This window comes from Tinamus guttatus, unplaced genomic scaffold (genome assembly GCF_059628265.1).
Source record: "Tinamus guttatus ecotype Peru unplaced genomic scaffold, ASM5962826v1 Tinamus_guttatus_pri_ptg000197l, whole genome shotgun sequence".
NCBI lineage: Eukaryota > Metazoa > Chordata > Aves > Tinamiformes > Tinamidae > Tinamus > Tinamus guttatus.
This window is the reverse complement of record NW_028288731.1, coordinates 5,639,353-5,769,076: the sequence shown is the minus strand read 5'-3', so window position 1 is coordinate 5,769,076 and position 129,724 is coordinate 5,639,353. Positions and strand designations below refer to the sequence as shown.

General features: G+C 42.6%; 3 protein-coding genes across 6 annotated transcripts; 2 read left to right on the top strand and 1 right to left on the bottom strand.

Annotated features, from left to right (window-relative positions):
- The first annotated feature begins 31,459 nt into the window (after window positions 1–31,459).
- Window positions 31,460–65,502, top strand: STAT4 (signal transducer and activator of transcription 4). Of its 2 annotated transcripts, XM_010212230.2 has the most exons (23): window positions 31,460–31,587; window positions 33,429–33,573; window positions 43,777–43,875; window positions 44,621–44,713; window positions 47,063–47,141; window positions 48,704–48,789; window positions 49,414–49,565; window positions 50,762–50,920; window positions 51,759–51,851; window positions 52,696–52,755; window positions 53,249–53,266; window positions 53,352–53,445; window positions 54,172–54,216; window positions 56,241–56,324; window positions 57,072–57,170; window positions 58,255–58,390; window positions 59,561–59,613; window positions 60,439–60,533; window positions 60,939–61,075; window positions 61,457–61,648; window positions 62,789–62,855; window positions 63,327–63,435; window positions 65,377–65,502. In XM_010212230.2, exons 1-23 carry the CDS (start codon window positions 31,460–31,462, stop codon window positions 65,401–65,403), a joined length of 2,250 nt encoding a protein of 749 aa, XP_010210532.2. In that variant the 3' UTR covers window positions 65,404–65,502. The 2 variants fall into 2 exon arrangements, with proteins under 2 accessions (XP_010210532.2, XP_088379888.1); XM_088523762.1 differs by lacking the exon at window positions 65,377–65,502 and having other exon boundaries at window positions 63,327–63,525.
- A 2,398-nt stretch (window positions 65,503–67,900) lies between these two features.
- STAT1 (signal transducer and activator of transcription 1) lies at window positions 67,901–86,141 on the top strand. The gene is made up of 23 exons (XM_010212231.2): window positions 67,901–68,033; window positions 68,630–68,774; window positions 69,536–69,634; window positions 71,258–71,353; window positions 71,955–72,033; window positions 73,282–73,373; window positions 73,941–74,092; window positions 74,245–74,403; window positions 75,552–75,644; window positions 76,125–76,184; window positions 76,374–76,403; window positions 76,488–76,581; window positions 77,494–77,535; window positions 78,364–78,447; window positions 78,932–79,030; window positions 79,599–79,734; window positions 80,722–80,777; window positions 81,285–81,379; window positions 83,343–83,482; window positions 84,671–84,856; window positions 85,377–85,452; window positions 85,797–85,899; window positions 86,086–86,141. Exons 1-23 carry the CDS (start codon window positions 67,906–67,908, stop codon window positions 86,107–86,109), a joined length of 2,268 nt encoding a protein of 755 aa, XP_010210533.2. The 5' UTR covers window positions 67,901–67,905; the 3' UTR covers window positions 86,110–86,141.
- A 4,108-nt stretch (window positions 86,142–90,249) lies between these two features.
- On the bottom strand, window positions 90,250–123,866 carry GLS (glutaminase). 3 transcript variants are annotated; one of them, XM_010212240.2, is made up of 17 exons: window positions 123,776–123,866; window positions 123,260–123,381; window positions 118,106–118,235; window positions 117,668–117,747; window positions 116,626–116,789; window positions 113,776–113,834; window positions 107,323–107,355; window positions 106,973–107,031; window positions 105,259–105,325; window positions 104,661–104,711; window positions 102,644–102,820; window positions 101,719–101,850; window positions 101,113–101,205; window positions 91,521–91,582; window positions 91,259–91,335; window positions 90,952–91,015; window positions 90,250–90,581 (listed from the first exon to the last, which is right to left on the bottom strand). In XM_010212240.2, exons 2-17 carry the CDS (start codon window positions 123,328–123,330, stop codon window positions 90,425–90,427), a joined length of 1,476 nt encoding a protein of 491 aa, XP_010210542.2. In that variant the 5' UTR covers window positions 123,331–123,381; window positions 123,776–123,866; the 3' UTR covers window positions 90,250–90,424. The 3 variants fall into 3 exon arrangements, with proteins under 3 accessions (XP_010210542.2, XP_088379896.1, XP_088379895.1); XM_088523770.1 differs by lacking the exons at window positions 117,668–117,747; window positions 118,106–118,235; window positions 123,260–123,381; window positions 123,776–123,866 and adding an exon at window positions 108,957–109,006 and having other exon boundaries at window positions 116,626–116,901; XM_088523769.1 differs by lacking the exons at window positions 90,250–90,581; window positions 90,952–91,015; window positions 91,259–91,335; window positions 91,521–91,582 and adding an exon at window positions 99,979–100,304.
- Window positions 123,867–129,724: the final 5,858 nt, after the last annotated feature.

The window sequence follows — 129,724 nt, the reverse complement described above, 5'->3', positions numbered from 1 at the left end:
CAAGGCTTGAGTCACGTTTGATATTTTTCAAAATTCAAGAAAGAAAAGTGCACCCCGTGGGCAGCTAATGGAAGCAATATTAGCAAGTTCCTCAACCTGAAGCAAGCCTGGGAATTACTAGAAATTCGCACGGAAATCCAAAGGCAGCGATGAACTATGGTAACCAACAAAAGCTGAGTCAACTCTGCTAAACAAACAACAGAGCATTTCTTTTGAACACTGCATGAAGATTTCTGTAGAGAAACAGACTTCTGTTCTCCTTTAAAAGCTCCCCTCTATGAATCACACACACACAAAGTATTTTAAACCTCCACAAAATCATTTTAGAGATATTACTTCCATTATTGCATCCTAGTAAGACAAACCCTTCAAACTACGATTCTTCAGTGACCTATTTACTTCCCATACTGTCACTAAAGCTCAAATAAGTTTTGAAGACTGGAAAGAAAAAAAATGAAAGAAAGAAAGAAAAAAGAAACTCTGGAACTTATTAAAAATCTGGAACTTATTAAAAATAGAGCTTTTAGCCCAAAAAAAAAAAAAAAAGGCAAACATAGAACTCCTAATATGGTCAATAGCAACCTAGAATCAAAGTTCTAACTAGTACACCTCATCTGCCATCATGAAGCTGCACACAAGCCCTGGCCCCGCGCGCGTCACTGCCTGGAATCCGCAGAGCCCGACTGGAGCGTCACCAGGACGGCCTCTCCGCAGCCAAACCTGCAGCGCAGAGGTGCCTACAAATGCCCCTTGGTCAATATACTGGGGAACTTCGATTTTAGGGTCAAAGGTTTGTTTTCAGATTTTTTTTTTCCCCCCACAACAAGTTGCATCATGCTATGGTCAATTATTAATAGCAACCTACAGGCTAGAAAATACGGCAAACATAGCTGATAAAATAGAACAGTATGTCCAGACAATTTCATCAAACGCTGAATTTTTTAAGCTTTTTACAATACCTTACCCTTGCAAAACATCCCTTAACTATTTGATCACGAGAATATGACTCAGGAACTCTCTGCAATCCAAATGTGGACAACCATCACTTTGCTGGAGTCCCATCCTAATCCTTACTGTAACAACTAAGGAAAATTTGGCGAGCTCGAGGGATAATTTAGCTGCAGAATTGAGGTAATAGCTGAAAGGAGACTTCAATGTTAAAGCTCGCTCAGGAAAAGCCAACAATAATCTAATTGTCTAAGGTGTGTTTTACAGTAAGTTTAACAGCAGAATCAGTTATTTAAAGCACCTTGCAAACACCAAACACTATGTTTAAGAGTAGCTTAAGGAAAAAGGCAAGGAGGCAGCACGGTGCAGGGTGATGCACACACCTTAAGGTGCTACAGTACGATACACATTTTGGCCACAATGTTTGGCAATAAGCTAAAGCTCAGAAACTCAATCAAAATATTGGAATCCACGGAAGCCTTACGAGCCAGTCGTGGCAAGAACACCTTCGCCATGACCTGGAGAACAGTGCATAAAAATAGCCAGCTTCCACCTACGTATGTGTTTAGGTGTCCTTTAAAACAGGCCTGCAGCGCGATTCGGTGACGAGCACCGCGACCCAAACCACGCACAAGAGCCTGCAGTGCCCTGCGCACGACAAGCCCAAGCACCGGTTCAGGCAGACGTGGGATTTGGAGCCATCCTGTTGAGCTATACGGAAGGCACATGCACCACTGACCTCTACCTGGCGTGCAGAAGGGGCAGGCTCATTAGCAACGGTCGGCACTGGCTCACAAGGCAGACCCTGCAGCTGAATTCCTTATTTGAGCGCCCTTTTCACTCAAAGCTGCATTTCCCGACATCAGTATGTAGGAAACCGCCGATACCATCCAAAGAAAACACGTGCGTTGCCTCCAGCTCCCCGCACGTTCGGCCTGTGGCTGCTGCAGAGGAGCAGGAGAGCCACGGGCTGCCCCGCGGCCACGCGCTCCCGACGGAGGGAGCAGGCCGGGACGCACCACGCCGCGGCCCCACCTCGCGCCCAAGGAAGGGGCCTGAGAAACCCCACACACCAGCAGCCACAACGGGAAACAGCAGGGAACCCCGCAGCTGCAGTGCTCCCTCTGACTCTGCATCTCGCCTTGGAGTTCGGCCGAAGCACCAACGTCTTCCTCCCACTTAGCAGCGCCACGCTCCTACCGAACCAAACAGTATTTTCCAAACTAAACAAGTTTAGAATTTGGGGCTTCTTAGGTAAGTATTTGTCACATCACACGTACCATTTGAGATCTATTTTTAAATCCCGGCGTAATTTATTTTTATTTGCAATCGGCATCAAGCACGTGCTGCACGTTCCTTCAGTAGTTAACAACAAACAGCTCCCGTAAACGGCCAACGCCAAATGTACAACGCGGCACTTCGGGGCGCGTCAGTGCCAAGGCCACAAGAACGTTTGCGTTACGCGTCGGTCAAACGGGAACGGCTCTTTAGGGATGTCACAGCACTACGGAGCTGTGTCCCAACAACAGGGTTTGTGGAGAAGACCCCGAGCATGGGACGAGCGCCCAGTCGCGCGCACACCACGCTGCGGCCCGCGTGAGGCGCCATGAGGGAGGTCGCTGAGGCGCCGCCGGGCAAACAGCCCCAGCCACCAAAGCGGCTTCTGCGCTATAGGAAAACTAAGGGTAATAACCAGACTTCATTAGGGAGTTGACAGGATGTTTGCTGGAACATTATCGTCTAGCGATTAAAAAAAAAATGTGGATTAAATATTTTTCATTGAAAGGACTCAGTTTATAAGGTTTGGTGCTTGTTATTGGGGATGGGGATGGATATTTTAGCATTTTTGTTGTTGTTGTTGTTTCTGCCTTAGCTTGGCTGCAATCTGAATGAAACGGCAGTTACCTGTTATTGGAATCCTCCTAAAACAGAGGAAAAAGCCCTATAGGGCGTGAGTTCAGGACCAGAAGTTCGCTTGACCCTCCTGGGCTTCCCCAGAGCGAGCTGGAGTCGCGGGAACACGGGAAGGAGCGAGGGGCCGTGTGTTTCCACGGCTGGGGCTCCGCTTCCACTGTGCACAACACAAAGCACGTGTTGAACTATTCCAACAGGCCTCTCACACCACAGGGAAGAGCAGCCTTCCCTGTCCGAGGGTGCTCTGGCCCCCAAACTGTTCTGGATTAATGACTTGTTTTGCAGGGAGAAAACCTTGGGCATTCTCAGCGCATCAGGAAATAGGTCTTCAGTAACAGAGCGTCCCGCTGTCCAAGATCCTGGTCAAATTCCCACTGACTTCAGCAGAAACAGGATCCACGGCGGTTTCTTACGTTCAGGCTTTTCTTCGTCATTGTCTAACCACAGAATTTTATAACTGTTCCAGGTCCACATCTACACAAGGAGATACAATTTTCAGGAAGAAAAGGGGTCTCTTTCTTTACACATATCTTAAGATCCTCTTGAAAAAAAAAAAATTCTTTTTTGTCTCTCCAAGTTGTCAGTGCAGAACATGAATATCCAAAGGAAACGCTCCAATACTTTCAGGGGAAAAAAAAAAAAAAAAAAAAAAAAACCACTACTACCAGCAGCATGAAGGAATGCCCTTTTAAACAATTATCTTCTTCTGAGCTACTGCTTAAAACCCAATGCCAGCTTGAGAGATCCTGCCCGATCCAGGGCATACATACCCCCAGGGCATACAGCACACATTCAGCATAGCTGTTGCAGAACAGGGACACGAACATCACAGTAGCATTTATTTATTTTGGGGATTTCTTCGTAGCATATTCTTGCAGAGTACAGCTGCACACCATCCAGCCCCCACCAAGTCACAGTGTTTCTTTAAAAGGACACGCCATTCTTTTTGGAAAGACCCAGCAACCAGCAGCAACCTGTATGGGGCATTTATATGTGGATAATAAGCTTCATTCTATTTGGACAATAAGCTTGATAAGTCATTTATATTTGGATAATACGCTTCCCTCTACCTTTCTTTTACGCAAGGGCACAGAGCAAACCACTCTTTGCCCGGTCAACATACAAACCACATGTGCTTGATACGTGGAAGAGAAATCTGCTCGCGGTAGGGAAAGCTCATTCCCCTGTTCCGTTTAAAGCGGAAGGGAAGAGGTCACCTGAACACGACGATAGATGGACGAGGATAGCTGATTTTCTGTGCAGCCGCACGAGCAGTCGGGCCGGGGAGGAGAGGAGCACCCACGCGCACGGCCTCGCACAGCTCGCCGGCTGCACGGGGGCTTCACGCGGAAACGGGGCTTCCCGGGAAGCCGCTGCGGGAGCTCCCGCCCGCCTGCCTGCGTTCCTGCGAGGGCTCTCGCTCTGCAGCTGCCACCGCCTATTCCGCACGTTAACTCCCGCTTAATGAAAAGTGGCGGGGGGGATAAAAACCAAACCATTTGGATGCAGATGTTGCAGGAACAGGAAGCAGCATTTGCCCAGAACCAAGCTAATAAAGCTTCTATTTCAGAGCTGGGGAAGCTCAGATAAATTACACGCGCTCCCAGGAGTGTCTGCTTGTCCCGAAGCATTAACGCCGTCGTGCCCAGCTTGGGCATTTTCATGCTCAACAGACAGTCCAGCATGACAGGCAATAGCATCTTCAAACTACACATAGTGTTGACATATTTAGAGAGCTCCTAAAATAGCTACAGAAAGCTCCTTCCTCCTGCAGCAAATAGGTAAAACAGCCAGTCTCACAGCAGATAAACGCAAGGTATGCTCAGCGATACTGACCTGTTAATGCTGGGTTTTTTTATGTTTTCTCCCTCCGCAATGTTTGCCAGCCTACACCACAGGAAGATGCTGAGAGGGGATCCGTTCAGCAATTCCAAACAAACCATAGCCGGGATTTCTTAGTCTGCCCTCAGCAGCTCCCATGACCAATTGTCCTAAAAGCAGTAGAGGAAAACGTCTCCTTACAGCACCGTCCAAAGAGCTGCCACCAAACAAGCTCTTTGAGGATACCTCCTGATCTAGTACAGCAACAATAACTGTCCTAGAGTTTGTTGAACCCAGAGGCATTAAAACAGAGAGAGCAGGAGCAGCTTCCTTTGCTCACGCCTTCCCGAGACACAGGATTCAAAGCTGCTCCCCCAGAGCTTCCCACATTTCAGTTCGGAGGTCTTCAAAGCTCAGGGGACAACATGAAAATACAACATGGGGACATTACGTGTGCTCCATCATCCATAAAAGCCTTTAAGAAGCTCTTCTAACACCAGTGTCTGCTTCCATACATGCGGGCATCAGACTCCACATGGAAAAGCAGGAACATTTCGGGATTTGACTGCTTTGTACCTGATGTTTTTTTCCCCCCCATTAAACTCCCACAGTTTAGTCACTCACATACACAATTCCAAGCACCATCAACAGCACTTTAGAACACCCGAGCTATGAAAATTATGGAAAATTACAAGAAAAGGAGCCGAGAGAAAAAAGCAAGAGCACTCGCATATAGAGCATATTTGTGGGCCCAGGAAGCTTGCACCAATGCTGACCAGGCTGCGGTCACAAGCTTTGAAAAACTTCTTTTCTGCTGAGCAAAGTGAAAAATGATTCTCTCTCAGTCATCTGAATTTTGAAAATCATCTACAGTAAGTAATTTTGACAGTAAAACACAGAGCAATCCATCTATTTATTCCCCATAATTACGTCCTTTCCCCTCCTCCCGCACTTCTCTCTTCCCCGCACCTCTCCTTGCTAGCGCCTTCCCGCCCAGCAGCGTGAGGAACTTCACGCTTCCAAAGGGAAGGAAGCATTTCCAGCGGCACGGCGACTTCACAATCCCAAGGGACGTGGATCAGAAAGGGGACCCAAGCTTCCTTGGCGCTACCAAGCAGGAAACTCCTCAGTAACGCTGTGTTGGGAGAGGCAAACAGAGGGTACCTGCAGCAAAAACGCCTCGCATCCAGATGACGGAGTAGTCCAAACCCTGATGTCTGCAGGCACCTCCAAAGACTCTGTTGCTACCTTAAGCAAAAAGTGAGCGTGAACGGCGTGCTTTTACAACAGGGTGCTTCAAACTCAAGAGCAAAAGCATGAAAATGGCAAGAGCCACAGAAAGGGCCCAGCAGGAGAGCAAAACGCAAGGGTCCCCCTCGGGAACCCCAGTTAGCGGTGCAGGAAGTCCTCGTTATTGGCCCTGTGAGGAGCAGGTCTTCCTTCCAGGCAGAAGACCTCTTTTGTGCACCTCAGAATTTCTGATAAACATGGCTAAACATGCTGCACGGTTTTGAGAACCAAGGCAGCAGAAACGGGCAAGTCCCATAAGCAGCAAAAGACACGAGGAGACCCTTGTCCCCACGCTTGATTTGGACACTGAATTCCGGAGTCACACAAAGCAAAAGGAAGCAGCTTTCACAACCAACCGGCGCACGGGGACGCAGATTTCAAAGGTGTTTCAAGACAGATACTCAAAGCCACCAGAAAAAAAAGGAAAAAAAAAAAAAGGAAAAGGAAAAGCTCACCAAACATCCCATTGGGAATCGTGGTGCTCGCCCGAACAGCTGCCACGCAGCCTAGGGCGAGGAGTCAGCGCCCTCTCCGTGGCCACATGCGCACAAAAGCGACTCACCCGCTCTGCCCCGTCCTGGGAAGCGCTCAGCGAAGGCAAATCTGGGCTCTTCTCTACGGCCACCACGTCTCCGTGGTGCTTTTACACGAGCGACCAGGCTCGGGTTCCCTCGCTTGTGAATGGGGTTTACATAAGGGTGTAACAGGAGCCGTTACTTCCTTGCCCGGCTGCGGAGAAAGGGCCGGGATCGGGTTACAGGCTCCTGCGCTGGTCACCACCACTGCGGCCTTCCCAAAATTTCCAGCAATCTGCCAGCACACTGGAGAAGCCACTTAGGTACTTCACATTTCAAAGGTAAAAAAAGGCTGAGAGAATTTAAGAGACTAAGTACGCAGCCAACAGGAAAACAAGTTTTTAAAAAACCCTTTATTTTTGTCTTTCGCCAACTCAGGAAACTCCCCAATGCTTAAAGCAGAGAGTCCCTGTGTCACTTGCTCGTTGTTAGCACAAGCGCCGGAGGGAGGCCTGTGGGCCCAGGGCGCCCAACCGGCCGCATCGCCAGGCGCGCGGGGACGAGGCAGGGCCGCGGCAGGAGGACAGGCCGCGCGGGCGCCCGCTCCCCTCCAGACCCCACGCTCCTCACCGTAGGGTCGGGGCGCAGCACGAGGAGACGGCGACGCGGCACGAGGAATTTCGGTTCCCACAGTGCTCGCACAAAGCGGATGATCTCAGAGGATCATGTGAAGAAAGCCCATGACACTTCCAAGCGGCCCGGCGTCTTCAGGACATTGCCAGCAGTTTCTTAAGAGCGCGCGGTGGGAAAGATTAATGGCTTTGCTTATGTTTCCAATTTCTCTCTCCCACTTCCTCCTCTCCTTTGCCAGGCTCTCTTTTCCCTTCCCAGAAGTGCTGGCCGGCTAGTAACATATGCCTGCATATAGCAACATATGCTCGCCCTTCCGAAGGAGATACCATCAAGCCTTCCACAAAGTTTAAAGGAGCTAAATTTAACTGCCAGGTCCTGGCATCGCTCCCTTGCTCGGTTCCTCCCTACAGATGTTCTTAAAATCATTCCCAGAAGCAAGCCAGGGAGAACTGGAAATAAAACACATATGAAGAGGAAAACGCCGCTGTCTTTAAGATGTTTCAAAGGAGCAGAGCTCCGAGGTCTCCTGCAGCAGGAGGGTCAGCCTGTGCCGGGGAAGCCTTGTTTTGACGCTGGGCTCGAGCGGGCCGCGATTCACGGGGCCGGCCGGGCAGTTTGCTGCCAGCCTTAGCTCCCGTTAACAATGGGACAGCGGGACACGGGAAACGCATGACTCGACACAAAAGCTGCGGAGTCAGGCGCTACCCCTTACCTGGGAACCTCCCCGCGGTCACGGTCACCTCCAAGCCGGCTCCGCACCGAGCGCTCGCTGCAGCGCCCGTCCCGGAGCAGCTCCCTGCACCCCGCCGGTGTCCGGGGCGTCGCTCTGCGCTCCTCGGGGCACCGGCCGCGTTCCTCGGGGCCCTGGCTGGAGGCACCGAGCAGCGCCCGTCCCCACGGACGGGCCACGGCACGTGCCGGGCCCCGCGCGGCGCCTGCGGGCCCTCCCTGTGCCCGACGGGGCCGGGACCCCGCGGCGAGGGACCGGGGCTCCTGGGGGGCGGCGCCTGCGCTACCGGAGGCTCTGGGGATCACGGAGCCCGCCGCTCTACCGGAGACTCCCGAGGCCGGCGGTGCCCAAGCGGGGCCGCGCTCCGCGCACGTGCACGGAGCGGGAGCCGCGGGGCGCCCCGTCCCGTCCCGTCCCGTCCCCGCGCACAACGCGGCCGCCCGGCCCTACCTGCGCTGCCGGCGGCTCCGCGGCGTCCCGGGCGGCGGAGCCCAGCGCCAGCCCCGGCCCCGGCCCCGGCCCCGGCCCCGCCCGGCCGCGCCGCCCAGGGGCGGAGGCGCCGCCGCCCGCAGCGCCGCCCCGGCGGGGCCGGCGGAGCCGCGCGGAGCCCCCTCCCGGCGCCGCCCGCGGACACGAGGGGCAGGGGCAGCGCGGGGGAGCGAGCGCCCAAGGGAGGCGCCAGCGAAACCTTCCCGGAAGGCCCGTCCGCATCATCCCGCCTTCCTGCTGGCTGAAGCGAAGCACCAGCCTGTCTGGGGCACCTAAGGACGTTTTCTTCTTCCCGCTTAACTGCAAGAAAGTCTGGGAAAGGTAGCCCAGCTACGATGGACACGGCTGCATGTGCTAGACAGATGTTGCCAGCACCAGTGTTCCTCCCGCACTCCCCAAACGTTAACCGCTCACTGGAGGTTACGCGTGTTTTTGTACGGAGGGAAGTAGCAGATTCTTTGTTCTGCCGCTTTATTACAACATGGTGAACCCTTCAGGAGCGCGGCTGTCTGCCGATTAATAACACATGCGCGCGCCGCGTTTCTCCTCGCCATCGTGCGCGTGCCCGCGAGGATGCCGGCGGCCCCCTTCCCTCCTGGAGCAGAGCTCGATGCAGCAGCAGCCGGGCGCTGCCCGGAGGAGGCCGCGCGAGCGGCGTCGAGGCGGGCGCGGGGACGGCCGCCCGCCCGCAGCCCTGCCAGAACGTGCTCTACCTGGTGTCCGCGGATTCGGCGTTAGTTCTCCCATCACAGGGTAGCTTAAGGCAACACTTGGAGCACTTGCTGATCGCTTAGGAGCGAGCTGTTCTCTGCAGCGATTGTGCCGTGTAAAACACAGACTGTCATCTCTGCACCAAGAAAGGGTGAACGTGTACAGGACACCTGTATGCATTCAGGGGGCTTGGTCCTGCGCTCGTGCTGCTCCATGTTGTGTATCACCTGCCTTGTCCATACACGGCAATACTCTGCATTTTGCACAAAACACCCACTTTGTTATTCCACACGCACCCCTTAAGGTGCACAGGGTTATTTTGGTGAGTAACAAGCCATGCTTATCTCCAATACTCGTTTAACTAAGAAATCTCTGAAACTGTTGAAAGACCACGACCAGCTGACAATTCAATCGAGTGCATAAATCTAGTTTATGTTTAAATACTAGTGATACACGGGTGCTTCCTGAGACAGAAGAACCGGGCTTTGAGCACTGGAAATACATGCTCTAAGATCCTTGTTGTCCCTCAAACAGACCCTGCAGGTTGTGGCTTAACGCAGCAGCTACTGCACCTGCTGCCGCCGCAGCGAGGCGGCAGGGACACGCACCGGAGCGCGGGCAGGGAGTGCGGAACCGCGCGCGAGGGTTTTGCTCCTCGGGATGTTAGTGCCGCACGTGTGAAGGTGACTTCACGTGCGCAGTTAGAGGTAATTCTAACGGTCACTTACTGAACACGCGGCTTGGCTACTTGATCTAGACAGCCCTGAACAAATATTAATTGAAGCCATCGCTGGGACACGCTGGATCTGAAGTAACTAGAGATGCTCGGTTCACTTTGGACCAAATTGCCCATCAGCTTCCACAGAGAATAAGTGCAATCATGAACAAAACTGATTTACTGCTTTAATGTGACCAGCAAAGCGCTCGGGCACAACCCTATGGTTCCTGCAATGATTCTCTTTAAGAGTACGACCAAGAAGGTGAGAAAATAGCAAGGGAGCTGCTGTTCCATCATTTTTCTGTGAGCTCTGAAGTACCTGCCTAAAGGCAAAATTATGCTCAGTGCCCTTAGATTTGCTGCAAGAAGAGTCCTGAAAGGGAGAGATCCAGAGCCTTTCCCGCAGCTCGGCCCGTCCCGGGAGGCAGCACCCGGGTTGTGCTGCTGAAGGCGCAAGGAGCGCCGGGGCCCGGCGCCGCTGCCCGCTCCGCAGCGGCCGCGCGCGGGAGCGAAGCCGGCGGCACCAGGCGGGAGCAGGGTCTAGGCAGCAGTCCCGCCAGCACGGACAAGCTGCCAGGAGGAGGCATTCTGTTTCTGTCAACAAAGCTGGTAGACTTACAGCAGAACTACGTAGGCTATAATGAAAGATTTTCACTGTAGGGAGAAAAATGAATGGCGTGAGTCCAGGAGCTGCCTCTGCCCACAGATAGGACTACGTCTAAGAAATCTGCTGAGTAAGGACCTCCTGTGAAAGACATTGATTTACATTTGCTTGTTTGAAGAGCAGACAGCGTCTCCACGTGAGGACTGCGAGCAGGCTCGGGCGAATCACGGAGCGCTGCACAGAATTCTGCACCTTCCTGCAAGCGCCAACGAGCGGGCGCCCTTCAGGCATCTCGGAGCTCACGGGGAAGCGCAGCGTGTCCAGAGGAGGAGAGGGGCTCCCAGTCCTCGTTCCTTGGCTGTTGCTCACCCGGCAGCGCGCTCGGAGAGCTCTCCAAGAGCCACTTCCACAGGTGATGATGAGCAGCTCGCCGCGGACCGGAGCACGGCCAGGAGCTGAGGTTACCACGTCCTCAGCCCCGCGAGCTGCTGGGTCACGTTGGCTAAGCTTTGGGCTGGCCAGAGGAAGCGTTGGCCTTATCCCGAGCGGATGAACTTGAGCTTTGGACTTGGGACAGCAAAATGGTCAGGATTTGATGCAATTTTGCCTCAGCTGCCTTTGCTGACTATAGCACTGTCCTCGTAAACCCAGGAAGGAAAGCAAACTGTCCTGGAACCCCACAGGAAAACACATCCTTACTCCAGAAAACTCGGGTCTTGTGGGTTTGGTTCTGTAACTAAAAGCTAGGGAAAAAGGCTGAAGCTTTATGCCAGCAGTAAAAATACAAATAGAAATGGATGTGCTGACAGTAGCTATGGTTTTGGCTCTTCCTTATATATGTTGGGAGTAGAGAATTTCAAATTAAAAGCCATGTTTAAAAACAGAAACTAAACATCACCCTGGTTTTGAACACAAGCCCTGCAGAAAAGTATTGAGAAATATTCTCTTCAGCCCTTTTATGAGGCACATTTACATAATCCAATCAAATCAGACAACTAAAATAAAATGTATTAACTTCATTCATTATTTTTCATATAAAGTGGCTCAGGTCATATACCAAAATATCTCCTGTGAAATTAAAATGGTCCTGCATAATTATTCACCCATTAAAACTGGGCTTTGCAAGTGCTCAGTGCACTGTTGTGGAAGTACAAATTCTCATGAATTTATTATTCATGGCCACATTAAAACACACAGGTTACTCCAGAGCTTCCCTCTTACCCTTCCAAGGGTAGATACCTTCCTTAGTGTTCTAGCTCACTCCACATCTCTTATTATTGACCTTTTTTTTCAGTGATGCTGCAGATTTGCCTGAGGGTTTTGAAGCAAACATGGCAAGAGAGGTATCCATAGACAAGGGTACAAAATACCAATAACCTGTTTTCTCACCCTCCTGCAGCAGCAAAGCTCAGTCCTCTGCAAGCCGGATGTAACGGAGCTTACACGGGGAGAAAGCCACCTTGCACTGGAATCCGAACACAGGAACGCCGGAGTATCCCACCAACCTTCTCCTTTGGGACACAGCGCTTGCCTGGCCTCATCGGCTGCAAGTTTTGACATAGCCGAGGACCTCCTCAAGTGAACCTTCCCTAGAGGATCCACGGAATTTCAGTAGAACGAGGGAGAAAGGAAAAGAGAAGCGCAGAGCCAGTGACCTTTCAAGCCTGGGATAACATTTACCAGTTAAAGCAAGGGGAAGCTCCTGGATACCCTGAGCAGCTTTGGATGCTGCTAGAGGGGCAGTGGTGGCACAACAGAGCTCTTTGCAGCCCCTTCTGCAGTGCACCTCAGGCTTCTGCCCTGTACTGATTTAAAATGGACTATTTGCATGAACTAACTCTAGTCCTCACTGCAGGCACTTCCTTTAAGAAGGTATTTTGAGGCACAAGTGTTCCCATTTCAGTATCAAATGCTTGTAACTTCTAACTAGGGAAAACACATACACCTGTAGGTTTGCTGTGCCAAACAACAAAAATAATGCTAATCACTGGCATGAGACTTCATATTTTTCGTATAATAATAATAATAAAGAAAAATGAGATAAAGAGAGAGAAATGTTGTCTGTCTGCCCATGCCCCTTCATTTGTTGCATTAAGGAGTCTTCAGCCGCATACTCACCTCTTCCCTCCTCCTTTCTTTGCTAACCACTTAGTTTTAGACAAAATAGCACAAATCTGCAGTAGCTTATTTTGTTTCCACAAGAAACGAGTCAAATATAGTTTCGTACAGAGCTGGAATACATAATGTTCTCTTTTTTCAGCGTGCCTGCTTCTAAAAGAGGGTACTACCCATCATCTCCACGGGGTGCCAAGCACGCCCGTTTCCCGAGCAGACAAATAATTACGCTGTATAATGTAACTTAAGAATATGAAGCTATAAGGAATGACCCCCGCCCAGCTGTCAAGGGCAGCTGCAAGGTGCAACATTCACCACGGCACCATCTCCGTGCAGGGCCGCTCTTTGCTCGTGCCCCTTTTGCTGCTGGTTGTGCTGTGTTAGACCCGGGGCTTCCAGGCGCTCTTTTCCGTGTGAGGAAGGGACACACGTGGGCAGCTGGCTCCGCGCGCCGGCGCTCCGGACCAGCCCGGGGTCGTGTGTATCTCGATTCCAGGTTTGACACCTAACAAACTCGGACGTGAAGCGCCCAGGGTGTTCCTGCTTTGGCACTGCTGCAGCGAGGCGGGAGCCAAGCACATGGCTACGGGCTTGAAAATTTTAAGCCAGTTAAATCATAGCTTGTTTCGGTGCTTGTAAAGGGGTCTCTGCCAGACTAAAAAAGTTATACAGTATTTTAACAATCAAAACATTGAACAATAGAGACAGGGAGGAAACAGCATTTTCTCTGTTTTGAAAATAGATCAGGAAAATTGAAAAGATTATGTACAGCAGTAATTAAACCACAGTTCTCCCTCATGCCCTAAAACAATCGGTTCACAACAATATCGCTCATTACATGTTGTATTTCTATAGCTCTTAATTGCTGCCAGGTCTGTACCTTTGGCAAGTCTCGTGATGTTTTAGGCAGAATTGCAAGGCCAAGGCCAAGCCATGCCCAAACACACACGTGGCCTCTGCCGCTGGAACCTGTGAGAGGTTTCGACGGTGTCAGTGCTCAGGGAGCAGCGACGACCACGTGTAAAGCGTTTGGGGCATCCTGGGCTGCGTCTGCCTCCCTTCAGCGCGGGGAAAGAGCTGCTGTCCAGCCTGACTCGTTTCTAATAGAGCTTGGACACAGCTGTTCAATCTGCTATTTGGAAGCAAAGCTGCTCATTTTTCAGTGACTTAATAGCCCGGGTTGAACAGAGCTATTGCCCCTGGGATGGCACACTGCATCCATTTCCATCTGTATTAAATACTCCTCGTGCCTCCCTCCAGCAGTGCAGAGGGCTTTCAAAGAAAAAGTATGAAACTTAGCCCGATTAAGGCCCATTGCCAATGCTGGAACAAAGACAGGCAGCCTTATTAGAAAGGGAGACATTAGGCTCCTCAGCACTGGAAGAAAAAAGTGTGCCACAAGCCACAAGCACTGTTTTTGTCACGGGTGGCAATAATCCATATGCTGACATAGTAGTTTTCTCCCCCTGTCTTCTGACACAGAGCAATGCTTTGACACGCTAAGAGATCTCCTACAGTCACAGCTAGATCTAAAGTCTTTTTTTTTTTTTGCCTTAAATCCTAGTAGACAAATGCTTGCCTTACTGTGATACTTACTATTGAATGTATTTATAGGCAAACATAACTTATGTTGTCACTAATATGAAATTAGAAATCAATGTGAAAAGAGGACTCGTAAACATCTAAAAACCACACTGTATAATGGCTTTAGGTTTTCAGAGACAGGGTAAGATGACACACTGGCTTGGAAACAAAGGCTTCGTTTTACAACCTAATTTTGCATTTGTCAGACTGATCCTGAATAGCATTACCATGCATCTTCCTCGCTACAGAAACATAATTGGGAAAATGATAACACCGTTCATCCTTAATTGATTAGTTTCATTTTCTTTCATGTTAACCAAGTAATTTTTCATATAGAGAGAATAACTATACTTAATAATCTAGGCTACCACTGCTTAGTCTGAAAACTGGTTAATCACGCTATCTGCAGTGATTCATGGTTCCACTATGAATCACAAGCACAGAGATCCATTAAAACCCTTTCATTACTCCACGATGCTTTTACTGGATACTGGCATGCAGCTTAAATACTGTATTATACGATAAGCCTTAAGTGTCCCGCGTCTCACTGGCCTATGGAGGAAAATGAGTGATGAATTTGAACTACGTCAGTGAAGCATTTAGAGACAAGTTTGGGCAAAATGTTTTGCAAGACGTGGCTATTGTGACTATCACATTTGAGGTAGTGAACAGCAATTCTGAAGGCCTCAGTTCATCACCTCTTATATGAGTGAGGAAACATGCAGCTTTAGCTTGTTAGAGATATGTTGTGCAACCTATATATAAGCTAGTGCAGACAAGAGCAGAAGAGCTAAAATAGAAGGGTGTTGGGAGAGGGCGACAGTTTCACATATTAGAAACTGATAATTTGTCCTTATTTTTCCCCCAAAGCCATCAATGTTTATTTACATGCAGTGTCATTGCTGTTAGAGATAGACATTAGCAAGAATTAGTTTCTATTGTGTTTTTAATCAAGCTGCTTAAACACAAACAAAAAAACGCACAGAACACCCAGCACACCCAGCACACTGCCTTCCAAAAGCAGAATTCTCCACCCATCCCACCAAACAGCAGCTCCCCTGCACTGAATAGGGGCTTCTCATGAGAATCAAAACAAATAAATTTGGACTTTTTAGAAGTCAAACATTTCTGTAAGCTTAAGGATGGCATTTTCCACCACAAATCCTTTGTCCTTTCAAACCCTTTCAAGCGGCAGCAATCAGAAGATCTCTGTGTCTGTAATCTACAGAGAAGGCACCAGATACTCCCGTCTTTATCACTTTCAGGCTGTTTGAAATATTCAGTTGCTTCTAGTTCTCTACCATTTCAATACTACTCATTCTTACATGGCAGAGCGCCTTATGGATTTATCCAAAATTCTCCAAAATACCTCTGAGTTGCTGGAGATAAACAGTTGCTCATGAAAATAGGAATACTGAAAATCTGCTAAAGTGAAGTCACTGTTAATGCTGCCTTTTAGCTCACAACACCTGTATGATCTAAACTGTCTGATAGAAATCCCTTCCTTTCTGCAACTGTCTTCATCACCAGAAACCCATGTTTCACAGCAAGACAGCCAGCTTATCTGCTCTCTCAGAAGATCTTTGCAGAGGAGAGTCACAAAGAGCTTTTACTTCAGCATCAACATTTGAGATCAGTATCAACATGAGTCTCTCCCTTTCTCTTCTCTGTCACAGACAAACATTATTTCTGGCTCAAGTTGCTAGTTGAAGAAAGTACCTGTGCTTTGCCTCCACTGAGATCTTACAGCGCGATAACTACACTCAGTTAGCTGTCTTAAATGAAATAATTCATTGGAATTAACCACTACAAAGACATATCTTTTTTAGGTAATGAACACATTGCCCCAGATGCCTAACTTTGCTTCCTTCACCTAGCAATTTCACTTTTGTTACCAATGCCTAAAACCCCCAATAAATTTATCACAAGAGATTTAAATGAGAGTAAGAAAAAACATGTAAGATGAAATCCATGTTTGCACATCAAGAGGTTTGTTTGCAAACTTACATTTGCATCCCCAGTATTTCTCTCTGCAATGCTTCAAAAATGTTCTCCAAACTGCACTGAACCTTTAAAATACACAATGACTACAGCAAGTCCTGGAGCTTTCAGAAACAAGAACTTTCCAGAACAAATTCAACATATTTAATAATTAAGGAATCAAGCAAAAATAACAAGGCTTTCAGGCCTTCTTTGGTCACATAAAAAAACACTAGTCTTTTATACTTTTTTAAGATTTGAATCAACTGTTATGCTGGAAATGCATCTATTCGGCAAATTTATTCTTCTCATTCGAGTTCTCCAAGATTCACTCTCCAATTATTAAATCACATCAGCACCTGATGACTTGCTGTGCAGACAATTTTTAGAAGCACATGAAAACCAGAATATCTGAAATAAGGACACTGAGGAAAACTGCCTGCAGAAATGTGAAATTTGCATTTGTGATGAGAACCTTGGAGCTCTGCCATATCAATTCACAGTGTATCCAAGTTCATGTTCAGGCCTTTAACAGCTGCACTCAAAAAAAAAAAAAAAAGCCTTTCCCTCTATGTGGACAGTCCAAATCCTTCATAAGAAGACTGGGATGTCTGTGTATTAATTAACAAAAGGAAGGATGTCACAAGCTTTTGTTTGCTTGTTTGTTGCTGTTGTCTCAGTAGGCATCCCTGACTACCAGCACTGGCCACAGTCGATACCAAGAAGCCTTCACGAGTATCGATTCCCACAGTCGATATCTATCGGTAAGGAACAATATCTAGAGGGATTGTTAAGTCCCTGTTGATAGGCTTTGATAGATCTCAGTGTGAAGAGGCATCAATAGCTTTTGGATGTGTCTGATTTTGCTATGAGGAGGAATCGGCCAACACTCACATCAGTATCTCCCAGTGTTGAGAGGCATCCGTGCCAGTTAGTTCCCTGCCTATCAACACCTACCGAGAGCAACCCCTGTCAATGGGCATCGACACTTCATCTCATGAGGCACCATAGCTCTACGTCTCGGACCGATTTGGCCTTTGGCAGGCACCGATGACACCCAGCATTGACCATTATTGACACCAAGGCCTTAAGGGGTATTGATTTCCTGCCTATAAACTTCAGTGATTTTCCTGAGAAGGGTTTGTGTGCCTCTTTTGGCATCTTCCTCTTAAGTCTGCATGTCTAAACCTGCCAGAGCACATCTCAGTTGAAAGGAATGATAACTAATTCTGCAAGAACTTGCATTTTCTGCATTTCTCCAAGCCAGATAATCTGGTAGGTTTTGCCCTCAATGAATGATATCTGATTACGCCTTTCAAAATGTCTTTCTAAAAATCATACTCCTTATAAGGTCAAGACATAATAGCAAAGCCTATTAACTCCAGGCTATGATGAACTCACTGAAAACTCTAATTCCAAATACCAGTTGTCTCATTCTTAAAGCACTTTTCAGGTGCTACCTCACAAGTCACTCATTGTCACCACAGACTGACTAAGCTCAGACAATATCACGGAAAATTAAATAAAAGGAGTGCTAATGAAGTTACTTGACTCTGTGAAAATAAGCTTTATTTCAGTGGTAATTTCTACAGTGTATAAATCTAGGCAGAAAAGAATTCACCCAAACCCAGCTAGTTGAATTGGAATGTGATGATTTATCAGTTTTGAAACCAGAACTTAAAACTAGCAGGCATCAGTAAAGCATCAGCACAGCGAGAGTTAAGAGCACGAGTAGAAGTCGTTTGGGAAGCCAAAATAGTAGGAATGGGATTCTTCACAGTGATTTCAGCTTCTGTTTTTATTAACATATTTTTACAGGATATCCTAGTTAAGCCAGACAGCGTGTTTACAATAGGGCTGTGTCCAAGGACAGCTTAAAGCTATTATACAGTACATACAGAAGGACAACGCGGCTGCGGTACAAGCTACCAGCAGGCAGCAAATCATGCCAAGCCTCATGTTGCACCTGATTAACTGGCTGGCTCCAACCTATCCCAAGAACGTTTGCTTCAGTGTTGTTGAGAGCTGTCAGAGAATTTATGTCATCTGGTGGCAAGTTACATAAATTAGTGCCTCCGTGTATCATTCCAGAAGCATTACTTGGGATGAGCTGTGAGAACATGCGGTTTGCACCTCCAGCACTCTCTGGTGCTATATATTCCTTAGAAGGGACTCCATTTAGGTGTCTCTCTCACCAGGAGAAACCACATCAGCTGTGTCCCAACGGGGTCACCTATGCCTGTAGTACAACTCTATCTGACTTACGCTTCATCAAACATGTCTGAAATGTTATTACTCACAAATCACTCCATCCTCAACACAGCCAATGCAATTAAGCTCAATTTCCTTCAGAATTTGTCTTAATTCTGCAAAATGACTTAAAATATATACCCTTATAAAACTGAACAAGTTACATTTTTTACTGAATGTAAGATCTCACTAGCGGACAAAATAGTGCTATTTTTACACCACTTGAAAACAAAGGAAACCTTGTTTCTGTGGGCTCAAATAAAAATCAAATTCAGGCCTAGTGGGACATATTTCAAAAGCACCCTAAGGTCCTATACACTATGGCAACACAAAGCAGGCTGTCAAGCATTCCAAGCATTAGGAAAAGCAAGTAATAATCCTTGTAAATTCCATATTTATCCAATTACCAATCAAAAAACCTTATGGCCTTGCTGAGATGTAATGCATCTTGATCAAAAGTTGCAGTGCCATAAATCAGCAAGAGTAAGTTCCCTTAGCTCTGAATATGCATGTGCAGCTTTTCCTAGATCTGCACAGGAATCTAGACAGCGGAAAGCTGGGGGAAGTTTTAGCAGGAACACACACACTACACACATGCTTTCTCATGTGCAAGCAATTCCAGCCTTTCTAGCTTGTTCCTCACATGTGGGCAGCAGGAGTCGTATTTCTATACGTTCACTTTTAGGATGAACTGATTGCAGCCTTACTTTTTTTTTAAGACAGCACATCTCTTTCCTTAGAAAAAGGCAATGAAGTGGTGAGCTGATTCGCACTTCAAGCCTCTCTGCAAGAAATATGACAATAGTTCAGAATCCACCAGACCATGTTTTTCTACTCACGCTATTTCTCCCATTTAACATACTGCAACACACATGGCAGGCTGAGTTTTCCCTTGGCTTATACAGCAACTCAATTTCTTATCCTCATTTTACAGCGTTTTAATCATAGAACACAGTATATTATTTTCTTCTAAAATTCATCAGGGAGCTTAACTAAAATAAGAACAATTTTAAAAAAAACAGCAGAACATCCACAGCATACATCTCTGGTCTGCAAGATCACTCATTTACTTTTCTGCTCAACCCTAATAGTATTTCCACAGCAATAGTTGTCATAAGAGGAGTTACTAACAAAGGAAAGTCAGATACTCAATCACCTTTTTCTGGGAGAAAAAGACAAGATGCCCTTTTGTTTTAACATAGAACAAGAATAAAAAATAAATGGCAAGGCTGTGGCAAAACTAGTAGGCAAATATCTTTCTAGTTGAGACCAGCTTTCCAGAAGAGTTCTCTCTACGAATCCTGGATTGCAGAGGACTGTCATTACAGATGGCACCGCTTCAAGGGACGAGTAAAGCTGGCAGCAGCTTCTAGCATTGCCATGCATCTGCCTTCCAAGCTTTGGGCTGTTCCGTGAGGGAAGGAAGGGGATGGGTGGCAGCACAGATCAGCCACCACTGAACCTGGTAACAGAGTCAGCAAGGCTCAACACAAGCATTGCCAGGGACTGGCGAATTTGTCCTGGAGCCACTGGATGCGACGGGACCTACCCATGGCACTGCCATGACTCGGGCCATCGGGCCCGGCGCAGCACTTAATGCACGTGGTCATCGTCGTGTCCACAGGTCACACTGCTCAGCTGAAAGACAAGTCACACTACAGAGACAGAGGTCTGTCTGCAAGGGAGTTCATGAACTGCCTTGGGCAGCTCATGAGCAGCCCTAATCCTCAGAGATTTGAGTTGAATATTTGAGTCAAGAAAACAGGTGGCAATTTTTTTTTAACCAAGCTCACTAGTCTTCAGCTATTTTTGTTTGACAGCATTAAAAAAAAAATCAGAGGGTCAACCTCAGCTAAGGTTGGAGTAAGTTTGGCTCTTCAGAGCTACAGCTACAACTGAAAATCTCTGTCTAAAACTAGTGTATTCATTGCCTTGCTCAATTATTTGCAGAATACCTATGTGTAAACAGTGGTATGTGCCTCTGCAGACATTACCACGCTTGGTGACTAAGTGCAGATATTACTTACAGGTGATTGTTTTTTCTGGTCTTGCAGTCTTTGCCCAGAGCATCAAATACCAAAGTCATGATGTGTTCACACCACCTTTCCTGTTGAGATGTGCTGTGCCCATTCCGCAACAGGTTTCCAAAAACTTTTGTATCTGGGGTAATTCACTCTGCAATAGACATTCATAAGATAAAATTAACAGAAACTGCTGTAGTCTTTTCAAACCTATCCATGCAATTTTTTAATTGGCTTTCAAAAGTATCTATAACCAAAATATACCCAAGAGAACTAAACAATGCAGGTTACTGAATGCAGATTATTATCATTATACAGATAATATAGTACATTTATTATTTATAAATTAGCAGGTTTCACGTAAATAATGAGTTCAGTAAGTCAAGCACTTCCACTCCAACAACAGAAAGTTTAACATCACCAAGAAATATAAACACAGTGCTGTATATTTGAAGTTTGGTAACTCTAATTTCCATATTGAACATCTCAGTGTCATAGAGAATACATACCAATAGCACAGGGCTAAGTTCTTCTCTCATTTAGAAATACATATCATTACTTCACTGCACAGATTTGGAAGGAAATGTGATTTTACTGCAAATGAGACTGCCTTTCATAAAAAGGCACATACATCCAGGTGCAGCACTGAAAGGTAATTATAGTTTTGCTTTGCCAGTGTGAAGGCAGTCAGGCTGACTAACTCTTGTGGAGGAACAACATAAAGATAGGTAATGAAATTCCAGATGTCTCAAAGCCAGAAAGCTAGGAGTTGGACTGTTTAAATACGTTGCTAGCCTCAAAATCCTGACAAGCTGTCTCTTGTTTTATGCCAACATTACCTAGACGGGAACTCGGACACCATTTATAGGTGAGAGGGAAAGCATAGTTTGATGAAGCTCTGAAAAGTGAGTCTTTGCTTTTTATAATATTACATTTAAATTAAACATTACTTCGATGATAATTGAGCAATACAGTGGCAAGTTGAAGCATGTTCTTTGAAATGGAATTTTTCGACTTTCAGATAACCACCAGGATGAGATATCAGACACATTAACCTTTACTGCATTATTCTCTCACTGAAACTACACCTACAGTATTTTAGCATTGCAACAACTTGCACTTGCATCATCCTTTCCCTTATTAAAAGGAAAAAAGGAAAAAAAAAACAACTTGACCAGTGTCTCTGCAGGCAACTCTTGCTCATAATATTACCAGAGAGATTTGTGTCACACCCTGTTTTGTCATGAAAGTATTTAATTGTATAAAATGAGTGTATGTGGATATCTGTTTATGACTCTACGAGCTCCTGTATTGAACATATGTTCCAAAGACACAGGGAAGGTCAGTGGAGAAGAAGCTGGAAAACAATAGAATTTTTAAATTTCATAGGAAAGATTAAGAAAGTTATGGATGAGAAAAAGCAAAATGATTGTTTCAATGTTAATCTTAGCTCTTACAGTTCTAGTGTGACTATTCTACTTTAATATCCAAGGACTGATCTAAGCAACAAAAGTGGTATTTAAATCTGTTGCAGCAGTCCTAAATATGGGATTTTAGCTATAGTCATTAGATCCTGGATGGGAGGAAATGACTGCAAGAGGTACTTCTCGTTATTGTAAAAATGTTCATTATATATTATTTTGGTACTTCTTTTTTTGCATGAATGATGTACAAACACACAAACCTGAATGTCAATAAAAGACGTAACAGGGTGGTAAAGACAGAATACAAACTTTGCTCCTATACTACTTCACACATCTTTTCCAACCAGCACTCTCTTCAGCCCATTTTCCATAGAAACTCATAGAAAAAAATAGTGGTCTCCTGTTTTAATGGAAAATAGCTCCTTTGACATTCCACTTTAGCTTAGAAAGAAGCTAGGGACCAGAACGGTCCTCAGCACTCTGGCAAAGTGGTGTCTGCCAGCAGCCCACTTGGTTAATAAGCTGCTGCACAAGAAATGACTTCTCCCCACAAGCCAGGCAGTCTATGGGGCTCAGCTGCACTATCCCCAAGCAGCTCAGGTAAAGTAACCTCTGAACTCTGGGGAATATTTAAACCAGTGTAGAGAATATAATGTTTGGAGATTATTAGTATCTCTAAATAAACTTGACGTTTTGGTCAGCAACATGCCTATCATTTTCTGCATTCTTCAAGAAAAAGACTCAGTGGTAAAGTAGAAAGTTTATGCCAGTAAAAATGCCTGGTCAATGAACTAGTTAGGGATTCTAGTAACATATAAATATAAATTATACACACCTTGTAATTACCTGGTACTTTGGCTTGGGTTTTAAGATGTTCTCTGTGATCCACTCAGCTAGCAAACTGGCAAGTCAAGCTGATGGTGAAGCCGGTACTTGTAGCTATAGGAGCAAGATTCTCGATTAGAAATAAGGCTATTTAAGATAAAGGCATTATCATTCTGTGACATGAGGTAGAGCCTCATTTTATGTACAGTCTTTCTCAACAAGATCTCACTGAATGGCAATGCAGTCCATTTAATTTTGGTAATTTAGTCAGGTTATTTCTTTCTACTCTTCTTGTTAGCTACACACACCCTAGCACAACATTAGCTTTTGGCAAGAAAAGGCACACGGAAAACAAACTTTACTTTGATGAACTTAGGCAATATAATCACGTTGCTTGAAACAAGTGCATCTGTGCAATTCAAATGTGGCCACCTCCGAGTCACCACATAACTCGCATATCATTATATAACCTTTTACCATTTGAGAAACCAACTGAATCTATCAAAACTTGTGTCTCTTCAGAATGAGCACACAGGGGGAAAAAAACGGAGACAGTAGTAGGCTTTGCTGTCTCCTAGTTACAGTCTGCTGAGTTTGGGAATTCCCTTTTGTAGTTGTTTCCCCTCTTGATGTTAGTGGACATGGCACAAAGAGCATAGATCCCCAGATTTATTCAGAATTAATGCCCTCTGTTTGATAGACAAATTATGCAGTTCACAAAGCAATAAAGACATTTGTTTTCAGCAGATCTGCCAACCAATAAATGAACTAATTCCTACCTTGTTCAATAGAAGTCTGAATTGTCAAAAAAATAGACTTAGTTACTGTGTAGTCTGCTTGGCGTACTTTTGAAGAGACCTAACATATGGTATCACTTACATAATACTGACAATATGCTGAGGAAAGAAAATTCAGATCCAGCTTCAAAAGTGTGCAAAGTTTGACACCAGGAATCAAGTCTGTCTGCACATAATTCTTTTGATCGGTTGAACGTGACTATTTAAATCTGCATGTATTGCCAGTGCTTACTGCTAACTATCAATAGTAAGAAATAAATGGCTATACCTGCATATGTAGTACTCGTACCCCCACCTGCTCCAGAGCAAAGGTGATGGGCCAGGTTGGCTGCACTTGCCCGCAGTTAGCGAGTACCTAAATAAGGCAAGAGCATCGGCAGCCTCTTTGAGCAGAAGGGGTAAATACAGGCAGGCTGGCCAACCCCCCAGAATGCTGTTTTCTTTTTACAGCTTAAAGGAACAAAGTTACAAAATAGGCCTTGAAATAAATCTTTCAATAATATCATACCTTATTGGCAAGGTTCAATGCCATACATCTCGCAGTGCTTTGAACACATCATGTCGTTGCAGATTGAGCTTAATATTATTTCCTTCGTAGCAGAAGTGCTAAAAAAGCAACCAAGCAACCAAACCAAAAAAAAGTTTGTAAAACAAAAATAGAAAAATACCACAAAAGACATTATCATCATCAGATTAACTGAAGACCTATTGCTCAGTTCTCAAGAGTTCACAGAACTCAAGGGTTTCTTTTTGACAGAAGATAAGGCTCGTGCTGCAGGTGACTTGCACTAGGGCGGCTAGAGGAGCAGCACTTCTCTGAGTCACAAGCAGGTCATAGACCACCACGCTGCGGGCTGCACAACATGCTGGAGACAAAGAGAGACTTTGGAAAGCCAGGTGTAGTTCCTGGGCATGGGACAAAACCAACACTGGAAAAATAAGGTCTAAGTGAACACTAAGAAGCCTTGCTTAGTTTTTTGTTTGCAAATGAAAACTATTCACTATTCTGGCAGCACTTCACCATGCATTTGGGATGCATTTCCTCCTCCCACCCCCAAAAAAGATTAGACAATGCTCCAATTTTCCCCAGTAAATTTAGGAAGCCATTTGGTTAAAAACAGAACGAAACAGAAAAGCTTGTGAAGCACTGACCAAGACAATTTAACCATGAGGATCCCATGTCTGAAAGCCTAGGACTCAGAGCCCTGCCATCAGAGTTGTGCCACTCGTGCCCAGATGCATTTAACAGATTGGCGCGCACGTCGTTCCCAGCAGGACGTGGGGTTGGGACTGCGCGGAGGAGAGTCCTGGTCCATGCTCGTGCAGAGCACGGGCACCAACACGCGACACACCGAGCAGTCCCTGGGAGGAATTCCTGCTGTACACATGTTGCTATTCTCTTCTACTCTACTTTGCAACAAAATGCATTAGAAAACAACGGCCAGTATTTAGGGCATCCACCAGGACCCAGAAAATGGGTTCAGCCCCCTTATGATCCCGCGGGACTCCGGTCGTTTTGTTGTCTCCTCTCAGACCTGCTGGCAGCGGCTGCATCAGTGCAGGGGACACACGAGGCCTCTCTGCCAAGCCCAGACACCTCTGCGCCGGCCCAGACACCCGAGCAAGAGCCCCGGGCGCTCCCGGGAGGAAGGCTCCGGCCCAGCTCCCGCTCCGCGCACAGCGGCCGCTTCCCATAAAGCGCTCCTCAGGAGAACCCTTATTTCCTCATCCGGCCTCACACCAGACGGCCTTCCAGGTGTTTCCTACAGAAAATAAGCTTGTTTGCACTTCTGGTAGGAACTGATCATACTGAAAATTGATTCATACTGAAAATTTTGCAGTTTACTGGAAATAATTGCATGGAAAATTCAAAAGAACAGTTTTTCAAAATATGTCCAGGATCTGTAACAACTCTCCCTTCCACCCCCACCATGGGATTTTGTACTAAAAAAGGGACATGCCACTTTGCAACTAACCTTCCTATAACAAAAGCCTCTACCTATAGCATGTTGAGGGGCTTAGTTCCAGGAAAAAGCAGGTTAATAGAACAAAAATCGAATCCCAGATGGCTGGGATTTGTTACAGGAGGCCCAAGAGGAATGGAAAGAACAAAGCAAATTCCATTTTCCTGCATTTTAGAAACTCTAGATGGAAAACAGTGAGCACACGATGGACACGGGATTGCCACCCTCCTCGAGCTGTACAATAAAATTAATCTTAACTGCACAACTACTTCACACATGTGTTGTTTTCGTATTGCTTAGCCAAAGAAAAAAGCAGAGATTATTTATGAAGGCATATACTTTGTTAAATAAATAACATAAATAAGATGTTTCACACAGCAATGTAAATCAAAAAGCTCCTTTGGTACCATTAGAGTTAAAACCCATAACTTTAATATGGAATATTTCAAATATTATCAAGCAGAGATAATCAAACTTCAGCTTAATTGCTCCCTTTGTGAAAAGACTGTGTTAGATTAAGCCACTTACCTTCTCACAGTAGGATCCATTACTAATTCTAAAATTATTGATCTTTTTATCTGGAGGTCTGTATTCAGCATCGAACCGACTTCTGCATTTAGCATATGCCAGCAAGCTTAATAAAACTCAAGGACTCCTCTGTGATCCTAATAGACTGCAAAACGGCAATTTCTGAGCATAGTTAGGAATATTTTCATTATGCAGAGCCATTCTGATCCCATGTAAAGAAGGTAGTAAAAAATTAAGTAACTACTGACAGCACGTGTCCCTGTTGAGCTTACTGTGAGAACTCTTTTCTCAACATTAACTTTCACACTATCAGCCTGCAGCACCAAGGCACTCCTTGTGCTGCCCTCTAGGCTAAAGCTAACAGGAACATACAAAATTGCAGCATTTGTATTCCTTTTTCACATTCTTCCTTTGAAATGGTCATCTCAAAGCCCGCGACTTCTATACAAACAAGAGTGGTCATTAGCAGTTAACAGGGAAGCTGTTCTATGGAATAAATAAATAAATGAAACTTCCTAAGTGTCTGCAGAGTTCACTAACTAGAAAACCTAACTAGAAAACTAGAAAACTACCAAATCAGCACCACAAGAAATCTGTATAACTCAAAGCAAATAAAGGAAACTTGACTCTAAAGTAATTCAAGAAAAGAGTTAAGTTTGCATGATATCATTTGGGGAGTGGAAGGGTTAAAGCAATCAATGTGCAATTATGTTGCAAACTGCTGAAAAAATACCTACTGGGCAAGAGATTCCACATGTCCCCATATTCCTTCAGAAGGAAGTTGAATTCACACCACAAAATAATACAAGGCCCAGGGAGTCCCTCTCCTTAGCCTTGCTCTTCTTATCTACTTTTTGTACCCCCACTGCTTTCCATGCAGCTCCCCTTCACCAGCAGCAAGACAATTCTTCGTGATTACGAGGTTTATAGTGGCACAGAGAACATCGGTCCACATTTTGAATACAAGGAGGAAAACTATGAACAGTTCAGATCCCAGACGTAGTGCACTACAGGACGTACAAGCGCAGTGTTTCGTGTACATAAGAGACAAATGGCTAGTTAAGCACAGTAGTTAAAGGTATGATAACTACAGGCCAAATATTAGACACCGTAACCTCAATTACAGGTTGGTCAGCTGATCAAAGTAAGAATTGGGCATTCCTAAAAAGAGATTCATGCACTTTTGATTAAAAGATTACCGCATCCAGAACTCCTTCATCACCTTTCTTCATACACTTTCTTCCATTTACCTCATAAAAACATGAAGCCTGGACTCCTTGCAGAGCACATGTACATTCTGGGCCTGTAGCTTTCAACTTGACTTCTTCCTCGCACATGAGTTTCTCTCCTCAGTATTTTCTTGTTTTATTTCACCCATCCTAGATCCAGAGCTGGGAGCTTTTCCAGTTCTGCATCCCCTTTACTCTCCCTGCTTCCTCCCAGCCTCTACCTCGACATTTTTGCCTCCTGGCCTGACCAGGCCACCTCCTCTCCCGCTAGCACATACTGCTCACAACAACCCAGACAACTCCTCCTTTTGTACAGCTACTCCATCACTTTCCATCCATCTCACAGCAATTCCCTCCTCTTGCTCGGATACCACCCGGTCAACACGCTGCCAAGGCCCCCGAGGAAACCCCCAGGCTCCTTCTGAACTTCTCCCCAGAGAAGTTCACACCTCCTCCCTCGCTGCCCACGCCTTCCTGCCTTGAAGCCTCTCTGACCCGTGGCCACCCCAATGCCCGAGTCCCCACCTCCGCACTTGCCTTTCCACTGCGGGGCCTGCGTCAGCTAGAGCATCATCCCCAGAGCTGCAGCCTGCTCCCCGCTCTACCGCTATGACTCAGTGCAGAAATGAGAAGGAAGAAAACCCTCCTCCCTGCACAGGGGCTGCCTTAGGTGTCCCCACCGCTCATGGCTTCGTTGCACCCCGCTCTGCAGCCCTGCTGAACGCCTTGCCCCAGGGCTTCTCCTTTCAGACGTACATCCGTAACTCCAGCTTCTCTTCCCCTTTGCCTGAAACACATTGGGAATGATACTTTATTTTTTTCTCATGGATTCTTGAAACAAACTTGAGTGTAGACTGACAGAGGAAGCACAGTATCCTCAACCATCCCACTCTGTAATAAATTCCTGCCTAGGTTGGTGGAGGTATAGAAACCAGAAAATAGGGGGATTGGTCCTCTATTACTTTACGTGCATGGTATGAACCATCTGTTTTCTTATCACTGCACATATTGGTTATGTAATATTGGAGGCTTAAAGAATGAGAAGAGTCCTTAATCTACAAGAAAAACAAATAGTTATCAATATGCATGCAAAAGCAAAAGTACAGTGCAACAGTTCCCCCTACTGACAGTACAAAAGCAAATCACTAATAACTGCTATTTCCTGGACCCAAATTACTAAGTCCAAGTGCCAAAGCAGTGCCTACAGAAGAACCATGTAAAATTCAACTATGTACAGACATACTATAGGTCTACGTGGAGACCTGCCAAACTCGGCTGTGTTTCAGGACTCATTTCTTCAAGAGAAGAGTCAATCTGACGCACTGGTATTCAAACCACTTGAGAAAAGCAAGTGAAAACACTGCTGCTCTGCCTCAGTGTCACCTCATCTGGTAGCTGGGTTGAATCAGACCCGATGAGCTACTGCGGCTGCTGCTTGCCGAGGCCAAAATGGAACCTGGGACTGGACGCGCCTGGAGAGTCATGGAAGCCTCAGATGCACAGTGTTCGTTTCTGGGTTGGAAAGCTAGCACAGGGATCAATTGGGAAAAAATAAAAAATAAAGTCTGGAGAAAAGCGTGTAACACATTGAATTCCATTGTCACTTGAGGAATGCAGTGACCAACCATACAACAGTACAACGGGTATAACAATGTCTCACGGGGCGCCTACCTAGCCAACGCTCAGCGTGCAGCGCAACACGCTTCCCTTGGGGAATACCGACCGTTCTAGTAGCATCACGAATATCATTCGGTGTTTAAAAAACAAAACAAAAAACAGCCTCTGCTGCCAGAGCCTCCCTCTAAGGCCCTCAGCTCGCGGCTGCCTCGCTTGGGGCGGGTTTGTGCGCGGGGCCGCGGGGCGTGAGGCAGCGGCCGCCTCAGGGGCCGCCAGGGGCGGGCGGCGGGCGCGGCGCGGCCGTTGACGCACGGGAAAAGCGGCGGGCGGCGGCGGCGCCGCTCAGAGCCGGCGGCGGCGGCGGCGGCGGCGGGAGGGAGCGAGCGGCCGCCCCAGCGCAGCGCCCGCCTCGGCGCGGGCCCGGCCCGCAGCGCGCACAGGCAAGTCGGGCGGCGCGGCGCGGAGCAGGGGGTGCTCGCCACTCTTGCCCACTGCTTTCCTGCTATTTATTAGCATTTGGGTTATTTTTACCTCATAGATTTCTGCCAGGCGCGGGGCGAAGCACCCTGAGCTGTTGTGCTGGCGCCTGAGGGAAGGTGCTGGGCTGCCCTTTTGTGGTTATCCCCCCCGCCAAAAATCCTCTGTCCAGGTCGCAGAGCCATCCTGGGCACCTTGGCGCATGCAGGCAGTGTGCCCCATGCTGCGTAGGTGCCTGAGCAAAATCCTCTTTTTCAGGTATAAATACTAAACTTTTCTTGCCAAGTTCTCTCAGGGTGCAATAAAACACTGGGTTTTGCCAAAAATTGCAAACAGAACTCCCACCAAAAATAAATATACTTACGGATCTCTTACTGCTTTTTCATTTTTAAAAAAGAAATGTGGTGATTCAGCTTCGCAGGAAGTCACGTCTGCAATGGTGTGTAACGAGCAGCGTGGCCAAAAGGAGTAAGGCGTACCTATAACATTACTTTTTCTAAGCAATTTAAATAAACGAGGTAAACCATCAGCAATAGTTTCTCCTCTGCTCAGCAGCAGCAGTAGGAGGGAGGGAAATGGCCTTGGGCCACTGACTTCACCAAGGGCGCTCCCGCATGCGCCTCATCCCATCCTGGCTCCTTGCTACGGGGGAACCGGCACTGGCCCCCTGTGCTTTGGCACCAGCAAGTGCTCAGGGCTCCGTTACACCCCGAGATACTTCTTCTTTTTGACTCTTTTTATTTTATTATTATTATTATTCTGGCTCAAATAAAAGCAAAACAAAAGACCACAATATTAAATGGGTGATCTGTGCCGTGCTTCAACGTGCTGACGTTCTGAAACGGTGATTCAGAATTGGAAAGAGAAAAGTTGTTTGTAGAAAGGTCAACTTTTTAGAAAAAACATCAGCTTTGATGAAATCTCATGTTTTTTTGCAGGAAAATTTTCCATCAAAACCACTCAAACTGATGAAATGTTGACCTATTACAACCTTTAAGCCATGGCTCTGGATTTATGCAGTTTGTTAATGTGAACAAACATAGTATCATAACAAACGTGATTATGACTTTCTTTATAATGGCTTCTGTATCTTTTTCCATTTGTCATTGTTGAGGCATACAAAATAGCAGTGCAAAACAGTGTTTACTAATGATTTACACAGCATAATAACACATACACACACATGTATATATATATATGTGTGTGTGTGTATATATGTATACATATATATATATATATATATATATATATAAGGTAAACTGGATGAATTACAGCCAGGCATTTTTGGTTGTCCAACAAAGCTTGGGCATTCTGCCGGTCATCCAAACCAGTCTTTCTTGCACTAAAAAAAAATGCAGTGAAAATTGTGCTTTAACAAGTGGAATTAATGGTGATGTGGTACAAATTTAGAGTGCAGATACCAAAACAGTAGTATTCTCCCAAGTGGAGATAAAGTTGCTTGGGCTGGAGCCTGCTTTGAGAGCCTGCTCACCCAAAACAGCGTTTTTAGGGTATGCAGAGAAACAGATATTGAAAGATAATACACCCCCCCTAAAATCTGGAGCAGCTGAGCTTCTAACTCCAGTATCTAACTGCAGCCCAAAGTAAATTGAGATCATTATTACAGGTAGGAGCCTATTTTGGGGTCTTTTTAAACATCAAATCTCAGAACTCCATGCTAGCATAAATGGAAAAAAAAAATACCAGATCAGTAATTTACATCACAAAACAAGCAGTGCTGTCTAAATAGAGAAGATGTGGGGCTCTAGGAAGAGCCCAAAGCATACAACATCCAGTGGCATGAATCCTCCAAAAAGAATAAATCTTTTGCTTTCTACCCGTATTTTGTAAGAATTGTTTTACCCATGTATGATATGTATAATTCTAAACTATTTGTCTTCAAAGAGATGCTATGTAAAGGAATGATTACTCCTCTGCCTACTTTGTAAGCATCCCAGTACCCAAAATATTTGCATTAAGGGGGAAAAATGGCAGAGACGCTCATTCAAGTGTAAAATCTAGAGGTTCTTTTAGTGATTTTGCTCTCTTTCCTCCATCTTTCCTTTAACTTCAGTTTCAACTCAAGTAAGGGCTGAAAAGAGAAATAACATTTGGAAAATTAAATGGAACTTGGAAAAGAGAATAAACAGGAACATTGCAGTACGTAACAAAAATTGCTATCATGAAATCAAGAGGCTTATACATTGTGGGTTATGAATGTGTGTCAGATATCCAACTTTCAATAATAAACATGCTTAACTGTTTCTTTTGCAGCATGTCCCAATGGAGTCAAGTTCAACAACTGGAAATAAAGTTTTTGGAGCAGGTAGACCAGTTCTATGATGATAACTTCCCCATGGAAATCCGTCATCTACTAGCACAATGGATAGAAAGCCAAGATTGGTAGGATGCCGTTTATTCCCTCTTTTGAGTCGTCATCCCTTTTTTCCTCGTTTGACAGATTTTTAGTGTGCTCACTTGTAAACTGAGCAGGCATCTGTATTCCCAGCAAAAGCATTACTCTATTTATGGATTGAGCCTGTTGTTGACTAGTGTCATCCTTCATTTAAATAGAAGATTAAAGGGGGATTCGGAATGTCAGTAAACATTCATAAACCTCCAACGTTCTTACTCTAATTAAATAAAAAACTTCCACTGTACATATTTTTATCATAGACAGGCTTATATTAAAACACAGAACAAAATAAGGACATCTCTTTCTGGTTTCTATTCCTAATAAACTAAGTACTCCATACTACAGGAAAGACAAGGCAGTGCTTTTGAAAAAAAAGCTGAGTGCAATTGGGCATTTTTTGTGCTTATGTTGAAGTAACGACTTTAAAGAAAAGCAGCAAATTTAAAGGTTAATATAACTATGCATGTAATCGTATAAAAATTCTATTGATGGATTTTCATAGAGCTCTTTTCTTTCCGTCCTTTGCAGCTTCAAACTTAAGGCTTGGCTGGAGGTGAGGTTAAGATTGGTTTAGCAAAGTAATGGAATTGCAGTTATTTCATGCAAAAAGTAGTGTGTCAGTTTTCACTGGGAATCTTATTTGCTTATATTTGCAGCATAAAATTATTCCAGTTGTCCAAAACTGCAATTTAAGCTGGATGCGTAATTCTGGGAGCAAGCCAGCTATTTGCAGGAACTTTTGTCTAGAAGATGAATTTCTGAACAAATTTGGATTGAAATCATTGGATATTTATCTTAAGAAAATTCAGAACTAAATGCCAACAAAGTTTGTATTAGTAGTACTGGAAAGAAACATCTCATTTTTTTTTTCAAGGTAAATCCACCAGATTATTAGAATGCTATTGCAAAAACCTGATAAGGAATATAATCTTTCCTAACAATTTCGAGCCCAGTGTTTATAGAGCTATGGGATTATTAAAACCTCCTCTGCTAGATTTAGAAGGCATATCCCAAGCAGGCATCTGCCTTTTTGGGACAAGGAGAGAGTATGTCCTTACAACAAGGACAGCACGCAGTCCAAACTACATCTTCCTCTATTCTGCTCACTGATGTTATTGCCCTTCATGTAACCAGCTGTTCCATAAAGAGCAGAATTAGTCAAGTTGTTTTTTGTACGAATTTATGTCTTTGTCCTTCACCAGCATTCTCGACATCTTCCTGTATCCCCAAATAGTCTGGCTGGGCAAAAGCTCATGTGGTGCCTGGTATGAGATGCATATGTGCTGACTGGCCATCTGGAGCAAGTTATGGCTGCCTTTGCCTCAGTGGAGGCAGTAATTTGGATCCCTCTAACAAACTGACAGTTTCCTAGGAAATTTCTAGGAATATTGTCTCTCTCAGACTTCAGCCCCACTGTCAACTTTGTCTGAAGTAGGGCAGCAGGTCCAGAAATTTTATTAGTGTGACTGACAGGGAGGTAGACTGTATCCATAGGCCTAACTTACCCTGGAAAGATGACTAAAGATATTTAAATGTTCAGTGAGACAGAGATTAAACCCTGCTTCTCTTCCCACTGAGTGACTCCATGGCCTGTGCTCACAACATGATCTCTCTAGAAAGCTGCATATCCAGGAAAATATAAACCAAAGGATCACCAAAGCAATTTCTTACAAAGCTCAAAGTACATGCAAGAAGTAACTATATTTTTAAAGTCTTTCTTTACTATCTTAGTGTCTAAACGGATTACGACTTTTTGTGCAAAGAGACACTTACTATGACATTTTGGTTTATTAACGTACGTATTTCACATTCATTTATTCTTCTGTAGGGAGGCAGCATCCAACAATGAAGCAATGGCAACTATCCTGTTACAAAATTTGCTAATACAAGTGGATGAGCAGTTAGATCGAGTTTCACAAGAAAAGAATCTTCTCTTGATTCACAATCTGAAGAGAATCAGGAAGCTTCTTCAGGTAGGCTGCCACTTCAGGTATTAAATCATAGACTCTTAACAGGGCTTTAAATGTAATGGCCAACCACTGTTGAACGAGTTGGGTCCTCTGAAAGCTCAGAGCTATGCTCATCACTATAGTGTCTGGACAACTATGCGAAGGCCAAGCCTTCAACAAGCTAACACTGACAGTAATTTCACTGTCAGTTACAATTGTGGAACAATATTTCACATTTTTAATGGATATTGCTCAGATATAACAGTATTGTGACCTGTTAGCTCAATGTGCACCTGGGTCTCACTCAGTTCTTAAAAAAATGAGGTTATATTTATGGTTGTTAGTATTTATTACAAATGTAATTACTTTTTTTTTCAGGCATTCTAGGTATTTAGCTATAATTGCGATTATTTCAGGAATAAAAATACATATGTAGACCTTAAAGCAGCAGCCTGACAAAGGCAGCCACTGGAAATCAATAGCATGTTTGCTATTTTATTCTTAGCTGGAATTATTTTTTATGAATGGCTTAAAGGATTTTCCATTAGGCTTTTACAAAGTGATATTTGTTTGTCTGAATGTTCCTCTAATAACTGCTTATTTAAAGCAACAATTCTCAGAGTTCCACTTCATTAGTCATTTACTTCCTGCCATCTATGCCTTCTACATAAAACAGATACACATCCGAGTTTAATGAAAGTTTGGGGGTTTTTTTCTCCTCTTTGATGATGTTTTCCATAGGTACTTCAATGACAGTTACATTGCTTGCAAAATGTTATCTTTATTTTATATATACGTGTCTTGATTTGGAAAATCTTAACATGGCATTATCACATATTTTGTTCTCTTGATAGGTGTTTATACAGCTAAAGAGATAGCTGTTTATATTCTGTGTCCCTAGTGCTGGCCTCTCTAATGTGTGACAATATTTCCATCAATACCACTTTTTCTTCCAGTATTATATGAGCCATCTCGCATGACTTGAAACTAAGGCTGCTTTTCACTTCTTTTCATGTCTGAGTAGCAGCATTATCCGTAATTTTAATACTGCGCAAACAACAAATGTGGTTAACTGGTTTTGGGGTTAGCTACAAGTTGAGCAGAAAGGTTAGTGCTGTCATCTCTGCCTTGGTCTTGGTGCCCGTTCTGGTATTAGGGCTCAGAAAGAGCTGCATCACCTACACATAGTTATTCTCTTTGCAGTTGTGTGCAGCGAGGGAGAGGGCTTCAGGACACTGAAGCGAGCAGTTGCATTGCTGCAGCACTGGGCATCACTTGGAGAAGCTGCATGTACAGTTCTTGTCACAGTGTGCATGCACACCGAGGGGTTTTGTACACCCTCTGCTTTATTGAAAACTCTCAGTGCTTCTCCTGCTCCTCCCACCTCTATTTTATTTTCGAAATTTCGCCAAAATTTAGAGTGGCAGCTCTGTCCGGCTACATGTGTAGTCAGTGAAACATGGCAGCTGAGACAGTAATCAGGCCTTGGGCCACACGTGACTATATATAATATATTGCCAATATGAAAATGGCCAGGATAAAAACCAGTCCCTTAAATGCCAGCATGTTTGGAGATTATATTATATTGTGCATCTGAAGAGCACAAAACAAATGAAGTATTTTCTAGGAAAGGGAGAATTTTAAGTGATTCTCATCAAGTGTTTTCTCAGACGGCAAGGGTTTGAGTGAAGTTTCTAGAACAAGCCAAAATGCGAAGGAGCCTCCCCTCCATCTACAGTTGCCATATACTAGTTAGAGCAGTGGTGGAGCTAGCACCAGAGTCAATTTTTTCCTGCGTTAGGTGAAGTAGCAGTAGAAGTTTCGTAAGGATTTGCCTAGCCCATCGTTTCACTTGACTGCTGGCTTTCTGGAAAGACCTGCCACGCAGCTTGTGATGTGCAACAAGCAGTTTCTGTATCGCTCTGCAGGATCCATTAGCAAGGCTACGATTTAACAAGCTGTTTCAGGCAGAAAGGTCTCTGCTGTGTGAGACCTCAGAGGCTTCTAGGTTTGCAGTCTAAAGCCTTAGGAATTCCTTGAGATGACAGTGCTAGAATTATACTGCTTATTGAAAAGGGCTTCAGTCTTAGCTTTTTACTAAAATGCTTCCAGTTAAGAAAAAGAAAAAACTTCCCATTACTAACAATGTTGGCCTTTCTCCATTCTATAAAGACAGCAAATAACCTGTTTTTAGATAATAAGCTATGTGCACAGTTTCAGAATACACATGTGAACCAGCAGATACCAAATAGCACTTTCACTGTTAGAGCCGTTCCTGATTTCTTGTATGACCTTTAGTACTATAACCCACAGTCTACTCTGATTTCTAAAATAATTTATACAGCTTGGAGCAGGACCAGACTCTTGCAGTTCTGTGAATTTTGTTCTTTTCTTTTTTTTCTTATCCTTTTTGTTTATTTATTCTTTTTGATAGAGCAGCTGGACACGTGCCTTTTCTATAGAAATTTGTAATGAAAACTTTGGATTTTCGTGTAAAATATTACATTTAAAATATTATGTTCCAACTTGTGGCATTTTTTTTCAGATTTGCATTTGAGTATTAGGGCTCTGATATTTCAGTGCGTTGTATTTTATTGTATTTTATTGTCCTTTTTATTGCTGAATATCTATTAAGCTTGGCATTGGACATTTAGCTCCACTGCCCAAAGCTGGACACACTTGCACATGCAGAACTCCTGTCATTTGAGCTACTTTTTGATATATTCATGAAACAAGACCAGAAGAGGTGACCGAAATATGCAGTATACTTTCCTAGTCCTTTTCGTCTCAAAAAAAAGGCCTAGAGAAAAGGAGATGGGAAGGGAACACTGTAAAATTAAATTACTTTGATGAGGAAAGAACTGGGTTCTTAGGAGAGGCAGCTACATTTGCAAGCATCTTTTCATTTCTGGGGACTGGGCGAGCAGCACTGGTTTGATTTTCTCTGAAGGTTAGTTACTAGGAGCCCACCTTAGCTCTGCTTTGCCCTCTAGCACAACACTTTGAAATTTCACAGTCCACTCCTCTTCCTTCCCCTCCGCACCGCACACGGAGACGTACAGATGTGCAGAGCGTACACGTGCACACACACGGAGCTCTTCAGCCTCAATATATGCTCTCCACACAATGTCTGTTTGTATTTTGAGCCTAATTCTGTTGCAGTATTAAGTAATACTTGTCAATAAAGGTAAAGCTGGAAGGCAGCATTTATCTCTGAGCGTGCAGAATAGTACCTTGCACTATGGCAGAGATGCCTAAGCACTATGATAATAACAGTAACAATTATCACACACACAAAAGCTGTACAAAAGCAGTCTGTAGATCTTGACAAAAGATAGCAGGAAGAACTAATACTGCACAGCTTTAACAGAAGTTATAACCACTTTACAAACAGCCTGTGCAGCTGTTTCCAGACAACAGACAAACTGTTGGGATCAAGATTCCTGGCATTGTTACTGAATTTGGAGAGAATTTTGTTTACTACAAAGCCAAGCACATTCAGTCTCAGAGTCAGGTTTCTCAAACAGAGGAGATTTATTCCCAAACAGCTCTTTTATGAGCTTCACCTGAAATATCTTTATGTAAATGCCTCAGGTACTCCATGGAAATAATGATGGAAGTAGTGGAAGAAGTCTCGCTTGCCTGCCTTGTACCTGCAATATGAAACTTAGATCAGTCTCAAGAGTGGTAACATGTGAAGCGTAGAAGTGTTAGCTCTGGCAACACTCTTCTTGGGACATCCCTATTATCCACAGGGACTATCTCTATTCCATAGGTGCTGGAGAAATACCTATGGGACATGATGCTTTTACTTCAACTGTTGACATTTCCAAAATTTTGTTGAGGCAAAAAGTTAACATTGAGCATGAGATGGGAAATTTGACTAAGTTTTAAGGACTTGAAGAAGCACTAAACAGCTAAGCAGCTATGGTTGTGGCTAGGCTGTGTGTCTCACACATAGCTCTCAATAATTGCTTCTCCATGCTTCTCTTTTTCTTGCTTTTGTTGAAAGAGCACTTGCTGACATTCATCTGGCATAAGCCACACATTATATTAAAAACAGAGTTTTAAGCTGAAATCCTTCATATTCGCTTCTTATATTTCTCTAGCCAGCAAGGTAAAATTGTTTTTATAGCAGCATTTTCTGCAGGGTTTCTACTAACATTTAGTTAGTAAGGTTCAATTTCCCCTTCCCTCTTCCCACTGCAGAACTGCCCCTCATGCAGGCACAGAGGAGAGGAAGCCTTTGGAGGCTGTGCGGGAAGGAGGGAGGAAACCCTGCTGTGGGTTTCTCTCCTGCTTAAAAACCAGGTAGAGAAAAGGAAAGCAGAATATTATATACACAGTTTGTGCTGGTGCTGTGATTACAATATGTGAAAGGCAGGTGTGAAGCCTAGAAGCCACCTATTGCTTCTAGGAACCACATTTTGGATTCAGCAGCCCACGAGACCTTAGCCCATGAAAAATTTCATCTTAGTTTTTAAAGGATTTTTTTTTAAAGTGACAGTATGCCTGTCCTGATGTAAGCTTCTCTGCAATATCACCTCTCTGCAATATCATAGAAATTCTCAGCATTCTCTGCTTCTCTGCAATATCATAGAAACTCAGCTTCTCTGATTTAACAAGTGCACTTTGGGAGATTATTTTTACTGTAATTGATTATTTGTGATACTCGGTTAACACTAGCAGTACTGGTGAAATCCACCGGCTCCCCATGCACCTGAGAGCCTCAGGTGGGAAGTGGGCAGGCAATGGGCCTGCCTGAAAAGCACTTGTTCATAGAGCCCATGTGGGGAACCTTTACAAGGAAAATTACAGGATGTGCAGGTACACATCCCGAGTTACATCAAAAGGGACGTTTGCAAAGGTAGCACAGCAGTTTCCCTAGCTCTCAACTGTGTTCTCGGTCTCTTTCCATCAGTAAGGAGAACCAAACATCTCTGTGCTTCTCCAGGTAGAGCTAAAATCAACATATAAAGATTCTTCCTTTGTTTCAGGACTGTTTATGCAGGTCAGTGTGCCAGAATTGAAAAGCATAGGGATATTTCCTAACATTAATTATTCCAGTGCACCAAAGAAAATTGACAAAATACTGCTAGATCTGAAAGAGGATATTGCAGAGGGTACTCAGCGAATATTTTTAATAAGCACTGTACTGAGAAAGAGTTGCAAAGAATGGAAACACAGCCATTAAGTTCGAGTTGCAGTTTCCTGTTAACAACAGGGCGAGAATGTAGCAGAACACAGAAACTGTTCTAATATGCAAGAGGACTATTTAAAAATGTTATTTATGTATATTTAGTGCTTATGTGACCTGCCACATCAACAAAGCAACAAGTTACAGTAGGAAACGTGTTTCTAACCAGTGCGATGTGCTGTCTAGTATAACTCAAACTCAGCTTTCAGATTACCATCTTGCCCCGGGGTAGTTTCCTGGATCAACCGCTGTTTACTAAAAATGTTGGCCTACCAGAGGGAATCGGGTCACCGTATTCTCAAGTAGCTAAGCAAGCTGCTGTTATGGATTTCAGAGTAACTGCTGAATAGTAGCTAATAAAGACCAAAAAAACCCCAAAGAACAAAAATTGAAATAATGTTACTTATTAGAATTGAGTTCCTAATCATTATTTTAAAAATCAACCCTGAAAATGTGTATACACCCTCATTTGTTTTTGTAGAACCAATGTGAATTAGCTTCCAAACAGAGGCAAAAAGACCTTGTGGTCTTGGCTCATTCTTAAGTATTAAGTCAACAGTGCCCTGGACTCTGTGTCTATCACATGGAAAAAGATCATTCCTCTCTCACCTATGCCTTTTTTCCCTTCTATTGTGGGGAACATAGAATTTTTATTTATTTTGAATTTATCTCAAATAGGAAACATCACCACAATATTGGTCTTTTGTGGTAGCACGGTTCTACTGCCAGATGATGAGATCTATGGCCATATATTTGCTGTAGATACATCTCACCCTCCACGCTAAGGAAGCTCCTCTTCCTATAAACTCTTCCTTGACTCTTTTTCATGCGTTGGGAGGTACTCGGTGGAGTTTAGGGGCAAACAGGGATGAAAAATAAGGTCTCTATCCTCACAGCTCTCTCTCTACCTTTCCGGAGTGCTCTTAAAGTTTTGCCTCCTGGCACGTGGTTGCCCTAAAGAATTTTAGGCGTTTTGGAAAATTATGCATTGTATTTTGTGAGAAAAGCAGAAAAGCAGCATTGCGTACGTGTGTTTGGGGACTTTGCAATATAATCCGAGCTGTCTAAAAGAGTATGGTTGCCTTTAAAGTTCTCTTAGGTATTTCGAGGGGGGGAGAAATCTAAAAATAAAAGTCCACGAAGAGCACAGCAAATAGATACTGTCACAGGTACTTCCTCTTAAAGACCTAGATAAAACAGGGCCACACTTTTAGAACAAGCTTTTAGTAAGAATACTGCCCGTTTAAATTACTAGCTTTTAAAAACTCCCATGCACTTTACAAAGAAAGAAGCAGTCTTTTTGGTGCAGCTGAGAGAGGTGTCCTGTTATTCTAGGACTTTGTTATATTTTCTGTCTAGATACGTACGGAATAAATACATACAGATAAACAGAGGTAGAAAATAAATCAAGACAAGATGTTGTTTGTCACATTTGAAGGTGAAGTGAAAAAAAGTCAAAAGTGTGTGTGGTTATGCCTTCCCACGCACACAGTTTTCTGAGTTACGCAAATATAAGCTTTTTTCTTAAAAAAGTAAAATGAAAGGTTTTTTTCTCCTTGTTAGATCTGCTTATCTAGAAAGATGCTCAGAACCAGACTTCATAAAATAGATATCACAAGTAAGCAATGAGGAAGGAAATGTATTTTCACTTGACCTTGTAACCCTGTGCCTATCTCTGTGGCTCCTACCTCCCTGCTATCAGCTGCTTTTAAAAATTCTTTAAATTTCCACAGATACTCCAACAGTCATATTAGTTAAATTTCAGACCTCCAATTAAGATCTTATTGTATATACTTTAAAACCATGAAGCAGGGAATTTCTTCTAGAACCACTGAAAACCATCGACAGTGTTTTTGATACCTCAAAATAAAAACAAAAATGGAGAAAAGCAGAGAAAACCAACCAAATCCTAAAATATTAAAACCTACTGAAAAAGGTCCTTTTCAGGTCACCTTGAAAACCAAAGGGCAGAATGAGGTAAAACTCTGACTTTCTAAAACTTGTACAGCATGTACAAACAACAGTACAACAATACAAACAACAGTATTAAATACGTAATCCCCTACTTGAGTTGCTGAAGAGCAAATCAGGATGCAGAAGCAGTGCATATAGCAGCGCACATAGGGGTGTTCACCTATAGATGCACATGATCCAGAGGGACTTAATCCCGTGATAAGAGCCCCGGCTGATACTACCATATCGGCGCGTGATCCACTCCGTGATGGAGGTGCCCGCAGGGAAATCTGTTCAATTTCTGACCATTAACAAAACAGAGGGAGGAGGAATCCCTCTTGTCTACATTTCTTGGGTCTTCTCAAGGAAGGCTGCAAATATTAGATATCTAACAACTGGCACGTTTAGTATCTATTTTGTAAAAAATGCCCATCTTTTAAAGGTTTGTAGTGTGACTTACACACCAGCCTTGAATTCCCCCAGGCACTGTCATTTTTGTCTAAAAAAAATCCTGAATAGTTCAAGTTCCTTGGAAATATGACTAACAGTATCAAAACTCTGCATACTAGAGTGTTTGAGTTGCTTTTTTGCATTAATGCCGTTTTGGTTTTCGTCCTTATCTAGTAATACGAGATTACAACAGATGTCTCAGAAGTGCAGCCTATGTATTCTGGGGTCTGGTGGGACACTTTTCTCCCTAATAAATGTTTAAGGACATTTTTGCCTCTTCAGAATCATTTTCCCTCCGCTGATTTAAATTTATCATTGTGATGCTGATCATTACCAAGAAGAAGCAAGTCCAAAAATTACCAATTGCTGTTACTGTAAATCACAATATGGAAGACCTCACTGATTAGGGAGTGGAAGAAAGGAGAATGGTAATTTATAAGAACAGAACTACAGTAAAATTAGCAGATGAGAATAACATTTCCATCTGAAACTTCAGATGAAATGTGTGATGAAAGATCAAAGAATTCCCAATTTCTCTTCTTTTTTGATATTTATGAAAATATGACTGTAAGTTTTCTCTGTAAATATGTATGTATTTAAACTTCACACAAGCTTGCATAACTGTGGAGTCTGTGTTCTCCCTCCTTTGCTGGCTGTCAGGGCTTATGTCACACTTTAGGCTAGGATTCCCATATACCAAGCTTTTGGGGGTTATTGTCTCATTTTACCCTTTCTATGGCTTTTTCGATATTGGCAAATCATATTCTGTTTGCCATTTAGAAGCCAAGTTCAGCTCAAACAAAGCTTGGAAAGGAAAGACAAGGCTGAACTACAGATCAGGAAGAATTTGCAGTAAATTGACAGCAAGGGAATACTGACTGGAACATTCTGGGAGCAGTTATCTTTGAGAAGCATAAAATGAGGGGAGAAAATGTATCACATAAAGACTGAGAGAAGAGAATCTGCCATGTTTTGGGTCAGATATTTTTTCTCCCCTGCACAGAGGGAGATTTTTTTTTACTAAGTTTTGCATATGAATGGTATCTAGAAACACTAGGAAAGTCCCTAATACCTGGCATTTGTGACAGGGGATTTTAAGTCATGGTCACAAGATTTTATGAAATGCCTTTTCTATGAAAATGTTTGCCAGCTCCAACTCTTGTTGATGTTTTTAAACAGCTTATTTGAACTGTTTCTGTCACAGGACCATGCTAGAAGGTGGCTCTCCATCCTTAGGGCCTCTGTAAGATTCTAGGTCTGGCTTTTTGTTGGTTTGTGGGTTTTTTTTGGTGGGATTGCAAATTTAATACTGGTTCTCCCAGCCTGCCTTGATTTTTCCTCTTTCCATCCTTAGGCTCAAGATTGAATCTTAAAAGAGCCACAGAGACAGAGAGCAACAGCTGTTAACACCCAACTCAATAAGTGCATCATTGAATTTATACCAATCACAGATTTCTCACCACAGCTTTTATCCCAAGGATTTTGAAAAGAGGAGCAGTTTTCCCAGTGCAAAGCGACGTTAACTCTGGTTAATGCTCCAGCCCAGCATGGCTCAGCCAAGGCAGGCCCATCCTGTCCTTTCCCGGACAAACGCTCCCGACTTGTTCTTAACCACCAACTCTTCCTTTGCTAAGCAATTTCACTCCAGTGAGGGGCAGAAAAACAATTTAGAAAAAGAAAAAAGTAATTTTCACGGCAGCTAACAATGCGAACAGGCTCCTGAAGAGCCACATAGGTGGGAGAGCAGCCGGGATGGAGCGCCGCTCCGCGGCTGCTCCCGCTGAAGCTGCTTCCCTGCGAAGCTCTGCTCCGCTGTCAGCCTTTGGAAGGAAGAGGACAGGCTCTGTAAAGGATAACAACTGCTGGATCTGGAACTGCTGGATAACAACTGCACCCTGTGGTGCTGAAGGACACTTTCAGCAAGATCATCATCACTAATAGCCATAGTCACTGGTTGCTGTTTCTATGTACTCAAGCTTTCCAGTTTGATAAAGATAGCACAATCCAAAATTTGGTCAACCTGTACCCCTTTCTCAGTCACTCGTCAACAATTCTACTCCTTATTCATAGGGATGTGGGGTAAAAAGAGTAAATTGAAGTTCTCTAGCTTGGGAATGAGACCTACTTTCTTCATCTTAGGCACATTACTTTTTGAAGGGGAAAGATTACTTTGTAGACTAAGTTTAATTCCTGTGCTTCAAGCTGAGGAGTCTTTTGCTATATCTATAGGCTCACATTTTTTTAGCAGAAGTGCTTCGTGTTATCAGTAACATCCTATTGAAAAATGAAAAACCTGATAAAATCGCACATAGATTAGACTGACAGAAAACTCTTTCAGAACAGCCTTGTTAGCAGTGGAACAATTTGATCTTCAAATGCTGTGCATCTCTGAACTAGATCTCTATAATCTCCAGAGAACATTGTTAAGAAAATGTTAAAACAATGGCACTACGTGACGCTGGACTGCAAAGCTGAAGCAGCACTAGCAAAGGTTGAGAATGTTTGGGGATTCTTCTTCACCCACACAATGCTGTGACTTGCAGACAGGGAAATCACAGTGTTTGTGATCTCCAGAGGGACACCCTTTATGCCAAGTTCTTGACAGTGGCATTTGCTTGTGTTTTCAGGGGAAATATCATGGTAATCCCATGCATATAGCAGTGATCATCTCCAACTGCTTAAGAGAAGAAAGAAGAATATTGGCTGCAGCTAGCATGCCTGTACAGGTAATATTAGACTTCACTAATGTGCTTCCTGGTTAATCTGCTTGCACGCTTTGGGGACTGAATCCTCTCCTGTCATTGTGGATCCCATCAGAGAGCCCTGTGTGTGCACTAGAACTGGGAGGCCAAACTCATATGTGTGCTTCAGTAGTGGCTCTTCTACTGCAAACACTGCTGCGAGTGACTTCCCTGTCACAGCTTATCTTCAGAGACCTCAATCTGTGGAAAGGTTTTAGACGAGTTATTCTTTCAAAGCAGATGTGTATGTTTTAAATTATGCAGTGCACTAATTGTTCAAATTGATTGTGCAATGGCAAAAGATATTCCATGCTCTAAGTAACAAAGGCATTTTATGTTTTTATGTTGTTTGGAGAAAGAAACACATGTATTCTTACATGAGTACTGTGATAAAGATTTTTTAGAAGAAATTTCCTTTTATATTTCAGTTTCTGTTATTTACTGGCATTTGCTATTTCCAGCATTTTGCTATTTTGCTAATTTGCTATTGCTAGCATTTCCATATCCTTTCAGCTTCTTGATTTCAAAGTTAAAGCAGCATGTTCTTCAAGTCTGTGGACCTACACAGATTTAGCTATCTGATCTCCAGCCAGGCGAAGATCTGGTTCTAAATTCCATCTCTGTGCTAGAACTTGCAGTGCAGTTACATGTTTGAAGTATTCTAAGTATAGAGGAAATTGCATTGCTGATTTTAAGCAGCATGACTCATTGTTTGTCTGATGTGTTCCAGGGGCCACTGGAAAAGTCCTTGCAGAATTCGGTGGTTTCAGAAAGACAAAGAAATGTAGAACACAAAGTGTCAGCCATTAAAAACAGCGCCCAGGTATTTTGCTGCCCTGTTTTTTGTTTATAAGCCATGACTTTCATACAGACATTCTTTAACTGTCTTTAAGCCATATAATACAAATACTTGTACTGATGCGCCACTCCAGCCATTTCATTATTCCAAGAATCTCAGCACAGGCCAATTACTCAGGACATGCCTGGAATCTCAGGCGGGTTTTCACAGCTTCTCTGGATTCAGTGCAAGAGGAAGCTATTTTTAAGCTGTCACACTCATCCTTGGGCGAGTTGTGCTCAGAGCCCTGAACGCAGTAAGAACAGATCTACTGTCTCTTAAGGAGATTGAGGTTCAGTAAATGTATTTCTGCAACTTCATCCCATTTATTTGGGTCAGAAGTAGCAATCTTCTGACCTCTCAGTATGAGGCACATACCGAGATTTGTAAGGTCAAAGGCTACGTGACATAATTGCATGTTTTGGAGACCTGAGGTGAGAAGAACAGTGGGAGCTGATGGTAACAATTCCCAGGAATCGTCACGTAGGTCAGAATTGGACTGAGCCACCCGTGTGACCGTATCCCATAGAGACCGGGAAATTTCAATCACAGAGCACTTGGGAGTTCATTTCAAGCCAGGGTAAGGATTCACATTCCCTAGAGACCTTTTGGCCTTGCTGCCCCACTTCCAGCTGGGCAGCAAGAAGTGTTTGATTTGCTTGGATATGCCAGTACAGCGTTGGTGTACTACAGAGAGGCCCCACAAACTTTCTCTCTTAAGTGTCTCCTTGAATGGGCAAATAGAGCAAAGAAATGTAGCCTCTGAAAGGATAGAGCTAGCTTGAGAAGAATGTGGCCCTAGATCTCTACACCAGTATAGAGTTAGGAGGGCTGCAGAGCAAAAGCAGCCAAAGCTGGAGCCCAGCAGCCTACCCCATTGCCCTTTCTGCCACGTGTCTAGCAAGCACGAACTCCTTTCAACAAATTTCATATAAAACTGCTTTGTGGGCCTCTATATGGGGAAGTGCAGCCATCCCTGAAAGACAGCGAAAGTGAGAATAATTTCTAGATAGTTTGGGTTTTTTTTAGTAGGTAATTAAGTTGAACACCAAAATCAGCCAGCTCCTTATATATGCAGTTTTATACTTTACACATGTAATCCAAAACAAAAAGGAAAATAAATCACTAACTCTGTGTGTCCTACTTCAGCAAATGAGTTTTTAGACTTTTCCTGAATGCTTATTTTGCATATCTCAGGGAACTAAAAAGAATTGTTAAGGATATCTTAAAAAGGATAAGTTGTTGGCAGGATCAAGGCTTCCTATTAATGCCACAGAAAGAGATTCTAGAAGTAAGCTGGAAGATTTTCTGGATTCTTTTCCTTCATTTGATGTTTCTTTTTAAAGAATCGTTGTAAATTATACAATTGCTAGAATATACCTTCTAGAATTTTTGTAGTAAGCATGAAAACAAAACCTTGCAAAAAGCCAAAGCGATTAAAAATGTTTTGTTTTGGTTTCTACCCAACTTCTTAAGAAATTATCTAAAAATAAACCCTCTGAACTATGTTGCTGTCTCTGGCTTTACCTTTCTCTTTCTTGGGGACCCCATCCCAGTTCCCATGGAAGTCAATGCAGTAACCCATTAACCTAAATTGTGGAGGATTGGATGTTTCAGGGAGCACAATCCTATTTTAAGATTGTTTTGTAGAAGGTGGAATAGGGGCCTTTGGGAATAAAATACTGATCTTTAGAAAACTCTCAGATCTTCAAATTTTAATGCATAGCAAACAAATGTTCAGAAGAATGAATGGAAATGTGAAGTTCTCAAGGAAGAGATGCTACTTTTTTTTCCATGTATAGGTGCTGCTGTTCACAGAGGTAGAGGAAATAGTTTTCCAAAATTATTGCTTGGGCGTAGGCTTTTTAAAAAGTCTTTTGTATATCTTTAGGAATGGATGCATATAATTCTTGATTTTCACTTCTCAGAGAACATTAATCCACCACGTCACGTTATATCACTGGCATAATAATTTAAATTTAACTCAAGCTAATTGTAATCATTTCTGTCTTGCACTAAATCATTGAACTAATAAACAAGGAGCTGGTCAGTTGTATCAACTAAAGCTTCATTGTGGAGAAGAGAATAACAGTTAGCTTTCTGAACAAGTAAAACAAATCTATCTAGTTAAGTGTAATACAACATTCATAATTCTAATATTTTTTCCCTCAAGATTAGAAGATGATAAGTAGGAGTTTCCAGTACTGCTTAGAACTTGCAAATGATAGGAGAGGAAAATGCTATACTATGCATTTATGCAGTATAAAACAAATTTCTTTTCATGTCACTATAGCTACCTAAATAACTTCTTGCTTTTTATTTTCCCTGGGAAAGATGACAGATCAAGATGTCAAATACTTGGAAGACTTGCAAGAGGAATTCGACTTCAGGTTTAAAACAATACAAAGCTTAGGTAAGAATCTGACTAATTTGGTGTCTAGAGCATCAGTTGTTTTTCTTATATTACCAGCTAATATATGTAAGCACAAAAACATATTATTGGGAAGTTTATATGTAACTCTAGTTTGTACTGTAATGATTCTTTTGGGTTAAGAGGGTAAATAATGATCTCAGTGATCCAGTGCAGTTATTTTCTATAAGGAAGCTGTATAAGAGCATGGAAATTGTAATTTTCTTAATTTAAAGAAATTTCAGTATCACATGTGACATGGCCCTTCTTTGGCAGGATGTGAAAGAGCCTCTTCTTTCCAAGGTGGACTTGCGCAAAACTAATTTTTACCCTCTAACTTGGGCTTTCTGTGCTTTTTTACTACAGTGGTGATAACGAACTGGTAAATATTCTGAGTGCATGTTTTACCTGCCCGGGACGGTTCCGACATCTGCATGCTGCAACTCTCCTTGTTTGATCTCTTTCAGAAAGGAAGCTGAGGTCCACCTGTGTCTGCACTGATACCTTCACATTACCCCCCTTCTGAACATGGAGGGATATTTGGGGCTTGAAATATCCAACTTCTTAAGCAGGCCATTCCTATACCCTTAAGGTGGGGTATGGCCAGGCAATCAAAAAGGATCAAGTTGCCGTAGCTTGAATTGCTGTTCATCAGCTCAAGCATCACTATTGGCCATGAAGATGACAGAAAACTGTCCCACTTGGGAAATGAAATACATTTGCTTAAATGAGCTGAAAATCTGTGTCAACAAATGCTGTACATGTAGCACAGCCAGCCCCAAGTGCCTTAAAATGTGTGTGAGAGCAAGCGCTTCAGCTGAGTTGACTATTAGTCATATGTCTGTCTCTTTGGAAACATACAACCTGATGCAATTGGAAAACACCGATCTGGAGCACGGCAGACACAGTTGGCACCAAGTTCTTTTTTGAAAGTAGCATGAAAAATGCAAGAAGAGCAAAACGGAAAAGGGGAAGGGCAGGCTGCATGTGAAAAAAAAAATGGGGCAAGCTTGGAACTAAGTCAAGATCCAAAAAAGGAAAAATACCAGCAAGGAGCCCTTGTGGCTCCAAGATGCCCACAGTAAGGAGCGCGGCGTGTGCATTTCCGAGGCCCAACCTCCATCCCTCAGCCAGGCGAGTAGTTCACGTGCAGCCCCAAGAGCTTTACCCACCTGCTGACACCAGGAGCACCCCTAGGCCCGGCACAGCAGCCCGAGCCTTGGTCTGAGCCACACTTATTACATAGTGCACCAGGATGCACACGAGTAGGAGATGCATAGATTGTTAGGCCTCTTTTTTACCTTTTCCTGTTCTGTATGCATATACATATATAAAGAGTGAGGTTATAAATTCATACTTTACATTTGTATTAAAGTCAGCCTATTCAAATGAAACACCCTATTACATAATTTACTGATGTCTGCAGTTAATTCTTTTCACTATTTCACACTGCAGTCTGGTCATGGTTTTTCACCCTCCCCCTGCTATAAACACAGAGGCGCACACCCACGCACACGTTTACACTGAATTTACTAGGTTTTTTTTCCTTTTTCATCTCCTTGCAGAGCAGAATGACAAAAACAGCGCCCTCATTAAACAGGAAATGTTGACGTTGCAGGCTATGCTCAATACTTTAGACTACAAGAGAAAGGTTAGTGACATGTTTTGTCATTTGTGGTTCGTTTGCTTTCTCCCCTTATTCCCACACCAAATAATGCATGTGTGCTTTTTCAAAAGAGATTCTTCTCAGAAGAGCAGACAAATAGAGCATAAGATTGAAATACACAAGAAGTTTTGTGGAGGCAGGTTTTTTGACTAGCAGTTAAGAAGTAGAAGCCCAGTGGGGCACATCATTCTGTACACACTAGAAGGAAGGAGAGGGCACTGACAGGTAAAAGCCAGCAAACAAACAACAACAACAACAACAAGGTAGCCCAAACTGTACATTGACTGCCAGACAAAATAAAAGGACTTTCTGACCTTGTCAGTGCTGGTAAATATCAACATGCTGGAGGCAGCATGCCTGCCATGAAGACAATTCCTGCGCACCTCCCACCCCTAAAAGGAAGTTTTACTGAAGAAGGTTTCATCGATATTCAGGGTTAATTTTAAGTACAACAGGCGATGAACGCAATCGCTCCTGAGTTAAAAAGAAGCTAACGTGGTATGGGCTAGATTGGGATACTTTCCAAATAAGTTTAACAAAACGTAATCAGCACTCTATGATAATTGTTGAATTCTGTGGCCAGTTTGTGACAACTTTCCTATTCTACAGGAAGTGCTCAGTAAAATAGGCCGTGTAATTCATGAGATTGATGTCTTGATGAACAGCACGCTGACTGAAGAGTTGCTAGACTGGAAGAGGCGCCAGCAGATCGCCTGCATCGGAGGTCCCCTCCATGGTGGGCTTGACCAGCTCCAGAACTGGTAAATTTATGTTCAGCTGCTGTTTCCAGTGAAAACCACAGGAAGCCTGCTGCGTGGCAGCAAGCACGCAGTCATGATCCCTCAAGATCCCCGGGCTTGCTACCTCGCAACGGCAGCAGATCCGTTTTAGCAGCCAAGCCAGTAAATAACTACCACACAATTGCCTTTGATGGACAGTATTTGCTATTGGAATGAATAACAGCACAGCGAAGTGCTGACACTGAGACACTGCAGTTGGTTATTTGGGGTTTTCTGGGGGGACTGACGACTGTTCCAGGTACACGATATGCATCTTGCAGGAAGTTTTGCTTGAGTAAGAACTGTGCTGGCCGAGTCCCTCACTGAGGATAGTGGGAGTTTGTCTAGGTTGGAGCTGGGCAGGCACCTCATGCTTTGACTCAGTAGGTAGCTCACTCCTCCAGACTTAAAACTAAGCAGGAATTAAATGGCAGAAATACTACTTGTGGTGGTAATAGAACATGACTGTAGAGAAGCTCGTTGTACCTAAAGCCAAATGGCATTTCGTTTAAAAAGTGCAGCCAGAGAATGTAACTGTCATGTTCATTTCTCTCTGAAGAGAAAAGGAAACAACACAACATTTTCTTGTTCGACATGCAAATAAGTTAACTTCTTTGCTTTTCCCCTATGTGTTTTTTTTTCCACTGAAGCATTTTTTTCCATTGAAGATGTTTAAAAATAGCTTTTTAAAATATTATATATATATAGGATAAATATATATCCTATTAAGCAGTTATGAAATGCCTTTGGATTTGATTTTCATTGTCAAGGTTTTTACATTTCTGAAAACTTTGCTTCTTTGAACTTGATAACATGTTCTTTTTTACATAAAGACCACATTTTGCAAAGCTACTAAGCTATAGGAGAGAAATAAAATTGGCATCAGTGCCCTGCATGCAAGTCATGACCATATATTTAGCTCTTCTAAGTCTCAGCACACTGTTGCATTGCTGACAAGGAAGCCTTTTGAGAAAGTATTTTTCCTTGAAAACAAAGCAGGAGAGTGTGCCTAACGTATTTATATGTTCATGTCAAAGGATGAGTGGACTTCAGTTTGAATAAATCTAAAAAGCACCCATTAGTACTGATTCCGATTCCTCCAAGAACTTTAGAATCCATTGTGTTCTAATAAGTAATTTAGACAAAAGAATGCAAACTAATATTTTGTCATGCTGTAGTTTTACACTGTTGGCAGAGAGTCTTTTTCAAGTTAGAAGGCAGCTGGAAAAACTGGATGAACTGTTGACCAGACTGACTTATGATGGAGATCCTATCCCGGTGCAAAGACCTCAGCTGCTGGAAAAAGTCAATTTTCTGCTCTACAATCTTTTCCGGAAGTACGTAAGCTATTGTCAGCTTATGTCATTAATGTGAACTGACACAATTTATTGGCAACAAAGAAGCTGTGTTTTTAAGAAAAGAAATGCAAAAGAGTTTAATCTGCAGGGATTTTAAAGACTGGGTTCCTAATGTACAAAATAGGTAACCTTTAATCAGAACTCAGAAGCTGATGGTACCAGACAGCTTCTCATGTGTAGCCCTTAAAGTTTTGTGGTCAAACTCTGCCTCTAGATGAACACAAAAAATCTGTATCCTGTAGTAAGGTGATGGGTGTCAGTTCTTTCCTTCCTTGTTGTTCCTCTTTCTTACCTAAGACATTCTTGCCACTCAAACCGATCCATCTATTAACATACAAAATACTTAGTGTCATTATTCTTCCCTTTTTTATTGGTTCTCCTAGAAATATATCACAAGTGACTTATCCTATTGTCTTTATCTTTAAGAAAAAGTGGTTACTTGACTTTCGAAAAATGAAAAAAAAAAGTATTTAATTTCACTGGACTCAGGTATTACAGTCACTATATTTTCACATTTAATTTTCTGATTATGATACGTGTCTAGGTCTTCCAAGACACTGAGCTGTGTCTCAGTGCTATGGAATTTGTTCTGAGCTCTAGTATATTCCAAATATCTGTTTCTTCTGGGAATAATTAAATTGCAAGTTAGACACTAGCTCATTTAGAGAGACAAGAGCTGGAATATGTATGTCCCACTTCAGCATCTGTAGAGAAATAAGCCTCAATGAGATAATAGTGTTTTTTTATTTTCTTAACTACAATTGTTCATTTATGCATATTCCTATCAGTCTATTTGTTTCATTTCTTTTCACACTAGTTCATTTGTGGTCGAAAGGCAGCCCTGCATGCCAACACATCCCCAGAGACCAATGGTTCTTAAAACCTTAATACAGTTCACTGTTAAATTAAGGTAAGGAAAGAAAATCTCATAAATTCCTTCATTTGTGTACATTTTATCCTAGGACAGCATTCCAGAATTTTAAAAACAAAACAGAGCAAAATTCTGTTTGGAGTCAAGCAGAGATCCTTTTGACTCCAGTGAGTTTTCTTAAGTGCAGATATAAATACTGCAGAATCTATCACTCATAATAAGTGACAGTAAGAAGCCAATCATGTAAGGAAGGCAGGCAGATTTGGGGCAAAAGTCAGCACCTTCAGGATTTTCTATATATTGGATTCCTGCTTAAATGACTTTACAAACAAAGCATGTAACGATCCATATCATGCAGGCCAATACTAGAGTAGTTTCAGCATCACTCCTGCTCTTCAGAAAGAAATTTCTGCATTTTTGGAGACTCTGGTGTCTCCATGGCAGAAATTACTTCTCTCCCACCAGCTCCTTTCCCACTTTGGGAAAAGAGACAGGACTGAAAACTCTCATTTCATATCCATCTAACAGCAGAAGGAATGTAAGGAACACGTGGGGGTCGGGAAGGTGAAGGGCACATGCCATCTGCCTGTGTACAATGCAGCTGCAGATTATGCAAAGTCTGTCTCTTATGTATCTCTTTTCTACCCACTCCCTCAAACATACACTAATTTTTTCACATACATGGAGGGAAGATGAAAGATTTTGCATTGGAATCAGCTCATCCTTTCTGACTATGGGGCCCTTTGAACCATGTTATAACCCGCAAAGCTTAATCTGTTTTCAGGTTATGGTAATTTCAGATAATATTTTCTGTTGACAAACAAGTTCATTCTGCTAGAGTTTCTGATTTTGATTGTTCGCTTTTACACTTTCTGTTTCAAAGGCTGCTAATTAAGTTGCCAGAGCTGAACTACCAGATCAGAGTGAAAGCAACTATTGACAAGTAAGAAACTTCAAAGTGAAATTACACTGCTCTCTCTTCCTACTGAAATAACACAGGTTTTTCAGTTGCTACCCTATGTGATTTAAAAGGCACTTTAAAAGGGAAAAAGCAAAACCAAAAAGTCAAAACATTATAGAAATTCATTTGTTTTAGAAAACAGCATAGCATGACTTAACGTACATGGGCTCGTATTCTCTCAGAATATACCCATACCATATTATTAGATACTATAGCAGTTCTGAATTCCCATATATCATTTCCATGGCAGATAAAAAAGGCTAGATATGAGATATATTACTTTAACTTTACCAGATGCAAATGGCTAGCTGATGCAGGTTTCACCTATTTGTTTAGAAAGAATTACTGGTAACACGTATTAACTTTAGCAGACAAAGCAAATCTGCAGTCTTAAACATGTTTTCAATGTAAGTATGGTTTACACATGCAGTGATTCACAAGTCTCTTTCCTCCCCCAACCCTTTTTCTGTTTTAGGAACGTTTCAACTGTAAGGTAAGAAAACAAAACATGAAATTTCTTAAATTATGCAATACGATGTTACTTGCCAGGGAGTACCTAAGTGCAGTGTCTCCCCTAGCAATCGTAGGTTCGTTCTGTGTGGGACGCACGTCAAGGCTATGAACATGGATGAATCAGCAAATGGAAGCCTGTCTGTGGAGTTTCGCCATCTGGTAGGGTTGCTCCCTTCTTGTTAGGCACCTCTGGCAAACAATATATTCCTTAAAACTTGCCAAGGAGAACTGTACCACTGTTGAATATACACCTTTTTTTTCCTTCCTTATATAGACAGTTTACTCCTACGACCTCTTTACCCTCTTCCTTACTTCATATACACATGAAGGTCAAAGCAGATCCTATTTTAATGCCACTAAAGGAAAGGACTGTGAATTACATAGCTCTTAAGAAAACGAGCTTTGTAATAAATAAATAAATAGATGTCTGTGGGAAATACCCAAATGAATGCCCAAGGTGACTGTCCTTTGCAGGACAGTATTACTGAAACTTCTAGAATGTCCTGATGAGTTTTGCTTTCTGAGCAGGCTTCCCCTGTGGCGTTTTTGTGGCTCAACAGTAGATGCAGTGCATCACTGTAGTTTTGCAAAATGAACTAGAAGCTGAAGGTGTTGTATTACATACTTAGCAAGTACCCTAGCTAAAGCTTTACTACATTAATCTTACAATAAGCTAGTTGCTTAAAAAAAATCTTCTAAAATATCAAGACATTATTTACTGAATGGACTTCTCAAGCCATATTGTCAGAGCCTTCATTAGAGTGAACGCATATATGGTAAATAAATTCTAATTATACACATACACTATCATGGTTATAAATGATATTTTTATGTATTTTTGATTGTAATCTCTGTTGTACAAAAATACTGTTTTGCTTTATACAGCAACCCAAAGAAATGAAATCGAGTGCTGGAAGCAAAGGGAATGAGGTTTGTGGATTTATTTTACATAGTATTTTTGATTATGCTCAGATGTATTTCAGGTTTATTAATACAGCAACCATATTTAAGTGCCTTAAATTTTGAATTACAAAAAGGACAGAGCCCAGGTATCCTATGACAGCATGAGAAGTTTTCAGAAGTACAGAAATTTTGATTAAATTCCTCAAATTTACGTATTAAAAGAAAGAGTAGGAGTTATAATCTGAATGTATGCATTCATCTCTAATGCTCTTTTTTTGGGCTGATGTTTACTTTTTGAAAAGACAAGATTTTGAGCTGTTTAATACAGTTTGCCTATAGGAATTTTTTTTTTTTTCAATATATACCCTGCTGGCCACGTTTGCAGCTGAAGTAAAGGTTTAATTATACCTGCATCAAGGATTTTTGCTTGCCTCGACTGAACGTTTGCCTAGCTCAGCCTGCTCTGAATCCAGCGTGATGTTCCCTCTTGTGGTGAGCCCACACCACGACAAGTCCCTGCGCTCCCCACAGACTCTCGCAACGGTTGAGGTTGGAAGGGACCTCTCAAGGTCATCCAGTCCAACCCGCTGCTCCAGCAGGGACACCACCAGCTCCTCATCCAGCGGCCGAGCACAGGGAAAAGCACCCCATGAGGCAGCACGTGTGGGGCGGCCACAGGCCCACAGCAAAAACCTGCACATCGACCCCAGGCAAGACCCAGGAGGGGTCAGTGACTCGGCCACCCCAACACTGAGCTCCCACGGGATAAATGCAGTTAAATAAAATGCATGTACACGTGTCATATCCTCACCCAGGAAGTGAAATACCTTATACAGGTTTAAGATACGCGATTGCAGCGTAACTTTTTTACACATAGAAGTGGTGAGGGTAAAGCTGTATTAGCAAGTGAAAAAAGAAAATCATACCACCACCAAAATAGCTGTAGTTATGCAAGTACAAAAGATATTACAAGTAGCCTTTACATACAAGGCAAAGGTATGATCAGTGTTGATAATTTTAGCCAAAAACCTAAAGCAGAAAATACTTGTGCACACTTAATACCATGGGGTATTTCTGAAGGGACTAACTTACAACTGGATTAGCAAGGTAAACACAAAACCCACTTCCCAATTACTTTTCTACCTTGTTCCCCAAGGAACAGTTTTATTTTACTTTGAGTCAAAGTGGAATATTTCAGTAAATGCGAATGAAAGCATTTTGATCCAGGAACACAAAGATTTCTGCTCTTTCTAAAAAGTGCGACAAAGCAAATGTCTTACGGTGAAAAAAAAACAGGAAAAGGAAGAAAAAAGCCTTTTATGTTTTGACTTCTGGGTATGAAAAACAATTTAAGAACGCTCTTTCCCACGGTTAGAGATTCTGATCTTTACTGAGCTATGTGTGTTTGCAACCAAAACAGAAGGTATCTACTACAAAATTTAATCAGGAGTTTCAAAGAAATGTTTTTTTTTCTCAAAGAAAAGCTTATTTTTTAAAGCAGATCTGTTTTAGATTAATGATTTAGGCCTTTCTTCCTTTTCAAGCAATGCCTTCTGAGTATACAAAAAGTGTTTTAGGGTGGGGTCCTACTTGTCATTAAAGATCTAACTCTTAGAATTGTTTTGTTGTTGTTGTTTTGTTTCTAGTTTGAAGTTTAACATCTCTACTTAAACTGAAACTGTCAATCAGCAAAGAAATTTTAAGAAAAAAAGTTGAGACAGTCTTCATCAGACAAAATATAATTTGCTAAAAGTTTCTGAATGTGCAACACCGTGTTTAAAAGTAACACTGTTAATGTTACAACAAAACTTAGGAGCTTAATGTTGCTTTGCCAATGCTTAGTGTGGTTTTTCAGAAAAAAACACCAGATTTTTAGGCTGATGCAGTATCAGGGAGTTTAACAAACAAATCATTTCCTTCCTTTCTGCTCTACTTACAAAATTGTTGTGTGTTTTCTTTGAATGCTGTGTGATCTCAACAGTTTGGAGTACCAAGGCAGTATTAAATGCCAAATGTGCATGCTCATTTTTATAATCTATTTATTCACACAGGGCCCTCATATGGTGACTGAAGAACTGCACTCCATCAGCTTTGAAACACAGGTCTGCCTGTACGGCCTGACGATGAATTTGGAAGTGAGTATTCCAGCCCCTTTGCCAGGCAAGAATAAAAAATATTTTCCACCTGCTTAACATAAGAACAACCACGCTGGGCTAGACCACAAGTCCACCTATCCTAGATCTTCAGCAGTAACCATCAGGAGATGTAAGATTTCCAGAACTTCTGGACAGAAATGCACAGACACTTACAGGAACAATTTTTAGCCCTTCTGTTCAGAAGATCAAACGCTGGCTCTCATAGTAATTTCCTCTGTGTAGTTTTTTGGAAGTGCTTTAGAAAAGCAGAGACTGTAGGATCTGTTGAAATCAGAGATAAAATCCTTACTGTATTCACTGGAAGGCACACTCCTGCATAAAGCATGGTAAATTTGGGCCCTGCAGAAATTCTGTGATACCAATCGCAAGTCAGAGACTGAGGATATCCCTGTGTACCTAACATAATCTTTAGAACCTCTTCTAGCTGCCAGAACTACCATAAATCCCTCTCCTGGCTGCCACTGAGCTATGCTATAGCTAAGCCTGCTACTTAGGTCCTGAATACCTGGAAACGCAGGCTAAACAAAATAAACACATCACAGTTAGCTCTGCTGCACTAAACTAGAAGATCCCAGGCTGAAGAACAGTATTTTTTAGGAGGGGAGGGAAGGACAGAGAACAAGAGAGAAAGGAACAGGAGGAGAAAGTTAAAAGGAAACAAAACATAATGCAGGACTAACATTTTCCTCAGCAGCACTAACATACTCTGTTTTTTCTTTTCACCAGACAAGTTCTTTGCCAGTGGTTATGATTTCCAATGTCAGCCAATTACCCAATGCTTGGGCTTCTATTATTTGGTACAATCTCTCAACCAATGATCCTCAGGTAGGTTTTCAGTTTGCAAATACTATATTCCTGCATTCTCAAGTTTGCAAATACATTCAAACCAATACATACAAAAAAAAAAGTTTCCCCCTTACTCGGGCCCTATTTTCTTCACATACACTATTCTTATAACAGTCTCACCTGTATGAATGTTTTATTCCAGTGTTATTTGCCATCCCTTTTGTTCCACGCCCAGGCAGGAAACTATATGCACTGTTAGTGTGCACTTTTTCAGATTAAGTAGTAATTCTCAAAGTAAGGCAAGATAATAGCTGCTCTCCACAACTTTCCTAGTTTTAGTTTGTGTTTCCTGAATGCAGTTGAGCAGAACTGTACCTGGTACTCCTCAAGAAACACAAAATAATTCCACTAATAGAATTCAAAGCTGTCAGACTCAGTATAGAGGGGGGTCTGTACTCTACTTAAATGCCTTTTCCATCATGCATTTTATAGAAGCCAGTGCTTATTTAGTTAGAAGGACAGTGCTGTCGATAGCTCTATTGAGTTTTCATTTGTAGCTCTCATATGGATGTCCTGAGCAGAGAAAGGGCAAGATGCTGCACCTGAGAATGCCTTTAAAAAATGATGGCAGGTCAGCTCACCTTAGTTTGGACTTCGCTACAACTCTATGATGCTCCTCAGCGTCTTTTGCATAGTCATCAGCACGTTCATTAGATTTTTTTGATTTTTGGACTGTATATAAGTAATTCAACAACATATTGCAGTACAAGCACCCAATATTTTAAGACTTCCATGTACAAAATATGGCCATAAGAATGCCATGAGTATGATGAGAATATCTGCATTTACTGAATAGGTTTTAAGCATATTTTCATTGTCCTAACACATGATGCTACCAGAAACATGGCAAGGTTTTCTGTCATCCAAGGCACGTGCCCACTGTTTCCTTCTCTGTCTCTCCTTCTCACATTCTTCACAGCCACTCCAGAGGAACTTGCTGCATAACAGGGATAGGGCCTTCCTGCTTCTAGATCCTGCTTAATTAGTTACAGCTTTCTTTTGCACCCTGTAGTTTAAATTTAGAGTTGCTAACTGTCTAAACAAAACATTCCTTCTGTTGCAGAATTTGTCTTTTTTTAACAATCCCCCTACTGCCGCTTTGAGTCAGCTCTTAGAAGTCCTGAGCTGGCAATTTTCATCCTATGTTGGTCGGGGACTCAATTCAGAGCAGCTCAACATGCTGGCAGAAAAACTTACAGGTAAGTTTCTAGAAATGTACAGACTGCGTTTGCTTGTAGACTCTTATACGTGCTAGCCAGAGGTAATAGCTTTTAGCATGACCTCCATTTCCAGTGCTGACTTCAAAAACGCCACCGTGACATTTTTTTTCTTTAAAGAAAAGTACACGTCAGCTTATTCTCACCACAGAGTGATTCAACTTCTGAACTTCTAGGCTGCTAAACTGAAGAAACAGGGCAGAGTCACACTGAACTTTACCTGGCTTCCTTAAGACCACATGAATTTGAAATAAAAAAAGAAGTCCTTCTGCTTTTTTGGTTTGGTTTAGGGGATTGTTTACTTGATTTTTTTCTTCTTTTTTTCTTTAAACAGTCTGTCCTTTTGGGACCATTAGTTCAGGGGTCCATCCTTTACCAGTGAGACCCTGCATGGCTTAAGCTCAACAGTGAGACAACAGTTTGACACACCATTCTGACTGTCCAAAAAGGACAGGCTTTAGGGAAATCTGGCAGAATTAAATAAACTCTGGTCTGCTTGTCAAGAAAAAGCAACTGTAAAATATCTCCTAAGCTGTAAGGAAGTCCAAGAGGAATTTTGGTTTGCCAAAAGCACAGGATATAAAAATACCTCTACTGTCAGGCAAGAATGAATGCATTTGTCAACAACAAGGGGGAATCTAATTTTACAGCTTTCACAGCTAGGAAGAAAAGACCATTTTCTCTTGGTCACTTTTCCTAATGGTTTCTTGCATGTTTCTTCATCAAGAAAGGTAGTGGAGTTGAGAGGTGCCATTGCAAATCAGTAAAAACATACATATTGCAAGAAAATTAACACAAAAAGTTTAAGCTAGAGTGATGACCAAGAGACGTAAAACCCATTAAAAACTGGAATTGAACACATGGTGGTGCAGAAATGAAGTCCCAGATTGCTTTAAGCAACATTTCCCAAAGTCAGCATGTGCAGCAGCTGCTAAAGGATACCCAAAAGCTGCTGAATGCAGCTGAACGCTCTCTGCAGGTACCCAGCTACCTGCAGTCCCTTAGCATGCCCCTCTGAACTCCCCTCAAAGTCTGCATATACAATAATGGAAATGGAAAAAAAAAACCCACCATACAGGTGTTTCTGAACACTATACAGCTATTTCAGAAGCTTCAGAAAAGCAGGCTCACATTTTTATTTTTTGTTTTCAGGGCAACAAGTCAGTTTCAATGATTATCAGCTCTCCTGGGCAAAGTTCTGCAAGGTAAGACTGAAAGTGCAACTAGATCCTCCTCTCACTCACTGCCTCCAGGGACACCTAACTCCATCCTACTGATGTAGGATTCCTGCTTGCCATCTGTGGGACTCCTATGCCCAGCAAAAAATCACATCAGTTCTGAAGATTATTATGAAAATAGTATTTCCTGAGTTGTAAAGCTTTGGCAGAGTAAAGGAACTAATTAATTCCTTTACTAATATGGGATAGGAGACTGTCAGTAGCTTTTAACCGTCAGTTTGAGATTTATTCAGTTCAGCAAACATTATACTGAAGTATAATGTTTTCTATGTCCTTCTGTGTATGATCAATATGGATTGTGCTATCAGAGTATACAGTGAGTAATTTTTTGCTGTCAAAGCACCCAATAAGTGAATTTTTCCATATGCTCAATTGTGGTCTAAATTAGTTCAAGTCAGTCAATATATTCAGTAATTTTGACAGAAACTGACAAAATTGAGAAGGGTAAATCCATTTTGTTCATATTAGCTATGTTATTTAAATACATATAGAACCTTTGAAGAAAATTCCACTTTCTCCTTATCGTCTCTCTCGAAATATAATTTCACAAGGAGAAAGAAACATTAAATAGGATTTTTTCTCTAAAAAAGAAAAGAGATACTTCCAATGCATATCTTAAAAAAAACTTTTAAATCGGCCTGAAAGAAAAATATAACTGAGTTCAGCAATACAGATTTTCCATTCTCACAGGAACACAGACTAGATTATTCTTAAGAGACTGAGACAGACATGCCATATGGATGTTGTATGCTCTTTTCATGTGCTTTTTTTTTTTCCTCCCCCTACCATTAGGAACATTTACCTGGAAAGCCTTTTACCTTTTGGGTTTGGCTCGAAGCCATACTGGACTTAATTAAAAAACACATTCTTCCCCTTTGGATTGATGGGTGAGCAGTAAGAAAACAGATGTATCTTGATCTCTCTCTGCTTTTTCCTTCTTCTATGTTAAACTCAATTTTAGCTATGCAGAAACAAATTTGCAAAAGCTTGAACACTTCTGCCTGCCTCTTCCAGTTCTATATTTTTTTAAAAAAATTGCCAAAAGGGAACACCATTGAATCTGTTAAAAATATTCCTCCTTTATGATTTTTCTTAGCGCTGTGATGAATTTCATTCTGTTTTATAGTTCCTTGAGCTCAATACCATATTCCACATGTAATTCATGTGAAAATTCTGTCACATTTTCAATCCAATACCTAGATTACTGTATAAAGTTTGGCTAGATGTATTACACAGAATGAAGTCTACAATCTTCCCAAAAGTAAAACCTTGATTTTTTTGCTAAATTTCAGGTACATCATGGGCTTTGTGAGCAAAGAGAAGGAACGAATTTTGCTCAAAGACAAGACACCAGGAACATTTTTATTAAGGTTTAGTGAAAGCAATCTGGGTGGAATTACCTTTACCTGGGTGGATCAATTAGAAAATGGTAAGTATGATTAAAAAGCAGTAACATAGAGCTTGAATTCTGCAATACACCTGCAATTCAAGAACCACAGTTTTTTTATTTTATAACACTTATGTATCATGGCTTAGTTTGGTTTAAGGCAAGATACAACCATCATATTTTCTGAAATGCAGATGACTGAGAGCCTACCAGACAGTTCTTTGTATTAACGTACGTGAATTCATTAGATACCTGCAGGCTTGACAATTGGTTCCTTATGTGCCTAATATATATGTTAGCCTCTTTCAAGTTTAAGTAAAAGTCATGCCATGTAAGTTACCAAAGAAAGGTGACCTATGTTCCAGCTACAGCTGTTCACTTATTTGCATTATCAGCACTTGTGGTGCCTTTGTATTTTTACAGGAGAAGTAAGATTCCATTCTGTGGAACCCTACAATAAAGGTCGTTTAACCGCGCTGCCCTTTGCTGACATACTGCGAGATTACAAAGTCATTATGGCAGACAACGTTCCTGAAAATCCCCTGAAGTATCTGTATCCAGACATTCCCAAAGATAAGGCCTTTGGCAAACACTACAGCTGCCAGCCAAATGAAGGTTGGGCTCCATTTATCTATTTACTTCTTCTGAAAAGCAACTTCAAAGTCATGGACTATGGAAGTCTGGAAATTTAGAGAGAGGAGGAAGGGGGCAGAATCAGATGCTTCCTGTAATCAACATCTTGGAGAACTGCTTTAGAGTGTCTCTACAGCTTCATTTGGAAAACAGAACCATAGGTTTAGAGGTTACAGGAGCAGCTATTGCACCGATATTTAAGAGAAGCTAAGTAGTAGGTTTTGGGGAAGAAAGAGTCAAAAGGAAAATTCTTTTTTTCTCAGCAATACATTACAAACATAAAATTAATACTCAGTTGTTGACATAATATGAAACTGAAAGTCACCCTACTTATTTGTTTAAAAACTGTGGAATTCAAGTAATTATTTTCAAAACTCCTTGGAAAACCTGCTTCAATGCCTCAACCAGAGTGCAGTATAAGCCCTGGAAAACACCTTGAAAAATAAAAAGACCAGACAACATTAGCTGCGAATGGGTGCAGGCCCATGCTCTCTCCTGTCTGAGTAACAAGTCATTTTTAGATCACGCTTACTCTCCCATCAAAAAACCAAAAAGCCATGACATTTCTAGGTAACACACGTTCGTCTTGACTTTCAGTGTAAGAGGATACAACTACATTTCAATTCAAGTCCTTATACTGCTCAGAGTTCTTTGGAGGATACAAGTGCCTCTCCTCCTCATTTTAATTCAGGGGATTTTGGTTACTGCCTCAAATCTCTAAAAATTTATGCATATGGCTAAACTTCATGCAAAATGTGTCTCTAGAGCTTTATCTGCATAGATAACACTCCATGCAAGTATCTGTGGAACTGAAATCCAAAGGCTGAGACATAGAAAGCTTTTAGAGTAACAAATTGGCTTTTAAAATTCCAAGGAGATCTTTCATCAGTTACCATATGATAGTAAGGTATTTTTCCTATTGAGTGAGCACAATTTTCTGACTAAGACCTGAATGCAAAGACTTGTTTCACAAATTCCCAACACTTTAATGACTATTTATTATAAACAGGCACATTTCTCTTTTAATGTTTGATAATCTGCAGCTCTTAAAGCAGATAACCAGTTTTCAGTAAATAGCAATATTGCTGGGCCATATTTAATTTCTGTAATATTGATTTTTAGTCTCAAAGCCCTCTGAAGGAGGAGTCAAGGGTTATGTTCCTTCTGTCTTTATCCCAGTCTCCAAAATGTGAGTAACTTCATAGATTTATTATAATTTGAATGTTATTTTCAGTACGTTTACATACTGTTTCCAGCTTTTCTCTGCCTCCCTTCCCCCGTCCAGCTAGTAAGGGATCAGATGTTTTCGTTTGCCAAAGGAATGCTAAAGGGGAAAGGGAAATGAACTTCACTCTAGAGTGCTTTTCCCATCCGTGCAGCAATCCCTTTGTAAAAATGGAATGCAGACTGTGCAGTGCTGTGATCTGGGTCGCCTTTCACTGTTTTGCTCTTATTACAGAGTCAGTTTTAACTGACTTTCCCTCCGTTCATATTTCCTTCACCTGGGTGCTGTGAGGAAGTGCTCAGAGCTCACAGCGAGCCCCAGTACTGTCTCAGCTAAGCAAAGCATTCGGTGATACACCATACTGCACTGCTATGCACCAACTTAGAGACACTTAAGTTGCTTTTAAGATTATGTTTTTGTTTGTTTTTTTTTAAGCTTAATTGATTCTACAGATCCACATTCTCCATCAGATCTTCTTCCCATGTCTCCAAGCGTTTATGCTGTGCTGAGAGAACACCTGAGTCCCACAGTGATTGAGACGGCGGTACGTTGCAGGCTCTTCAATTCCCCATCTAACACTAAGCAGACGGAACGTACACGATACCCACACTGCTTATAAAACAGGCTTGTGCAGCTGTGACAAGGCTGGAGCTCTTTCAGGAGCTCCTGTGTTGCATTTTGAAATACAGTGTGCTGCTGCGTACTTGCAGGCCCTGCGCTGCAGGAAATTGTCCCACATGCTGGTCAGCAAACCATGAAATTCATAATGCAGAGACCTTGGAGCCCTTGCGCAAATTAGACTTCTGCGCTCACAAATACACAGAAATCACACTAGCTTTCCAGCTGATATAAAGGAATTGGTTTTGCTGAGGGGAGCTGCACAAGGAGCTTAAAAAGAAACAGATTCAGCAAATCCACACAACTTTTATTGCTATAAATCTCCACACGTGGACCAAAGTTAAAAGCGAACTGAAACATTTCTAGTAAATAAAACTAACGTTCATTAAGAGTATATAGGAATATTTGGGAATAACCAGTATAACCCATGTTACACTAAATAAGTTTTCTTTTTTTACGTGCTGACTAGAAATAGCATTCTCACCTCTGCAGTTGTACTGCACAGACCATTTTGGCTTCTAAATTACAAGACCTGAACTGGCCTAAATAATTACATCTTGGAGTAGCACTGATTTATACCCACCAAATACTATCAGGAAGCACAGCAGTGGTTTGACCTTGAGAGCTTCAAAAGAAAATATTGAATTTTTAATACTACATTTTAACTTTTGGTTTTCAACATATTCCATGATTTATGATCTTAAACTGGTTACGTATTTAAAGCCTGTCGAAACACCCTCAGGTGCCTCTGTGTAAAAACTCCTCCTGACTTCCAGTTCAGGCTATCAAAGACCGAATCAATGCAGGGGGCATAAATAGCAAAAATCATTTGGAAGCACAATAAAACATTAAGGATAAAAAAAAAGCCTGGGTTAAAAAGCACCGCAACAATTGGAGGCATGTCCTTACCCATCCCATTTGTCATTTGTTTTATATCTATAAAAACGGTTCTGACTTTAGAAACTGCATTTGTGAACTACACATACAGTTGCAATTCTTGACAGTGAAAAGAATAGTTGACTTCACTTTTGTTTATCACGTAGCATTTTCAGTTTCCTTTTTCATGTACCTCAATTCTCACACAAGCACTGTCAGGACATCCCACCATATTCTGGGGTCACAGACAAAACATTTGCTGCTAAATTGGGAGATTCAAATATAGTCATGTTGAAATAATCCAGATGGATTTCTGGAGGCTCTTGCTAGATACATTTTCAAGTTCTGCTGGCACGTGGGGGAGAATATAGTATTTGAAAGTTAGGATAATTTCCTATTTTTGTATGTTAATTATTCTGCTGAAAGAATGAAGGAAATTTGGAGTTTTTTCATCCCATACTCACACGAGGTAATCTATACTGGTGAGCAGCTAATCTGCGTTGTTAAAGCAGCTCTGTCTCTTCACTTCTCAACGGGACGTCAGGGAGCGATCACTGGCGTGACACGTGGAGAGAACGAGAGCAAGAGCCACGGCAGGAGAAGACACCTCAGAGCTCAGTAACTCACCCCTAGCAAGATCTGCGCTCTGCAGTCCTGTCAGATTCCCTTTCCATTCCCTCCCTCCTGCTTCCCTGACCCCTCTGGGAAACAAGACTCCAGTAGGAACTTTGCTCTACGTATTTGTGGGCTGAAAGAAGCGCAAAATTCATGTAAGAAAACATGAACTTTTTATTGCTACCGCTTCCAACAAGTCTCTTCTAATGAATATCACTGGCTTTTGTGAGGGATTAGAAGGATCTTCAGAACCTTACGAGCTTTTACTAGAGTGTGAAAGTGAGATTGCAATGACTTTAAGGGCTTGATTTTGAGCTGTTTTTGACTGAGCAGCAGTGACTGTCTTGATGCTGACAATTTTGTTCTTTCCTTCTAGCTAAGTTCCCCTTATTCAACTGACTGAAGCTCGGGGACTGGAAAAACAAAGAATCCTGTGGACGCAGCATGGTTAAACGAGCCACTATTTATCATCTTTGTAAAGCATCATTTCCCGAAAACCATTTGACCCTTGAGCCTCATTTTGCTTTCATTTACATGTAAGCCAAGAGCCTTGTGGTGTCCGTTCAATCATAAAGAGCCTTCTGGAATTCACTGACAAAAGGCCAACTCCTTTCCTGCCTGTACATACTTTGACATCAGTGGGATCCAGGGGGCACAAATTTGACTTGTAAAATAAATGGATGTAAAATTGCCTTAAATACACTGTAAGAGAATGTTTTGCTTTGAGAATCCCATGAAAGTAGCCACCTAAAGAGATAAGGTTTAGGGAGGGAATTATTCTGCAAAATGGCTTCTGGTTAATGCTCTTTTTGCATGCAGTTGTTTCGACTTCTGTTTTAAAGAGAAGCTTCTCCTCCCTCTGAGCTTGATTGTCCCGTAGGGATCTGGAATGCCTTTTTGACCAGCGATCAACTGCCTTCAGCACAGAGACAGATGTTTGTAATTGACCGCAGCAAAAGGCAGGGAAGGAAGGCTGGGAAGACAAGGGAGTTCTAGAAAGTGAACAGACACAAAGCTCGGGGAGTCAAAAATGGGAGGACAGGGATAGTAATGCCTCCCCCTCCCTCAAGATAGGTGCAGAGGTGTAACGCCTTTAAAAATAAAGTTTCTTTTTTCCAGTATTATCCCTAGAATAATAAACCAGCAATTCCATAATCACTGTCTTTCAAGCATATAGGCTCATTTGCACAAGAGCAGTTGTGTATATAGTTCGGTAACATCTGTAATTTATACGACTGATATCAATAAAAACAGATTTTGGCTTAAAGTTACTCGGACTGTTGCGGATTTTTTTTCCAAAATACAGCAAAAACGAAGTCTTGCTAAACTACAAGCAAACTAAAGCAGCAAAAGACAACTTCACCTAGCGTCAGCCATTACTTGTTTTTTCATTTTGACCCCTTCTTGCTATTTTAATACAGGCCTAAGTGGCAGGAGAGGTAACGCGGAGGAGGCCAGCGGCCCCACGGCCCTCCTGGCTCCACGCAGCGCAACGCACGTTCCCCGTTAGCCAAGGGGCTCGGCAGGAGACTGGTCCATCACCCGTCCACTAGCCAAGGGGCTCGGCAAGAGACTGGTCCATCACCCTGGTCGTATCACGGGGCTTTGCCGAAGGCTGCCCTGCCGTTTAACGGGAACGCAAATGCAGTGCAGCTCACTGCTTTTGAGCACAGAAGCCGCCTGCCGTAAAACAAACCCTAAAAGAGAAAATTCTGTCCATAAGCCAGGATGAGCGGGATGAAGACTCTAAAGGAGTGGAATAAAAACAAAAGGGGAGAAAGGGGGGGAAATAAGCTCTGAAAGTGACGGTACTTGGGGTTTCACCGCGTTACGCCAAGAACGGCGCCCACGACGATAACCACCCCACGGCGATAACCACCCCACGGCGATGATAACCACCCCAGGGCGCCCCCCGGGGCCCCGCGCGCCCCGCGCCGCTGCCCGTGATGGCGGCGCCGCTTTCCCTTTCGCTTTCGCTTCCCGCCGGCGGCCGCCTTTCCCCGAAAGCACGTGACGCGCCGCGCCGCCCCGCCCCTGGCGGCTGCCCATTGGCTGGCGAGCGGCGCCGCGGCTCCCCATTGGCCCCGGGGCGGGTATTTTGCGGCGCGCCCCCGCGGAGCGGCGCGGAGTTGTGGCCTTGTCGGCGGGTGAGTGCGCGGGGTCTGGGAGCGGCGCCGGGGGACGGGGACGGGGACGGGGACGGGGACGGGGACGGGGACGGGGACGGGGACGGGGACGGGGACGGGGACGGGGACGGGGACGGGAACCGGGGCTCCAACCCCCGCCTGCGGCTGCCTCAGCCCTTCCCGGGGTGGCTGCGGTACGGCACGGCGCGGCCCTGTCCTAGGGGTTCCTTTAAGCAGGATGACGTAATAAAAATAAACACGGAGGGAGCTGGCCCGCAGGTACTAAGAGCAGTAACTGCAGCACAGCGTCGCTTGCAGTCAGTAACTCTATATAATGCATGTCTACCGCAAAGAGGATGCGAGTTCAGCATGGAAACCCCATTATAACAATTATATAATGCAAGGAGGACATGTTCCAAGTCTTATCTGTTTAAAGCAAGCTGAGGTCTCAACCGTTTTCAGAGCTGGTGAGTGAGGACATGCGTAGAAGTTGGGAATGAGCCACTGGAGGTTTCAGTTTTCCACCCCTGCTTCACCCAGCACTGGGATCAGCAGGGAGGATATCTGCACAAAGCTGGAAAAACTGAGAAAAAGTTGTGTTCAATTCCAATGGTCAGCTTTTTTGTTAATTCTAAAAGCAAAGCACACTTTTGTTTGCTGGGAAGACTTCTTGCTCATCCAGCATGGCCTTTCTTAATGAAAGCTTCAGGTAAGTGGTTTTTCACCAGTCCAGTCCAAATATTGTTAACTTGCATCGTTGTGTTTTTTTTATCTGCAGGATGACTCAGTGGTACCAGCTGCAGCAGCTCGATTCCAAGTTTCTGGAGCAAGTTCACCAGCTGTACGATGATAGCTTTCCCATGGAAATCCGGCAGTACCTGGCACAGTGGCTGGAGAACCAGGACTGGTGAGCGCCGGGGGCAGTGCCGATGCCCGTGCACGTGGGTTTCCAGGTTACTTGGCCCATCGGGCTCCCGTGAGGAGCCGTGGAGGGGCGCGAGGCGCTAGGCAGACCCTGGTGGCTCGGGACGCTCAGTGGCTTCGTGGGCCCGTCCTCTTCGGGGCTTTGCAGAGGGCTGGATATCTGGACTGAGCTTGTTGCCTCGTTTCTGCAAACAGCTGTTTTAAGAGTCACCTTGGTGTCACCTTGCTGCCATTTGCTGGCTTTGGGCTTTAACCAAGGTGTCTATGGACCTTCTTGGAGGGCTCTGCAGACACACACATGCATCAGGGTGGCTTTGGGTTTCCCAGTGCTCATGGGACAGGGAAATCAAGCTGCACAGTGCATGGCAAGAATACATTAGAGGGAAACACAGCATTTCCGAGTGACAGAAATGCAGTCAGGAGGGAATAGAACTGGGTTACACTTACAAGTAATTCTCACTGCTCACAAACTACAACCAGAGCCAGGGACAAAAAAAAAAAAATCACACAATATGCTCTTTCTTTCCTGGATACCTGTTTAAAGTGCATTTAACACAAGCATGCCTTAAACTATTCTAGGGAACATGCAGCCAACAACGTATCTTTTGCTACGGTGCTATTCCATGACCTGCTGTCACAGCTTGATGATCAATTTAGTCGGTTTTTGATAGAAAACAACTTTTTGCTGCAACACAACATAAGGAAAAGCAAACGTAATCTTCAGGTATGCCTGGGGCATATGGTTGTACGCTTGCTTAAGCTGCTTCTGCTGTACAATTAAATACCTTGAAGACTCTCTTGACGTGAGGCATGTTTGCAGAGTATTTTGAGAAGCTTAATTTGAGAAGCCAGATATTAAATGTTATTCTATTTTGTTTTTTATTTATCTGTGGTTAGAAACTGTTTATGAGAATGGGAGAAATGAAGAAAACACAGGGAAGCGGGGGAAGAAATCCTTGCTCTCTAGCTATAGATTCACAGCTGATAGCAAAGCCCATGTGACTAGTGGCAGAGGAAAGGACCAAAGCAGAGTCTGCAGAATGTATCCAGAGCTGATTTTGTTGTTTTTTCCTTGTCTGGTCATTCCCTGTTCCCTAGATGTCTGCAGAAGCTCCTGCCTCAGAGCCCCTTCCCACACACCCAGCTCATGCTCAGCACAGGGCACTGCAGGGGCAGGGTAGCCTCAGACCAGAGCACATTTTAACCCTGTGGATGTAAAGCACAGCCTTGGCCCTGTTCTTAAGCCACTGCAAGCTTCTCTTCACTCTTGTGTTGGGCTGAGTCTCATCTTTCTGCATTAGGGAGGTAGAATGGCTGGCAAAGCCATGCTTTGCTCTAAACAGCTGTCACAGCTGCTGCAGGTCATAGGCAGCAAAGGCACCCTTGAGGCTTAAAGACATTAGCAAGTGGCTACTGCTTATAGTCACACTGCTCAAGGACAAGAGGTTCAGGACCGCACGTTTAACGGGTTGTTTCTAATGTCAGGATCACTTCCAAGAAGACCCAATACACATGGCAATGGTCATCTACAACTGCCTGAAAGAGGAGAGGAAAATACTGAGCAGCGCCCAGTTGTCAAATCAGGTAACCAGGGCTTGGAACAGCCACTGCAGCTCTATCTGCCCTTCCTCTTGAGGCAAAGTGAGTAGAAAGAGAGACCAAAAGCAGCAGCAAGTTGTCCTCCCTCTGCCCAACAGCCCACACTTCCTCCAGGAATGAATGTTATGCGTGAACAAATATTAATATGCACTGTTTTCACAATGTGACTTGAATCTTTTGAAGGAGAAAGAGTCAGGAAGTAAATCATACTCCTTTGAGCAATACAAAAGCTTTTTTCCCATGCTACTGTAATATTGCTTAATGTGCTCATCAGGTTTTATTACAGCTTAACAAGTAGGCCCTGCCTTCTCTCTAAGGAGATTTTAAACTTTCCTTTCCTCTACATTTTACTCTCAAATTTACTCTATACTGAACAGTTGAACCTTTGTGCTTCACTGGTCAGTCTCTGGAATAAGAATGCAGTTACCAAGTTACCTCTCAGTATTTCTTTTTATTTCTAAATAGTCACTTTCTTCCCTCTGCTCCATAGGCAAAGCCATATTATTCTCTACCCTCCTCTGTTCTGAGGCTTCATCTTTGTTTTGTGAAGAAGAAGAAAAAAAAAAAAAAAAAGAAAAGAAAAAAAACCCTGCAGCTGCAAAAGTTGTGCAATCTGCATGGCTAGATGTAATGCAATTGCACAGGAATAAAAGATTGCCCAAGCCCACTGAGTTTTGATACCAAAATGCCTCCCTTTATGACAAATCCTCAGCACACACATAGGGAGTGAGTACTCGATAAGCCCAAGCAAGGAAGCTAATGCTACAGGTGCCTTGCAGCTGCAGGGCACCTTGTTCTGCTGCACAGCACATTGCTCACACAGCCACCGTCCTGCATGCCAGGTCTTCAGACCATCAAGAAGGAAGATAAATACTCCTATACAGTGCACTGATACTAGGTGGAACGTCACACTCTGCCTCTTAATACAGCACAGCTATAAGCATCATAAAAGGAGAATCCCAAGTGCTAGGCTGGGCTTCAGTTGCTTTGGTGGTCTGACTTAACCCTACAAAGAGGGACCTCTCCCCATTTATAGAAATAAATTCTGCAAATTACCTTAGCTTAAGTTAAAGAACAACCCTTAGAAAAACACAGACCAGATGGCCAGCCCTGTGCTGGGGGAATGATGAATTCCCAACATGCCCTAATTACCTTCATGTAGGCCTATCTTGAGTGCTGCTCTTAGCTTGTTTTCCTCCTTTTTCCACATACCCTGTATGCGCACATCCTGTTTCGTGGACACAACTCCACTTTCTCTAGCAAAGGTTCTTTCTCCTTGAAAATATATTCAGAAGTTACATAAAGAAATCAAATAAAAGTGAATTTGTGCAAACAGTAAACAAGTTTTTTTTTTTTTTTAAAGTGTTACGGAAAAAAAGCATAACCACACAAAATGAATTTTTAATCCCCTATGTTCTTTGCAAACTTACTTGAGCTCAGTTATGTTAGAATACAAAACCTTGTTGTGAATTATCACAACAATCACAAAACGCTGCTTTATTAGCTTATTTGTCAACAAAAGCTACTACTTATGTGAGGCAAACTAATACTTTTTGTCACTGTTCACCCTGCTGTGACTTTTGTTGATGTTCTGCTTGCCTCCCCCAGATGGAAGTGGGGAGCGTACAGAATACAGTGGTTGGAATGCTGGACAAACAGAAGGAGCTGGATGCAAAAGTTAAGGCTATAAAGAACAGTGTTATTGTAAGTAAAGTCAAATCAGACCTGTATTTGAAGTACTGCATGTCACTTTGTAAGTGTGTAAAAGTTTTCAGTGTATGAAATTGACTTTTAATGGCAAATAAAATTAGATGCTGGTTTTCAGTTTTATCACCAATGAGCATATGAAAGTAGCAAGTAATTATTTGTCAGTAGCTCGGTGGTACGAGTGGGGCTTTTTGCATCTGTGTTCCCTAGAGTGTTCTAGGGTTAGCAAAGATGATTGCTTTTGATAAATGGTTTTGTGGGCTCAAGTTTTCAGAAATGAAAACATTTTTAGCAACCAAATAGCAGCATTTGAGGGAAAAGGCTAATTATCTACTGACTTTCTTGTTGTTAACCACAAGCTAGGTTTTCAGTTACCATGTAGACAGTAACTGTTCATAGAACAAGTAATGGCTCCAAGTATAGAAGGCAGATAAGTTTAGGGGCATGTCTCATAAGCAGGTCCAGAAAGAGCTGTTAGTGGTAAAACTAGAATTAATCTGCATAAGTAACTGTTGCTAGCCAGTTCCTAACCATCAAGGCGGCTTGCATTATATGAATATATTAAATAATTATGGCTAATTTGCTCTGTGCTTTATAGGATGTGGAACAGGACATCAAGACATTAGAGGATGTGCAAGATGAATATGACTTCAAGTGTAAAACTTTGCAGAACAGAGGTGAGAATTTTATGCGGGACAAATCATATTGCATGCTCTTGGTAAGCGTGTGCTGCCTCGTGTCTGAAAACGTGTCTTTTGTGCTGAAGTTTAGTTCCTAAAAATGTGTTCTGTGCCTTTTCTTATGGGCAGAGAGCATGCTTGTTAACGCAGCGTTCCTTTGCTGCTAGAAATAGCAAAGCCTGTGGACTCTGACCATTCAACCCCACATCTAAGAAGTAAAGTCCAGGCTTCTCGTTTCACACACCTTCCACTTCGAGTTTTGTGAGCCCTTATCTGCAGGGAGAAGCACCTGCAGCTGCACTTAGTACCAGTTTCATTAGAGATCTGTCTCTGAACACTTGCAAAGCCAAGACAGAAAATGCCTTTCCATGCAGAAACTTCACATTTCCTCTATGCCAGGAGAAGAAAAATAGTTGAAATAATTAAAGGGTCCTACATTTCTTTCCGCAAAGGAATCTAATCCTGTGCCCATGAGTTAGTGGGATTTCTGGCAATACAGTTGAGGTTCATTATTTTTGTTTGACTACTCTGTTCTAGAAAGGTTTCAGTTTCCAGCATGCTAGCAGTTGCCTACCCCTCAGACAACATGCTTGGAAGATACTAGGATAAGCCTTTGAACCTGGGGGGCAGGCAGCACTTCCAGGAGGCACTTAGAAGCCTCTAGCATGAAGCCAGCAGTCAGCAGAAGCAGAACCTAGGGAAATGACATAGCAGCTCTCAGGCTGGGCCAGCCTCAGGAGGCTGTAACTGCTCATCCTTGAAAACACACCTTCAGTTGCTAGGTGCCAGGTTAAGCAGCCTGAATGATTCATGTTTGAAGTCAGCATGAGAACAGGTTTGTGTTGAAGAGACATACACGTACAATCACTATTTTGAACTGTACTGCTGGTGTCAGGAAGAAGCAAGCTCATGTCTGTTATTTCACCAAAAAAAGACAAAAGTCTTTGCTTCTCATTAGTGTTGAGGGTCTAGTCTCCAGCCTTTCAAAAAGGGGAAAAAAGAAGAATCAGAAACATTTGGAAGGCAGAATTTCCTCCCTTAGGCTTTAAGGATATATTTCAGTTGACATTAGCCAGCTGGATCCCTCCTTCTCTCAGCATTTCCCCCACCCCTGCTCCCACAAGGACACGTGTCATCACTCTTCTCACTGCAGTGCCAGGCACTCGGTCTCATCAGACATTCTCTGGATTTTCTGTGCAAACCTGCAGAGGTGCCTCAGCTGTACAGTATGGACTTATTTTACAGAGCATGAACCCAACGGTGTGTCACAGGAGGAGTATAAGAAGGAACAGATGAATCTTAAGAAGATGTTTCTACTGCTTGACATCAAGAGAAAGGTAGTGCTCTAGTTACTTCAGAAGGCAACAGCACTTCATTGCAAACATACTCATTTTCAGTGGGTTAACATGTCAAATTGCTTTAAGAGAAATAAGTTTATTACTAAGAAATTTCACTCTTAGCATTATTACTGAAAATCTGCAATCACTTTAAACTGTTGTGGTTCTCTGATCCTTGAAACCTTCCTTTATCAGTGTCAGATAAAGTTGAGAAAAAAAAACACACACAAGTGAAAAAAACATTAGTCACATTCTTGAGGGGAAAATGGCTGATGAAATACAGCCATGTTGAAGTTGAATGTGCTCACTAATGTTGCAGTACTCTAATCTAGCAAGAACTAGTTGATCCATTTATCTCCTTAGAGGTTCTGTGAGATGTTAGCTCTTCAGGGGAGAGTATCACAAAAAATGCATCATTTTTCCCTTCCATGTAGTAAATACTCCAGGTGAAAAGGACTTCAACATCTTTTGGACAGTAGCTGTTATTTCAAGATCCTTGCCAAGTTTTGCAAAACAGTTGTCCTTTAAGAGACGTCTTTATAAGCCAGATAATCTCATTCTCCCTAGGAAGTGGTGAACAAGATCATACAGCTGTTGAACGCCACAGAGCACACTCAGAGCGCTCTTATTAACGAGGAGCTGGTGGAGTGGAAGCACAGGCAGCAGACTGCATGTATTGGTGGGCCACCCAATGCCTGCCTCGACCAGCTGCAGAACTGGTAAGCCCCCAGGCAGCCGCTGCAGTGCACAGAACGCTTTACATCCTGCTAAGAAGGAGCACCAGCTCTGCCAGGGACACTGATCATTTATTTGCAGCACACCAGCACTGTTACAGAAGGAAAACACGCTAAAAATACAACTGTAATCGTAGGTTCACCGTCGTTGCTGAAAGTCTACAGCAAGTTCGTCAGCAGCTCAAAAAGCTGGAGGAATTGGAGCAGAAACTTACGTATGACCCTGATCCCATCACAAAAAACAAGCAAGTTCTGCAGGACCGAACATACAGTCTTTTCAAACAACTGATCCAGAGGTAAGAGGCAAGATATTTTGTCACTGGGCCAATAAATGCATGGAGGGCTCCTTCCTTTCCGTTTCCTCACTATTTCAGCATACCAACTTCACATTTTCTGAGCTTTCTTTGGTTTGTCACAAAAACTAAATGACCATTTTTTAAGATTTACTCTGTAGGCCTGTAGAAAGGGTTCATGATCCTCCATCACCTAAGTCAGCATGATACCTGCTACAGCAGCACTGATAAGAGGATCAGACTCCTGGGCTATGTTCACTTCTTGCTTTAAGCCCCACACCTGCAAGGAAGCTTAAATAAAGAGACAGAAACCACATCTGTAACAAGAGGTGCCCAAGATAAACATGCATTAGACTCATCCTCCTCGACTGCCCTGGAGGGAGTCCAGCTGTACCTCTGCACAGGCCCTTTGGTGCTTGTAGATGCCCCACTCAGTAATCCCAGTCTGTAAGTATTCACTTGTCAGTAATTTGTGCTGCAAGTAGGCTTGCAAACTAACAGACAAGAACAGGGGTTTATCTGCAGCAGGTGACCCCCTCTGTGGGGCATAAACAGTGAAAAAATAAGACTTAGGAAGCCAAAGTCCCTTTTGAATGCTTGGAGTATAGTTCTCAGTAGGAGAACACCGGGCAGTTCAAAGTGAGGAGGGAGGCTGGATGCATCAGAATAGGCCAAACTCAGGAGTTCGCATCCCCCTGGGAAGAGCTGGCCCTCATGAAACCCCCTGCAGATCCCTCTGGATCTGTGCTGCTAAAAAGCACTGTCACATACACTGCAAGAATTTAGAGCATGCCAAAAAATGGCAGATGAAGCAATACGCCTCACTTTGGGATTATGCTAGTTCCATCACAACATGGATGTACTCTCATTTGATTTCATGGGAGTTTGAAGTAGCCCTTTCCTCCCAGGCCTTTAATATCTTTAGAGAGGAAAAAAAGACAACCCTTACAAAATCATTTGTATTGTCAGTCCTCTTGAAATAAAAGCCAAAGAAATGGATGCACAGACACTAAACAGCTTGAAACAACGAGTTTATCAACTGTACAGTAATATCAGTAAGTCACCTTTTTTTAAAAAAAAAGATTTTTTTGAATGCAATTTCTTCTGCCTTAAAGAAAACTTGGATTCTTTTCATCTGTTTGTTTCCCTAGCTCGTTTGTGGTGGAGAGGCAGCCTTGCATGCCAACACATCCTCAGAGGCCTTTAGTCCTAAAGACTGGAGTCCAGTTTACTGTGAAGTTGAGGTAGGTTTCCCCTTCCCCACTTGGCATGAGCCTTTCATTTCATTGACCTCCTGTACTTGAGAGTCCTGCACCTTCCATGGTGGGTTGGTTACCCAGGTCAGGGCAGAAGGAAGGAAAGAAAGATAGAGGATGCCCCTTCTCTCAAAGCTCAATCTGCACTTAAGTTTTCACCCTTACTAGGTGTTAGGGGGAGTAAATACATGCAAACACACCCAGGTGGCCAAACACACATGCAGGCCACTGTCATGTGAAAAAGCTGTTTTTCAGTCTGTTTTTATCTTCAGAGAAGGGCAGTAGCAGCAGTATGTATGAACCTTTTTCTAATTTATTCTGTCACTACATCCATACCATCTTGTATGGAGCAAGCTTGGGACCCACACACAGCCTTGAGCTGTGCATTTTAAATACAAACTCCGATAAGCAGTGCTGCAAAAGAGAGGTTGTGTTGTTGCAGTCTTTTTTAAAATTTTCTCTTTCCAGGTTGCTGGTGAAGCTGCAGGAGCTGAACTACAACTTGAAAGTCAAAGTTCTGTTTGATAAGTACGTTGCATTTTCTCCTCTCTGGGTATGCTAGTGGTGAGCAGGCCCTGTGCTGAGATCCACAAGGCAGTTGTGTTTTTGTGCTGGAGTCACCTGGCAGCTTCGCACCCTCCTAGGGGCCTCAGAGCAGGCAACACCTGAGAGATCTTAAATTAAGAATTAATTTTTTTTTTTTTTTTTTTTTGACAGAGATGTAACTGAGAAGAACTCAGTCAAAGGGTAGGTGGCATCATGTTTTTATATATTGTTGTTGGGTAATTTCAGTGAATTTGAGACTCCTAATTCCTTTTCTTCTTTGTGAAGGTTCAGAAAATTTAACATTTTGGGCACAAACACAAAAGTAATGAACATGGAAGAATCTACTAATGGAAGCCTAGCAGCAGAATTCAGACACCTGGTAAGGGGACTTTCCTCTTTCCTTAATTGCCACATGTGATTATGCAGGCAGAGGCTGTGATAAGACAACAAGTTTTTAAATATTGAAGTCACTGTTTACTTTTGTATTAGAGGAAGTATGAAGTTCCCTCCTTCCTCCTCTCCCCCTGCTTTCCATTTTTCAGAAATCTGTGGCTTGTTCCAGTTGTAGTAGTATTTACTTTCGATCCTGAAACATGGCCTGAAAGGCAACCTGTGTTTGCTGTTGTAATGTGTACATTGTAGCAGATTCTCTAGAGAAAGAAAGGGGTAAAGAAGCCTAGAAATGCAGGTTTGGGCCCTTCAGAGGAGAGTTCAGAGGCAGCCTCTGAGGAGGGAAGAGGAAAGCTCAGAATATCTTGAAGTTCTTCAAGACTGGAAAAAAGAAATGTGTAAGGAGGGACTGCTACAAGTCTGTGCTTTCAGCAGGCTGTGCAACACAGTTGCTCTGCTGAGGCAAGGTAGCTGGATGGGTTGCATCATAACGACTGGAGGGGAACTTGCACGCGCTCCCAAAGCAGCTGGCATGGAGCTACCCCTTCCATTCCTTGTCCAGTTCAGTTCCTGACATCTGGAGCTTACAGTGACATCCAGAGAGCTGCTTTAATAAACATCCATTTTACCTGATCCTTCCAGTTTGTGTTCCTGCAAGGCCCCTCATAAAGGCACTGCATCATAAAGCTGCAACATCCATTTCCACAGCTGAACACCCAAAGGAGAGCAGTTACCCAGAGATTAATCCTTTGCCTTCCACTGCTTTGAGGCCAGCAGGTTCAGACTCTAGTGCAGCAAGTTACCACCCAGTTAAGCAACTAAGGCACACAAGCATTTCCATCCCCTGTGCACTCTCCCCTGCAGCTGAAGTGGATGAGTGATTTATTTATTTTGCTTACAGCAATTGAAAGAACAGAAAAATGCAGGAAACAGAACAAATGAGGTAAGTGGCACTTTGTTGGTAGAGATTTCAATAAGCAAGAAGGGAATTGAATGCTTAAGACAGAGCTCTGCTCAGCACCATGAAGAAACACACAGGATGAGACAGAGGAGCTCAGTGTTTCTAGGAAACTATCTGCCTGCTTAGGAGCCCTCAGAAAAGGGAACTACTGCTAGAACACTATCCTGTGGACTTCCCCCTCATGGGCAGCCAGCTTGAGTGGGGCTTTCTGCAAGTGAGACTTCTCTGGGAGTTCCAGAGAGCAGCTATAAAAGGGCTGCTTAGAGAGTTCCTCCTTCAAGCCAACTGCAGGGAGTTGCCAGCGACCTGCAAATTTTCTGAAGGCCAGAGCAAGGAGCCCCTAGAGAAGTGACCATTCCTTAGGCTTGGCAGAGAAGGTTTTGCCCTGGTGAATTCCTCCTCCTCCTCCCCAGACAAGTGGGGTTTTTACCCAGGAAGTTTTAGGAGAACGTTGGGCTATTGATAACACATCTTGTTAAGAAGCCAGAAAGCAGTAGTTAGTTTTTTTTAAAAAAAAAAAAAATACCAACTCTACCCTGTGATACCATTTTAATTCCTTGAAACACTCATTTCAATGCCTCAGGAAGGAATGATTCAGAGGGGAGTTAATCCATATCAACCTGTATACCCATATCCAGATACCAGGAGGAACAGTTTTGCATTACTGATTCAGCTGAAGTAATCCAGTAGCACAATCATGTTTGGTTCTGAACATTATTTAACTTAGTATTAGGAGGAGATAGTAAGACTACTATCCTCAAATGTTTCAGATTTTTATTTAATTTTAATGATTTTTTTCTTTCTCCAAAGGGCCCTCTCATTGTAACAGAAGAGCTTCACTCTTTGAGCTTTGAGACACAGCTGTGCCAACCTGGCTTGGTAATAGATCTAGAGGTATGTTAAAGGTTGCTGTAAGTTAATTCCAATATATCATTCACTCTGAAAATCTAAAACTTTTAAATTCATACATATATTAAACACTTTCAGTTATTTCCTAATACATGAGTCACATCCACAACAACTCTGTGTAGCAAGAATGCTCTCCAATCTCTGTGTAAGAACCAGGAAAGCATACTTGGTAAAATACCTGGCAACTGTGAGTTTTAATTCTCTAGATAATTAGCTTACATTTTGAAAATAGCATATGGACTGTGTTATTAATAAAAAATGAATATTAATGTTTGATTATGACTAAGAAGTCGCTTGAATCTCCCTTTCTAGTACTTCATATTCTCTCTTCCACATAGAAGCTTCAAGTGGAAAAGCTAAGTTATGATCACACGAGCAGGGAATTATAGTGGAAACTCATTTGTAGACAGTCTAGAGGAGAAGTGCAACAAGCACAGGACAGTGACATGTTTCCTCCTGTGTCTTTCAGACCACATCTCTTCCCATTATTGTGATCTCAAATGTGAGCCAGCTTCCAAGTGGATGGGCTTCCATCTTATGGTTCAACATGCTCTCTACTGATCCTAAGGTATTTGCAAAAATGCACCACACCACACACCAAACACCTATGCCCTTCTTGGTCCTTTTTGCATGGAAAAACTTGTACAGTCCTTAGCTTTATATCAGAAATACTATGTATGGTTTTCAAAGATGCACTTTATCCAACTGCTTACACAGTTTTCAATGTGGAGAACTTCCTTAATGACTTTCTGATTTAGGAGGGAAGACAGCAAATTATTTTCCCCCATCCCAGGGGAAACAGCATTTGGAACACATGTAGGGATGTTATGCATAGTATTCACTGTGCAGCAAGAAGCCAGATACACACCTGAGAATTCAAATCCACTGGAATTGATCAATCTAAGCCTTCTGCTACAGGGTAGGAATGAATGTCCAAGAGAAAGTGCTTTTTCTGCTAAAGAAAAAGCATCAGAATAGCAGCTTTCTTTCAGATCCATCTCAAAGAGACATCCATTCCTAAATCCACTTTTTTTTTTTTTTTTTTTTTTTTTTTGCTGAGCTGCCCTTATGTCAAGCCCCATTTCTCCTTTCCTCCATTCCAAAATTGACTGCTTTATTCTGCCCTTCTGTTCCAGAACTTGTCCTTCTTTCTGAATCCACCTTATGCAAAGTGGTCCAAACTTTCTGAAGTTTTAAGCTGGCAGTTTTCTTCTGTGACAAAGAGAGGACTTAACGCAGATCAGTTGAGCATGCTGGGAGAGAAGCTACTCGGTAAGGTCTTATCTTAGCACTCTGTACCTTTTGGCTCTACTAAATAAGGAATGGCCAGTTTCTATTGATGCTAATTCCTCATGTTTTCTGCACTTAATATTTTTGCTTCTTCCCAGTCCTTTCCCCTAAACATGGGTGAAGTTTTTCTATCTTTGGTAGGGTGGTGCTCAGAAGCAAGCAGAATTCCACAGGGAACCAGGGTGCAATTCACATACTTCTTTTGCAGTGTGAAATTTGACAGAATCTTAGTTTCATACTAGCATTAGGAGAAAAGCTTCCTAATTATTTGTTTGTAGAGATATGAAAAGGAAAAAAAAAATCCTATTTTTGCCATAAGTTATATACATAGTATAGTCAGTACTAGGAAGAATTTGGCCCTAAATAAGAATTTGCAGCAAAGGCTGCAAAGCTCTAGTTATTCTGCAGTCACCTGCAGAGAAGTTTCATGTTGTGATTAGAGTATGATTGACATGATTGAACAGGAGGTAAAACACAAGTGTGACAGGAATGAAGAGACCTCCCTGCTCCTGGCAGGTCTAAGTCAGAGGTTCTGGGGCCTAAGTCACCAGAACTGACCCAGCAAGAGTGCTTGATCAGGCAATGCTATGTGGCCTACTAAGCTCCTGCAATAGGACAGTATGCCTTGCCTCTTGTTCTGCTCAGGGAGAGGGGTGAATAATTGGGATCTCTTCTGGAAGTGTTTTAAACCAAGAAGTTAGAATGGATTAGATCCTATAATGGAAGGTCCCCCTTGCTCTGTTAAAACGCTGTTAAAACAGATTTTTGTCATGCCTATGCAGTGGATGTTTCCAGAGGGAAGCCTTGCACACCGTTGTGCTGTCCCTGCTTTAGCCACAGACATACAGGAGCTGTTCCCTTCTGTCTTAGTCCAAGAGCTAAGAGTTACACATAAACACTCAGATCTTGGTGCTGTGGGTAACTTTCCATAAGTGACTTGATGTGACTGAGTCTGTTTATTCTGTTCAGGGCCAACAAGTGGAGGAGCTCATGATGGCCTTATTCCTTGGACAAGATTCTGCAAGGTAGGGAGACTTTTAAAAATTGAGACAGTACAGAGCTTTGTTCTGTTTTTCAGAATTTTCAGTAGTTTATATAATTATTCAGGAGTTCCTATTGTTTAAAGCCACAATGAAATAGGTTGAACATCCAAGAGCTCCAGTAAGAGCAGCACCCAGGCTGTACCCAGATCCTTTTCTATCTTCTTGGCTTAGTACAAGTGTGTGAGGTGTCTCACCACATTTGTGAGGCCTGACTTTGCACTGCTGCTTGCCCTAAGACTGAGTGTATGCTTCATTCCCAACAGCATCTTAACTCCTGTCCTTTGGGAGCAGACTAAAGGAAAGTGGGGAAGACAGCAAAGAACAGGAAGGGGAGAGTGGGGGGGAAAAATAGGGAGGAAGTGCACAAAAGCAGAATGCTGATGTCTGTTGGGATCAAGAGCCTGTTTGCTTCCCTGTCCTCCACCCACTTGAGACTCACCATTATCATTATTCTTTCTCCTCCTCCTCTTTCCACACTTTGAATTTCAGGAAAATATAAACGATAAAAATTTTCCCTTTTGGCTGTGGATTGAAGGAATTTTGGAGCTTATTAAGAAGCATCTCCTGTGTCTCTGGAATGATGGGTAAGACATGAGTGGAGTTCACCAAGATGTGGCTATTGCCTCAAGCCTTTCACTTGAGCCAGCCGTTGCATCCTCAAGCTGTGACCTTGTGCATGTGTTATTTTGGGTTGCAACAAAGTAGAACCTGCAACCAGAAACGTTTGGGGGGAAAAAAAATCTAATAGTGATGTCATTCTTATTGATGCACGTGCTTGAATAAGTGTCAGACTGTCACCTTATGTGCCACTAAAACCACAGAGGAGTCATGCCTTGAACATTAAGTTTTCATCTCCATGTGAACCATATCCTTTCTTCGCACTCTAGAAGAGACCCTCCTTCTGTTTGTCAGGGAAGACTAAAGTCCACAGAATAATTCATAAAGAAGTTATCCATATTTAAAAAAAAAAAAAAAACACAACCTCACAAACATTGAGCTTTTTTGAGGGGGTGTGTGTAGGTGGCAACAGCCAGACTTTAAACCTTTATGCCAGTAGCAGGAGTTAATCTTCACTGATGTTTAGATTAGAAGGTAGTAAGGCTGACAATTGCTCCATCTTGCTTCATTCAGCATTCACACCACCAGCTCCTGTCCTTCATAGCAGAGCCTTATCCAGCCCATTTGCTGTCCAGCCCTGCTTCATAGCCCAAAATGCAGCGAGCAGGCGACGAGCACGCAGCACCGCTCACCACACGTCAAATCCAGAGGTGCCCAGAGCGTGCGTTCCTGCCTGGCCTGTGTGCTCTGCCAGCCGGGAGAGCTCTGCTCCAGCTCTTTCCCATTCACATCCATGGGCCAGGGCAGAGGCCACGCTCAGACATCGCTGCTCAGGAGGGGACTGTGCCCCCTTTGAGGGCACGGAGGTGCCTCTGTCCCGAGCGCTGCAGCAGGAGCTGCAGGGCTCCCCACGCTGCTAACAGACCCATCAGCTACAGAAGGTGAAGACAAACTCCACAACGCTCAGAGATACTCTAAAAAAAACACACCAAATACATAGTATCAATTTGGGTAGTGACTCCCTTTGCATACAAAGGGATAGGCAGTACAGCCTCAGGAACACCTGCCTGCCTTCTGCTTCATGCATGAGGAGTGGGAAGGCAAGGTCTTAGCATGCAAGGAGGCATTTACTATTCAGAGTACACTTGAGAACTAAACTACACTTAAAAAAAAAAAAAATAAGACAATAAGACACAGCTTACAACTCCCAAAGTGAAAACTCTGTCACTTGGTAGTTTGTGTAGAGTACATTCCCTAGCTTAGGGTGCAGTATATAGTTACTATACAAAGCTTCATGGAAGGTTTTGAGGAAAAAGCAGTTCAAATAAGTTCCAGTTTTTTAAAGAAAGGTATTTAGGGCTTCACCAGGGTTATGAGCAGGTGCTAGCTTGTATGACTCCCTCCCCAGTAGCTGTTGACACAGGTCCATTCCCTGTTACCACCACCACCTTCATGGGTGCACAGAGCGCAGGGAGCTTTGGTAGTTGGAACAGCACAAGCAGAACAGCTTCTCAGAGCAATACGGATGAGGAAATTAAAACAAAAGCAAGAAACCCAAAAACAAAATAGCACCACTCACACACACCCCTACCTGGATGCAAACAGGTAACAAGAAAATTTAGTACCTATCATGTGCCAAAGAGAAAAGGAGCAATTGTCCTTAACCTAGTTTAAAGGCTAAAGCTGCTGTCTAGCACCCAACCACTTCTCTTTCCATATCCCAGTTTTGGTAGCAAAAGTGGATTTCTTCATTTATAGCTAAAACAAGTGACCAGGAAGCAGGGAGAGATTCCTGACTTGGCGGTGCAGCTCCAGCCTGCTAGTGTTAATACTCCTTTCTCAGCCATTCCCAGAACAAGACTGCCTATGAGATTGCTAGGAGTACCCTGGCAGGGGGGTTAAGCGATAAGAGCTTTCTGGTTTTGCTTACTAGACTGGTACAGCTTTGATTTCGCATTGAAGGGTAAACTTTTGTTTTCCACATTACAGCTGCATCATGGGTTTCATCAGCAAAGAGAAAGAACGGGCTTTGTTGAAGGACCAGAGTCCAGGGACATTTTTACTAAGATTCAGTGAAAGCAGCAGAGAAGGAGCGATCACATTTACCTGGGTTGAAGGCTCGCAAAATGGTAAGCCACTCATAGAGAACATTTTTGTCCTCAAACTTAAGCGTATATCAGAAGGTTTTATGAAAAAGAAGGTTTTATGCTCTTTGCATTGAGCACCAACACAAGACATCACTCTAGTGGTACAATCTTTAAAAGCACCAGTTCACAAACCACAGCACACACATGCCTCAGGACACGCTACAGCATCCAGGGCACAGCTCAGAGCTTCAGCCAGGACTAAAGGTGCTTCTCAGTTCATCTTCAACAAACATTTGGGCTGAAAATACTAACTGCCTAGACTGTCCCTTTCAGCCTAATGAAGGCCACACTTCTCAGTATGCTGTTAGCATATGCACATTCCTCTCTCTTCTATGCCCTTATCACTCTGCTGCTGAGATATCTCTCATGGGGCAGTTCACTGTAGCTGCTCCCCATGCACTGGGCTTCACCTGCCTTTCACCCCCAGCCATCACACACAGCCCTTCCTTGCCCTGTTCTCCTAGGTAATTCACATAGTCACTTACTTCATTCTCCCTGTAGTTCTTCATTCTCCCTGTAGTTCTCCTTGTTCTTGCTTCCAGAGAGGGCCAGATGCTCCATTGGGTTCCTCATTAGCTAGGGTGTCTTCTCCTGCCTTTTATTAGTGCCCTCCCCCTTCTCATGCTGCCCAAATGCGCCCCAGCTGCCAGGGTGCCCCAGATCTGTAACAGCTGTAGAGAGAAGCTGCTTAGCATGATGGTGTGACCTCCTCCTCTTCCTCCTCTGCTACCTTCTGAAAGGGAAGCAGGACCGTGTAGGCTCTAGGGGAGCCTCTTGCTCTCTTTGCATGAGAGCTCAAGAGGTCTATTAGGATCAAACTTCCTAGTGGGCAATAACATCTAAATGGCCTCTTCTAGAAGAGGCTGAAAAGGACTATTGACAGTAACTGGTTGCACTAAAGAAACACAGCAGTGAACTTCCATGGAGAGGTCATCCCAAAATGTGGGAAACGCCATTGCTGCGCGTTCCCCCGTCCCCTCTCCTGCCTTGCAAATCCATGGTGCTTGCCCTCGAAAGCAGGTGCTGTAAAGGTGCTGTAATAATTTTGCATGGGGAGTTTACCCCCAGAAGCTTCTGTCCACGTGGCCTCTGAGGGGTGCTGCAGCTGCAGGCAGTGTTTCCTCAAGCCTTGAGACCACGTCGTCTTTGCGTCGTCTCCTCTCGTCCTAGAGCCCCAGTTCCACTCAGTGGAGCCGTACACCAAGAAGGAGCTCTGTGCTGTTACCTTCCCCGATATCATCCGCAACTACAAAGTGATGGCGGCCGAAAACATCCCCGAGAACCCGCTGCGCTTTCTGTACCCGGATATCCCCAAGGACAACGCCTTCGGCAAGTACTACTCCCGTCCGAAGGAGGGTGAGTGCCGGCGCGATCCGGGCGGCTGGAGCGCGGGGGGGAGGGAGCACTGCTTGGCCCCGGAGTCTGCGCTGCCCTCCCCGTGCTCAAGTGCCTGTCAGATAAGTGAGAACGGGCACCCGAGCAGCTTGGGTGAACAAAAAAGACCTGAGACCTTGTCAGATCAGAACCCGAGAACATAATTATTTCGGGCCCCCGACTTGGTGTCCATGTCTGTGTGTTGGAGACCCGCGAGATTCCAGGTGCCCTCCAGGCTGCCTGTCATCCTGGGCATCACTCTGGAACAGGCCGGCACGGAGCAGCGCCGCTGCAGCGCTAGGCAGGCTTTGGTGCCCTGCTGTCTGCAGGAGAGAAGGGAAAACTGATCCAGTAATGAGCTACAGTGCTGTAAAACACGTGAGAGGAGCTTGCGTGTTAGTGGGCCATTAGCTTTATTTCTGGAAAAGTAAAGGTGGCAACGTGAAGGAAACTTGCTAAAAACAGCTGCTGTTTTTGCTTTTTTCTCCCTCTCACTTTGAAGCTCCAGAGCCTATGGATTTGGATGGGCCCAAGGGAAACGGCTACATCAAGACTGAGTTAATCTCCGTATCTGAAGTGTGAGTTGGCACTAAAATGCTGGATTTCTAGGAACTTAATGTAATTTTGCAGCTGTAGTTCACATGTCTTCGTAATATTGAAGGTGCAGTTGCCCGAGCTATCACATCTTTCTTTCTATTAAGGCTTGAGAACGTGGTCACACCACCCACGTAATATTGCCATGATTGAAAAATGTAATCTCTTAGGTAAAAACCCTAGGAATTTAGCAACAGTTGTAATGACAATGACTTGCAAAGCAAGCTCTGGAGGACATGGATGCAGGTCGGGGTGCGTTCCTAGCTCCGGCTTCGCTGGGAGCCCCAGCGGGCCTCGCTCGGTCTAACTGCTCCCCTCTTCCTGCCAGGCACCCGTCGAGGCTCCAGTCCCCAGAAAACCTGCTGCCCATGTCTCCGGAGGAGTTCGATGAGGTGTCCCGCATGATGGGCTCCGCCGAGATCGATACGGTGGTACGTGCCGCAGCCGGGCTGCGCTCTGGGGGCTGAGGTGCTGGCGCTCCGCTGAGGAGCGGGAGCGCCCAGGCGCCTTGCTGAGGCAGAGAGGAGGGCTGGAGGCCGGGCCGTCGTTCCCGTGTGGCGCGTGGGGCGGCTGTGCGGCACGCCGGCGCTCACGGCTCGCGGCGCTTCCCTCCGCAGATGTGCTCGGCCTACTCCACCTAGGTGGCGAGTCCCACCGCGGCGCTGGGCGCCCTCCCGCCAGCCCGGCAAGCCCTGCTGCGGGGCCTTCACCCTATCACGTCACCCCGGCGAGCCCCACGGCGCTACCTTCGCTCCGTCCAGCCCTGCTGCGCCGCCTTCACCCTGTCACGTCAACCCGGCCAGCCCCGCTGCGGGGCCTTCACCCTATCACGTCACCCCAGTGAGCCCCGCTGCGTCGCCTTCCCTCTGTCATGTCACCCCGGCAGGTCCCGCTGCGCCACCTTGCAAATCCCTTGTCCCAGACCTGGCATGAGCAGGAGGAAAGAGGAAGTTCTCATCTCTCCAAGAGTGGAGTGAGAAATCTTCAGGAAGACCTTAGGGGCAGACGGGAGGAACATGCATCTTTTTTGTAAAGCGAAGTAGTGAAATCTAACATTTAAAGTAGCTGGCTGTACATAGAAGGCTCCGAAGCTCTTTTACAGGGATGGTGCTCAGCAAGCTGGCACTGCCTCCCCGCTCTGCTTCCAAAGACCTTCCGCAGCTCTGAATTTTCTTCCACAGCTTAGAAAGGGGAGCAGCAAAACCCTCTTCAAGAATCCTGCAGCACCAAGTCTGGGCATTGAAGTCTCTCCTGACTTCTCAGCTTTCCTAAGGGCATGGCCTACTGCTTTGCAGGAGAGTCTCCCATGAAAGCACCGGCCTTTCGTTTCTGCTCACTTCTTGGTGAAAGGTCTCTCTGGATGGTTTCGCACCATCTCTTTTTCATAAAAAGCACTTTTTGGAGAAGAACCCTCAGAGAAGGGTTGGAAGGGGCTGCTCCTCACCCTCTTGATCTTACCAAGGCAGGATCTGCTCACTGCTAGCTTTGCTTTTTACAGTAGTATCTGCCTAACTTTGGTTATGATGGTCAGCGTGGCACTTAGGTCCCTTAGGCAGGACGAATCAGGGCATTTATCTCCCCGGGGCCTTGGGCAGGCGCAGGGGACGGGGCGCCGGGCCGTGACGTGACGTTTGCATCGAGTAGCAGCTGCGGCCACGAAGCTCCGAGCAGATCCCAAGCTGGCACAGGGGGAGCTCCAGGGAGGCCGTCACCGCTTGGCTTGTGCCAGGATCCGGAGTGCCAGGTGAGCAGCTGCCCTAGGGCCCCTGTTAAACAGCAGCCGCCTCTGAGGCCCTTGGTACAAGAGCAGGGTCTGGTCTGTGAGCTGCAGCTTGTGTTCATGCTCTCCATGCATGGCCTGGTTCTCGGTACTTTCACGTTCTATTTCATCTAGCAGAGACAAATTTTCATGGGAGATTTAAAGCAACAGCCTTATTATTCATGGTTTTACCTTTAAATGAAGAGTCCTTCTAAAAGCAATGTTTTTTTTTTCTTCTCCAGAAGAATATTATTTCTTTTGTCATTTAAAATAAACTGAAGTGTCCATGGCACTTCTGTCCTTCCTCTTGTGTTTTTGGTTATTACTATTACACAGTCCTGCATCTTGGAGTCTACTGTGTATTCCACGCCAAATGGATTCTGTGAAATCAGGCAGCTGGTTGTTGTTGCTCCCACAAGCAGCTGAGCAGATGGAGCAGCACCTTCAGCAACAGGGACGTTTTCGGTGGATCCAAGCAGCCTGCGCCGCTGCACGGAGCCGGATCCTGTCCCGTGCGGAAGGGCCGGGAGCAGGGCGAATTTTCGGGACAGGACCTCACATGGGAACTGCAGCCGCGTCGACGGGGAATAAAAACCACCACCGCCTTCCTGGTATTCCCATTTATTATGCTGTAAAAAGCAACATCACCTGGATAGTACTTCTTAAAATAAATAACTTTCATTCTCAGAACCAGTACAGCTCAAATTTAGATTCATTCATGGGAAACTGCTAGAAATACATTCATCACTGTCTATTCCCCACAGTACAGAATCTAGAGTCGAGATCAGCCCAGTCAGGTACAACGAGCAGAAATCCCCTGCCAGGAGGTAAGGGCACTGGGAGGCCAGCTCTGAAGCAAGGGAAAAAGGAAAAAAAAAACAGAAGAAACAACAAAAAGCTGGTACAACACCTTTCATTCACGAAGCTAGGCTAATTAATGCTAAGACTAGCACAATATTTCTGTGTACAAAGCATTAAGTTAGCTTAACCATTTCGGTTTGTGGTACAAAAGCACATACATGACATTCAAATGAAGGAGTGGGGGGAATAATCCTCTTTGGAGCATAAGGAATCAGCATTGGGTGAGATAACCAAAAGCTGTTTACTGAGATTAAAGTTTACATGTCAGTGTCATGAAAGATGAACAGCCAAACCAAGGTACTGCATATATTGGAAGTAACTCCATGGCTAAAAGACTGCACTAAACTAATGCATCAAAGTAACAAATCCTCCCAGAATGAGAAAACACCAAAAAACAGCAGAAACGCCCTGAAGCTGAGACTGGCCACAAGCACTCAGTATGATTCAGGAAAGCATTAAGTTCAGGGACAGCCATGATCTTTATGCAACTCAGGTAAAATGCCTTTTTTCTCTTACATATATATATATGTGTGTGTGTGTTTGTGTGTATATATATATATATATATGGTGCATATATAATATACCTTCTTTAATGTCTGAGCAATGCAAATTTAATTTTAGTTAAATCAGATATTTTTTTGAGAAGCTAAAGGATAAATTTTCTTGCAAAAAAAACCATAGGAAAAGCTAGATCAGCATTGAGATGGAGAACACTACAGTCCATCTGAAGGACTTGATTCCTCTATACTAAATTTTGATGGATTTCTTGCCAGCAAAAACAGGTTGCGATTTAGTTTAGGGTGCAGGAGAAAGGGGAAAAAAAAAAAAAAAAGGCCTTGTGCTACTCAGTAGTGACCAATCTGGCCCCTAAGGAGCTCAGGGCCGTTTCATCTTGTTCAAAAGTGGAAGTGACACAGGACGTGAAGGCCATGAGTTGGGAGATACTCGGTCTTCAGGAAAAGAGCCGCTCCTCACAAAAACAGCAGCTTTTTCTTTTTTTTCCTGGAGAAAAAGTGCCAGCCGAGCTGGCAAGCTGGGAAAGGTGTTTGGGACTTCCAGCTCTTCCTGGAATTCCCTGGTTCCTTGTGGTGGCCTTTGAGCCGCTCTCCATGGAAGTGGCCTGGGGAAGGCACGGGCGCTCCAGAGGATGCCCTCCGACCTACCCCCCACCTGCCACATCATTCCCAGGAAATCGCTTTGGGAAGGAGGATAACGTGGTTCGAGGAGGTTTGCGTGAAGCGCCTGCACCGCTCTAGGGAGGGTTCAGCCACTATGACAGGAGGGCTGGTACCCACACAGGCGATTCTCCAGCATCATCTCCTTTCCCACACACTGCATCATTCCTGCCCCAAAGCTGTGTCCAGCAACTGTCGTGTTCGTCAAACTCTCAAGTTCAAACGCTCGCATTGGAGGTTTTTCACGACATGGGTCAAAACACCCACGTGCGGGATAGGGGATACCCACGTGCTCACGCCCTGCAAAGCCCCTTTGCTCCATGGTCCTCAGCACGAGCTTCAACTAAAGCCAATTTACACCAAATATTTGGTTCGGTCCTCGGCCTTTCCCAGACCTGCAGCCCCCTCGCTGGTTCCTGGAGCAGCCGCCAGCACCGGAGCCGCCGCGGGACGAGCGGGAAGCGCCAGGACGGCCCCACGCGGACAGGGAGACCGGGCGGAGGGCTCCGAGGGGACGTCGGTGCCTGGCGCCGCTTGGCCGAACCAACCTTGGAGCACGTTCCCTGACGAGACCACGGCTACCGCCACCAGTACAGTCTTCCCATAGTTGCATTATACAAAGTTGTGTGGAAATGATGATTTTTTTTAAAACCAAGTGCAGATCTTTGCTTAACACACCCAGCCTACACCCACATGAGCTTCCTCAGCTCTCGGCACAGCCTCCCTGGCGCTCGGACACGACACTGCTCCGGCTCTGGAAACACAGGGCTTTAGAAACAAGAGAAAAAGCAGCGGGAAATTCGTGACCACAGACTAGAGCTCACACACAACACAAAAATAAATTAAGTAGTGCACGGTAAAGCCAACAACAGCTAAATATTTTTATACATCAATTATATGCAGCATGAGGTAATATTGCTCACATTATAGAGGGAGATTCTTACTTGGTTTCTTTTTTTTTTTTCGTTTTTTTTTGAGAGAGAGAAAGAGATTGGATTTGTCCTGTGCGTATAGAAACTCCTGTAACATAACACTGAAGTAACAGAGACTTCTGCAAAATATATACCACTATCAGATAGAAACACACACGCTCTTCATTACTTATGCATACCACAATTAAATAGGTAAGTGATTCGATTCTTGGGCTCAAGCTGAGGGTGATTACAGTAAACCGTCGAGGTTTTTGTGAACCGTTCGGTTCTCCTTTCCGTTGTTGGGATCCTCCGACGGCGTGTACTGGACCTGATACTCTTGAAGGATTTTAAACACATCGTGGTGTCCAAAATGTAAAGCTTCATCCATTGGAGTGTTATTCCACCTGCAAGAAGGACCACAGGATTTCTAAGATCAGCATGCAAGCATGGAGCCAAAAGCACCCCGAAAATCGGGTTCTCTACACTTGGAATAACGGAGTGCATAAAACACACTATTCAACAACCATGAAAGTGCTCTACGAGCTCAGCATAACCTTTTACGTAACGATTATAATGGTTTCACCATGTTTTATTTCTACATCCTCTGCAGAGAGTACAGAGAAGGCATCGGATTCTTCTGCTTCAGCACGTCCGCCTAATAACTTCTGCTATTAACGTGTCTGTTCTTATTGTACTTATTAACAGATACGTCTCCTTATGTAATTAGCTAATAGAGCACCTCTCCTTCAAGGCAGCAGCAGCACAAACACCTACCTGTCTTTGGGAAAAGGATTCACTTTGCATGCTTCCAGTAAAAATTTAACGACATCCACGTGTCCTGGAAGAAAAGCGGGATTATATACATGTAAAAATGCATTTTATTCTACATAAATATAAAAAATATGTATTTTATAGGTGTGTATGCATATATAGGTATATATATATGTATATATATACACGCACACAAATGCACACACACAAAAATAATAAAAAGGGTATTTATATAAAGAGTGGAGATACTTTGAAGATAATTGTCCCAATTCCATTAATAGATGGCAAATTACACAGGAGGAGCTGGTACCTTCTGCAGCCGCTACATGCAGTGCTGTTCGTGAGTCGTAATCTCTTTGTTCCATATCCATTCCTGATAGAGCAAATCTAAAAAAAAACAGTTTATAGACTTTTAAAGCAACCGAAATGCATTAATTAAAAGACATTAGAAGCCATTAATAGCAGCTATTTGCTTGTGCCGTGGCTCCGGTCTCCCCATCCCGCACACGGGCCCACACGAGGGTGGATACGGAGCACGCGGCTCCCCCGGCCCCGGCCCCGCGCCCTTTTACCTCCGCAGCGCGGACACGTCCCCCGTGTAGGCGGCAAACAGCAGGTTTATCACAGACTTCACCTAGGGAGAGACACGGAGGCCGGTCGGTTTATCGGGCTCCTTCACCCAAAGGGAAGACGAGCAGAGCGGGACCGCGTCGCGGCGAGATCGCCACAAGGCCCCGCGGCTCCGTGCGGCGCGGGCGCGCGGCCCGGCTCCGAGCGGCACCCCCGGAACGACCATAAACCCCATGGAAAGCACCCGTTCCACGGAGCAAACTGAGAGAAACCCATGCGAGGAGAAGGGAGGCAACGACAGCACGCTTGCCTTAAGACACAGCTTTTCCTAGCACGCATCTAATATAAAGGCTTTCCTACAAACGAACAATTCTAAGCAATTTTGTCACAAAACGAACGGCTACAGGAAAAGCAAAGCTGCAGGCAGAGGAAGGTGGGATCTTTTTAGCCCAAACAACACGGGTAAACTCTCAGGCAAGGAGCATTTTCTCGTCTCACCTGTATTAAAGATTAATAAAGGAAAAATGACACCTTTAGCTACAAACCTCACCTTGCCCCACGGCGGAGGCAGCCGGGGGACAACAACTCTACACGTTTTCTCCTTGCAGGGGAACTCGTTTTAGTCATCTTGACATCGCGTCAGGATGACTCAAGCGTTCCCGCTGCCCAGAGAGGCGGATCTACACTAAAAACATTCCTTCTCTCCCCAGAATAACTTTCCCAGTCCTGCCGAGGCAGAACATCGTCCTGGATTCCACCCCATGTAATTTCCTAAAAAGCCTTTTTCATTTTCCGGGTCTGCTTGAACAGAAGTTAACCTTGAGATTCCTTCTACGTCCTCCTGAGGATCACGGCCCCATCTTAGGCCACATCACTCAGCAATCCCAGAGGAGGTGAAATTCCTCCTCTCTCAAGTTAAATATTGTAAACTCTAAGCTCACATACTATAAAATCAACCTCTTACCTGATCAAGAAATACAAGGGCAGACAAAAATACCTAAGCCTGTTTAGGTCAAAAATAAAGAAGTTTGAGGGGAACCGTGACTGCTGCCTAAAGAACAGTAAAAGTGGTGGGATACAGGAGCAGAAGACAACGCAGCCCAAGGAGGCACAAGGAGAGATTCCAGCTTCCACTCCCACTCTCGGCAGCATGGAACAGATCAAAAAGTGTTCCTGGATTTGAGAAGGGATTGCATGAAATGTCTCAGAAGGCAATAGTAAACGTCAGCAACAAAATTCAAATAGCTGGAATACCAAAACTGCCTTGAGCTCAAAGTAAGGCTACGGAGTCTCCCTGAGCATCTTCTGGCCCCAAACAGTGCGTGGAAGATCACCCTTGTTCTTGGGATTGGGCACAGCTCGCAGGCAGGATGCTCTGCGCTTGCACGAGGGCAGCCAGGAAGCCCAGGGCGAAGCGCAGGCAACACCGACAAACGCACGTCAAGATCCGCCAGCCTCAGCTCGCTGCCCACGAACAGCGTTTCCTCCTGCGTTCAGCGACACACACACACACGTATATATGTGTATGTATGTATATACGGGCTCGCAAAAGCCCCTGTCACCTCTCCAGCGCATTTTCCACGGCACCCACGCGGGTCCCTTCACGCGCAGGTGGCGCAAGCCCTCGTGCAGCGCGCGGTGCCCCGGAGCGCCGTCCCGTCCCCTCCATCCCGTCCATCCCGCGGCTCCTCGCAAGCCTCTGGAGCCCCATTGCCGGCGTCAGGGCCGCCGCGGGACCGGCCGAGCCGCTGCCGCGGGGTCTGCTCGGGAGCTGCGGGGACGGAATTAACCCGCGGAGCCGCGACCCTTCCCGCAGCTCAGCAAATATCCACACGGCGGCACGAGGCCCTGTGGGAAACAGGGTTCCCTTAACCGAGAAGGCAGGGAAAAACCCCCACACGAAAATGAAGCGCTACTTTATGCAGCCCTCAAATTCTCAATTACAACCTGCAAAGCAGAGTATCAATACTGAATTTTACAGTAGGTTTTCTTTCCCCATCCCTGCCTGAAATCTCTCCTGCACCAGGATGCTTTGAAGCAATCTGGATTTTGAAGAACATCCACCAAAATGAGACTCCCTACCAACGGGCGCAGCTCCACGCTCGTCTTGCTGCCAGCCTTTTGGGTCTGTTACTGAGCTATTTTATGTACAATTTTTAAAGCACAGTAAGGAGGAAACAGCAGCTGTGCCCTCCACTGCTGAGCGCATCCAGCGCTATGGAGGACAGCCTGAAATCCCAGATCAGCTCTTGCTCGTAAGCTGTTTAAATTGCACAGAATCTCTTTAATTAAGTGGAATAAAGACTTAAATAACCGGAGCAATAGCCAGACTGAAGGAAACGCCGACTTACCTCCAAACCCAGCGCTTCTTTCAAGCGCCCTCGCTCTCCCCCAGGGGCTCCCCCAGGGCCCTAAGGTTTTCACCACTGCTGAGGCCAAAAGCAGTGTGAGCAGCACCCGGTTTGGGCCGCTAATTCTCATTTCTTCCGGCATGAGACTTGATAAGGCTTTTTATTTTTGGAGACGATAGAATTAAGGCAAACACTGGTGGGTTTGCCAGTGTCAGACACAAAGCACCGCGCCGCCCGTTCTCTGGGCGCACGGTCGCACACCGGCTGGGTATTCAGACGCCTTCACACGCTGCCAAGGTTCAGAGGAGGCTTGCGAAGACCGACCTAGCAAAAAGCTAATGAGAAGAGCTGCAGAAAGGAACCACTTCCACGGGCTTGTGGCTTCCTGAGCAGAGAGTGGAAAATCTGACCTCCCTCCTGCACGGACGCCAAGAGACGTCGCCGCTGCCTTGTCCACCACGAGTGACACCATAGGGGAACCCTATGTGCTGCTGTGGCTACGAGTGCACGAAACACAACAACAAAAAAATCTTAACAAGCGGAACGGGATGAATCCCGACTCTTTGGAAGCAGGAGGAAAACAGGAGCCTTTGAAGTAGCGGAGACAGACGTGACGAGCGCTGCGAGCTTGGGGACCAAAGGGTCGGGATGGGGGTGATGGGAGAATAAAAAGAGAAAGGTACTTATCATACAGAGACCTGAAGCTACACATATAGCCCAAACCACGGGCCTACAAGGGCAGAAAAAAAATTTAAAAGATCCTGAATGAGTAATTCCTGACCAAACAATGAGGTTGTCTTCCTCAAGGAAAACGTGTGACCAGTGAATCACTGCAGCAGGAAGCAAGCGAGATTATCTCTTCCTATCGCCCAGCTCCGCGTGCCCAGGGCCTTGTTTGGCTAAAACTCCCTCTCATCACAAGAGCTGCTAAAAGCAGCTGTTCTCTCTCGCACTTTCTCTCGGCAAATAACTCACCTCCGAGCCCGGATCTAGCCCATGGATTTGAAAATGAGAACAAAAGCGGCAACGCTTCTTCTAAAGTCCTACTTTCGATTCCGTTTTTAAAGAACAAATCAGGATTTGGTAGGAAAATCCCGCAGGAGGCAGTGTCAGCAACTGCAGAGGCTGTTGTCACTGATGCCCTTTGGAGGATTCCCTGGCTGGACACGGGTCTCCCCACACACCCACAAGCACCGCGGAGAAAACACAGGAGCTGCTGTCACGAGCTGCAGGAAGGGAACATTTCAACAGGCTGCTGGAAAAACAAATTGGAAAAACACCGGAATAGTCACCCGGAGACGTTATGGCATCTCCGTCCGGGGAAAATTAACACGGGAGCGCCCCAGTCCCACAATCTAACTCGGATGTCAGAAGCTGCTTTGAACTGGGGCTCCCCTCAGTTTCCATTCCACCTCAACCTTATGGTGTTAAAGACAGAGACTTGAAATCCTGCATACCAGCAACCTAAGAGAAAACCCAACCTAATAACTGCACTTAGCTATCAAAGGGCATTCCACCACAAATACACCCATTTTTAAAATAACAGAGAGCTGGTGGTTGTTTTTTAAGCATGGTTTCCTCCCGACTTCCGTAACATCTGGAGCACCAAAAGCATTTCTACCCATTAAACAGCTGCAGGTAACACAAACGAGAAAAGGAATTAATACAAGCTATGAAACGTGCATTTTTTTAATGGTCAAATAATATGCCGGGCATATTACTAGAAAAAAATGAAAGAGAAAACTCGTATTATTCAGTAACGCAGACAAAAACGCCTCGTTCCTTCCGCAAGCATCAAGGATGCCAAGAAATGGTGCAGGAGGCTCCGTGGGAGGAACCAGACAGGCCAGACCCACGCGAAGCAGCAGCCAAACCCAAGTGTCCCTGCGTATCCAGGGCCCAAATAAAACAAGGTTTGGGGACGTTCTGGAGAGCAGAAGTGTTTTTCTAGTTCTCTCCTTTTCCCCCTTGTCCCCCATAGAACTTGGCTTCCTGCTAAGCGGGAGCACTAGAAGTAGCAGAGCCCTATTTCTCTCCCAGCCCGAAATCACAACTTGCTGTTTTTAAAATCTGCACGACCCAGGTGCAAACTGGTGCAAAAGCCACCACTACGTCTCCTCTGCCAGTCTCTCACTCAACCTCTGCACGAGTCAGCTTAATTAAAGCATAAAATCAGATATAACCACTAACAACGTCAGACTTGCTGTGCATTTAAATACACACAGGCACATCAGAGCGGTCATTTTTATAAGTAAACTGCATGCAGAATTTTGCCACTTTAAAGTCCTGCAGAAAGCATTTAAATGGTTAAAACTCAAGTGAAATCTGAAGTCTGCATAAAGTAGTATTAGAAGTTAATCAGACAATTAACTTCTAGCTTGCCCAAAAGCAAAAGGAAACGGGACACTTCTCTTTTGTACACAAAGCTCTCAAGAAGGAACACGTGGTAAATCTAAAACTAGGCTCTTGACTTTTAAGGAAGTTGTTTTTTGATTTAAACCACAACCAACTATTAACACGCCAAGACTTACACGCCTGAAACGAGATGGACCCGTACAGCAGCCATCTCTTGGAAACACTGCTGTAACACACACTATTACCGTGTGTTATCTAGACCGGACAACAAATCCAGAACAGACAAAAACAGAGTGATTTAAAAAGTGCATTTTTTTTGTTAATGTCACAGTTCATAACTAACTACTCTGCTCAGGCCCTCGGTATTGTGCATCAATGACATGTATGTATCAAGACCAGGAGAAATAAGAGCAAATTTTCTAAAATAACAAACGTATTTGGATGACTCAAGCTTGACTTCCCACTCCCACACAAAACGACTTTTGACTCCATTCCCTTTTTATTCCTCTACCCACCCAATGGTCTTTGGCAAGAAATGCACAGCGAAAAGCAAAGAAGAAAAAAAATACAGCAAGTGGCCCTTCTACGTAGCTTTCCTTGTCCTAGTTTGCTTTTGGAGCATAAATAGTTCTCCTTTGCAGCTCTCTACAGATGACCACACGGCTCATTTCAAAAGCAGCTTATAAAGCAATCTGCAAAAAAGTGACATTAATAATCACAGTCACCCTCTCCTGACGGGGATTTTCTGTTGATTTTGGACACACAGATGTAACTAACAACTGCCCAGACCCCGGCGTTGCTCTTGAGAAGTGTAATGATTTGGAAGATCCTCCTTCTACCTGTGACTTAATTCCAGCTACGCTGCCAGCTTCGCAGCCCTCGGCATCAACGCGCGCTCCTCCGTCCCTGGAAGCATTAGCCACTTTTCCTAAAGGCTGCCTTTACACATTCAATAGTGCACAAACACACAAGGACATTTGTGACGTTACTACTGCACGAGCACATTTATCATTACTGGGGAGAAAAAAAAAGAAAGAAAAATGACTGGACAGAAAAACACTTACTGTGTTTTTCACTGTTAACTTTTAACAATTCACAGAAAAAGATAATTGGAATTACTGTACAAAATGTTTGAGAAATGACTGATTTAACTAAACTTCTTTGATTTAAATACTTTTTCAAACTTTATCACAATCCCATTTCAGTCTCGAAAATGTATTTGAGCAAATCTGTCCTACGGAGGAAAAAAAATACAATAAAACCGGCTTAAAATAAATTTATTAAACAATACAAAAATAAGCATGCTGGAAATCAAGATACATAAATAACATACAATGCAAATGAAAATGGAAAACGAGACAGGTAACTTAACAACTGAGCGAAAAGGTACAACGCCAATGCTAAAATAAAATCTTTAAAAAGCATTTACATTTCTAATGAAATGTTAACGATGCTGACAAAGGGAAAAACAACGCACACAGAACACAGCTAAAATGCTTGAATATCAAGAATTGCCATAGGTGAACACCAAACCGTCGCAGGGCAGCGCGACGCGGGGCCCGCGGGACCCCTTCGCCACCCTCTCGCCGGAGGCCGCCTTCCATTCCCAGCCAGGCTCCAAAAGCATATATTACAAAACTGTAATATATATATATGTTTTTATACTTAAAAGATTGTGCAAGCTGTACCCTAAATATTAAGCACATTTAAGATCTAGTCGTCTCCTTTATCTTACGATTCCCAAGCAGGACTTCTCTGTTTTCAACTATATTTTTAGGATGAGATCCAAACAGGGCCAAATTCCGAAGGAACGTGTTTCAAACTGCAACAAGCAAATCCTGCCTCATCCACGTTCCGTTTAATTAATTCAGTGATTTAATCAGCAACATGCACTCATCACTGTAAATTCTCCTCTTCGTTAGCAGCACAGGCACATTATGTTCCCTCTTCCAGCTGAGCATGGCTCAGGTAAACACACACAGGTTTGCAGGATCTGGATGCTCGTTACCTCTCTATCATTTTACTGCAAGATCCTCAAACAGGTGAGAAATTTTGGTACTTCAAAACTTTACCTTCGTTCACTTAACTTTCAAGATAAGTATTGAAAAACCTATACTAAATATCAGTGATAAGATCATAAAATAGCTATTAAACAGCAATTCATTACTGACATCTGCACCACAGATGTACCTATTCATTCCACAAGGACTTCAAATACACTGAATAGGTGATTTTCTGTATCATCTTGCCTAAATTTTTTAATAATAGGCTTCACACACAGAAATCTGATCCATTTACAACATATTGCAAGAGGATGATTATTTGAGGTTAAGTTAGAGCTTATTAAAATTATTAATAAATTACTTCAATGCTTTTGCAAGACTAACAAAACCTAAATGGAGTAATTAAGACGAGCTTTCATTCACAGACAACATATGCTTTGCTTTATGCTTCTTTGATTCAGACTTCCAGATGGGCCAACAAGAGGAAAAGGAAATCAGTAACTTTCCCCTCATGCAAAAGTAACATTTTAGAGTTTTAGATAAACTGAAAATGGGAAGGGATTGGCAGAGGGTGTAAGGTTGGGGATTTACTAAGGAATCTGCCATCGTTACCTCTTTTAGTTGTCTGTGAGCTTTTTTTGAGCTTTTTTTGAGCTTTTTTTTTTTTTTTTTTTACACAGTTGAAGGAATGTCATTTCTTGTTATTTGGAAAGTTTGTCCGAGTTTCCCAGAGTTTATAAACTAGGCCTCTATGACATTTATATTTTTTGTTTGTTTGTTTTGTAGATTTTTTCAGCATTAAAAAAATAAAATAAAATAGCTATGATTGCCAAGAATTTAGCAAGTCTGTGTCCTAGCCCAAAATTGCCTACTGAGCCTAACTATTAAAAGCTTATAGCTCATTTCACATATCCTGTCCAAGATAATCTAAATAATCGGATACTTTTGAGCAACAGATGCAGTCGTGTTACAGGAAAAGAACAAAAGTCCTAATTCTTAGCAAGAGGCCAGAGGTGCAAATTCACTTGCGTATTTTTTTTTAAAAAAACCAAGCTAATGATAGCATTTCAATTTGTGCACGTGCAAGTAAAAGGGGCCTTTGTTCATATCCATGGACACACATATGAACACGCACGCACACTGGCTGCTGAAAGGCTGATTGGAATCAGCTGTAGGGACTGGCCGAAACGATTCGCTCGGACACGTTTCCCGCTGGATTCGTGTCACAACCACGGGCCGCTACGTTGGCCGCCTCGCAGACAAGGCCGGGTTGGGATTTGTTCATCTTCTCCCCCTCCTCCCCAATGCTTTCTTCCCCCGGCACCGCTGTTGCTCTTTTATTCAAATATTAGTATTCAATCATTTCTAAAGGTTTTACCAAAAATATATCATTTACACATCTGGGCATAACTGAGGGATCCATTTCTGGTAAACACCATTGGAATGTTCGTCTTATAAAAAGGACACTGTAATAACAAAACTATCTCCATTTAATATACAATTATTTGGGAATTTATGACCTGATTATTACTTCATGTTATAAGGTATTTTTTCCTGTATTTTCACATTCTTAGCCTGATCAGAGGACACATCTTATCTTGCTTAGTGCTAGAATTAATTTACTTAAAATTCTCAGATATAAACAAAGTACATGGATATACACAAAAGAGGTATATTGTTCAAAGCATTCAGTTTCATCTTTTTAAAGTAAGCGTGCTTTAAGAAACTACAATAGTTAGCAGTTTGGGGGGTTTTGTTGTTTATGCATCTTTTTGAACTTCGACAGTCTTTTTGGTATAGCATACAAAATTTATACAATATTTTATATATAAATGAAATACCAGGCAAACAGTATCTAAATGAGAGTTAAATCTAGAGATGCTTTGAGGGTTTTAAAATGAAGAGTTTTATGAAACTAGAACCCATTCCTTTAGTTTTGCTCTCCCCGACCTTCCATTCTATACACTACGGTTCTGGAGATGTCCTCGTTTGATTCTGGTGACACTTTTTTCCATACTGTTTCTTTTAAAGCAAGTTCTTGCTGGAGATTCTCATAGTCCATTGGTCCAAAGGAATGCTAGTTGTTCAAGCAACATACATTATTTATTAGTGTATTTGAAGGGGAAAAGAAAAATTGCAATCAACAAACTCAAGTTTTATCTTTCTTTACCTGTTCACATATAAACTGATATTTTCTCTTTTCCAGTTATAAACAAAGTGGTTAATTCTTAGCAGTATACATGCAAATAAAGACACTTTCAAAATGATCCTACGGCTTCTGCTATGGAAGTCTCCATGCTTTAGGTCAAAAGCAGAGGTGGTGACGGAAAGCCCAGGGGCTTCCCTCATGCCAGCGCCCCAGGCTCCCGGTGACAGCGACGTCCCCCTGCATATGCAGCTGCCCTGGATGTGGCCGCTGCCCCGGGAGCGCTCGTCCCGCTCCGCAGTGACAGGCACTGGGCAGCAGCAACACCAGGCCTGAGGTCGCTGCCTGCGCGGCTCTTGCCAAGAAATGGGGTCTCAGGGGCATCACCATGAAAATACTGAACACGCATCTCATGCACGGTAGCACAGAACAGAAAGCCACAAATTGGACAAGTCTCTACTAAAATGCAGCCAGAAGAGTAAAATACTTTGTGACTTCTATCAAATACTTATTCTAATCCCTTGTAGTTCTTTTACCCGATTAACAGAATTCTGTTTCACAAAATCCTGTCATAGTGCGGTCCACCCGCGTAGGCATCCACTAAGGAACTAGTTTATCTAATTTATCTGAAAGTTTTGATGCAATACATGTCATTGAGCAGTTTTACATCTAGAGAGGAACTCTAGATTGTTCACCTGACTCTACAAATGATACTCACTGAAAACATGTATCCACTTACCCGCTGGTCACCACCTTCTCTGCGCGGATCAAGCTTCTTCGCAAAGTGTCTCAAGTTATCATAGTTGTGGAAATTGCACAGAGAAACCAAATCCTGAAAAATATTTAGAGAACATACATCACCCTTTGCATATACGACAATTAAGTGCAAATAAGATTATAATAAATGATGCTAAAAACTTCTGTTTTACATCTGTGTACAGGAGTAAGAATTATTTATCTCATGTTTTGGAAACCGTATACAACTACAGAAGAAAAAAAGAGTACATAAAAGTTCTCTGGTTTCTGATGTGGCATGCAGAAGACCAGCTTACCGTTATATCATGAAGTACTCTTTTTCAAAAATGTTTCCATAGTGTTTCAGGAATACTGATGAACTTGAGTATTTCCACATGCTCACATGCATGCTTACATGCTGATTTATTACGAAAATGCAAAGTTATTTCCTTTTCTAGGATGTCCACCCTTAGAACAGACCAGACTTAGCATGTATGGAAGACTAAAAATCACCATTTAATTCAGTCAGATCTCAGGTGAATTCAGCTAAATGAAGTTCAGCAGGCACAGGCTGCAAAAGAAAAGAATTACTAAAGGTAAAGCTACTTACGTGACAAAAGTGAATTCCTTTAACACTGTTGCCCATCTTGTCCAAAGGAGGTGACCAGCACATCAAGCCCATAACATTAGGAACAACCAGAAGAATCCCACCAGCAACACCAGATTTTGCAGGAAGACCAACCTATAGAGAAATCAGAGAATTGGTGTCCCCTGCAGACATTTTTAAGACAGTACAACAGCATCTATACTGAGGATTATTATGCTGCACTTTCAAAAGGTAGTGCTGGAAAGCACTTTAAGCTGGGAAAGCATTATTATTTATCTCCTTGGATAGATAATAACTTGAAGCACAGTTCAGCACAGCTTGAGGCACACAATCATTAAGTTATTTGCTTTCAATAACATAGTAAGTCAGAGGTAGAGCAAGAAACGATAATCCGAATCTGTCTAAAAGAGCAGCAGTGTGCACACATATGTATTATGTGAGGAACAGTCTGCAGTAATGAAGTGATTCAAAAGAATACAAACAAAAAATAAAAAGGGAGGTGTTCAATACATATAGTTATCAAACAGCCTATTGACAGTCCATACACGCTACCTTTTCTTAAATAGGAATTAAGATGCCATATATCCTGACTGCTCAATAAACAAAAATTTTTAGGTCGCTCAAAGCATCATACTCAACTTTACCATTTTCCTACGTATGTAATAAGAATTATTGAAGAGTCAAAGCAAAGAAAACACAAGTAAGATGCACTGCATGTCTAAGTACTTACACATAGGAAGTGTACTGCTGGAAAATAGCACACACATGGTACATACACTGCATATGATAGCCACTTTTACAAGATGAATAGCTCATTTAACAACTCAAGAAGTGGAAGGAACTGGGGGAAAGAGGGGAATGGAACATGGAATAGAAGTCACATTCATCTTCCTGTCCGGATATAATCAGTGTCTGAAAGCCTACTTACATGGAAGGCAAACTGCCCTGAAAAGTCATACATGCCACAGGAGTGCATTAAGCTCAGGGTGTTGCGGACTGCCTCAGGACTCAGGACCCTCTCCCCAGTGATGGGGCAAAAGCCGCCGTTGGCCAGAGTCGCTGCCATCACGCTCGCCGACTCGCACGTCACTTCTATGGAGCAGAGCTGGGAAGGAGAGACGGAGGTGATGAGCACTGGGAAGCTCCAACAGCACAGGAGGGCTGTCTACATCCATAACAACACCACGCCTCTATGTAAATAACATGACACCAAATACCTGTAGCACAACATTAGTTAGGGATGACACTAGGAGCATCCATTAGTACTGTGTGAATCATCCCATTGCAAGATCCCAGTGTCAGTCTTGGCAATCCTACTTAACAGTTCGGGAAAACTTTTTCTATACTGAGTGTTATCAGCTTCGTTTTCCGTGTGTTTGTTCCCCCCTCACCCCCAGTGACATTCCTTTGAGAGGAAGAGGGGAGAAAACCATCTCAAGATGTTGCATCTGTTTAAATGGTAAAGCCACAGAATGACTTTTTCCTCAATTGGAGTTTGAGGTTTTTTAAAGCTTTAGAAAGCAGCGTATGCCTATTAAAAGGACATTTTAAAGCTACAAACTGTAGCACTTACAAATCTTACTGCCAGCATTTCCTGCTAACACAACTTTGTTTCAGCCTCCTCTCATATATGCTTTATATTAACTATATGATGACATAATATTTTCTGCTTCATTGAGGGCAAAGAGTACAAATTTGATGATGCATCAGGAAATGTGATAAACAGGATGGTTTTTATTGTTTTTGTTTCTGTTTTTTTTAAAGCAGAAATCCAAAGACAGTTTCAACCTGAGGCTGAAAAGCTACTTTGAGAAGCAGACAAATCAACGTTTGTCCTCTTGCTGCGGCCAGTCTTACTTCATAAAATTACGTAAGCCAATTTTTCTGTGCAAAATCCTCGTTTTCTGAGTGCCAAACTCAAGCCAGTCATCTGAAGCTGCAAATCCAGAGAACATCCGAGACGCATCTAAAATGGCAACTGTGTTTTAAACATATGAGGCGTTACATAATACCACCTACTCGTAAAAACTATTTTTAGGTTCTCTATTTAAGCACCTACAACCTTTAAACTTACATTTGGTATCACAGTTCTCTCAAATGAGAATAAACTTCTCACTTTAGAGAGATAGTATGCAAATAAGCATATTCCCTACATTCCCAATTATGCTTGTGAGGAAGAAGCATTAAAGAAAACACAGAGAAAAGAAATAATTCGGCCTTTTTAGTAGCATTTGACTAGCATGCAGGAAAATACATCATGCAATGAGGAGAAAAGAAAACATTGAATTACCGCTCACTGTATAAGCCCTCTTTTTCTGAGTATTGAGGGGGAAAAGGGATTTTGCTAGGGAAAAAAGAATGCCACGCAGTCATAAAAACGGAGACCAGAATGCCCGAATTTGAGGCCAAATTAAAATTGCACAGGCCAAGTTATTCTGTGCCCTGCTTAACTTCTGACTAGTTTTGCACTCAGAAGCATACCAGGACTTATGCAGTGGGAAAAGAAGTATTTTAAAGACAGGTTTAACTACGATATTAAAAATACATTCTCAGTTTTATTCTGTAACAACAGCTTGCTATTGAAAGGGCTACTAGTTTGTGCCTCACTATGAGCTCAGCTGAGTCTAATTTCCAAGGAGCTTCCCTTACAATCAGCCCTTTGATTTCAAGACTGCAGCAGTCACATCCGAGCACATTGAAAACGGGGTGATATTTACTGCTTGCAGTTTGCACGGGTAGGTAGGAGTCGATCACACATTCCTTTTGAGAACTACGCCACCAAATACACCCTCCAGATCACAACAGAATTTAACAAACACTGGCAAGCTCAACTGTAAGACATTAGAGCCCTCACCCCTGTGAACAGATGAGCTTCTATTGCCTATAACAGGACCTCCAAGTACTCAGCTTTAATTATCTCAGTTTTAATGATGAGAGCCAGTTACCTGGAAATAGAAGTCCAGGATAGCAACCATATCCGTTCCTTCTGGAAAACACTGATTAAGAAACAGAGAGTCTTCAGTTTAAAAAAAATAATAATTGTTTTTTTAAGATTACCTTAAAATTAAGCTATATCCTTGTGAGCATATGAAACACTGGTCAAATTTTAAAGCTAAAAATGTATTTAAACATAAAGAATCAAAATAGAATGAAATAAAATAAAATCACTTCCCACCAATAACTAATACAATGCTGTGCAGTTTTAATACCTAGATTACTCTAATTAAAATCCATTCATTGTAAACAAGCACCTAGGAGTTTTGTAAAGCTGTATGTTATAGAGCATTGATTATGAACTCTTAGGCGACATAAAACATTACCATGACTAGTATATAGATACAAGATTAAGGATAATCCTTTAAAAATATGCAAGTATTTACACTCTTTCCAAAAGAGCTAGAAGGATTTGCATAACAAACATATACAACATTAGAATAAATGACACCATACAGTGAATCATCAATTGAATTAAATGCAAATCTTCACAGGTCAAGACGATGAAAAACACGCAACCCTGAAAATATGATTAAAAGATACGTCAACCTTTTTTTCTTTCAGGTAGTAGCCTATCGCAAAGTTTCTATCTCCGCTCTCTCTTTCAGACTGGAACCTTAAAACAAAACAAATAAAAAACAGTAACAACAAGAGAACATGGAAACTGCCACAGATGCTCACCCTAACACACCCGGCCCTCCCTCCCCAGCACACAGCAAGGAATATGTTCAATAAGGTGCCCAAGTCCCTAGAAAATGTCACCACTACCTATTACAGCCAGGAATCCTGTCATTTGCCACTTAAATAAGAATAATATGATCCTGAGAAATTGGAATATATCCTTTACCTAGCACAGTTAATACCACTGCTCCAATTCAGACATGAATTAAAAGCTGAAAGCTGGATACGGGTTGCTCTGTACCTGGATTTTACTAAAGAAGCTTGTAGCATTTACATATTTAATAAAATGTTCACTTTCTGGACTGTGTTTTATTTTTCACAGCTGAGAATCTCTTTAAAAAAAGAGAAAAACAGAAATCTGTTCAAGAAATGATTGAAAAAAAAAAAGATTTAGTAAAGACTCCTTGCTAAGTTAAGGCAGCATATGCAATTTCAACACATGCTTTTGGTTTTAGACTGCTGATTCTACGAGTAGCCCATGAACACATCAGAAAGGCAATGCAAGGTCACCACTGAGAGGGATCCTCACTCCGAAGTCTTGACATTAGCTCAATTTAGCAAGGTAGAAGACGGCCTTGAAGAATGACTTGCAGTTCCATGCCAGAATCAATGCACCGTTTCCCACAGAGGTTATGGGTGCAGATGTGAAGTTTGAGACAAACTCCAGCATCCCGTCATGTACAGTATTCCCGATTACACACACGGAAGACAACTTGCAGACACGGCAACAGTCGAGATCCTACTCTTAATAGTCCTTCTGCAAGGCCAACAGAAGGGGGAAGCACATCCAGCAGTGCGCTGGGATGGTCATTCACGGACAGCACTGAGCAAACCACGTTGCCATTGGTGGATCAAGTTGCAGTTTAATTAACTAAGGGCTACACCGTGCACCACGATGAGTAAGTTAAGCCAAAAACATAAAGGAGGAATCCAAATGGATTTTTTTTTTTTTTTTTTTAAGGATTCTTTTCTCCCATCTGGTCTGTTATATTTACAGAGATATCGAAAGCCTTAATGAAAACTAGTAACTCTCACAGTAAGCGCTTGTACATTAGCAATACTCAGCAAAAATACCAGTTATCTGGTTGCTCATTGCCCCAATAAGTTTCCAGGTTGCTACATATTCAATGGGGGGAATTTTAGAACAGAATTTTAGAACAGAATTAAAATACATTGAAAGAAAAACAAAAAACAAAAGCACATAAAGAATTCCAACCACACTAAACGTTTGCTTTCTAAACATTGGATACGTATCCATTCTACTTGCACAGTTTAATTTTTCATGTGAATGCCAGGAAAATGTGCTGTGATTACAGCTCTCACTGCAACAGCACCAGAGCACCGAATAATAAAAATTTTCAAAGAAATAACCCAACACTTTTAGGCAGGGTTTAGTAAGGTGTCAGACACACATATGGTTTTGTCCTTGTATAATTTTAAACCAAACACATACCCTAAATATTAGGAGTGAAATGATGGTTTCAATGTAAATATCCAACATTTGCTGAAAGCTCAGAAGCCCGAGTGCCAGCTGAGATTTCTTCCCACCTGATTTCATTAAGTAAATAAAAGAAATACTCACGTAGCATTACTGAATCCAACGTATTCATTACCCGCCATTTTATTCATGAATTGCATCACCTGCAGGGGGAAGAAAAAGAAGAGGAGACATTCTAGCAGTTTCAGGCATTAAGAAGTAATAAATGATCAATATTCAATCCAGGCTTCACTAAAACCCTCTCTTGCAATATGACTTTTCGGATGAAATTTAAACCACTAGATGTTTTAATAGCGAAATGGAAAAAAAAAAGACAACAACAAAGTTCCCCCCCACACAGGAAATTTGGGTTGACATGACTAAAATTTCAACTTGAGAAATTCACCATTTAATTCAATTAGGAAAAACATAAGACTGCCATAACATTCACTTACATAGTCAAATTTTTCTGCATTATTTGCTCCTTGCTGCAAGAAAAAAAGAATAATTTACAAAAACTGTTAACATAATGAAGAAGATCACTTAACAGTATTAGGAATTTTACGGCATATAGCTACAGAATGAAGCTACTTAAATATAAAGGTACTACAATTATTTCACATATTAATGACAAAATTAAAGTGTTAGATAAGTAAAAACTTTAATTATTATTTAAATAAAATAAGCCTAAAACATGTCTTATCAAACACCCGTATGTTGTAAATGAATTTAAACTAAAAAAAGGTATGCTTTATTTTAAGTGCTCTCTATTCAACTTCATGTATTTATTGAAAGTAAATACAGTAGTTAAGGCAAAAAAAAAAAAAAAAAAAAAAGGCAATTATCATCACTGTAAATGCAATGAAAACACTAACTTTTTCTTATAGATTAGTTACTCAAAGGTAGTCTTATTTTACCAGAGCTGAGCATATAAAAATTCAGGCTACTGAGTTTAAAAGTTTTTTACATGCTAAGTGTAAGAATTTGGAACAAAGACTTAAAATAAAGTGTTACCCCTTACTATGAAAATAATTGCACTGAATCGAAAATATCTGATTTATTATCCAACTATGCTCTGCCTGTTAAAAATTAAATAGCTGGAAAAATAATCTTATATCATAAAATACAGAATTTCATCATTTTACTAACAATTAAGTAAAGCAAAAACTTAAATCTGATTTAATAAAAATACTACTGAAAATTTATTCTTAGGGCTGGTTGTTTCAGTGTTTAGGGGGGCGAGGGGAGAGAGGGATTTTTTGGTTTGTTTCTTTTCAAAGTAATTTCCAATTTAGTAACTGCCAGCTAAAGATGTATTGATTCTTCAACAGTTTCTGGCCGCTGACCGTTCACAAATGCCTACAGTGAGAAGTGAAAAGTGGGGCGGGGAGATAAATAATAGTAAATAATAATATTAATAAACAGTGCAGGTGCTACTGTAGGGTGGTTTGGTGGGGTTTTTGAAGTAGCCAAGTACTTGCTTCTGAGGAAGTTTGTAAAGACAATGGCATCACAAACTGATAGAAACAATACATCTGGTGGGGGTGATTTTATAAACAATTTTAGTATTAAGGAGACTCTACTTGGTTAATAAAACCTTCTATCTAATGTATTTCAAGCAATTCAAAGCACTACTTGCACTACGCTTAGTACAGGAGCAGGGAAGGAAGTGGAGAACACTGAAGCTTTAAATCAACCAGGATTTTACTTAATGAAATTGCGTAAAGCCAGTCTTGTTTCCCACTCAAATGTGGATTAGGGTGCTGCAGATAATCTGTGAAGCCCATGCATCAGCTCATCTACCAGAGGATGTGCAGTCATACACGTACATCACTAGCTGGAAGGAACACCACACTGTTTCATCAAAATTATGCGCCAGTGGTTACCTTATGCTTAAAAGCTAACAACCTTAAAGCCAATATTCTCTAGCTAGATAGCTTGTAATAATAAATAAGATTTTTTTTTTAGAAAAAAAAAAAAAAACACGATACATTTCATCAAAATGTTCCTGTATAATACACCAGAACATAAGCCTTAAAAATTTAACTCCAAATCTGTTCAATGAAAAATAATTAAAAGAAGAAATTACCAACTTCATTGAACTGTTGCAGTTGTCAAAATATTCCATAGATCCTAATGCTGTAAAATATGTAACAACATTTAAACCACAAAAACCTTTTCAACCTTTCAAATGCACAATGAACATCTTTTCTGGGAGAGCGGGTCAGCATTAGTTATGGGATGCTGCATTGATAATTGTATGGTTAGACATTTATAATAAATTTAAACAAGTTCTTTTGATTAAGAAAAAAAAAGAAGAAAGAGGGAGAAAGGGATCATGCTTTCTGCAAAAATATAAATACATAATACCTCTTTTTTGCCCAGTTAAGAGAAAAAAGTCCCCTGCACTTCAACAAAACCTGATTTCACTAAGAGTATATGAAAACAGCGGGCAAAAGACCCAGTACAAGCTTCTTTCATATTAGCTGTTTACAAAAAAAAAAAAAAAAAAAAAAAAAAAGAGCACCTAGTTTCATCCGTTTTGGGACAATGACCTCCTGTATATGAGGAGCAGATGTACTTCTGGTCCCTGACGTTCCCCACGTTTGTAGGGATGCTTTATATAAAACATAAGAGCAGTGCTGCTGAAATGCGACTGCTCGTACCCCTCAAACCTGTGCCTGGGCACTCACGTGTGCAGGACCACAGGAAGCACTTGGCATAACGGGCAACTCCAAGGAGAAACTTGGCTTCCATACATGTGATGGCTGAAAAAGTAGCATTAGGGCTTCTTTATTTCAGCAGCCAACAGAGGTGCGCTGCCCTCCTCCTAAAAACCAGCAGACATGGTCTACGACAACCCAAACACAGATACAAAATCCTAGAACCACCTTTACTGAGCCCTTTTCCATAAAAAATAAACTAATATAGAAGACAAGAAAGCTTCTGTTCAAGTGAGAGTCATTAAATAAACCTATGAGGTTGGGGAGAGCAGGGGGATATATTTAAAAGGCATTCTGCTCCTTAAGTAAATAAAAACCCATCCATCTAGGACATTAAAGAAAACATTCCATGCACTATCTCCACAAACACTTTTTATATATATATATATATATACACTGAAACATATGTTCATATACACACTTACTGTATACATGCTTGTGTGTATATACATATGGAAAGCATTTCTAAATGAATACAAAATGAAATTGAACATGTTAAGACCGAAGCAGTCTGATGGACAGAAAATTCAAACTTGCAAGAGACAGCTCAACACACTTCTTCAAACATTCAAAAGCACGGGGGAAACGATGGCTGTCCATCATAAATTTGAATTTCTTGACTGTGTTGGGATCTTAGTGACCTTCCTTTTGTCTTAGCTGGCTGCTCTATTATTTGTATTTCTACTGGAAATATACAAAGCAGATGTGTATCTACAGGGACATAAGGAAGAGAGAGACCCATGGATACTTACCAGAGCTTGCAATAAAACTGAGCGCCGTTAATTAGAAAAGCAATCACTATTAACCACCTTTCAACAGAAAGTATTCCACGTTCACATGACTCAACTGTGTAAGCTCTTATCATGTGTCTCTCAGCAAAATAACTTTTCAACTCGAATCCAAGACAAAATAATTAATCTTAACATTTGAAAAAGAAAACAAAAACTAATTTCTGCATTAATTTAAGGCCAAACGTAAAACCTAGTAATACAAGTGTGCCAAAAAGACACACTATGTTGGAGGACAAGAACACAGTTTTCCCCTTTGTGCATTTTACATTGGCTTAACTCTTAGTGGCTTTATTCTAGCTTTCTGTACTTACACGCTTTTTTTATTTGTTAACCTGGGCATGTGCTGTGAGAACTGGTGTCTTGACTGTTTAGCTTGCCATTTTCAACTCTGAAACACTCGGGAGCACAACATCACAGACAATACTTGACCCACCAAGAACAATACTGTTACTATTTAAAATACACATATGAATTTTTGTGTCTTTCAGTTATTCAATACTTTAATATGTGACCGTTGTTCCACACATCACTCCAAAAGGCGGAAGTAAATATTATTACATAGTCTATGTGAAAACACATAATGCACCTGAGTCGCAATAAAAAGCAAGGGCAGAATAACAGGAATGCACATTCTCTTCAGAACTAGTTACTGCAAGAAAGTAAAAATCTGTGAATAGAGGAAACGTCACAAAAATAAAAGAAAATATCAAGTATCTGGTAAGAAGATCAAAAAGGAAACACGTGTTTGTAAGCAACACACGTGTACGTTTATATATCAGTCTTTCAGGAATGCTAACTAGAGCAGGTAGCAGAGGGGAATTAAGCTACATGGATACTATTTACTGCAACTATTCTGCAGTATAAACCTTATGAAAAACAGGCATTTTTCCCCCTCAAGGTTTAGTCTGTGATTGTATAGATTTCCAATAACTGAATCCTAACTACAGACAGTCCCTGTGTTACAGCTGGTCATTTTGTTTTCCATTCCTAGGGGCCTCGTTTATTTTGTGATATATCAATATATTTAAAACCCAAGTGTATTAGATACTAACATTGCTTTTTAGATTTTGTACCAAAAAAAAACCCGCACGCCTGCCCGGGTCTCGATGCCATCAGGCCTGGGCAGCCCATTCCACCTCGTGCTCTTCCCTCAAACACACGTGCTGAACAACCAAGAACTACTGCAAACTTCAACTCCCATCCACGAGGAGCCACCTCCGGAGCTGGCGGATTCTGCCGGCAGCTACGTACGAGACGATGCTGACCAACTCCATGCAATGGATGCATGTGAAGACTGTTTATTATCTTTTTTTTTCTTTTCTTTTTGTCAGAAAGAGACAATAATGAATACCAAAAATATACTTGACTATGCTTAATAAGTCTGTAACTGTCTTGGATTATGAGAGCCACATACAGTCTTTAGCATATGGAAATAACGCCTTAAATCAAACAGAATGAATGCAAAGAAACTGAGGTCGACACATGGAATATTTCACTTCTTCGAGGGGCGGGGGGGGGGGAAGTCTTAGATTAGATCAAACCTAGCCTTGAATTATTAAAATTGCTGAAAAAAATAGCAGAAAAATTGCTAAATTGTAGATTATAATTTTTTTTTGCGAGAGATATTTATTCAGTAAGTTTGTACCTGTGACCCTGTATATAGTTTTCTCAGAAGTATGTTTAGTTTAGTTAGTTATTCACATGATAAATGGTATCTTAGTGGAAGCAGTACATGAAAAAAATCCGTATTTTATCACTCCCAAAACAAATAATGAAGTGATAAGTGTGATGTGTCCGATAGGCGTGCAGTTACTACATGCATAAAAATGTCAATGCAGTGCAATACTCTTTGTAAGAACAATACAGGGGGGGAAAAAAAAAAGCCACCCAGCAAAACCCAACCTCCCGGCCTTCTACCAAAGACCACAGTCGCATGCAGTAAACACAACAGTTCCATCTACTCCAAAGTACACCGTTCCTCAAGAACTCGGGGTGCCTTCGGCAAGAGGCATTCCTGGGGTTCTGCCTTATGCCCAGTCTGGCGGGTGGCAGCAGGGCTAGAGCTTGGACATTTCAGACAAATGGGTTATTAACATCAGATTTTAAAATTCACTATTCTCCAAGTGAATTTCAATGCTCAGTCACCTTTAAAAAGAAAATTAAATGTGAATAAATTTACCTGTCATACTTAAGGCCATTTTCTTTCACCTACAGCTATTAAAGATAAATGTCTTTAAGCAGGAGTTCTTAAACCTTCTTAAATATAAAATAACAGAAAATCATCATCTAAGTAATCTTTAAAATCAACAATTTGGGAAGGGGAGGTAGGAAATACACTCTTTCTAATGGATTTTGAAACAAAACCAAGACAAAGGTGGTAAACAAAGTTTTTAGATCTACCTAGTAACAATATTCAAATTTTTTCTTTAAAACAGCAGAGGACTGACATGTTCCCTAGAATTCTAGGCAGAAATCTAGAATTCTAAAAAAGTCAATTTTTATACCAGTGACTATCAAAAAAAGGGCAAAAATAACAGTTAAGCATTCAGTAAACGTTAGCATTGCATTCAATTTACACCACTCTAACTTCAAAAATAGATTGTATGCAGCTACTCTAAGCAAAAAAAAATACCTTTCAAAAGCGGAACATCATGGACTAAAATTTAAAGTCACCGTCCAGCTTATTAATTATTTACTCCGGAAAATACAGACAACCGTTTCCAAACACACTTGTTTAAGAGAGCACATCTAATGTGCCAATAGAGATTATCTAACATACAAATTGAACACGTTTTCCTTGAACAGTATGTCACCGGGGGACAAACTCAGCAATAGGATTTGTGTGGGAATATAGCTGCATAGCCCCTGCACAAATCGGGAAATCCTCCATTTCTACGGCACAGCAAGGAATATTCCTGCAGTTTGATGCTATATAGGAATATATGACATCCAGAAACAAACTTCTGAGCTTCAGAAAGTACATTCCTGAGGAGATACTCTTAGCATTCAAAGATTAGTACCAGGCAACTCTTTCAAATACACAAGTTCACAAGAAATCACTCAAATGGTCTCTGAATGACAACAATCAATCATCTCATCAATTCATTTGTTTTTACTGGCAAAGAAAATTAAAGAAGGAAATCAAAAGGCTATAAAAACATACAAGGAGGCAGAGAGTTTTTTAGCTGCACTATTATTTCTTTTAAAAACTGTTAGCCTAACACTGCCTTTATTTGGGAGTACTACTTTTGAAAAGCATCAATGCTTCTCTATCTCCTATTTAGTAAATCATAGACATTGCGCACATAAAATACAAATTGTTTATAATCTGCATATGATAACTTTCTATAATAGATCAATGTATTCAGAGTAAAACTAAATATGAACTTTTTACCTTGATTAAGGATGTGATCACAATTGCTCCAGCATTCACCATAGGGTTATGAGGCCTGTCTGTGAAATAAAATGTTTCAGTTATAGATATAAGTCCCGACACACTTGTCAAACAAAACCAGGCAAGGGTAAGTCAAAAACAGTCACAAATAGAAAATATATCGCTTAAAACTATGGTTATCAAATACAATCCCAAATTAATGCTCTGTAATCCGGCATTATACACTTTTTTGGTAAACTCTGTGCTAAAATTTGGTAAACTTCAGTACTTAGAACACATTCAGCCTAATGGTATCAAGCAGTCATCAGGAAAATATGGCAGCGTATCATTTAGTATCTGGCAACCTCTCTAAAGATTTCCTTCCAAGATTTGACCAGTGCAGCCTGACTTCCAAATGGCTTTGCATTTTTTTTGTGCAATTTGCCAAATCCCACTGATTTCAAAAGTATACAAAGTTCCTTTTTATTTTGTTTAAGCATTCTTAATTCATCATGGTTCAATATAAACACAAAATCGTGAACCTTCGTTTAAGATTGAGTCTTTTCTATTGTTTTCTTCTAGAATTCAAGTGCCAATTTTATCACGCTCAGTTGTACATGATCTGTGTTAGAATCACCTTGCACCTGCTATGCTTAAGCCTCTGTTATTCTCACTCATCTTTGCATCCTCAGGATTTTTGCATTCTCAGGCACTCCTGGCCGCTCTTGGGAACATATCAGCAATTTTCCCCCCCTCCTTAAAGCCTTCCTTATCAGCTATTTCCAGCTGCTGGTTTTCATTCCTTGGCAATGTTTCAATTCCCCCTTCTATTTGCCGCCGCTTTACTTCCACGTCTGGAACACGCTCCTTTGCGAGCGCAGGGTAGGACACCTCCAGCAAGGCACCTGCGACCCTTCCAGGAGAGCCAACCCCTCTGGCTTCCCAGGAAAGCCACTGCCACCGCTTATCCAAGCGGCAGCATCCCAACACTTCTCGCACGTGGGTACCTCTGGTTAATCGCCTGATTAATGACCCTTTTGTCAATAGCTACCATGAGCTGTCTCTGAATAGACTTATGCATTGCTTCTTTGTTTGTTTCCTCGGAATTTTAATGGTCTGAATACAAATCTTGCATTCTGAAAGATTCCTGATTCCTCCTGATTCCCGATTCCTCCTGCAGACGATGCTTCCCCTCCCGCACGTGTTTTCTTAGGGTTGTTTTGCTTCTTGTTCTGATCACCAAGAAGCCCACAAGTCGACTAGCAGCCTGCTGTGCAATGACACGGGCCACAGACTAAACCCCCCTGCTTGAGTTACGCGGCCGCTGCTGACCTTTTTCATGCTCCTGTTGGCCTGATACCTCTTGCACAACTCTGCTTGGCGGTCTGAGCACAAAAAGCAAGCTGTTGCCACACGTACACAATTCAGACACTGAACTAAAACCTTCCTCCCTTCTTTTCCCATTCTCAAAAAACAAATTTCTCTTCCATTTCACTGTTCCTATGAGACTCCTACCTCTCATTTTGCAGACTCCGCTGGACTGCACTGAACAGGATTTTATCTAGCACATTTTTTAATGTCAATTGTATCGGCCACGCAAACAAAAATTATAACTTGTGTCATGTGAGTTATCCTTATCTGCTCATTTCAGAAGTCTCCATTCCCTTAGTGTATCGCACACTTAAAAAAGCTAATAGTGATACAATAAAACACACCTTCATAATTCTTCTATCTCATCACTGAATTTTAAATCAGTAATAAAGAAAACAAACTAACTGCTACATTTCTGTTGTTCCGAGGTAAAGAGAACAACTCTGAGCCACTGAAAACACATGGCCAATATCCAGCACCACCAAAAGAACCTTCTCAGAGCACACGCCACAAACTTCTGTACATTTTAAGAGACCATATTTGAAAATCATTAAAAAAATATAAAGTTTGACAGAATCTTCTAAATAACACTGGTATTTCTTTACCATCTACTAACATCCTAAAGACGAGGGATAATTTTCTTTAAGACTTATATGCAAATTTGGAAAGTTGATTTTAATGGACATATTAAACATATTTGTAGATGATTATTTAATATATTTGATGAGTTTGAATTCGATATAGCCCTTGACAAAAACATGCTATTAATTAAATATTAATTGCAATACCATGGCAACTGAAACAGTGCCTTTCTCAGAGCAAGACCTGCTAGAAACATCTGTTTTTCAGCAATCAGATCCAGCGTTTCCTCTATGGCCATATGACTCATCCTCCTCAGATTTTATCATAGTGCTTTGAGAAGTAACATTTTTGAATTTGAGTATTAACATAACACTAAAAAAAAAAAAAAAGCAGCAACCTAGGTAAGTGCTATAAAAGTTCTTGCTAAAGCATTCCTGCCACGAAACCTTTGTTCTGCATCAGCATCTGAAGGCAGTTTGGAGCGACCCGTGGAAAGGCTCAGCTGCTGTTTCTTACAGGCCAGCCAGGCCTGGCCTCTGGCATCAGCAACTGCTTCCCCAGACACCTGAGAAGGCCTGAAGGATTCTTCAACTACCACTTTACTGAAGGCAAGATGAAGAAACACTCACTATCAACTTTACTAAGTGAAAGCACAATTTTAAATATGCTTTCCAAATACCTGCATTGTCAAAACACTTCATTTTTCTACAGCTTGACATTAGCGAGCTAAAAGAAATAATGAACCACCTTAGAGGCAAAAAGCAAGTGACACAAATTAAGTCTATCTGGCTGCGGGAAAAGTTTTTTTGGGATATGATACAATAAGAGGACTTAAGAGGCTGCAGCAGAAATGAACTGCAAGGAACTGGGCAGCATAAAATGGAGCACTTGCATTATTAAATATTATTCAACTCTTACCATCTTCATTCAGGAACAATTTGTTGAATCTCAATCCACTAGGCTCTTTGCCAACATATCTGTGCACGTACTCGGTGCCAAGATCATTAACAGCAATAGCATATTTCAAAGGCTTCACACAGGACTGAAGACAAAATGGAACTTTGGTATCTCCAACCGAATGCCTGGTAAAAACACAAGTGAAGATGCTTCAAATTTCCTGCCCGTCACCTGGCAAGAGCAATATTAAATGCTGCATCCATTCTTCAGAATACTAGGACTAATAGCAAAAATAACACAAAACCCACAAATATTTAGTTACTTTTTAAAGCAGAGAAGATACAAGAGTGTAACCAACCGTCTCCATAAAATAAATAAAATGTATCACTAACTGGACATTATTATAAATGAAAGAAAACTGGAGCAAGTTAGGAGATGAGGTTGTACCAATGCAAAAATCAGCTTAAAAACTCCAGTACTTGAACCTGTATACTCAATAGTTGGTACTGTTAACCTGCATAATAGCCATATTTATGTCTATATAAAGAGGAGATGCAGGTAAGTTTTCGACTTGAAATAGCTGAATTTGCATTCCTATGGATTAAAGCAGGGATTTTTTAAAATTATTATTAAAAATGGGAAATTTTACCTTTTGGAAAGTTTACTTTCAACATCAAATTTAGACTGTACAAAACGAAGACTCTTACAAGCAGCACATGTCCCACCTAAAACAACAGGATCCGAGCAACCGCTTGTCTGATGGCAAAATTGGAAGTCTATTTGCTTGTTTCATTTGCAGAAAGTTTGGGAAACATTCAAAGAAATTCACTGCACAGAGCATAATGAAGCCACTTTTGCAGAAGGCTGACAGGTAAGTTTAACACTTTGCTGATATCCTCCCCTAGAGTTTACAGATCATATGGCTACATAAACCCCAAGTGGATTTTACTTCTCAAACAACTTCAGCAAAGCTTTTTCCTCACACCATACCATACCACCAACGCCGCATACAGCCGTTTATCTTAAATATTTGAATCAAGAGAGTTTAGAAGTTTAAAGCTACCTCTGCCCATCCACCGTGCAGAGCGAGACGCCCCACAAATCAGGGCTGAACTTGGCCAGTTGTGGAATATAGTCAGCAACCTACAGTAACACAAAACAGAACAGAGATGTTTATACAACCCAAAATACTTAGTTAAGTGCTACTGCTATGTTCATTAATTAAAACGAATGCCCGCGGAAAGTGCATTTTGAGTATAACACTTATTCTACTAATGATCACACAGCTAGTCTAAAAGCTCAGTATTGATTTTTTATTATATCAGTTACATCATTACCTTGTACTTTTTCTAATTAAAACATCTTTTCTTTAAAAAAAAAAAAAAACACTCAAAAAACCTCACTTTGTGGCTCATTTTAGCCGTAGCGATTTTTGAAGGAGAATAAAAACAGCCTGGCACACATGCACACACCCAAACACACCCATTTACAACTGGGTTACCTTTCCTCCTGATTGCTTTTTAGCACTTTCATATAGCTCATCAATATGTGAAGTAAACGACATAAAATCTGGAATGACAAACTTCCGCCTGAAAGCTTGAGTCAGCAATACAATATTACTCTGTACACACCTGTGAAACGTCAGAGCAAAAAAACATATTAGTGTTTTGACAAAGAACTGTTCAAAAACTACTCTAAATAGTCAGCATTTGCCACTGCGATAAAGACAGGCAGTCCCTTGAACTTGTGCTCACGTGAATATAGCTTCGTTAGAAAGAATTTTCCATTCCATAAATTATGATTTTTTAAATTATTTACTATTGTTTCACTGTGTTCATTTTTATGCCTTTTTATTTCAAGTCTTATTCGCAATTTCAACTCTGAGGTTGCACTGCAAGGTATCAATGTTATATTTTTCCTTGAATAGCCTCTAAGCTTCCTTAAGGCATGCATCTAGGCCACGTATTTCTTAGAATCGCGACTGTACAGAGGTCTTCCAATCCAGGCCTTGTTCAGAACAGTGCTAATTTCAAAGCCAGGTCAGGCTGATAGGGTTGAGAGTTGGTTTCCCTCACTTCCAACTGCCTTCACCATGAACTGGGCAAGAAAGCTACCAAATTAAAAAAAAAAAAAGGGGGGGGTTAAAAAGTAGGTAGTATATTAGGATAAGAGAGGTAGTAAAGAAGTGGAAGGACTCCATAAGAAGCACAGGTCCATCTCTTCAAACTGTCACCAGTTAAGTGATCTTTGCTGTATTTTACCCAAAAGTTACAGTTTTGTCCACACCCTCCAACCATAAGCCCGTCTGGCACATATAAAACGAGCGATGAGGTGAGAAGGAAAGGACTTATCTAGGAGGAACAGAGGGCCAAAGCAGGACCTGTGTTTGCCAGCGGGAAGGGTGGTGGCTGTGAACGGGAGCCGGAGCACGGCCGTGTCACGGCGCGGGATCGAGCGCCGGCGGCTCTGGCGCAGCCAAAGGAACAAGGGGGCAGGTTTGCCAAAGCAGCGCTCACTCCCAAGACGTTCACCTTGTGCCTTCTGGCAGCACTGAAGGAACCACTAGCATACTGTTAATTTAGACAAATTGAACTTGCCTAGGCTCGTACTACAGAGCGGAATGCATTCTCCCAGCAAGAACTTCCGAAAAGTTAAAAATTGACTTTTTTTTTTTCCAAGAAACACTTTTGGTTAAAAAATATACTTCCAATAATCCTATTATTAAAAGTCACTAGTAGTTCAAAAGAAAGTTGTGAAGTACGAGCAAGCAGACGGAACTATCTTCTCCTTGAATCTCCCTCCTCCTTAGGGGGCTCGAGCTGAAACTCCTCTGTACTTAGGAGGCTCTCAAATTCAGCTGACAACCCCTCCAAACACTGGTACGCACCACTCTCTAAGGGTGAAAACAAATAAAATAAAATAAAATAAAATAAAATAAAATAAAATAAAATAAAATAAAAAACAGTAGTTTCCTGCATAATCGTAGGCATCCTAAGAATTGCTCACTCTCTCCTATTTGTAATAAACGTCGTTAGTGCAGCAGAACCAATAACATACAGATGTATGAGCTTTAGCCTTTAGATGCGCTCCAACACAGTGTGCAGCAGACAGTGCTCAAAGCTCTTTTAAGAGGAAGATTCGAGGTTCAGGACCCAGTGTGCAGAACGAGAGGAAGGCAGCATGCACTGAAAGGCAGTCATCTGCACACACCACATGGCGATTCTGAAGCAACAGGACACATTTATACACCTACTGCTCCAAACCAAGCCTAGCATCTCACTCCAACAACTCAATCATGAAGCTAGAGGTTGGTGCTCATTCCCTGAACAGCTCTGCTGGTTGAGCATGGAGAAGAGTTACTCGCGGGTGACTTTCTCGTGAACATTCACGAATACTCTCGTGAAATATTAGCAAGCACTATCTGTTCTTTGCAACGTTTGTAACATGCTTCCTTCATCCTTGAGACGGACAAAACATCTCCGTGAAGTTCACAAAACATCACCCCGCCAACAACTAACTTTCTAACAGAAGACAAAGATGCGACTTTATGAAAACTGCAGCCACTAGCACAACGTTGAGACCATCTTGTTCCTTCGGCCTACGACTTGTTAATACAAGCACAATACTTGCTAATACAACAGAGAGATAAATCTTTCTGTTTAAAAAGTTATACTGTATGCTTATAGTATTACAGTAAAGAATGCCAAGCTTCATTTTCAACTAGCAGGAGTAGTATTGTACAAATGTTTAAGATATTTAGATATTTTGGAGAAAGTAAATGCAAGACTAATAGCTTTTCATAAATAAGATTAATATTAGAATATACATATAGCTAAAGAAACTTCTGTATCTTCAGACACAAAGGCTTTTTCATCAAACTAAGAGGATAAAAACCTTCATTAATATCTAGGTCACATATACCTAAAATGAAAGTCTCCAGGATTTGCTATCTAGGGTTAGAGAGCAGCATAACAGATCCCCAGAAAATATATAAGCCCGTCTGAGATCTATAAGTGATTGTTAGGTTTATGGAACATATCCAGATTGCTGCTTCCCACCAGCAGATCAGAGGAGATTTGGGCAGCCAGATCACAATTCAAGGTCAGTGAAGTGGGCCAGGCAGGGCCTTGCGACAAGGCTCAACCCATGCGGCCTCCGCAGGTTATTCCGAAAGAGGAACAAATTTAAACCCACGTAGTACTCAATGGGCTTTGCAGTTTGCAAAATGTATCTGTTCTGGATGCCTCACAGTTTGTTCCTATTTTGGCAACAGACCCTGACCAAAGTATTGCTAGTAAAAAAAAAAAAAAGTGCCTTTCACAAGTCCAGTTAGCTTTTTTCCAGTTAGCAAAGTGCTATGAGCTGAAAAAAAAGCTATGGGAACATGGGTGGACTGTTTAAAAAGATTAGAAATTTTCGAACGGATTAGAGAAAATGTTATAAATACAAATCTAAATATTAGGATATGTCATAAGATGCACACACTTCATGAGGAAGATTAGAGTACACAATCAAATTTGAAAGATTACATATTACCCAACATAATTACATTTAAATACAGCACCATAGCTATAGGGATAGCAATAAGTAAGAAAATAAATGAAAATAAACCCCACAAAATCTAACTAACTGGATGCTGTTCGTCATTCACTAAGGAAGCTTTTCTCAACAAGATATCATGCTCCTAGGACTGTGTATTATGTTACGCAGATACATCATCATAAGCAATTCATTCAACACATTTTTCAAATTCTTCCTCTGAAACATGTACATCAAGAAGAATTTCAATGGCAGCAAAGTCTGGAGAGGAAAGATCAAAAACCCAAGTAATTTTTCCTGTAGCACGGAGATTTTCTTCCAATTATTTTTGTTGCTTAAAATGCAGCGCATTGAAAAGCCAAAATCTTCAAAATAAGGCAACTTTAATCAAACTTAATGTTTAGAAGAAATAATAAGTTGTTAAGCTAATTTAAGAAGATACATTTTTACACATGGACTGGGATTGATTGATTGATTGACTGAGCCAAGTTTCTGCTTTTGATACTTATTTACCCTTGTTGCTTCATTTGCTTTAACAACTTTGGATGCAAATTCAACAGGAGAATTACCAACTTCTATGTTTGGGAACTGAAGCTCCAAAGTCCTGAAGTAAGTACAGCTGAGCAGTTAAGTGATTAAATTTTAAAATCTTTAACATATTGGTAAGAAAAAAATAAGAAGAGAAAAGAAAGAACCTTGACTGAGTCTCCAAACAGCAACTGCAGAGTGCCCAAGTGGAACGGATAGCTCTATATATATATATATATATATATAAAATATATATTTATATATATATATAAAATAAACACACACACATACATATATAAATAAATAAAAGAAAAAAGAAATAGCAGGCTGGGAACACCTACTGCTGTGAAGGAAAATCTGCTATGTGAAAAGGGGGTCACCTTTCTATCTCCTCCGCAGTCTTTGTGTCCAAAACTTCTCCTACACAAGAAGCAACCATGTAGGTTTTCCACAAGTTCCCATAGAAACTTGCAGTCCCCTAATATAGGGAATCAAATCCTAGAAATATGATGTAGAACACGATCCAATCTTTTAGCCTGTAAATAGCAATTGCTTGTGGGTTTTGGTGGGTTGTTTATAGAAAGCTCTTGCCTATACAGAATTTCTAGTCTACCAATACAAGCAAGACCACCTGGTGTAAACGCAGTGCACGACAGCAAGAGCATTTTTCAGATACTACCATACACCCAGAACAATTCTGACTAACACGGAACTAGCACAAAATGGCATTATTTCACCACTTCAAAAAATGCTTGTCCAGTACAGAATAGAAATGTACCATTCTGAAAGAAATGTACCATCTTCTCTTCAGGACAGAAGCTGCTTTTAGCTGTTATGACCCTTGGCCTATAGGGAACAGAAATACAGGCCCTCAAAACAGCCTGAAAAGTCTATTTCCAGATTTGGGTCCCCATATTTACAATCTTTGGCACACAAAATAAACTGGAAGGGAATGTGTGAGCGTGCTTGGAGGATAAGCTGACAGTGCTTATACTGTTTAGCCAACTATAGACATTCCTTAAGCAGAAGCATCAGTAAAATATTACACATAATCTTTTCTGAAACAGACCAAAGCAATGCCTACAGCTCTAAGTACTCTCAACTCTACACATCCTGAAGTTTCACCCAGCTCTCTACTTTGCATATACTCAGTTTTAGAGCCAACTTCATATATGCTACTAACTTAATGCTAAAAACGCACACAAATCTTACGTTACACGGAGGCAGCCCACAGAACTGGCAGCTAAAAGCTGACGATGCAGCGAGAAGTCTTCCATGCTTGTCCTGAATATCCCATGCTGCACCGATTAATTTATTTGGCAGCCAGCTGGGAGCTGTGGCATGGGATCCAGTACACACAGAAGAAACACTGATACACAGAACTCTTGCAGAGACGCTGTACTACATTTCATGAAACCACAGCATAAGCAATATGAAAATAGCAGCAGTATAACTGAGCATGGGTTTCACCCCCTTTCTAATTACCCAGTGATTTATATACCCTATGTTTCTCCTAAGACAGTAGTCAATAACACACATACAACATCCATTCAGAATTGTACAGTAACATTATTAACAGAAAGTTTACTTTTTAAAAAGGTCTTTGTCCAGCATAACACCATCTGAAGTTGTTTGAAGGGTCAGTCTTAACATATCCATGCACTCTTTCAACCTGGGATCAGATGTACGTAATCCTGTAGATTTGAGTGCCTATTACAATAAAACAATAATTACTAAAGTGAAAAAGTAATGGTTACAACAAAGCTCTCTATTTACCGAGAGACATCCGCTACTACATGAGCATCAATATAAGGACATGCTGATACTTTTTGTTGAGTCTTTTGCCATTCTGGCAAAAGATCAGTAGCTCCAGCTATGCTTTGTACCATCAGAAATACTCCCTAGCCCTAGACATACACATAGACCCTTTTAAGCTTACTCTTACACTCAGTGTGTAAGTGACTGGTACTAGTATGGTTCCAGTAGTTCTCTTTCTTGATTCAGAGACAAGTTATTTCTATCATATTCTTGCATTCAGAACATTAAAAAAATAATAATAATAGGAAAAAAAAAACCTTTTAATACTCTGGAACAGTAAACTTACAGTAATGAATTTATGAACGGGTATTTTTTCTTGTCCTTCGGCAATAGTGTAGAAGAGAAGATCTTCCAAGCTAGGCAGGAGACCTTGCTTCGTTTTGCTGAAAGGAAGAAAACACAGACACAGGTTAATTCAGTGAGTGCATGTGACTTTATAAACCTGCGTGTGTTCATGTGTGCATGCATACACATATATACACACACACACGTATACACACATATTTTTGTGCTGTTTACAAAAAGTTACTATCAATATAACAGCTAACCTGATTTCAAAGGATGCTGCAAGCAAAGTTTAATTCAGCTTGACACACAAGAAACAGTAATATCAGAAGGAGCATATATGTGATACAGATAAAATATCTGCTATTGTAAAGTAACAGTCCTATTTTTACTGGCATATGTTCATTTCCAAGATGATATTTAGAAAGCTTTTGCAGTGGGTTCATCACATGTCCCTCTCTGCGATGCTGCGGAAGACAGAAATGCTGCTTGTGCAGAGGATGAAGTAAGACACGGAGACCTCCGTGTCTCCCAGTAGCACTGTAAGAGCAGACTGGCAGCTCTCCAGGCTACAGAAAACAAGATGATGCATGATATTATTTTCCTCAAAAATCTATTTCCAGAAGCCACATTTTTGAAAAGGGAAAGTTGACCACAGCCCAGTAGGTTGTTATTTAACGCCAATGAGTCATGCTAAGATGCAAGGCCCACCTGAAAGGTGCCTGTTCCCCTGAGAGCTGACGCCATCCCCCCGGTGCCGGGGAAGGCCAGCAAAGCCCCTGCAGCGCAACGCAGCCGCGGGGAGCAGCGCGGGCGCCGCAGGCAGGGGCTCTGGGCCCGCAGCCCCGCAGCCAGCACGCTCTGCAGCTTCACCTCTAGCGATCAGCGCGGAACAACAACTCACTGCCCTTAAAATTCTCCCATCAGACACACTGCTCACACGCTTGTAGCCTTTCTGCAACTCAGAGCTCCATTTTAAGTGAAACGTGAAGATGATCTACCCAAGTAAGCATCAAGCCTCCTCCCAAGACACTGTCTCCGATACCGAGGGTTCTCCTTCCAAACCTGCTGAAGTTCCGTCAAGGTCTAACCTCCAGAGTCTCATCTTTCCTTGATGTTCCAATGTATTCCACAGCAGGTAGGAATGTAAATCTACAGACAACTCTCTATACTACCCCCCATCTCTATACTTCCCCTAGTCCCAGGCGCTTAGATTTCTTTTCAGGCAAAGTCAACTTGGGCAACACCAATATTTTAATATTTGGCCAAAAAAAAAAAAAAACAAACTTTTTCTAGTGAAATGCAATCATGAAAGTTTTCACATGCTCAAACATTCTTTGAACTGCAAAGAAAGATGACTCTCAGCCTTCTGGGTTATAAGTGCAATAATAAATACTGCAGTCAGACACAGAACCTAAGTAGGCCAATGCAACCTCATAGGCAGACTTAATCCTTCCTCCTCTCCCAATACTAGCTTAGTCTAGTTCAACAACAGGTCAGATTGATGATTAATTATTTTTAATAAAAAAAAGATTATATCTAAATGCCTTTTGCATTTTGAAGACAGCCTTTTTGACTACACTTGTCTCCCTCCTTTCCTCACAACCAGCAGTAAAAAAAGAAGTAAAAACCTCACTTATTTTCTATTTTAATACCTACACACTAAGAACAGAAGACACCTTTGTAAGGCAACAGAACTTTCCTTGTTTTTCAGTCTGGATTAGTCTGGCTGACTAATGCATAGACAGGCTGGCAATTCAACCAAGACAAACACTTGCAACTACCTCAAGCAAGTCACTGAATGGCATTTTTCTTGAAAAAAAGTTAAGTCATCCATTTTGCACGTTGCAGTTCCAAACGTTGGAGAGGGGCATTTCCAGACAGGCCAAGAGAACCAAAACAATCAGCACAGCAATAAAACTTTCCTCCTGTATCTCCAGCTTGGCTCTTAAGAGATTTTAACTGATGGTCAACTTCATTACAAGTTTCTTAACTATTAGTTGGGATTTTACAGCTGCCCCAAATGTGGAATTCCTTGGAAAAGCACAGAACTAAACTTCAAACGTTCGACCAGGATTCCCTGCCTCTCTGCCAGCCTCGCATCCATTAGACATGTGCTTTTCACAGCACACGGATTCTCTCCTGAAATAGTTTCCATATCTTTCACATCTGCTGCTGCTCCATATTGAGTCAGTCAGCTTAATTTAACAATAGATCTGCACTGGCTGCCAAAGCAAAGAGGACAGCTCTCGATATATTTACAGAAAATTACTCTTTCTCAAATAGTCCATCTTTTGATAAAGTTTATCAGTTAAGCAGAGGTGGAAACGCTTGCTGTGCAGTTTATCAGCTCAATTATGTCAGTAACTAATATTTGCCTAACCTAAAAGCAGTGTTTTGGCACCACGAGCAAACTTAGCAGGACAGCACTGCTCAGCACAGGCTGCAGAGAGCCACGTTTCTGAAGGGAACTTGCTATTTTCATAGTCAAGGTAAAGTGGAAATTCCAGTTTATTCTCTCCTTTGTGCATCATGCCAAATTCTGACAAATTGAAAAATGTAAAAGGAAAACAATGCTATTCTAGTGTGTAGGTTGGAATTTGGTAGATTCTCCCCTTTTTCCGAGTAACATGCAGAAACCACGGGGGCAAGAATTTTGTTGTTCCTTTCAGCCCCACAGAGGTCCTAGCATAGACGATTTTGTTTTTATAAAAGCCGAATTACAATTCTGTCTTACAGTACAGTAAAGTATTAAAGTAGTTTTATAGTAGTTTTCAAGTAGTTTAATACTAAAGTATTAATACTAATATTAATACTAAGTATTAATACTAAAGTATTAAACTAAACTATTAAACTGTAAAACTATTAAACAAGGTGGGTGATTTTTTTTTTTGCTTTATAATAATCTACAAGGCAGTTTTCTAACAGCCTTATCTATAAATAGAGGGCCTGAAAGTGCCAATTCATTTCACCTGCTGATGGAACTACCACTTCTGCTATCTAGCAGGGATGAAAGCTGCCTCCTGGGAAAACATCCCCGCTTGACACTTACGGTGTAACCAAATAAAATGCAGACAAGATTTACAAAAGCACGGGCGATAGGAAGATATGGCAAGACTGATAACAGTATCAGACCTCATTCCCAAGGCATTAACGTAAGCTCGCAACGCTTTAAGGTCCCAGCTCTGCAGAGGGAGGATCTCCAGCTGCAACGCGGCTGCCGGCCACCCCACGGAAGACGGAGCTGCTCCACGTGCAGAGCCAGGCGCTGATCCCATTACCAGGGAGGGGAAGCTCCTAAGAGCCTCGGGAGCGCCACGGAAAGCTATATTTGTAAACCTTATTTACAGGCCTTCACAGCAAGGCGGCCTCGCGCTGGCGGCTATCGAGGCGGTTTTGCTCAAACAAGATCTGTTGCTTCCAAACTTTAGCTAGCCTCTACGGAAGTCACCGATGGCCTGATGGAAAACAAGGTCAAATACAGTTCGTTGCATTTGTGAGTTACTGTATTCACTCTGTGTAAAGGTAAAGTCAGCCGTGGTCTGTTACTATATAGTTATTCCTCTGTAAACTGGCCTGGATGGCAAAGGAAAACAAACTTTAAAAAGACATTCCCAAAGTTTCTTCCTATGCTTAAGAAGGAGCATTTAAATTGTCAATTTAAGAAGAAATGAAACACCTTTGCTAGCAATTTTATTACGTTTAGGAAAATATGTGCAAGAGCATCTGGATCGATAAAGAGGTTATGCAATAGGATCCTGCTTACTTCCTTAGCTAGAGGCCCTAGAATTTAGTCACTATTCCCTAATAAGGGATTAATCTGTTCTGTATTTCTGTATAGTCTTTGCACGAAACATTTTCACTTCTCAGCTGCAACTACCACTCTCCATATATAAGGCTGTTAAGCAAGCAAGCAAGAAAAAAATAGTATTATATAATATTATTTTATATATTGTATATTATAATACCATATATATATTATATATATATAATGCCTGTCTTTTGACATTGCAGGTTATCCCAGCACCCTGGAATGCCAGAGCTTACAACAGAAGAGCAAAAGAGGGGGAAAAAAGCACAAGATAAAGAGTCGGTTGTCCCTAATCCACCTGCAAAACGCAGCAGTGTGAATGCTGCACAGGGACAGCAAGGCCCCAGATTAAACCAGGCCAGTTGTCGGTTTAGCCCAGCATCCAAAGCATTCGAGACCTTCCCTTCCAAATCCCACACCCTGCCTTAACGCAGCCATGAATCCACACGCTCCCTGCCGCACGTGGAGGATTAAGGGAGATCTTCACGATTCCACACTGAGGAAACGCGGAATGGGGAAGTACCCAGCAGTTTGACTGATCCACACTAACCAAAAGTTTGGCTAACGTGTCGCCAGAAATTCCTGCACAGCCTAAACCATTCCCAGCTTTTCCTTTGTTCATAGCTAACTGCACAGCTATCCCCTTCTCAAGGCTTTAAATAATTGGTCTGTGTATATTTTGTGGTAAGGCTCAAAGAACAAGCATCTGACTTTCAACTACATCCTTTTTGTCACAGGAAAAAGAAATACGAAGAAATGTTTAATTGCTTGGTGACTCCATATCTTTTCCAAATATATCAGAAATAACACTATTTCCCTAGTTGATGGAAAGTGTTACAAATACTCAGTTTAAGAAAAAGGTCACCTTTTGGATATACCACCTTCATAATACATTGGCTACTGTGAAATGCATATTATTAAATAATTCAAAGGAAAACCCTCACAATAGGCATATTTATTTGAAGATTTTAATGGCACTGTATGTATATAACACACTGATTAAAATGCACATATATGTTATTATAATATGACCATATAATCAAAGATGCACATGTATGTAGAGGTTTTTTTTTTCTTTTTAAGGAGTTCAAAAGGCATCAAGTGCCATTTTTACTGCCAAGGCAGCTGTATCCCAGTGAAACAAAAGGCCTGAACCAAGCCAAGAAGCAAAATATTTGGAAGGAGGAGAGCAAAAAGAAAGAAAGAAAGAAAAAAACAAGATAAATGCTTCCCCTTGCTACCAGACTGAATGAGTAGCAGCTCATACAAACTCTCCCAAAGCTAAAGTTAAGGGCTGGAGCCTCCCTTCAGGACTGACCTTGTGCATCGCACACACCGCTGCTGAGCGGAAAACGGCCAATTTCTCCTATTTCTCCCCGTGAAAGCACCCGTTAAAGTCTTGCGCCCTCCGTTTCCTTCTTCCCCCAGTCGATGCGCTGGGCCACGGCTTTATTTATTTATTTATTTATTTAGGGGAGCGCAACCGGGGGACCCGGGGGGCGACGAGTCCTCGGGGGGGCTCTGGCACGAAGCTGTCACCGCACTGCGCGCGCCGAGCGCGTAAAAATTACTGACAATAATGATAAAAACGGCCTGCGCGGGGGCGCGGGGCAGCACGTGCGCGGCGGCCGCGGCCTCCGCGCTCCCTCCGCACCACCCCCCCCCGCCCGGCTCCGTCGCTATTTTTAGGCCGCGGAGCTCCGCGCTCCCCCCCGCCCCGGCGAGAAGGAGGGAAGGAGGGAAGGGAAGGAGGGAAGTAGGAAGGGAAGGAGGGAGGAAGAGAGCGCGGCGCTCACATGGCGGCGCCGCTGCCGCATCCCCCGCGGCCCGGCCCGCCCGCCCCACTCACTTCTCGCCGCCTTGGCCGCCGGTGGGCGGCTCCGGGGCGCCGTGGTTGGCGTTGGCGGCGGCGGGCGGGTCGCCGGGCGGCTGCTGCGCCGCCTTGGCCGCCTCGTCCAGGACGCCCTCGGAGCGGCCGCGGCCGCACCAGCCGCGCGCGGGCGGCGCGCGGGGGGCCGGCGGCGGCGGGAGGCGGCCGGGTGCGGGTGCGGGCGCGGGTGCGGGCGCGGCGGCGGCGGGCGGGCTGAAGCGCAGCAGCTCGCGCAGCAGCGCCGAGCGCCACAGCCGCATCATCCTGCG

Bases quoted from the DNA above. Each gene is read 5' to 3' on its own strand.
- STAT4 (XM_088523762.1), top strand. From the start codon at position 31,460: ATGTCCCAATGGAGTCAAGTTCAACAACTGGAAATAAAGTTTTTGGAG. The intron at 44,714-47,062 runs GTATTTTGCTGC...TCCCTGGGAAAG, and splicing joins CCATTAAAAACAGCGCCCAG to ATGACAGATCAAGATGTCAA. The intron at 49,566-50,761 runs GTAAATTTATGT...GTCATGCTGTAG, and splicing joins CTTGACCAGCTCCAGAACTG to TTTTACACTGTTGGCAGAGA.
- STAT1 (XM_010212231.2), top strand. From the start codon at position 67,906: ATGACTCAGTGGTACCAGCTGCAGCAGCTCGATTCCAAGTTTCTGGAG. The intron at 79,031-79,598 runs GTATTTGCAAAA...CTTCTGTTCCAG, and splicing joins TGCTCTCTACTGATCCTAAG to AACTTGTCCTTCTTTCTGAA. The intron at 81,380-83,342 runs GTAAGACATGAG...TCCACATTACAG, and splicing joins CTGTGTCTCTGGAATGATGG to CTGCATCATGGGTTTCATCA.
- GLS (XM_010212240.2), bottom strand. From the start codon at position 123,330: ATGGATATGTTAAGACTGACCCTTCAAACAACTTCAGATGGTGTTATG. The intron at 107,032-107,322 runs GTAAGTGAATGT...TTCCCCCTGCAG, and splicing joins ATGCAGAAAAATTTGACTAT to GTGATGCAATTCATGAATAA. The intron at 101,851-102,643 runs GTAAGTAGGCTT...ATTTCTCTATAG, and splicing joins CAGGGCAGTTTGCCTTCCAT to GTTGGTCTTCCTGCAAAATC.